Source organism: Lagenorhynchus albirostris, chromosome 12, assembly GCF_949774975.1.
Source record: "Lagenorhynchus albirostris chromosome 12, mLagAlb1.1, whole genome shotgun sequence".
NCBI lineage: Eukaryota > Metazoa > Chordata > Mammalia > Artiodactyla > Delphinidae > Lagenorhynchus > Lagenorhynchus albirostris.
Window position 1 is genome coordinate 68,070,136 of NC_083106.1, and position 127,250 is coordinate 68,197,385.

General features: G+C 38.3%; 1 protein-coding gene across 2 annotated transcripts; it reads right to left on the reverse strand.

The window, feature by feature from the left end:
* Positions 1-15,057: 15,057 nt before the first annotated feature.
* ZNF292 (zinc finger protein 292) lies at positions 15,058-102,868 on the reverse strand. 2 transcript variants are annotated; one of them, XM_060167731.1, is made up of 8 exons: positions 102,696-102,868; positions 58,297-58,451; positions 58,024-58,102; positions 55,605-55,740; positions 40,532-40,734; positions 33,966-34,102; positions 31,551-31,692; positions 15,058-24,621 (listed from the first exon to the last, which is right to left on the reverse strand). In XM_060167731.1, the coding sequence occupies exons 1-8, from the start codon at positions 102,861-102,863 to the stop codon at positions 17,476-17,478; spliced, it is 8,166 nt and encodes a 2,721-aa protein (XP_060023714.1). In that variant the 5' UTR covers positions 102,864-102,868; the 3' UTR covers positions 15,058-17,475. The 2 variants fall into 2 exon arrangements, with proteins under 2 accessions (XP_060023714.1, XP_060023715.1); XM_060167732.1 differs by lacking the exons at positions 55,605-55,740; positions 58,297-58,451; positions 102,696-102,868.
* Between the last annotated feature and the right edge of the window lie 24,382 nt (positions 102,869-127,250).

Consider the following 127,250-nt stretch of genomic DNA (forward strand, 5'->3'; position numbering starts at 1 on the left):
CAGTGGAAGCGCAGAGTCTTAACCACTGGACCGCCAGGGAAGTCCTTAAATTTTTAATAAATAAAATAAAGCAATTGAAAACCCCAAAGTGCCCCATCTCTTTCTAGCTCGCATCTCATCACATGCATGTAACACTTGACTTAAACATTGATGCCAGTGTATTCCTAGTTTACATTTTATTTAGTCTGTATATTTAGTATGACACAGCACAAACGAGAGGGCATTTTGCAGCTCTGTGAAAAACTGGTGAGGAAGGAAAGCAGTGATGGGGCACGTGGAGGTAAAAAATGTCAGCGTTCAATTGAATTTTAATGACAAAAGCCCAAGGGAGAGACCTGCCAGCAGCTCTTTCTTTAATATAAAATTGGGTCTTTTCTCACAAAGCAAATCTTCTTTCAGCTGTAAAAGACATCGGTGATTGTGGCGAGTTCTGAGAATTTTCCAGAGACCTATCTTGTTTCCACTGTGCCAGAGAGTTTAACAAAGTCTTCCTATTCTGAGAAGATGTAGATGATCTTTTAAAATTCTATAATTGTACCCATAAATTCTGTCCGAAAGCAATGGGAAATGAGCTCTGGATGTTACCCAAATAAGCCACCATCCCGTCTACTTACAGGTGAAGTATCGGATCCTTCGCCAGCTACGGAGATTTAATTTTCTATTAAAAGAAAAAAGAAAAAATGTTGTCCAGACAAAAGTGATATATGTAGTTTTTTAAATCTTGTTTTAGCTTTTTTATCTTTAATTTATTTTTTATCTTAAAGTTTCTCTCAGACATTAATGTCTCCTGTCAGAGTGGAGATAGGCAGAATGGTTGTGGTATAGAACTGCGGCAGGCTCTGCTTGTCTGTGCAGAGCAACAGGAAGGTGAAGAAGCGGACTCCAGAGTCCTAGCCCTCAGGGAAAGGACTGGGGCAGAGGAGACGAATATTAAGCAGTACAATTTCCACATTCTTGTTATAAAAATGTCATTAACTAAATTGATGATCATCAATCCCCTGTTACTAAAAGTATGACTCACTAGGTTAGCCAAGTGCCTTCAATTAAAAAGCATTGATCTCAAAGGAGAGTAAGTACAGTAACTTGAGACCTTTCTGTAGAAGATTAGCAAACCTGATAAGCCAATCTTCTTAGAGAAGATTGCTCCTAATCACATTAATTTAATGATGATATTAAATCTACTGACTGTGACCAAGGTCGAGAATCTTGTCTCATTCATCTCTTCACATCCTTGTATTGCCACAGCTTAGGTCCCTGGTACCGAGGAGTACAGTGTTTCTGGGGAAGAAAATCTTTGTGTTCCTCTTGCCTCTTCCATCTTTCATCTGCCCAATATTTATTCCTCTCCACCTAAAAGAATTGATTTTGTTGGGGGTGGCAATGTGCCCAGCTTTAAAAAAAAAAAAAAAAAAAGCACATTTCCAAGTCTCCGCTGCATGTAGTTAGCAGTGTGTGACAACCTTCTTGTCAAAACAAGATTTTGTGACTGATGCTTTGGGGAGAGTTAAAAAGTGGAGCCGATCTACCTTGCATGCTTTTTGCTCCCCCCGTCTCTTCCTGACTGAGACGTCATAGCTGGAGCTGCAGTGAACATCTTCTACCATGAGGTGACTCTGAGGATGGAAGCAAGACCTTATGGATGAAGGAGCAGAAAGAAAGCTCCTGGGACATTGACACCATTATGGAATTGCCATTAGCTCTGCACCGCCTGTCTCCATGCTTTTGTTTTTGTTGTTATGTGAAAGAGAACTTAACTCCCACCTGATGTAAGTCATTGATTTGTTAGTCTCTTTCACTTATAGACAAAAACAGTTCCTGACTACATTCATATTACTAATTAGGATGAAGACACAGAAGGCACGCTTCTATCTACTGAAGACAAAAGAAATGACCAGGATATTGAAAGGCAGAAATGAGACGTGTTTAAAGATCTCAATAGACTTTTGTTCAGAACAAGTCAGGTGAGGAACTTCCCTGGTGCTCCAGTGGGTAAGACTCCGCACTCCCAATGCAGATGGCCCAGGTTTGATCCCTGGTCAGGGATCTAGCTCCCACATGCATGCCGAAACTAAGAAGCCCGCATGCTGCAACGAAGAGGCCGCTGCGGCGCAGCCACAATAAATAAATAAATAAAATATATAAAAAAAGAACAAGTCAGGTGAAATGCAACGAGTAATCATTCTGCATCAAGATTTAAATTTTAATATGAGACCAGGATTGATATTGGTTCATGAGGTAAAGTCCATGGAGCTTTAGCTATCCATCACCTTAACATGAACACAGTGTAATATGACGCTAATGAAAGAAAGTTCACTTAATTCTGTTGTACTAGAAGTTCGTGTTCAGACTATAAGGAATGACTTTCCCAATGCTTGGAAAACAAATAACTTATTTCATGTTCCAAGATTTGAGAACCAGGACCAATGGGTGAACATCAAAGAAATAAAGATTTTTACCTAATATAGAAATGTTCTATTAATTTGAACTGCATCACAATTAAATGATTGCCTGATAAAACAGTGAGACTTTATATTGGCTATATCACTATATAAACCTGATACCACAGAAAGATCTCTGATTAATAGAGAATTGCCTTAAAAAAAACAAATTTCATGTATTATACAATAACAAGACTCCTCATTACAACAAACAAGTTAGGCAGTTCCATAGAAATGGTTATAAGATTTACCTTCTTTAAAATCATGGCATTATAGTGACATGTAAGATAATCAATGTTTTGTATGTTTTCATTCATCTTTTCTTCAGCTTGAGAAATTCTAATTTCATTTCAAAGTCTGGATCAAATATTTCTATCAGAGAGCAAATTTTTGATATAAAATGGGGATAAATAATACCTATCTTATAGGGTTGTTGAGTGAATTAAATGAGATGATCCATGCAAAGCACTGGCACATAGAGGTTATTTTTTTTAATGTTAGACATTAATACATGGCTGTATTATATCACTTCTCCCTCCATTATTTGCTTGGTTTTTTTTAATCCCCCTCTAAATATGAGCATATTGAATGCAGGCAGAGCCAAGGCCTTCATCATCATACCTTAAGGGCTTAATCCACACTAGTTGCTGACAGCAATTAATGTATTCATGAAATTTACAGCATAACTATGTTGTATAAGCTAAAAAATCATAGTATTCTGGAATGGGAAGAAACCTTAAAAATACTTCCAAATGAGAAGACTACAACTCAGAATGATAAAGTGACTTTGCCTAACGTTAGAGGAAATGACAGAGCAAGAATTCGGTTATTTAAAACTCCCAATCTAGCCTTCCAGAAGCTTCCTGTACAAATAGCTTCAAAGATCTCTGGAATATTGGTATTCCATGTAATGGCCGACTGTGTTGCATCCAGTTTTTGCTTGTTTGTTTGTGTTACTTTATTAGGCAACTAATTCTGCTTTAGCTGACTCTGATTTTGTTGGGAGTGGCAACGTGCCCAGCTTAAAAGGCACATTTCCAAGCCTCCTTTGCATGTGGAGGTGGCACTGACTACCTTCTAATCAGAACAAGATTTTTCGACTGGTGCTTTGGGAAAAGTTAAAAATATGTATAATCCATGCAAGGTGACTCTAGTCTGTTTCCATTGTAAACGGCGGCCTATTTTTCCTAAAATGAATCAACAGCTAATATATCATAGTCATCTCCCAATTTTTAAAACTGTTCCAATATCTATTCAAACTACCATAAATAGTCAAAAATATAAATGACCACCACATATTAGCCCATGCCCTTTATAAAGATAATTTATAAAACAATGAAAACGTAATTCCTGGTTCAGTTTCTGGACCTTAGCTACACTTCCCAGTCTTAGCTTGCCACCTTGTGGCCTCTTACTCCTGTGCAGCTCAGCGTTTGACCAGCACATACAGCAAAGCCTCTGGAACTGAGGAGTTTACACACACATACCCACTTTAAACTTATTTTATACGCAGGTAAATGAGCTGCACCTCAAATTTCACTTCCAGACCAACTTCATTCCAGCAAAGGCTTACAAACCTTAAGTCAGAGAGACAGATGCTGCCAGCTACAAGTGAAGTGAATTAAAGAACGTGCACTGAGAGACAAGTGCACAAAAACCATCTAAATATTTATGGAATAGGACGTGCATACATGACTGCTGAAAAGGAGTGTATGTAACTTTTCCTGTGAAGCCAATATGAACATCGCCTCTAATAGAGATGGGAAAGCAAGGTAATAACAGGATTTAAATATAGATTTTACCAAATCCAAATGGTGGCAGGGTCGCTCTTCCCACTCTGACAGGGTTATAAAATCTACTACAATGTCTGCTTTCTCTGCTGAAGGTATACGTACATATGTGTGTGTACATGTACATATATACTATTATAACTATTATATAAATTTCCCTTCAAAGCAGTATTCTAGGATTGGTAACCTCAGTAAGAACACATGGGTCTCCTGGAATAGATGAGTCCGGTGGTGACAGCCAGCTACCTTCTATGGTTGTGATTAAATCAGTGGACATATCAGGAGCAGTGTCTGACACAATTATTAAATATTACCCATTGTCCTACTAGACAGAGCCAGACTTCAGTCTTGGGTTCCCAAGCCTCCCTTCCAGGATCTTTGACCTCAGTGCTCAAACTGCAGCTCCACTGAGTGCCTGATTCAATGGATCAGACTTGAAAGCTCTGCTGGAACATGTCTGCCCTTTGCCTCCCTGTTGTACTTCTGAAAAAAGCTGCCTACACATTATAGTTTGGTTAGTGAAAAGAAAACAAAACATAGCCAGGCTGTAGGAAGGCTGGGTTCCAGCCTATAGTTTTAAAATCGAAATGTAGATTTTCTCTCATTGTCAGGGTTGGAAGCTTAGAGACAGAGAGAGAGAGTGCGAGCGAGCACAGGAGCACAATAATACAAGTTAAAAGCTCAATGATTACACACAACCAATCACTATTTTGTGTTGGAAAGTGCACACCACTATCACACAGAACATTCTGGATGATTCTGGTTGCTTCACTTCTAGCAGAGGTGCTGTTGCCTTTCATACTTCTGGCTCATCTACTTCGGCTGGGGAACTGGTGTGGGATCAAGGTTTTGTTGGAAGAAATTAGAGTTGCTTCAGTTTCTCGTTTTATATTGGTAACATGTAGACTGCATTTTTTTTAGAAAAACTATTTTTAAAGTGTAAGACACCAACATATGCCATGACATGTGACAACTTATAATTTTGCCTTATTACTAAAATAAGTATATGGCACTGCTTCCCGTATTTCCAATGAGAACTTTCCCTGTATAACCCTGCCACTCTCCACCTTCATCCTCCTGCTTTGAAATGGCAACACCTTCAACCAGCAGGACAGAGAGAAAGCGTTCTGAACCAGGGGTCAAGAGACCTGTTTTGTAGGTTTACTGTCACAAGTCATTTAATTTCCCTGTATGTCACTGTCTTTATAAAACAGGGTTGCTAAGTTTCCTATTCTTCTCATGGAGCAGGGGTTGAGAATTACACTTTAAGCTGCATAAATCAGGTTAGAACACCACCCAACTGCCACCATGGATTAGAAAATTTCCTTTGAGGACAGATATACTTGAGAAAAAAACTTTGTAATGCTCCAGTTTTAAGTAGCTGTAAGCAGGTTTAGCAAATACATTAAGGATGCTTTTGAAATTTTCAAATAAGTAAATGTAATGAGTTTACCAGCTAACTAAGTGGTTTTGTAGGGTTGGAGGTAACAAGCAAGAATTACCAAAAGGTTCCAGTTGTTTGAACATCTGGGTTGTATTGATTGCAGAAGTGTTGTAGAAATATGTAAGAGATTGACGCTCTGTATAATCCCATCCCCCCTCCCATCCCTAAGCGTCTAGGTGTTGCTTTACACTGTGAAGCCTCCGTATAAAAGGGAGGACTTTGACTTGGCAAGGGCGGGGGCAGTCTCCTGGTGAGGATGACTCCTAGGTACCTGATTTCTAAGAATTTCCTGGTGTGATCTGCTCCTGAATAGTTTGAAACCCACCGTGTCCTCAAAAGCCCTGTGACTTCAACACCTCACTGCTTGGCAGGGACCTTGGCACATGAGGGCTACTATTACCACCCCGATGCCCCGTTCCTCTTCTCCAACCTCCCCTGTGGGATAGCGGCACTTAGGGGGTCCAGGACTGGTAGCACTAAAGTCTGTGCAAGTGCAGCTTGCAGAATGAACATTCTTTTGCCACACCCATAGCTATTCTGGGGAACACGAGAACCTGGTGGCTAAGTGGGCAGCAAACAAAACCCCTATTATTAGTCTCAGTTATAAGGCTCCCCATACACACTGACTAGAGTGAGTAGAGAGCTAGGCAGAATCCACTCTAGCCCTCCACAGCGGCTTCTCATTTCCTTCTGTCTCTCAGCTCCTTTGCTTTCTGAGTGAACATCGCCAGTAGGGGCCCTTTGCTCCTCTATGTTCCCTACCTTCACGGCTCTAGATTGGCTTCCAGAAGTGGTTTTCCCTCCTTTGGAATCAATATTAAACTATAGATGAAAAAATTCCATAAATGTGGGTCTTAAAAAAGGAGTATCATTTACAAATCATCTCCTAATACTGTTTCCTAATCACTTGGGGAAAATGCCCTCCAGCTACCAGGACAATCTTCACATAATTCCAGCTAAAGACACTGAGCAACCTCTTAGCTCATGTGGCTGCCTGTGTTCTCCATACCAAGGGATGTACAAACTCTGGAGTCAGTCTGCCTGGTTTCAGCTCTCAGCTCTGCCACATACTAGCTGTGCAATCTTCAGGCAAGACACCTACACTGTCCTCATCTTAAAATGAGGATGAGCACCGAACTCTTAGAGTTGGTGAAAGAAGAAATGGAAGTACAAGGAAAGTTCCTAGCACGGTGCCTGGCACGTAGTAAAAGTCAAATAATATTAACTGTTTTACTATTACTAGCAGATCTGACACACGGGACTTAGGCCTGGGAAAGCTAGATAGAGCAGGTTCCTGCTAGACTGTACACCTGGTCTTGAAGAAAGAATTCAAAGCTCATCTTCATATTCTGCAACTTTATCTTAACTTAACCTGGATCTCCCAAGACTTTTGGGCCAAGAGGATACCATGAAGAAGCTACTTTCCAAAACTCCTTACGTGTACCATGTAGTCTGGAAGCACGCTCTCCACTGAATCTCTTAATTTAGGACTTCAGCACTGCCCTCAGTCTTCTTACACCACTTCCTACTAATGGCATCTTCGGTGTACAGTCCATCCAATAAATTAGACCAAAAGCTGTTTCAATTTCTCAACTCTATCAGCCTTCATCTACATTCTAATTCAGAAATATAGTTCTCTGGCCATTTCCAGACACTGTGTTACATTACTCCTAAAATCTTAAATTGCAGTGCTCCAGTCTTTCATACCTAATTCTTGGCCTTATGCCTACTATACCCTCTCTTTGGCACTATTAAGACCTCCCGCGGAATCTGAAAAAAAATGATACAAATGAACTTATTTACAAAACAAAAACAGACTCACAGACTTAGAGAATTTATAGTTACCAGGGGGGAGGGATAGATTGGGAGTTCGGGATTGACATGTACACTCTGCTACATTTAAAGTAGATAACAAGGACCTACTGTACAGCACAGGGAACTCTGCTCAATAATCTGTAATAATTGGGAGATGAATTTGAAAAATAGATACATGTATAACTGAATCACTCTGCTGTACACCTGAAACACACTGGTAATCAACTATACACCAAAATTTTAAAATTGTATAAAAATAAATAATACTGAATCTTCTAACCCCCCCTCAAAAAAAAAAAAAAGACCTCCAGTCCCTTGACCACTCCATTTTCCTTTTTTCTTTTTTCAAAAATTTATTCTTATTTTTGGCTGCGTTGGGTCTTTGTTGCTGTGCATGGACTTTTCTCTAGTTGTGGCGAGCGGAGGCTACTCTTTTTTGTGGTGGGTGTTTCTCACTGGGTGGCTTCTCTTCTTGCGGAGCACGGGCTCTAGGCGCACGGGCTCAGTAGTTGTGGCTCGCGGGCTCTACAGCGCAGGCTCAGTAGCTGTGGTGCACGGACTTAGTTGCTCCGCGGCATGTGGGATCTCCCCGGGCCAGGGCTCGAACCCTTGTCCCCTGCAATGGCAGGCGGATTCTTAACCACTGCGCCACCAGGGAAGCCAGACCACTCCATTTTCTTCTGTCCTCTTGGCTTTGTTTCCTACCCTAACCAGGCTCAATTCATTGATGTAATAATACTCCTCCTGGGACTATGCAACCTCTTCCTTCTTCCTCCACTGTTCAAGCTGAGGAACACTACTGGAAATATTACATAACCATGCAGACAGTGCTACTACAAGATTATGCTCTCCTAACTCAGCTGGGCCTTGAATGCTGATCAATAATCCTTTTATATTTGGCCCCTTCTCTCATTCTTCACTTCAAACTTTAACATTTCAATGTTGATTTCCTACTTTTCCAAGGCTTCCTCTGGAGCAGGAATGTTCTGTTTCCTAGGAACTCAACATTCCTACTTAACAGACTTAGTCTAAGAGATGTCCTTTCTATTTGGTAATGCTAATACCTCCACCTGTTCTTGAGACCAGGTTCCATCTACTACTCTATGTCAGCTTCTGCCTCTTTAATGGGTACCTCCCCAGAATTCATAAATATTCGACTTTACCTTAAAGGCTTTCCAATAAGGTCAGCTCCTGACTAGTTTCCTTCCCCATTTTCTCTCTTCTGGCTTCCGTAATTCTCCATACCCTACCTCCTTTCCTGGCTGTCACTTAACACTTCCTTCCCAAGTCTTCTCTGCTACTTTTTCTTCTGTCCACTGAGTGTCCACTAAGTATTGGTGTTCCTCAGGGTTCTCCCTGTGGTGACGTATTTTTTCCCCTACGTGCTTGCTGCTTCTTTCAATTCCAGCAAAATGTATCAGGTGCTTACTATACCTCAGATTATGGGCTGAATGCTCAGGAGATAGAAGACAAAGACAGGATGCTTGTCCCCAAGGGACAGAGCTGTTTCAGACCCCTATAAAGAACTGATCACTATACCTCTCTGCCTTAATGACCTACAAGAACCTCAAACTCAATATTAGCCTTTCCTTCAATGCTATGTTCCTTCTACAGACATAACCTGTTTTATTGCTCTTTGCTTTACTGAACTTCACAAATACTGCATTTTTTACAAACTGAAGGTTTGTCGCAACCCTGTGTCAAGCAAGTCTATCGGGGCCATTTTTCCAATAGCATTTGCTCACTTCACGTCTTTGCCACATTTGTAATTCTTGCAGTATCTCAAACTTATTATTATTCTATTTGTTATGGTGGTCTGTGATCAGTGATCTTTGATGTTATTCCTGCCAAAAGATTACAACTAGCTGAAGGCTCAGATGATGGTTAGCGTTTTTTAACAATAAAGCATCTTTTTTTTTTTTTTTTTTTTTGCGGTATGCGGGCCTCTCACTGTTGTGGCCTCTCCCGTTGCGGAGCACAGGCTCCGGACGCGCAGGCTCAGTGGCCATGGCTCACGGGCCCAGCCGCTCCGCGGCATGTGGGATCTTCCCAGACCGGGGCACGAACCCGTGTGCCCTGCATCGGCAGGCGGACTCTCAACCACTGCGCCACCAGGGAAGCCCTAAAGCATCTTTTTAAATTAATTTTTTTGAGTATAGCTGTTTTTGAGTAATGTGTTAATTTCTGCTGTGTAGAGCAAAGTGAATCAGTTATACGCATACACATATCCCCTTTTTTGGATTCCCTTCCCGTTTAGGTCACCACAGAGCACTGAGTTCCCTGTGCTCTACGGCAGGTTCTCACTGGCTGTCTGTTTTATACACAGCAGTGTATGTGTGTCAGTCATTCTCCCAATTCATCCCACTGCCCCCACAACAAAGCATTTTTAAAGTGTGCACATTGTTTTTCAGACGTGATGCTACTGCATACTTAACGGATTACAGTAGAGTGCAGACATAACTTTTATACACACTGGAAAACCAAAAAGTTTGTGTGACTCAATTTATTGCGATATTTGCTTTATTGCGGTGGTCTGGAACTTAACCCATAGTATCTGAGGTACGCCTGTATGTTGTCTTGGTAAACAGCATCATCATTCACAACTACCCAAGCCAGAAAGTAAAGAATTTTATGATAATCTATTTCTCACATCTGAACCCCTCTCTACCAAATCCTCCTCACTGGCACTTAAAATATGCTCCATTTGTAAACACTAGTTGGAATCCATAACACTCTCCAGCTACCATTCTATCTTCTCTTTCACAACCAACTTTCCAAAAATAGGCGTGTACACTTGCTCTCTACATCCCTCAAAACTGGCTTCCATTCAAACTACGTAATTGCCAAGGTCACTAATTACTTTCTTACCACTAAAGCCAGAGAATGCTTTCCATCCTATGTCTCATGATTTTTCCTATCACTTAATCTACTTTTATTTTATTTTAATTTTTATTTTTTTGCAGTACGCAGGCCTCTCACTGTTGTGGCCTCTCCCTGTTGTGGCCTCTCCCGTTGCGGAGCACAGGCACCGGACGCACAGGCTCAGTGGCCATGGCTCACGGGCCCAGCCGCTCCGCGGCATGTGGGATCCTCCCGGACCGGGGCACGAACCCCTGTCCCCTGCATCGGCAGGCGGACTCTCAACCACTGCGCCACCAGGGAAGCCCCCTAATCTACTTCTAAATACTGAGTCCCTCAGAGTTCAGCCCTGAGCCCTTTCTATGCACTTTTTCCTATAGCCATTCACCCATTCACAAAACGGCTCCTCTTCCCGTCTCACCTACCTGAACATACGGTATTTCTTCAACTACTTATTCAAGGCAAAACCCTGGAAATCTTCTCTACTTCTCTCCTCCTCTTCCTTTCCCATAACTCATAATGATCAAGTCCTCTCAAATATTTTTGGTCTCTCCAGTCCATCCACCTTTCTCCTTCAGCCATCACCACTCCACACCGACAGTATCCTCTCTCCCCTGGATGACTTGGACAGCCTTCTTAACTGGTCTACTTGAATTCCCCACTGGAATGCTCTCACCAGAGTGAACTTTTAAAACTGAAAATGTGGGGCTTCCCTGGTGGCACAGTGGTTAAGAATCCTCCTGCCAATGCAGGGGACATGGGTTCGATCCCTGGTCTGGGAGGATCCCACGTGCCGCGGAGCAACGAAGCCCGTGCACCACAACTACTGAGCCTGTGCTCTGGAGACTGCACGCCACAACTACTGAGCACCGTGTGCCACAGCTACTGAAGCCCGCACGCCCTAGAGCCCACACACAACTACTGATGCCTGCGTGCCTAGAACCTATGCTCTGCAACGAGAAGTCACCACAATGAGAAGCCCACACACCACAACGAAGAGTAGCCTCTGCCCAAAAATAGATTTTAAAAAACCCACAAAACTGCAGATGTAAGAATCTTATTCTTTTGCTTGAAACCCAAATGTGAACCCAGGATAAAGTCCAATACAATTAGGTCTAAGACACAGTGTGATGTGGTCCTTGCTTACTTCAAACGCTATCAGTTTTTTTTTTTTTTTTTTTTTTTTTACCATTTCCTTAAAAGTTATTCCTACCAGTTTTTCAGTTTCCCTTTAGCCTGGAGCTTCCTCTGCCTTGCTTCCTCCAATACCTCCTTCTTTAGTGAAGTCTTCATTAACTGCTTCCCCTCACTACAGACCATGCAGTATCATATTCTCACGCTATTATATATTCTTACAGTACCCCTAGAACTAGTAATGATAGTAATTGTGTACTTCTGAGCTCCGTGAGAGTTTGAGTCAAGTTTTCTTCAACTTCCATTTAAGCATTCAATAAAATTTTACTACTGCTAAGTACATATTATGTTTAAGGTACTGGACTAGGTGCTTGGCATAAAGCAGTAGGCGATCTAACTAGAAAGATTTCTGCCCTTGTGCAACCTATAGGTTGGTTTTGCGGCAGTGGTGGTGGCGGCGTGAGATTTAAGCACGGCAGAAAAAAAGCCATTACAACTCAAGATGAATGCTATCAAGGAAGTTGAGTGCTGTAATGGAGTAACTGGACATGGGGCTAGAGAACCTAACTTGAGAAACCTAGGTAGTGACTTCAGACAGAGTACTGGGAAAGGAACAGGTTGAAGGCGGGGTGGGGAAAATGACTTTGATATGACGTGACATGCCTAACTATGAGGTAGGCAGCTGAACATGAAAGCCTGGAACTATAAAAAGTTTGGTCCTAGGGTTATGTGTTTACGTGTGACAGGTACACTGATAATACTAAGCTCCACAGAATGGACACCATCCAAAGAGAGTGTAGTCACACAAGGAGCCAAAGGTCCAGGTCCTGGAAGAGGAACTAGGATTGGAGTCAGTGATGGAGCAGCCAGAAACCGCTGCTGTAAGGATAAGGAGAAAGCCAAGAGAAGATGCCAAGAAAACCAAGGGAGAATACTTCAAAGGGGAAGTCCTCAACCCTACTGAATGCTCCTGAGGCAGTAAATGAGGGCAGAAAAAGAACCTACAGGTATGACAGCATGGAAGAGACTGGTGATCCTGATGAAAGCACTTTCAGCAAAGCTGTAGGGACACACAAAGTGGTAGTAAATGAAAAATGGAGGCAACTCAGATTAGTTATGATGGGAACTAAATAAAAGGGGTTATAGTTGGATGGGATCAAATGACCACTCTCCCCCTTTTCTTTCAAGAACAGTAGCTATTAGGGACTAATATGAGCTGTTGGAAAGGATCTAGGAAAAGAAAGATTGATGAAACAAGTGTAGTTAATTCAAGGTTTCTGAGAAGGTGAGGAGAGCTTTTGACAAGTAGAAGAGAGTGCAGATATAGATGGGTTTGTAAACTTAGTGATGAAATTTGAGAAAGTTCCTGTCAAATTTTTGTATTTTCTCAGCAGAAAAAAGAAAAAAAAAGAGTACATAAATCATTTAAGTTTGTGGAAACAAGTTGTTACAATAAAACTGCAGAAAAATTGCCAGTTTTGAGCCTATTTAAGTTTTGAGATTATAAACCTGCCTGTTGTAACAATTTTCTCCTATTTAACTGCTCAAGAGTAGACAGAAAACTGCGATTTTTCCAGATCACGACATGAAGGGAGGTGCAGGGGTATGGTCTGAGGATATTTGCAAAGTGGGATCTAGTCTCTAAGCCAGACAAGTTGAGGGCAGGGAGTGAACTGATGAATAGTGAGCAAGTGGTAGCGTTAACTGTTATTCGTGATGAGGTAGAAATATTTTTTAATGGAGATATCTCGAGCAGATGAGCTGGAGAAAGATTGTGGTTGGAGAAAGGGAATCTGAATTCCAGATTTGGAAGTGATACAGGTTTCGATTATGTCAAAGCATAGGGCCCCCATTTATGGAGCGATCACTGAAATGAGAGGCACCTCTAATGAGCAAGTTCATCAGGAAATAAAACAAATTTTGTTCACTGAGTGGTAGTGTTGGGCGGCATAGATAGTAAGTGACAAATATAAAAATTAAAAACACTGGTATGGAGAATGAACATGTGACACTTCATTACAGAGTGATCCGGGTGGCTCTCTGATGAGGTGACATTTAAGCTTTACTATACAAATAGAGGAATAAGCATTCCAGACACAGGAGTAAATATGTGTAAAGCCCTTGAAGTGGTGGTGGTTTGGGGGAAGCTTAGTATGTGCTCCAGGGGATGGAAGCATCTGGAAAAGGGAAGTAGCATAAGAATGTCTGGAGAGGTTGGCAGGGACTTTGAGTAAAGAGACTGGATTTTAATCAAAGTGTACTTTATGTTCAATAAGTATTATTTGGATGTAGGGTGATGAAACATTAACAACCAATACAGCAAGGGAATCAATCCAATTGGAATGGATAAACTGACCAATCAGAATAATCACCACGTGTAAACAGCTGGTACAGGTGCACTGGTGCACACCTGCTGATTACGAGCCCTGGCTGAATGAATGACATCTTAGATGGCTGTTTCCCAAAACATGTTCCTTAAATCACTAACTTAGTGGGATATACCTAAGTATTAACATTAAAAAAAATTTTTTTTAATGTTCACGGTCATTTAAGTCTGAAAAATTCCCACTTTAACAGTTAACATCTTTTCTGTACAGCAGAACCTCTCAGTCTTCAATATGCGGATGTACACTGGATTCGTTAAGGAGAGCTACAGCACGCAGTTTAGAAAACGGCTTTCATCACTGCCATCACCTTCCCACCCACTGCTAGCACACTACACTAAACATTCTGAAAAAGGCTGCCTTACCGCTCCACTTCTTGACACCTCTCACATTCATTAGTCTCTTTCTCAACTCCAGTAACATTCTTTTTTCTGGCGCCCATCAATTTTTTCACGGACTACTTCAAGTCTCCCTGCTCTTAACCTCCAACTTATCCAACCTATCCTCTATACAGTGCCAATTATCTTTCTAAAATCGGTACCTGATCAAACGGTTCAACTGAAATGCATTCAGTAACCACTTGAAAAACAAAACACGATAAAGACTAAATGTGGCAAACAAGAACCTTCACGACCTGGCCCATCAGCCTCCTCAGCTTCAGCTTCTCCAACTCCCTATCTTTCCACACAGACCACCTGCAATACTGCAAACGCACTATGCCGCTTCCTATCTCCTGCCTAGAATTCCCCTTTCCCCTCTGAGCAGCCGCCGACCACTCATTGATCTTTCAAGACCCATCTTTCTAGAAACACTCATAACCACCTACCTCTTTTTCCCTGAAAAACAGAGCATTCTCTCGATGTCTCCAGCTTTCATGTACTTTTATCTTAATAACTATAGCAACTGTTTGCTTACCTGATGATCAAAATTTGCCTTTGTAAAACTCTGTCCAGCCATTTAAAATAATTAATTATGCTGAATTTAACATTGCTGAAAATTTCTCAAACTGTTACATTTCACTTAATGATGTATGCTGAATAACATGTTCTGATCTGTAAGAGTCAAATTCTCTGAGTTTAGAAGAGGGAAAAAAATCCATTTTTCAAATGATGAAAACTTAGGCAACTTTACACTGTAGGAAGAAAATATCTCAAAGACAAGAGATTGAGGAAAATTATACCATGAAAAATATATACTTTTTGATACTTTTTTAATACTTAGGCATTACATTCTGTATCAAATTTTACCAACATGCTGTTGTTCTATAAATTCATTATTTTATACCATAATTTGATTTTTCTGTTCCATGCTAAAAAGCCCACTATTCCATAATTACTTTTAGCATACAGTACCTGGAATATAAAAAAAATTAACTCAATGTTGGCAAACTGCCCGCCCCACCCCACCCCCAACATGTAGGAGAACAATTACAGAAGTTCTAGTGGTTAATTTTCTTAAGCTAATGAGCAAAAGAAAAGCCCCAGTACACTGGCATTTTCCCTTAACAGGCTCATCACTACATTCATCAGAAATAAACCTACTTACTGCTGTACTATACAGGGCAGTTTGCCAAATGCCTACCTTTTAAGATCTAGGTCAACTTCTAAGAAAACTGTACGGAAACATTCAGTTGTTAACAAAAATTTAATATTAAAATGACTCAAGGTTATTATTAATTTAGAAAAAAACATGTATTAATCACCCATAAGAACTTTTATTTTAATAAATAACAGTGGGCTTACCAAAGGATAGGGATTTTAATGTGTCAAGTTTTATGCATATTGGTAATAAACCTTAAGGAGGTGAAACCAACTATTCAATATAACCCATTCGGCCCTAAAAATAAAACTATAATACTTTAATAATAAAACTTAAAAAAATATTTTCCAAAAGAAAATAATTCACTCCTTGACCATGCTTATTTATTCAGAGTACCACCAATTTCAGTTAATGTTAAGTGCTTCATTTTTCCTGCAAATCTGATGTTGCACAGGGAATATACACATTTTCATATCACAATATCATCAATATTTCAGGCTAATAATATTGTGAACGCAACTGGTTTATAACAAAGTCAAAAATCAATGCTACTATTTATGGCAAACAGAAACAAAAGTAAATTTAAAAGGATGTTTTCTTTTGTTTCCAGTACTGATTTTAATTGGAATTCAAAGGAAGGTAATAAACTCTCCTGAAATAACCTCTATCTCTGGCCGTAAATCCACAGTATAAATATGGTGAATAAAGCTAATCTATAAGAGCTAACTATATACTGAATAACCAAAATAATCAATTGTAACAACTAATACTGCTCTGGAAGACCAACCTAATGAAAAAAGTATCATTAGATATGGTGGGAAAATACAGACAAATCTGTACAATCTAACATCTATAAACAGTAAAATCAAAACATCCAACTTCCTTATAGAAAGTGTTTCATCTATGTAATTATAAATGTTTAAGGACTCTTGCATTTTATAAACACAAGATGGGCTCACTTTGATGATACCAATTTTTAGATTTATAAAAATGTTTAAAAAAATCTTTCCACAAAAGTTTATACAGTTTAAAGCTATACACCAATCTATAAATCTCAGAAAATGGGGGAAAAAAAACAAATAAAATCCAAAAACCTTTATAAGATCACATGTATAAAACAAGAAATGAAATGTGATTTTATTTAAGGCAATACTGGGCTACTTCACAAATCACCACCTCAAATATTTACACTGCTCCACACTACTAGTTTCTATCACATTCACAAAGGATTTTTTTTTTAAATACCAAATGTTTAAAATCTTTGATGTAGTAAATTCTTTATTCACATTTCCATTATATTTCATGGAATCATAGTAACTATATCCAATTAGAAGCACTGAAAAGAAAACTGCAGCTATAGGAAATTGCTAAAGAATCTGCTTTAATTTCACATGAGTACCACCCAAAAAATCCTGGAGGGTAAATTTACAAAGCAGAGCAAGGTGCTGATATAACGTGCCTACTTTGTGAAAAGTAATTTTTTGAGATAGTCTTGTAAATAAATGTTTTATGTAAAAGTCAATGAACTATGGCAGAGTTTCTAGTTTTAGTTAAAAAAATTCTTAATTTAAAACAATAAAAGAACAGTTTTAAAAACTTGATCACTTAGTTAAAAATTAAAATTCCAAATATAAATGTGTCATTTAATAGTTTAGACTTACACACTGCTGGTGGCAGCAAATGATTTACAATAATAAATATATACAAAAAAGGTATCTACAGAGTACTGTTACACATGAGCAGTGACCCGGTGAAACATATCAATCACACAGATAATTCAGTTTAGTTCATGGAAAGGGCAACTGGCTGATAGAAATTTGAGGTTTAGCTCGACTATTTACAGTAACTGAAATATTGATTCTGTTCCTCAAGTCCCATAGGGATAAAAAAAAGTTTTACATGACAAATGTCATGTTCATTTTTTTTTCCTTTTCTTTTTTTTCTCTTTTGGCCAGGTTAATTCATGTCAGCAACAACAAAAGAAAAAGAAAAAGGTTACACAATTCTAGCATGCTTGATGGCTTCCTATTTAAAATAAAACTGTAAATAATGTATTAATAGCACATGAGTTATCAGTTCTGCCCTCTCCCCGTGGCTTTGCCCATACTGATTTCTTTCATAACAGACACATCTGGATCATTTGAATGCACTTCAAGTTTTTTCAGACTGACGGTAGGTTTCATTTCCTGAAGTTGCTTTAAGACAAGCTCAGTGCAATTTTTAAGAGTCTTGTCTAAAACAATTTTTACATTATCACTGCACTGAAGCTGTGATGGATTGGCAAATTGTACAAAGGTTTCACTTTCTTTACAAGAACATATATGATTTCCACTAGTCACAGCAGTCTTGTCAACATTTTTTCTTGCATTTGAATGGGATCCTTTTTTATTCCCACTATTTGGATGGTCTTTGTCAGTATTTTTCTTCTGCTTCACTGCAGACTCCTCAAGAAACTTCAGAAATGATACTTCGAATCCCATTGGTTTAAATGAGCTCCAGTCAAAAGAGGCAGGATGCTCCTCAGTGGTTTGTATTGCAACAGCGGTTTCTTCTTCCTTGTGCATAATACTGAACTCAACTGCCGGTGCTGGTTCGGCTTTTTCAACTTTCCTCTTTTTATTTTGGGAGACATTTTTTTCTTTATTAACTCTCTTCAAATTACTTGCTTTTTGTTTTTCTGACTGGCAGGGGTTATCTTCCTGAAAGTCTTTACTAACATTTGAAGAGGTCTGAGCTTGGGTCTCCACACTTGTGTTGTCTTCATTTATTAATTTGGTAATAAATAATTCTGTTAGCTCATCCACTTCATCTTTTTCATTTTTTTCAACTTCCTTCTGTGGAACTACAGTTGTTCTTGAGTTATCACTGCTCTCTGATATACCCGTGTCAGAATCTTTCACATCACTCTTTTCAACTTCTTGCTCAGAAGTTTCCTTTAATTGTGAATTGCAACACCGTTTGAAGACAATGAGAAGATTGCGGTGTTGTGATGTAAATGCCTTAGATAATTTATGGCATTTATAATGTCTAATTATATTGCTTTCGCTTGTAACGACTGACGTACACCCCTTTATCATACATGGATACTGGGTGACAAATCTGCTCGTACACTCAGATAAGGCATCATTTCTAGCCTTTATAGAATATACATGCTTCCCACGTTTCAGAGAATAAGGCTTATTTTCTTCAATCTGCACAATCTTTGCAGTCTTGTTTTCCAAATTATTTTTTTTCTTTCGTTTGGTCTTAGGCATTTTGGTTCCTTCCCTTCCAGATCTGTATTTTGTCCCCCGGTGTTTAGACTTTGTCTTTTCTTGGTTTGCCTTGCTTGACATGTTTTCCTGACCAGGTGTTAATCTTCTTGGCCGAATCAGATGAGCTTTATGTTTGTCATTATGCTTATTAAAAATGTGTCGGAGGAGATTGGACCGGGTCGCATATATTCGGTCACAGCCTTCACAGTCACACTTGTATATGCCATCTTCCTCAGTTTTACTTCCCCTTGCCCCAATTCCATGATCTGCCTCAAGATGAACAACATAGTTCAAATATGTGGTAAATGAAGATTTACACTCTGACTGATCACATGGAAATTTCCCAACATCCACCGAAGCAGTCATACTTTCAATTTCCTCAGGAGACATCTCGTGAAGTTTCATGTAGTGTTGTATTAGGCCAGTAATTGCTTGGAAAATTCGAGAGCAGTCACTCACCTGACATCGAAATTCTTTCACAGTCTGTTTAGTTTCAATCTCTTCACTGTCTTTACCAGCTTCGCTTTCCTCTTCAACCTCTGCAGAAAATGCAGGTAGATCTGATTTGTGTACAGCCTGGTAATGCAGAATTAAGTTTTGCTGTATTGTAAAGGCAGCAAAGCAACCCTGATGAACACATCGATAAGGTCTGTAGGGACTGTATCTTGTGGGAAACTCAAGAGATTGAGAAACTGGCTTCTTGCGTTTTCTCTCCTCCTTTTCTTTTTTATGTCTCCTAACTTTCCGTCCTTTGGTTTGTACATTTGCGAGAGAATTTGTATTACATTGTTCTGAAGTAACGGTCATCACTTGTGAAGAACTTTCTGTTTTATCAGGACTTTTTTTTTCTAGAAGTTGTTTTTCTGGGATCACTGCTATATTACTGAGGGTATTTTCCTTCATTGTACCCAATTCTAAAGCAGGCTGGAATTCCCTTTTATTTTCCTCTGTCATAGCTAGCTGTCTTTTTACTTGTGTAATTCGTGGGGCTGACGAATTTTCACTCTGAGATTTTCTTCCATAAGGCCTTTTTATTTTTAACTTTACCATTTCTTCTGTTGTAAAATGATGTACCAACTGACAGTGTGCCCGGAGATTCGAATTTCTTGTAAATGTCTTTGTACATGTAGGTACTACACATTTAAATGGAGCAAATTTCAACTGATTCTTCTTAATTTCAAGAATCATCTCTGGAGTGTACTGATGAATTTTACCGTAGTGCTTAAACAGTGCATCTTTTGTCATAGCACTGTAATTACAGCCTTGGTTTTGACACACAAAGGGTTTATTAACTCTGTCATTAAACTGAATGTTGCTTATCATTTCAGAAACTGGCTGAACAAGTGTGACATTTGGAATTGGTTTAACAGGAGTGGGAGTCAGTGTCACTGACGTATTTATCAGTACACACTGGGGTGCTGGAGAGGACAGGTCGTTTTCTAATTTTAATTTCTGTAAGCCTTCTAAAATCTCCTGTACTTGATCCTCCTTATGTAATATTTCAGGCTGAGGAATGTTACTTTTTGTCGGCATGACACCTATGAAGGAGGAAAACTGAGAAGAATCGGATAATTTGTTATTTTGTACAGTGTTTACTGAAGGAAGCTGAATGTTATAATTTATTTGAGCATTCTGTGATGTTTCACCAATACCCTGAGATCCACTTTTTACCTCAAGTATTTGAGAATTCATAGCACTTTTAATAATTTCAAGAGTCTTTTCAAAGTTTTGTATAACATTGTCTTCAGAAATCTGCAAATCAGAATTTATTGAAGGTGTGCATGAATTCAAAGCCATCATTTGGGAATCACCATTTTCAGTTTTTAATGTTAAGGGAGCTAACACTGTATGGGACTCAAGACTGGTTTTAAAGTTTTCTTTCACATCAGTTATAAACAACTGATTGTCAACATTATTTAATTTCTGTGTTAGATTTTCCACCAAACCCTGAGGTTCACAATTAGGAATTACAGTTGAATGAAGGTTAGTAGCTGGTATCTCAATCCTCTTTGCTATAAGTCCCATTGCCGTTAGGTCACTTGTTACCAAGTTTTGGGGAGCATTAGGGGCAATTAGTGGAGGAGCAACTTTCTTTCTTCTCTTAGAAGCACTGTTTCCCTTTTTATTTAAATGACTAGACCTTGTGTTCTGAGGACCACTTATAACGGAAACTCGTGAACTGTTACTGATAAAATTTTGTGATGGCCCACTAGAATTAGGGAATGAACTAGAGCACAGACCATTTTCAACAGTCTTCAGTAGTAAGTCATTTGCTGGAAAAACAGGCAAACTGTTGCATTCCTCAATGGAGGAAGTTTTGGAGTTTGGTGTCCTATTCTGGCCTGTCAGCAGGGGGTTTGCATGGCATACAGTCTGCAGCAGGGGTGGCACAGGTGGATTTGGCATCACTGTTGCATTTACTGGTGCTGGGTCTGAGACACAACCCGGGGGAACATGAGAGAGCACATCGGCACCCTCAAATGTACTGGGAATGCCGGCAGTTTCCAAAGCCTGTTTAATAATTTCGCTTCCCTCTTGACTAACACTTGTATTAAAGTTAGTCACACCACTCCGAAGAAATGTATTTGGTAAAAATGCTGAGGAGCGATTTTCAGCAGCAAGAAGTTGCAGGAATGATGGATCTTTAAAACATGCTCCTGGACTGAAGGTAGACTGCTGCGGCTGCTGCGAGTTTACTGCATTTGTGGAGAGAATCATGCTGGCAAGAAGAGAAGGCTGCCCGTTACTCTGCAGAAGTTCTTGAGCAATTTCTGCCCCATCCAGTGGTTTACAGTAAGATCGCTTAGACAAGTGTCCACCTAGAGATCTGGGGTTAGTGAAAGCCCTGTAACACCTGCTGCAGATAAATTTCCCGTCTCTGATAATTGCCGGCCACTTAGCCCTTTTGTTGTGCTTGGGTTTTCTTTCCTTTCCATTTGGGCCCTGCCCACGGTCTTTTTTCACTTTTTCCAGTGCAGACTGTTGGGCACTGGTGCCACTGAAGTCATTTCCAACATTGACTTGTGAAGGAAAAATTGCATTCTCACCATTACCTCCCTTTAGAAAAGAGGAATTAGTGTTCCCTTCGATCTGTGAGGAAAAATGATTTGTATTATTTTCCAGCTGGGAAAAAACAGAATTAGTCCCACTATCTGCTGGTGAAGGGAAGAGAGACATTGAACTACTTTCTGCAGGTAACGGAAGGAAAGGATCTGAGCCACTGTCGATATTCAAAGGCAGAACTGTTTTGGTTAGATCTTCCATTTGTGCTGGCAAGGTAGTACTAGATAAATTTTCCATTTGGGAACATAACATACCACCACCTTGTTCATTTTTATCCTGAGAAGGTATATTTGGATTTATGACACTTTCCACTGAGGGCAAGAGTGGAGCTGACACATTTGCTAAATGAGCTGGGAAAATGGAAGGTGAGACATGCTGCAACTGATTAGAACAAGTAGGATTCCCATTGGCTTTGGTCTGTGGTGTAAAAAATGCATTATTAGAGCTGCTCACCTGTGATGGCAAAAAATAAACAAACTTTCCATTATTTGGTGTATTTAAGTTGTTAGCTTTCTGACCCCTTTTGCTTTTGCGTTGCATTTTGAATGCTGCATACTGGTCGGGGTGTGCTGTCTTCATGTGTTTCCCAATACTCTGTGAAGAGTTATAGGTTCGAGTACATCCCTCAACCTGGCAACTGAATTTCTGAACTGGTGCTTTTGGAGGCACTGATGGAGTTCCTAAAGAATTACTGAGGTTGGGCTGTGGTGCAACAAATGTGATACTTTCTAATGTCTTCAGAGGTAAATTATAAAGATTGGACGATGTTTTAACATTACCTCCACATTCAAACTTGGCAGTTGGTAAACTGTTTTGAAATCCTGCCTGATTTTGCACAGAAAAGGTCATCAGGTTGTTCACTTGTCTTTCTAAGTTTTGTGGAGTAAGGTCATCTATTTTGAGAGCTTCCGAATCTACTAAAGAATTCTGAGTAATCTGGGCTTCATTAAAACAAGCCTGTTCTTTTCTCTCTTGGAAACCTGTATGACACAAATCATTACAAGGATCTTCAACTGGTGTATGTAAGTTTGTGACCAGTGATTCACCAGTGCCTTGCACAACTGAGTTTTCTTGCTTTCCAAAGTTATCCTCGATCCCCTGATTGAGGGATACCTTAATGGACACAGCTACCTCACTGGCCTGAAGCAGAGGAACAGGGGCAGGGTTTTCCAAACCATTTGGCAATGGTCCATCAGCTTGCTTGAGCTCTGAAGCAGAAATCTGGTCTTGTTTGGTCACAGGTGATTCTGCCTTGCTTTTATCCCAAGCACCACTTCTATCTGCTGGGAAGGTGTTTTCCATGTTATTTTCTGAAGGAAGCACAGATCCTTCTTTCTTAGTGTTCCCTTCTGCGTTCTGATTCACTCTGGAAGGCTGAACAGAATCTCCAGAAGAATTAAGTTGGTCTTCAGGAGGCAGCACTTTTTCAGGAGTACTGTGATCATCCAGATGCTTTTCTAGTTCACTCTGAGAACGATAAACTTTACCACAACCTGTGAACTTACAAGTATAGGTATTATAATGTTGTGCTTCATGATCATATAGTAAATAAGCTTCTGAAAAAATTCTGCCACATTTAGGAAACATGCACTTTGCTCTAAAGACTTGATGTTCCTTTCGGTGGGTTAAGAGCTCTGCGTAACTATTAAAACCGGCCTTACATTTCATTTGTATACAGATATATGGTTTACTGCCACAGTGCATTTGTAAGTGATCATTGAGATGAGTAACACTTACAAAATGCCGTCTACAGTACTGGCAAATAACTTTTTTGCTTTGCATTTCAAGAAAGCGCCTGGCATCTTCATTATCCTTATGTCCCTTTACATGAGCAATTAAATTTTTAAAGTACTTAAAGCCCTTTTTACAAAAAGTTACAGGGCAGTTGAATTCATTAACAGGTACTGGTTTCTGGACTGGGATCACCTCTGGCTCATAAGATTTGTCTTTGTCATCAGTTTCATCATCTGAACCATCATTATCATTAAACACTATGAAGTCTGTTGAGTAGAGACTATTCTTCTTGATAGGCCGCTGTTCCTGCTTGGCCACAGCATTAGTCTTCTGATTCTCGTTGGTAGTTGTGATCTTAGGAGGCCTTCCCAACCTCCTTAATGGTTTCATAGCTGCTAGTCTCTCTTTACTAGATTGTTTAACATGCAATGTGACATGAGGGACAAAAGTTTCTTTAGAATTAAAGTTCTTTGCACATATGGGGCAACTGTAAATCCCATCTTTGTAATGTTTTTGAGCATGTCGTACTATTCGATGACCAAGGAATTCTTTGTCACATAGCACACAATACTGCATGTAGGCTTGCCAGTTCCTGAACCTAGCAGATATAAATCCCCTCTCTCTTAATTGTTTTATCTCTCTCTTTTTCTGCTTTTCATCACAAATGTCTCTAAGAAGGCCAGAATTAGCACCAATTCCACCATTCATGGAAGTTTCTTTACTCTCTTCCTGATAGTCTGCTACTTTCTCATAAACCTCACTGTCATTTAGTTCATCTATTGAAGACACAATGGATGCTTCTTCTCCCATTAATGCAAGACATTGTCGTTTTAAGGTTTTCCAATCCCAGAATTCTGGATCAAAGGGCCACTGAGTTTTCAATACAAGTAAGAGCTCACAGCGTAGAGAATTTGGTATTGGAAGATTCTCTTCATCATATTTCTGGTCTGGTTGGTTATACAACATTTCCACAGCATAATATGCATCTACCGTAGGCTCAATAAGAAATTCACTCAGTTGACAAGCACGTTTAACTTCCAGATCATCAGGCAACAAGCATGAAATGGTCTTGCAAATAGATATTTTCACTTCAGTATTTTCTGTAGATTCCAGGCGAAGAGCTTTTACACATAGTTCTATACAAGTGGCAAGTCCAGCCCCTTCAGTCTGTGAAAAAGCAAGTAAGAAATGTTATCTTAATTTACACTCATCAACAGATTTGTGAATTTAGTAATTTTAAAACTGATGTTTGCTTTTTTCAAATTTTGCAATAGCCAATATATGCAGATACCCCCTTCCAAAGCATTGTAGCTGTGTATGTGTGTGTGTGTCTATGTGTGTAATGAGCTGTAGAGAATAGCAGAAAAAGCATAAACGTTGGGAGCTAAGACATGAGTATAAAATCATCTAACGGCTAGGCAAACTTGGACATTATTTAACTTCTCTGACCTTTCATATCACAATATAAAAGAGAGATGAAAACAACACAAACTTCATGAAACTGCTATGAGCATTAATAGATATTGTGTATCTAAAGTAGTTGGTATAGTTTAGTATTATGTCTGGCACACATTAAGTGATCAATAAATGTCATTAACTTTACCACAAATTTCATTTCCTAAGTTTATATTTACAATCCTTCTGAAACAAAACCCTTAGTCCAATTACAAAACTGAGAATGTCCCCATAATTCCTAACTCGTTAGTAATGAAAGGAGATTTTCACATTTAAGGGAATAAAGTTATCTGTTCCTTAATATTGGGAATTCTAGTTCTATCATAAATTTGAATGCCAAATCAGCTACCTCATGGCTGGACCATCTTTTTTTTTTTTTTTTAAGATTATTTTTGATGTGGACCATTTTTAAAGTCTTTATTGAATTTGTTACAATATTTCTTCTGTTTTGTGTTTTGGTTTTTTGGCTGTGAGGCATGTGGGATCTTAGCTCCCTGACCAGGGATCGAACCCACGCCCCCTGCACTGGAAGGCGAAGTCTTAACCACTGGACCACCAGGGAAGTTCCTGGACCATCTTAAGAATTAGGAGTAGCAGGAGACACAATAAACTTTTTTCCTTTTGAATTAGCATCTTGAACTATTATTATAATATAGCAGTAATAAAGGTAAGACTCATGTGAAAGATACATGTAATGAAGAGATAAAAATGGGTTTTACAAGGCTAAAAGAGAACAAATACATGAAAAATAAGCCAGTCACAAGATGTGGTCACATTCATGGGAATGAAATATGTGTGACATAAGATCAAAGGGCAAGAAAATCAAAAAAGGTCCAAGAAAGCTGAGAGGATCTGTATTTTTACAGGTTAAGAAGGAAATAAAATATTTTACTAAAACAGAAGCTTAGATTTGTGGGCCAAAAGGAAAGTGAGTGAAAGAGGCTGAGATGCTAACGGCCATCTTAATGTTATAAATACATTTGAAACCTTAAGAAACAAGGCTAACAAAACAAACTATGTCAAAATTTTTATTCTTCTGAGTTTTCATCTTTGTGTGTGTCTGATTGAAAATTAAGTTTATAGGTAATATTCAGATCATAAACTGGTTATGTAACAACTGTTTTTTTTAAGAGTTGAGTTTGAATTCACAATTTCCCGTAAGTACAATGTGATTAAACAAGTAATTAGCCCATAAAAACCTACTTAATAATATCAGTTAATAAAAGTACTGATAGCACCAGCTTGAATTTATGAGTCACAGGAGCAGAAACCTAAGTGAGATCCATTCAGAGAAGGAAGAGAGACTCATCCCCTCTCTAGCACTGGCACACAGCAGGCAATCTTCTGAAAAATGCAAGGTTTTATCTTTGGTGTCTCCCTTTTCTATTCCTTTCCTCTGGCTGCCCAGTATCCTTGACCCAAAGCTACCCAAGGCTTACATGCTGATATTCCTTCCCCATTAACATCCCATTCAGCCCTTCCCTATCCACCCACAGCATCATGGCTTACCCTGCTTTAAAATTCTTAAATGGTTATTACCCGTGTCTTTCAGAATTAAATATAAACTTCTTAGCATGGAATGAATACAAAAGGGCCCTCACAGTCTTTTTATCTTTTTTTATCTTTTCCCTATCCAAACAGCCTACACTCCAGGCAATGTGAACTGTAGTTCCCCAACTACGCCATTCTCTCATGTCTTGATACAACTTGTGATATTGTAATATACTGCTAAGAAATATATATTTTGGTCTCCCCCCCCGCCAGTTCCCACATGGCTCCTAAAACCTTTGTAATTTCCTAAGTAATAACAGCTATTGGGGCATCTTTTGTTCCCAGCTTTTGAAATAGGTGAAATGAGTGTTTTTTGGTTATTTATAATAAGGCCTTTTCGATCACACTCGAGTTTATTAATGAGATGATTTCTGAAAGCCCCTAGATAACCACAGGCTGGGGGCTGTCAGGGGAACCAACCTGTGATCAGAGGGTTGAAACTTTCAGTCCCCCTCCCCTCCCTCCAAGGAGGAGAGAGAGGATGGAGGCTGAATCTATTACCAATGGCCAAAGAAGCCTCCATAAAAGCCCATAAAGAAGTCGGTGCAGGGGCTACCCTGGTGGCGCAGTGGTTGAGAGTCCGCCTGCCGATGCAGGGGATGTGGGTTCGTGCCCCGGTCCGGGAAGATCCCACATGCCGCGGAGCAGCTGGGCCCGTGAGCCATGGCTGCTGAGCCTGCGCGTCCGGAGCCTGTGCTCCGCAACGGGAAAGGCCACAACAGTGACAGGCCCGCGTACCGCAAAAAACAAAACAACAAAACAAAAACAAACAAACAAAAAAGAACTCGGTTCAGGGAGCTGCTGGGTTTGTGAACAAGTAGAGGTGGGGGAGAGTAGCTCACTCTCTCCCCCATACCTTGCCCTGTACATCTCTACCATCTGGCTTTTCCTGAGTTGAATCCTTTCAAAATACACCAGTAATCTAGCTGGTAAACTGTCTTCCTGAGTTCTTGTGAGCCACTCTAGTAAATTAATGAAATCTGACCAGAAAGTTGTGGAAACCTCTGATTTATAGCCAGTTGGTCAGAAGCACAGGTGACACCCTGGATTCAAGACTGGTAGCCGATGTTGGGGGAGGAGGGCAGTCTTATAAGACTGAGCCCTTAACCTACGGATTCTGTGCTATCTCTAGGTGAACAGTGTCAGAATTGAGTTAAATTGTACGACACCCAGCTGGGGTCTAGAGAATCAGAGGATTACCTGGTATGGAAAAAATCTCCACACACTTGGTCATCAGGAAGTATTCAGTGAGTAGTGAATAGAGGAGAAAACAGTATTTTCTTTACACTACCTTTCATTCTTTTTCTGTTACTAGGAACACTCTCCCTCTCCAGCTTTGTTTGGCCATCACTATTTGAGAGTCTAAACAGACCAGTGGGTTAGAGGGCCCTCTTCTTTTATTCAATCAGCACCTACTTTACACCAGGCACTATGCTCAGCAATGTGCTCTCCCTCTCAGGAGTCTTGATATCCCTCTATATTTGAAAGACCCATATTACACTGCAACTGTTAGTGTGTCTCCATCAACAGATATGAGATCCTTAAGGGCAGGGCTATATTTTTCAACACTCGGACTTCAGGGGTCTAGGAAAAAGCATAAATAAAATGATGAACCAAGCTATCTGCCCCATTTCCTTTGCAAATCTCAAATAGAGTTTAAGAAGGAAACAATTATTTTAGGTAATATGTGAGCAGCTGGGCAATAATTTTCAACAACTCCTGGAGTTTTGGGGAGAAAAGGGGGGGCACCAGTTAACCCAAATCATCAACCTTGAGGCTAAATTTCATCATGTAAAAAAATGAGGAGTTATACTAGAACGCAGTCACTACAACATAACTTTAAGGTCTCTTTCATAGTCCTAAAACAATAATCATCTATGATTCTACTTTTAAGATAAAACCTCTGTTTGGTCAGATTTCAGAAAATAAAAACAAAGGGAGACATTTTATGCAATGGGAAACAAGATTTTGGGGCAGAGCAATTACCACACTGCACATTATCCTGCTCCCCTGGACAACTTTCCCAAGCTATTCACACTTTAAGTGCTTTTTTATGTGCTTTACTTCTGAGCCCAAAGTCTCTCTAGAAAAGCACTACTCAACAGAACTGTCTGCAGTGATGGACATGTTCTTTATCTGTGCTGTTCAATATGGTAGCCACTAGTCACATGGAGCTACTGAGCACCTACAATGTGGCTACTGTAACTGAAAAACGGAATTTTATATTTTACTTAGATTAACTAGCCATAAGTGTCTGATGGCTACCATAATGGACAGTGTAGCTCTTGTCCAAGATTTTTCCTCCCTCTCCAACAAGGTGTCCTTGTGAGCAGGATGTAAGGTTGAGGGAGGAGAGTCCCTGTTACCTAACCTCCTCAATTCCACGGATTAAGAAATGAAATCCAAAGTGGTTAAGGTTACCAGGTGGTCAACAAGTCAAGATTTATACCCAGTTTGTCTGGCTTCTAGTTTCAAGTTCCATCTACTTTGCCATGCTGCTCTTTAAGTTAGATATAAAGTAGTGGCACAACCTATATTTTAAAATTACACAGAAACTTATAGTTAAGTTTATTTTTTAACTGCAGTGCTATGACATATAAAATGAAAAAGTAGGATGAGTTAAGGTTGATAAAAACTGGAAAGCAGAAGGACTCAGTCCTGTTCTTTACTCCTGAAAATGAAGAGAAATTATTTCAGGAGAAGAATAGCAAAGATACATATAAGATTTACTGACCAGCTATAGATCTTAAAAGATATTTTTTAAAAAGAATAAGAATGTCTTTTGGTTTCTACTTTCAAAAACAAAATTATACATTAATTAAAAATACTTATCATATTACATCCCGGTTTTCAAGGATTCCTAAGACCTGTCTGGCATACCATTCCATGCAGTGCTAGCAACTTTGGAAAGTGACTTCCGTGTACATTTAAAGGGGAAACCAAGTGCATCCTACAAGGGTTACTATAAGAAAAATTAATTTTGTAAAAGTTGGATTCTGATTTTTGCTAATAGATAAATGGAAACACTTACGCAATCTCTGCTCATCACTTCCCTTTTGAATTGTGTCTAATCTACTGTTTAATCCAACTATTAAGTGTTTTCATTTCTACGACTATGTTTTTGTATTTCTAAAAGTTCTTTTGACTCTTTTTAAAATCTGCTTGGTCATTTTTATAGGACCTCTCATACTTCAATCCCTTATTTTATATCTTTAAATATATGTATTTTATAATTTATCCGATAACTGTATTATTTAAAGTATTAGGCAAATAATTCTATCATTCTTTCTCTCTACTGAAATTCATTCATGTCAGACTGTTTCGTATGTTTAATAGAGCTTGATGGTTAACTTATTTATGTCTTTAAATATATGTAATTTATCGTTTTTATCCTTGTATGTTTAACGCTATTGTTAGTTCTCTCTGCTAAAATTCCCTCATGGCAGACTGTTTTCTGTTTTGTAAATCTTGATGGTGAACCCATCTTAAGAAGGGTTTTATCTAAGAATCCTGTACTGAAGGTATGTCCCTCCAAAGCAGTTCTTCATTTGCTTCTGCCAGGGATCCCAGGCATTACCAGCCCAGGACTCCATCCTTACCTTCTTAAATACTACTTATGTAAGGGAGCAAAATCTGTCACCACCAAATGTGTCTCTTTGACCTGAGGATTATGTTAGGCTGATTACTTTTAAGAAACAGAAGACTAAGGAAGTTCTTCCTGTTACCCGCCACCCCTACTTGTTACTGCCTAAAAGAATTTAGACAGAGGGCCTGTTCTGGAATAGAGCTGTCACCAGAGATCTCTGCAAAGAATATGGGCTAGGGGTGGTGGGGAGAAACTCTGCAGGACCTGGAGATCAGAGTCCACCGTGTCTGATAGTCTCTGCATGGCCCGGCACACCATTGGTTTACCAAACACTGCTTTTCCATCTTCATGTGAATTGCCTTCCTCCCCTCTGAAGCCCTAAACCACTACACCCAACATCCTCTTGTCTTTAGCTGAAGATGGTATTTAAGGTGAGAGTTTCGGCCATTTTGACGAGTTACTCAGTTTTCCTGGGTCTCTCCCATGTATACATGTTATTAAACTTTTGCCTGATCTTCTCTTGTTAATCTGTCCTCTGTCAGTTTAATTCTTAGACCAGCCAACATAACTAAGAAGAAAAGGGAGAGGAAAAGGTCTTCCTCCCTGACACTCACCTGGTGTGGGGATTCCTGGTTATACGGCAGGGTAAATGTGGACCCCAAATCGTGTGAGGGCAGACCTATGGTTACAATTTATTAGGGAAAACATTTCCCTCCTCTGACCCACAGTCCAGTCGGACATGCACATGGTTCCCTATCATCACCTGTGTTACACAGTATAATATTTTTCTAGTCCACTTTTCAATGAAATCATAGTATTTCAAAAGTTGGTGGAGGGAAGGAGGGGAGCACAGAATTCAGTTCTAAATCCCCAACTTGAAAGGGCCCAAGATCCCATCTCTTGTCTTATCCCTGTGTGGATATAAAAACTCAAACCCCTTAGTAACATACCCCAATCCTCACCAGGGTAGGAGAACCCTAGCATCAGCTCAAATTTCTACTCCAGTTTTTAGGTTTCTCTTCTTTTTGAGCCTAGGGATTTCCCCAATATTCTTGCAATCTCAGCTGCTATACATTAAGAACAATGTTTGTTTTATTTTATCAAGTATTTTTGGGTCTTTTGTAGAAGAAGGATTGTTAGATACCGTAATCTGCCAGACTGCTAGCAAAGGAAGCTATCTCTATATTTCTCTTTACACTTTCTAAATTTCTATAGAGCCAATTATCAAAATAGTATAACACCTAGCAGTAAAAATTGTGGAATGATAAAATGCAAGTATTATGTATATTGCTTTTCTCCAGGCTAAGAGCAAGCCCCTGGCTCTCATTTGCATTTTTAAGTTTCTCTGTATCAAGTATCATCAAGGACTAATAAGAAAATCAATGTTCAAAGCACTAAATGAAATAAACAAAAATCACTGGAAGAGGTGCCAAAATAATAAAGTCTTTTATTAAAGGTAATTTATATATTTGAAATTAAGATAAGATACCTTGATCGTTCTTACCTCTGAATTAATAACTTTAATCAGGAAGAAAATGTGATATACCGTCTTGGTTAACAAAGAAAGTTGACGACATCTTTCTAGGTACACTTGTATAGATGGTTCTACTCTTTGCTGTAATTTACTCCAAAAGAGAGTGAGTTCCCTTAAAAAAAAAAAAGTGAAAAAGTAAGCTGGAGCTATCACGTAAAATCATGAACATGTCAGGCTCATAATTACATGTGAAATTAAAACTGGTTACAGATTCCAATTCTATATGTGGAATGAGGTTTAAAAGAAAAAAATCTCAATTTCTAAAGACTTATTAAATAAAAATCAAGATATGACTTATTTTACTGATTAAGATTTCTGAATCTCAGAGAAGCACTCACTACCTTTTACTAGGAAAGCATCTGACATTTAAACAAGTTATACAAATGGTAACTTTGGGCCACATCTGAACTTTAAAGTAATAAGAAAGTGCAAAATGTGTGTGTATATATAAAAAGCTTCAATGGCATAATGATTTTTAAAAAGCATTTAATTTTTATCTTCTAACTTAAATTTAAATTATTAGATAATGTTAAGAATCAAGGATGACACAGAACCCAGAAGAAAATAACTAATCTGTGCCACAGCAGTGAAAAAATAAAAGAAACTTTGAAAAATAAACTTTGAAATTTATTTCAAATGCAATTACACTGTATTTTCTTAGAAAGTAATCCTACTGAACTGATGAATTTTCCTCCCTTTTACCTATTGTCCTATTTCTCTTCTGTCCTCCATAGTTAACTTCCACAAAAATCTTCTTCCTGGCTTCAACTTCCCCTCTCAAGTATTCTCCTCCATACAGGCCTTTCCTATTAGTTCCTCAGATTCCATTCCTAGCAACTGTGCCCTTTTCACCATCCACCTGAATAACTTGCTCATTTACTGGATTTTAACCTTCATATTGAGGACTTCAAAAATCTGTCTCTCCAGTCTTGACCACTTTCACCTTTCTAGTTCTTTATAAGACCTCCCCACTTTGACCTCTTTTGAAACCTGAAACTCAATATATGAAAAAGATGATTAACATTCTTTCCAGTTCACCCTTCTTCTAATTTAATGCATCATTATCACTGATCCTATCTATTATCACTGATCCTATCTATCAGCCTCTGCTTTTTACTATCCTCAAGACTGTCATCTTCAACATTTCTCTCACCCCACCCCACATCCACAGGAAAACTTCGTAACTTCCCAGCTGGACTATTTACTGGCTTTCTAGTTGATTTTCCTATCTCAGCTCAATTCCCTGTATGGCCATTTCCTACCCCCAACTCGCCCTCATTGTTCAGGCTCCAATCCATTCTCAACTGTTAGTCTTAAACAGTGTTTCTTGAACATAAACTTCTATTTTGCCCCCTTCTACTACGGGCTTTTAATAGACTGCTTTTGCTTTTCATATAAAACCCAGACTTTGATGCCTTTTGTAAACCAATATAACACATTAATTTCTTAGTCATCATTAATATTTGTTATATAGAAAACCTACTTGTCCTCAATAAATACATGTTATTTATTCTCCCTTCAGAATCCTTCTACCGGCCTTTTATATCAATCTTCTCTGTATTGCATATACAATTTTTCCTTCATAACTGAGCTCAACTGTTCAGAAAACCTTTACAATTATAAACTTTAGTCTTTTTGATTATACAACCATTTATTTAGCTTGCCGTTCTATATTCACTTATATGACGTGTGTCACTTGGTAAATATCCTTAAATATCAGAACGTTGTAAACTAAATTTTCTTTTGTTTTTCCACAATACCAACACAACACTGAAGACTAATAATGCTGTCGACTGACCAGATAAATTGTCAGTTTTAGCTAACACTAACTTAAGACAGTTGATCTTAAGTTTTCTGAGTTAACTGAAGTCATCATCTCTGTTAGCTGTATCCTCCCAAAGGATTATATATAACAGGTTTGCCCACTAGGAAATGTACCATGAAGTTAGTGAAATAGAATGATACCTCACAGAAATGAACTATATTTCTACACATAAATGACTAGCAGCTAGTTATGTAGTAAAAAAGTCTGCAATATATAGAGCAAAAATATACACATTAAATCAGAGGTTGATTACATATCTGAAAAAATTTTTATTGTGGTATTAGACATAAGCCCTTCTTTCATCTTCCAACATTTAAAAATTAATCATAATTGATCATTGCTGGTATACTAAGGAGTTGTGTGGTCCTTAATATAAAGTTTTTCAAGTTATAATATGAACTACTTGATAATCAGTTTGCACAGCATATAATATCTGAAAATAAGCTTTTTGTCTTTGTAACACTAAAAAGATTTAAAAAAATATGTTCTTAAGCTATCTGCACAACCTATCCTGTAATCTTATTGAACAAACTTCTCCTTTCAAAATAAAATCAACTCACCAAGCACAGTACATATCTCCTTGTTGAAGCTGACGTGATAAAAATGCAGTACATAAGACAAGAGCATTTTTTTCATCACCCTCAGATTCTAAGTTACAGATCATTTCTAGGGCATCTTTGCAATCAACTTCTGAAATCTACAGGGAAAGGATATAGAAATATGCCATAAAATGGTTTTATGTTAGAATATACAGTAATATACTTTATAATTTTTATTAGATATTTACAGATCATTTTCATCAGTAAAACCTCATTAACTCATACACTATCAATTCACAGTTTGTCATGACTAGCCTGCTGTTTAAAAAAATAATCTTTCTTCAAGTCAGAGAACCAATGATTTTCAAGACCTTTATAAGCATTCATTTACATGTAAATAACTAATGCTAATTATAAGCAACCTCTACCCATTAAATCAGGTCTATAATACTGAAAAAGAAAAGCTGCTACTTGTATTTCTTCCCCTTTATCCAGTAATTTAAAAAGCATTAGAATCAGCAAAAAGACAGAAATGTCTACTGGATATAGACTAGAAAAACAAAGTGTCTATTTATTGGAGGGAAACAAGTATAGTATGAAACATTTTATGTAGCTATACCACTTTTAAATGAAGCTCACCTCAGTTTTCTATAAATCTCCATTATTTTTCTTTTCACATAAATTCATTCCATCTCAAAGCTTGTCAACAGTCATGCATGCATAAGTATAACCTAGATGAAGGCAACTTGCTTCATTTAATTATGCACTTACATCTAATGCTTATTTTTTAAAAATTAAAATTTATAACCTCATTACAATGATTTACTACATAAAACAGAATTTACCTATGATCTCTACAAGTATTTGCTGTAAGATAAGGATTTGACAAACAGCATACAGTCACAAATCACTGGTGTTCCACAGAATTAGAAAGATTAATTCCAACATGGTACAACTGACAAATGGCAAAAATAATTGAAGATTAATACACACCACTAACACCCATGTACCACAGAGGTAACTATACACCTCCCTGTTGACCTTCTATGTCTCATTACTTTTTGAGTACGGGAAAAGTGTGTGTGTGTATGTGTAAAATGTAACATGTTTAGGATTAAACAAGTGTCTGAATGGGAATGAGGGTAATCTTGAGGTTGATCTTTGGTAATGAGGATAACGACTGCATGGGGATAGATTCAGAGGTTCCATTTTATACATTACACTGAGCTAGAAAACACTAAGATAAGAAAAGACCCAACTCCAAGTCTATGTGTTTAACAACAATGATTTCTTAAAGGAAGTATGAAGTTAGTGTCAGAGTTATGACTGAAACCTAAGTCCTGGAACTCCCTGGCACAGTACTCTTTCCACTACTCCTCTGTCTGCCTCTTTCTTACAAATCTTTATCTCTAAGTGACCCTATGTAAACAAACACAAAAAGGGCTGAACAATATATATTTATATAATTAATATTTTCAAATATCTACAATAAGTTAAATGCATTGTTAGACATTTTATATATGTATGTTATTATTTAATCATAACTTTTCTACTAGGTAGGTATCATTAACATTTTATACATAAGATGTCAATAAACACAGTAAACAGCAGCTGCTATTATTATTCATTTATTTGTGCCAGCTTCTTCAGAAATAGCATTGTTAATCAACATGACAGCTTGCCTGGTAAATACTATTTCTTTATAGAGATAAGGCTCAGAGAGGTTAAGTTACTTGCTCAAAGTTACCTGCTTAATTAGCAGAGTCAAGATTTCAACCCAGGTCTCGCTTCAAAGTCTGTGCTCTTTCTAGAATTCTACATGCACAAGCATACTGAGGGTCTTTCTTACTAAATATTGATTCTACATGTTCAGGTTTAACAAAAATTCTTACATCTTGAAAGTCTGATTTATTTTGAATCAAATATTTTTTTGTTGTTCTTCTAAAACCTAAGCCATTCTTATTGAATTTTCATATAATGTAAAATGTGTACATTATATATAAGGAAAGAAATTTATTTTCCCAATGATATTACCTACATTAGCTTATACTTAATAATTAAAAATATAGGGCTTCTCTGGTGGCGCAGTGGTTGAGAGTCCGCCTGCCGATGCAGGGGACACGGGTTCGTGCCCCGGTACGGGAGGATCCCACATGCTGTGGAGCGGCTGGGCCCGTGAGCCATGGCCGCTGAGCCTGCGCGTCCGGAGCCTGTGGTTCGCAACGGGAGAGGCCACAACAGTGAGAGGCCCGCATAACGCAAAAAAATAATAATAATAAAAAAAATATATATATATATATTTATATATATTTGTATCTATGTAAGGTAGCCTCTATAAATTTATCCACATATATACAACATACCAACTGAAACATCTGCTATATTCAATAATACAGAAAACCTCACTTTTTATAGGTATACTAAGGAAACAATTTTAGTGTGCTATTTGATAGCCTTCATTCCCGATTTGCCACTAGGTGGCCCACTTGAAAAAAAATAGGACACTAAAGAGAAAATGAAACCTAAACTAATAAATGGCTTAATTAAAATTGTGCAAGTGAAATACAGGTCAAATTTAGCCATCAATGAGCAAGAATTATTTTTTATAATCCAAGGCAGCATAAAGTAAGGATTACCAATATAAGAACTATTTATACATTACAGATAGCTATTTTGTATTGCTCTGAAAAATGAGTAAAAATCTAATACCAGAAAATTTAGAAATATGAATAAAAATTTTAAAGCCAATTAAAATGATCTGTTTGTTAAAGATATACTATGCTAAATCCCTTTGTAAAGCATAAAAATCATTTCAAAAATGTGAATAATGACTTCCATGTTTTAATATGGCTCTTTCTATAAGATATTCAAAAAATATACAACACTTCACCAATATTTTACATACATTTACCAAGTATACTTTTAAAATGTATTAGCTTTAACATATTTTAGGAATAGTCTTTTGCTTATCAAAATGAAATTGCTTTCCATCTAGAAAGGTACTTAAATGGTAAACCCGTCACATTAAAATAATTAGCTACTGTTTGTTTTTGTTTTATACTCTCAGGGTAGCAAAATCTTAGGTTAGGGGCTTCTCTGGTGGCGCCGATGCAGGGGACACGGGTTCGTGCCCCGGTCTGGGAAGATTGCACATGCCACGGAGCGGCTGGGCCCGTGAGCCATGGCCGCTGAGCCTGTGTGTCCGGAGCCTGTGCTGTGCAACGGGAGAGGCCACAACAGTGAGAGGCCCACGTATGGCAAAAAAAAAAAAAAATCTTAGGCTAGATTTAAAAGACGAATAATCTATAGTGTTAGGAAAGAAAAAAACTTCATATACTGTTTATAGGAGTATACACTGGCATAATCTTTTTTTGGATGGTAGTATGGCCCTATTTATTAATTTAAGATGTGTAGGTTCTTTGATCCAGCAATTCCACTTACAGAAATTTACCCTACCAGTATACCCCCAAGAAGAATGAAAGGATGTATGGACAAGGCAACAATTTAAATGTCCCCTAGTTTGGCTAAGATATTATAAATCTATACTATGGAATTATGCAGCCATGAGAAAGAATGACGTTGATCTATAAGAAATAATATGGAGGGGCTTCCCTGGTGGCACAGTGGTTGAGAGTCCACCTGCTGATGCAGGGGAAAACGGGTTTGTGCCCCGGTCCGGGAGGATCCCACATGCCGCGGAGCGGCTGGGCCTGTGAGCCATGGCCGCTGAGTCTGCGCATCTGGAGCCTGTGCTCCGCAACGAGAGATGCCACAACAGTGAGAAGCCCGCGTACCGCAAAAAAAAAAAAAAAAAAAAAATGATATGGAAAGATGTCCAAACTAAGAGGAGGAAAAGTGACCAGCAGCCAGGGTATGTTTAAGTATGTTTAAAGTGTGTGTGTGTGTGGGTGTGTATGTAAAAGTATCAGAAATATCAAATTTCACACTTAATGATTAGTCAGAGGAGTATTAAATGTGGAAATAATGGTTAGAGAGACACAAGGTAGATTTTACTTTTTTAACACTATGTTTATTTTGACGACAAAACCAATAAATACTGGATATAAAATAAACAACGCTAACTTCATTTTTACACCTACACCAAGAATTCAGGCCAAAATCCCTTCTAGAGAAGCCAGATAAACATTCATCTCAGTCCCATTCCTCTGCTACCTCTATCACACTGAAAGCGTCCTGAGAAATAGTCAATCCCTTGTCTACTGGCTCACTTGGACAAGGATTTCCTCAAAAGGACTATAGATCAGACCATGGCTGACTCTTTCCAATATCTATTCCTGCCTACTCTAAGGAATGGGTAAAGACCTCAAATGTTTACAAGAACCAGACAGGTAAAGTGAATGTTTGAAGCGGGTCATGTAGCATACCTCTTCTGAAGGGGGCAATGTCTGGGCAATTGTTCCAAAGTGATTACCTTTCCTTGGGGCAGAAATAATAACTTACTCCACTTGAACAATGAAGAACCAGTTTCTATATGTTTGTAATAGAAACATAAAAGAGTAATCAAACAATCTCTAAGCAAAAGGGATTTTTAACAAGGAATGTGTAGACTTACACATATCCCATCCCGTTCTACACTATGTGATCTAGTTTTATTCCTGGGGTGGGAAAGAGACTTGAGCGAACTCTGCTTAAAGAACATGAAATATCTTAATTCCACCTGCTTAACAAGAGAAGGAAAAAATAATTTCGTATGACATCAGAGATACCCAGGGTCTTCAGAGAGAATTTTTCTGAGGCTCTCCCAGAGTAGGCTGGGCTGCTGGTACTTAACTCTGGATAATTAGACCAAAAGGGAATTTAAGTTCAGTATTTCAAGATTTTTTGATTATTCAAGACAGCTAGAAATAGAGATTTTTCCTGGAGATTACAAATTCATAGACTTCAACTTCAAACAGGACTTTCAAAGTTAACCTAACCACCCTGTCTTTAGATAGATTCCTACTAGAAGTTATGCTTCTTTAGGGTAGGACCTATGCCTTACTTTTAAATTCCCTCAGTGTTTAGACAGCACACATCTCTTACTTAATAAAATCTGCTGAAGGAAGGATGGACGGATGGACAGATTGACTTAAGGGCTGGGACTGAACTGATAATGAAAACTTTAGTGGAGCTGAAAAATATCTAAAATGCAGCATCACAATAACTAATTTATTTAAAGACTAAAAAACAATGTTACACACATTTCAAAGGCTGTTATCCCAAGAAACTTGATACAGCTGCCAATGAACTTGTCTACAAAGTTATCCTGAACTAATAAGAAATTTTCTATCTTCTATTTAGCTCCTGTTATACAGCGATTAAAAAGCCATTACTTGAGACAAAAGAGAAATTATTGAAGAAAATAACAGCTAAGGTCTAAACTAATGATATCTCCCCTAACTAAGCTAGAGCCCTTGGCTCTACTCCACCCGGCCTAGAAATTACCTGGCATCACTCTCCCAGTATCCTCATTATCCTCAACATACACAACAGGCTTATTTCTAATCTCAGTCCAAGGCTATCATCTTCCTCTTTATTTTCTATTCTCAAGAAAAGTCAATCACCATTATAATTACAGCCTCTAACCTCACGTGGGCATTTAGCTTTCTGTCCGAGGTTATCCTTCTTCTGGACTCTGATTACAATCTCTCTCTGACTACTCAGGGGATCATGCATGCTCTGTTAACTGTCTTCTCTGTTGTTTATCTCAGCTTCTCTCTTTGTATATCCTAAAATCTGTCCCACAATCCCTTTGTTCTCCATTCTCTATCGCTCTGGAGTCGAAAGATATGTATATTAGAGATATAAGACACATATACATTAAATGTTCACACAACACTGTCCAATGTATTATAGTTTTATCTATACTCTTTATATACATATTCCCTGCTTTTTGATCAACAACTTTCAATTCTCCTACCCTGTCTCCAACTTCATTTTGGAATTATGAGTCCTCCAATTGCAAAATTCCCATTTGGATCATGATTCTACTTTTTGAATTCTGTAGTATAAAATACACAAATACATGAATACTATGCTTTATGCCAACTAGAAGTAAAAAAAAACAAAACAGAATCACCTGTCTTACAAAGAAAAAGTTTTACATTAAATATGCAAATAAAATATTTACATATATAGACAGATAAAGAGAGAAAGATATATAGGGAGAAAGAGAGAAAGAGAGAGAGAAAGTATTCCTAGCAGGAAGTCATATAAATTTTTTAAGTTACTTAAATTAGCCAGTTAGAAAAAAATCTGCAAGTATCTTGAAGTCAGGTAAAACTGAAATTAAGGCCCAAACACTAACTAATATAAACATCCTAACTAAATTAAGCTACTGCCATCTTTCCCATAATTCAGCCAAAGCAGTTAAAAGAGCCAAATTATTTAAAATAGAAGCCAGGTGAAATGTTTACGTATAACTCTGAAAGCTGCTTAGAATCACTATCTAAGAGCACACCCCAGATCTAAGACTGACAACAATGGCTCTTCACTAAGAGAAATGTAAGTCAAAGACATTCTAATCTAATTAAAAATTATTTTCTTCACTTTAAAAAATAATTACTAACAAAAGAAAACATACTCACCTCTTCGATTAACTTTTCATTTGGTGATGATGTACAAAGACAGACAAGGTAAGTTTGCTTAAAACTACCTTTTGTACCAATCTCTGGATGGTCAGAACACAGCTTTGCTAGAGCAGTTGCTTGACTTAACTGATCTGTTTTGATTAGATGTTTAATTCTCATATCCAACAAGATGGGACCCTCAAAAGCTAAAAATTCATTCACTTTAAAAAACAAGACATAATAGATTATTAACATTTGGTAATAGTTCATTTGCAATACAAATACTTACAAGGAATATTTTTTTAAAGCACAGAAACGAAAACTCTTTTTTGTTGTTGTTGCAGTTTCCTATTACTCTCAGGCTATCACAAAATACTCGACCTTATAAGCAGAAGGAGTTATGCTGCTAACTTTTTAGAGCTGCATTAAATATTTTTGCCCCTGAAAGTACCATTTACAATGAGGTGAGTTAAATTCCTGATTATAAAAATAATTTTACATTGAATTCTGAAACTCACTGTTTTTAAAATAATACTAAATTCTTTTCCCCACAGCCTTTATTCTTGAATACCAGGCGTTAGCATTTCTAGAAATTTGCAGTTAGGACATTACACACTTACATAGGAAACCACAAAAGGATGTTTGGATATTCAAGAAGATGAAATTCAGCTAATATTGTGTTCAATACTGTTAATGTATTTTTCATTTTACAAAGGTGAAGTCTACCTTGCCTTAATGAGTATCGTAGAACAAATTTAAATATCTATGGAAAAATAAATAAGGGGGTGGGGGTAGTCTGCTGAAAGTTCTGTGGGTTTTTAAAATACCAATCAACAAACCTCAACACTTGCTTAAGACCCACTAATGCATAATAAATTTCTGTTCTGTTGAAATCTTAAATTTCCTAGTGCTTGTTTGATCAACTACAAATAAAAATTTAACTTTTTTTTTTTTTGGTGAAGGAGATTTTAAATTTTAACAAATGCAAATTTAAACTTTTCCCTAAGTTTTCTTTACCAGGATGAAAATCGTGTTTAAAAATTTACTTGGTGATGACTAGCTGGAAACCTTTGGAAGGCTTTCAGTAATAAAATTTTAAATGCCCTATAAACACTATAAAATACACAATTTCTCACTTGTGAACAGACTGGAAGACATGTCTAGTGAGTAAGTTTTGGGTTAGAAGATGGAAAATAAGAGATGTTTTTCTCTTCTTTAAATATCCTTTCCTACCCTCTGGTACCTTTATTTTTTTAGATCTAACTGTACTCCACTATGAAAATACTCTTCTATAAAATAGTATGATTATGGCTCCTCAGTATTAAAACCATGAGCATGTAAGCAATTTAACATAGGATCACAAATTTCATCCTTTTCTTGAAGTCTAGACCTTTGTATCTGCTACTCTCTATTCTTTACATATTAAACTAAACCAAAAAGTATAAAGACTGAACACAGATAAATAACACTATCCGCATAACCCTCTGGTGCCTCTGATGATATGTCTGACATATACAGGGCATTACTTTTCTTTTTTTAATATGACACGATCCTGGTTAAGACAGTTATATGGCAAATATCTTTTCACAGTTTAGTTCAATGGCCAAAGTAAAATCTGTAAAGATTTTCAACGACAAATTTAAGGAAAGAGAGTTAAAATAAAGTTATTCCAGCTATAAGTCACAGACTTTAAAATACAGCTTGAGTTTCCAGGAAACTAGCAATAAAAAGTCTGGGAATTATTTCAAATACTCCCACAAAAATTCATAATCAACAAACTCTGAAGATCATGGCAAAGACATTATTTAAAGGTGGCAAGTTTTTTAACAAAACTAATAACAATCTTAATAGAAGGAATTTCAAATAGTCCCTAAAATCTCAAAGAGCAGCATGTATAGTTAGAACGACAATTACACAAAATAATTTCTGTACTAACAAGTATAGCAGAATATATGCTATTATTATACATTCCAAAACATACTTATGTGTGTGTGTGTTTTTAAACAATGGGAAACCTTTGCCACGCTTAGGGCAAAATTGATTTCAAAGAAATACAGAATATTAGAGCAGAAGGAACTTTATAGATCATTTTGTCCAGCTCCATCATTTGGCAGATGAGTAAACTGAGGCTCACAGAAGGCAAGTGACTTTCTAGGGTCATAAAGCCAGTTAATGACAGAACCAGGACCAGAATAATGGGGTCTTGCAACTTCCACCTTAACACAGTGGTGTGATGAGAAAAAAATAAAAATTCTTATTTAACTAGTGTGTCTACTGGTTATCAGAACAGCACTACATAGCAGTAAAGAGCTGTGAAGTAGCATTAGCTTTTAAAGGAAAATAATAATGTATCCTGAAGCTCATGTTTCAAACAGATCAAAATTAGATTACATTCAACAATACTCAATTCAGAACTTCCCCCTCAGGGGAGGGAAACTCACTCCCCTCACTTTTCTCCATTTTTCTTTTACGCTTTCCTTGTCCCAATTCCTCTGTATCTTTCTCTATTTCTCTCTACTCCAGGCATGTTTTCCTTACAGAGTTATAATAGCACATCAAAGACTACCAGACTTATGAAAAAAGTTTTGTTATCTTTATCCTTGACTACCTAGTCACATCAAATTTCACTCCCTACCCTGCTTTACCCATCCCCATCCCAGAAAATGAAAAAATACCTTGAATTTTACTTGTGTAGCCTTTTTATCTATTTTGTCTGTATTTATGTACTTGGGGAAAAATGCAGGTTTACTACATTCAAGCCTATTGAGAGCTGGATGACATAAAATGGCAATGTAAATGAATGATATTCAGCCAGTTCAATTAAAAAAGTAATAATGGCCTTCTTCCCATAAAATGCTACTTACATAATAGTAAAAAAAGAAAAACATGGAAGATAATTTTAAATATATTACAATATATAAGTTGAATACTTGCGATAAATCTTTACCCAAATATTAACTGATCATGTACCATGCACCAAAACTCAGGACTAGGTCCTGGATTCCCCCGCAAAGTGGAGTCAACCTGTTTACTGGGTGTATATCTCCACACTTAGATTTGCTCACAATTCCCCTTGCAGTATCTCTGGGCAGCTGTTTCACAAGCATCTCAAACTCTGCATACAAACATCTCTACACCACAGTATGTGGTACCTCAGCCCAGAACTAAGAGTTGGCATTAAAGTTCTTCTCTTCTGCCTCCTCCTCATCCTAACCTACAATCCACCATATAATCCTGTCACTTCTAACTCCTAAGTACTCAATTCTATTCATTTTTCTCAATCCCTACGCCAACCACTTACTCACCCCCACCTCCCAGCCCAAATCATTTATCTATCAGACCACTTTGTTGCACTCTGCTAGTCTTCTGCAGCCACTCTTACTCTTTCCATCACATCTCCACTAGGACGCAGGGCGCCTTTTCTTTTTCCTAAAGCACACGCTGGACTGTCTTCTAGTTAAAACCCCCAAGTGGTGTCCCTTTGACTTCAAAGGGTAAATTCCAAAATTACCATCATGGTCTACATGAATCTGCATCATCTATTCCTTTTTAAAAATACAATTTATATTTTCTCTTAAAATTTATTCAGCAAGATCGATTAGGCAAGAAATAAAAGGCATCCAAACTGGAAAGGAAGAAATAAAATCATCTGATTGCAGATGGCAAAATCTTATAGGTAGAAAACCCTGAAGATTCTACCCAAAAACCAAAAAACTATTAGAACTAATAAACGAATTTAGCAAAGTTGTAGGATATAAAAATCAAAACACAAAAATAAGTTGCATTTCTATTCACTAACAATGAACAATCTGAAAAGGAAATTCAGAAAACAATTCCCTTTATAATAGCAACAAAAAGAATAAAGTACTTAGGAATACACCTAACCAAGAGAGTGAAAGACTCGTACACTAAAACCTACAAAACATTGCTGAAAGAAATTAAAGAAGACACAAGTAAATGGAAAGATCCCCATATTCATGGACTGGAAGACGTAATACTGTTAAGATGTCCAACTACCCAAAGCAATCTACAGATTCTGTGTAATCCCAACAAAACTGCAATGGCTATTTTGTAGAGATAGAAAAAGTTATCCTAAAATTCATATGGAATCTTAAGGGACCCCAAACAGCCAAAACAATTTTGAAAAAGAACAAAGTTGGAGGTCTCACACTTCCTCACTTCAAATATACTACAAAGCTAATCAAAATTGGCACATAGATAGGCATGTAGGTGATGCAACAGAATAGAAAAAACTCAGAAATAAACCCTCACCATATGGTCAAATAATCTTCAACGAGTTGCCAAGACCACTCAATAGGAAAATGATAGTCTTTTCAACAAATGGTGTTGGGAAAACTGGATATCCACATGCAGGAGAATGAAGCTGGACCCTTATCTTACACCATATAAAAAAACAAACCTGGCCTTCCCTGGTGGTCCAGTGGTTAAGACTCCGTGCTTCCACTGCAGGGGGTGCAAGTTCGATCCCTGGTTGGGGAACTAAGATCCCACATGCCACAAGGTGTGGCCAAAAAAGTAATAAAATTAAAAAACAAAAAACAAAAAAAACCTGAAATGAATTAAAGACCTGAATGTAAGACCCAAAACTATAAAATTCCTAGAAGAAAACAATAGGGAAAAGCATCAAGATACTGGATTTGACAATGACTTATTGGATGTGATAAGAAGGTATAAACAACAACAACAAAAAAAACAAATGAGACTACATCAAAGTTAACTTTTACATATCAGAGGACAGAAGCAACAGAGTGAAAAGGCAATCTACAGAATGGGAGAAAATATATGCAAATCATATCTGATAAGGGGTTAATGTCCAGAATATATAAAGAATTCCTACAACTCAACAACAAAAACCAAATAATCCAATTGAAAATGGGCAAAGGATCTGAACAGACATTTCTCTGAAGATGATATACAAATGGCCAACAAGCATATGAAAAAATGCTCAACGTCACTAATCACCAGAGAAATACAAACCAAAGCTACAATGAGGTATCACTTCACAGCCAAAAGAATGTCTATTATCAAAAACAAAACAAAACAAAAAAACAGAAAATAAGTGTTGGTGAGGATGTGGAGGAATTAGAACCTTTGTGCAGTATTGACAGGACTATAAAATGATGCAACCTCTAAGGGAAACGGTCTATAAGTTCCTCAGAAAATTAGAAATAGAACTACCATGTGGTCCAGCTATCCCACTTATGGTCATGTACACAAAAGAACTGAAAGGAGGGTCTCAGAGAGATATCTGCACTCCCATGTTCATAGCAGCACTACGCACAAGGGCCAAGAGGCAGAAGCAATCCAATGTCCATCAATAGATAAATGGATAAACAAATGTGGTATATACATATGATGCAGTATTATTCACCTTTAAAAAAGAAGGAAATCCTGACACATGCTACAACACAGTTGAATCTCGAGGACATTATGCTAAGTGAAATAAGCCACTCATAAAAAGGTAAATACAGTATGATTCCACTTATATGACGTATCTAAAGTAGTCAAAGTCATAGAAACAAAAAGTAGAACGTTGATTAACCAGGGGCTGGAAGTGAAGGATGGGAAAAGGGGGGAGTTGTTGTTTAAAACAGGGCTTAATTTTGCAACATGAAAAAGTTTTGGAGATCTGTTTCAACACATTATGAACATACTTAACACTACTGAACTGTACACTTCGAAATGATTAAATGGTACATTTTATGTTGTTTTTTTACCACAAGAAAAAAATGCATTAAAAATCAATTCAGCATTGTTAGACAAAAAATCCAAATTCAGAAATTTAATAAAAACATAACACTTTAAGCTCTACATGAGTGATTCTTAACCCTGGCTGTACAATTATCTTGACTTCTAAAAAGTACTAATGCCTGGGGCTCAAACCCAGAGACTCTAATTTAATTGGTCTGTGGTAGGCCTCCAGCACTGGTATGTCTAGAAAACTCTCCAGGCGATTTAAGCACTGCCAGGATTAAGAACCACTGCTCTAAGGTAACTATATTTCAGTGTTCAGATTACCAGTTAGGGATAGTCTTAATCTTCACCTGACCTCTCACCTTTTCCTGGAAGAACAAGCTACATATACAATAAACAGAATTTTCACTTGAAGATTTCAGAATTTCTTAAATCATGTTGCTTGCTTTGTCATTAAGTCATTAAGTTATGATCATAACTGATTCTTTGGCATGACTGATATAAATCAGAATTTTTAAATATTAAAAAAATGTTCCATGATATAGATGAACCTAGTAAATATGTAACCCTAAAATTTGTGTGAAATAAGATTTAATTATTACTATTATATTTAATTAAATTCTGACAACTTTATCCACGTAACATCATTATGAAATATACTCATCACAACAGAAATAATGAATTTTTCTAGGATGTTTAGAAAAGCCAATGAGTGTATGTTTTAAAATCATTTTTAGTAAAAATAAAATCTTGGTGGTCACCATATTATATCTCATTATGTAATAGTAGAATATTATTAAGGTTAACAAAATGCAAAATAAAGCATCAGCCTGAAATGGGAGATTGAACACTTTCACAATTTTACTGCAGTTAAGTTTTATCAGCTTAATTCTATCCAGAGTCACTGATCCTCAATGATCTAAGGGTTATACACAAGTAAAACCTAAACACAAGGCAATCTAATTTAGCAGTGATTTTTAAAAATAAAATCTAAAATGCTCCACTGATTTATTTTTTATAACAAGGTCAGTTAAGAGCAAAAGGGAGAGACAAAGCAAAAAAAAACCCAAAAAAGACAACCAAATAGAAACAAGTTAAGAAAACTGAATTTCTAAGAGTACTAAATGTATATAGTCTATAAGGTGTTCTTTTTAGTGACTTTGTATAAGAAATGTCCTAACACACACAAAAAAACCATCAACAGATATAAGTCTAGGTCTCAGAATCACCCCTTTTGGTATTCTCTACATAGACAGGTAAAGATATAAACACACACATGAAAAATATAGGAAAAGTATCAATGAGCAAAAGAACTGGAGATTTACTATTAGAAAACAAATTCAGCTGCATGTAATCAGATCTGGCCTCACACTATTTACCTGGAAATTATTAGTTACCATTTGTTCTCTCCTCCCATCTCCTCTCCCTTTAAAATATAATTACATTTTACATATGTTAATATCGGGTAAACCTAGCAGCACTTTTTCCCTGCTCATTTTAAAAGGCAAAGTTTATTACTGAAAAAAAGACTTATTTTCTCACAAAGCTCTGTAGGATTTATAAGTACTGTGGAAAAGCTGAAGCTTTAGAAATTTCCTTTGAAAACCAAGGGGTTCAAAAAAAAGAGAGAGAACCATAGGGCTTAGGATTCAAGAAAGAACAGGCAAGCTAATAAAAATACAATTTATGCCATTGCAAATTATTCCAAAATAGAAGTGGAAGGGAAAGGGCTGAAGGAATTCAGTGTGACTGTTAATAGGGAGCTCTTTCAGAGTTTAGATTTTACAATAATGACATATACAAAAGAAGGAAAAGCAGCAGGCTCAGGACCAAGGACTGTTATTAAAGCTAAAACTCAAGATGACCCCTAGCTCACCAAAAAAGCTAAATGTAATCAAAGTGGTGGAGATGGGTAACTTCTTCAGAAGGACCTGCTCCTTGGGTTTGATTATGTATTATTTACGATGACAGAGAAAAAGAGGATTCCTTTATTCTTATGGTGCTTCTGATAATAAGCTTTAAATTGAAAAGGTAGAACAAACAATGGAGAAAATGGAAATAGATGGGAAGATGTAATTTTCAAAATGGGGCTTAAGGTACATTTTGCAAACTGTAGACTAGAGGAATAGATATATTCCTAAGAGTCTCAAAATTAATATATTAAAAACATGGCTTGTGGGCCTCCCTGGTGGCGCAGTGATTGAGAGTCTGCCTGCCGATGCAGGGGACACGGGTTCGTGCCCCGGTCCGGGAAGATCCCACATGCCGCAGAGCGGCTAGGCCTGTGAGCCATGGCCGCTGAGCCTGCGCGTCCGGAGCCTGTGCTCCGCAACGGGAGAGGCCACAACAGTGAGAGGCCCGCGTACCGCAAAAAAAAAAAAAAAAAAAAAACATGGCTTGTGAGTGGTCAGGAAAAAAAGCATGACTGTTACGAGCAAAGACAGATTCATCAAACATAAATTAGGTTACACTTTTATAAAAGTTAATTCAAAATGTATCACAGACCCAAATATAAAATGCAAAACTATAAAACTTCTAGGAGAAAACAGGAGAAAAATCTATATGACCTTGGGTTTGGTAATTATTTTTAGATAAAACACCAAAGCACAATCCATGAAAGAAAAAAATGATAAGTTGGACTTCATTAAAATTTAAAACTTCTGCTCTCTGAAAGGCACTGTAAAGAAAAAGGACAAGACACAGAGTAAACCGACTATATCTGCAAAACAACTATCTGCTAAAGGACTTGTATCAAAATATAACAAAGAACTGTGACTCAACAAAAAGAAAACAATGGATGGACCTAGAGATTATCATACTGAGTGAAGTAAGTCAGAGAAAGACAAATATCAAATGGATACACTTATATGTGGAATCTAAAAAAATGGTACAAATGAACCTATTTACAAAACAGAAACAGAGTGATAGATGTAGAAAACAAACTTATGGTTACCAAGGGGGAAAGGGAGAGCAGGGATAAATTGGGAGATTGGGATTGACATGTACACACTACTATATATAAAACAGATGACTAATAAGAACCTACTGTATAGCACAGGGAACTGTATTCAATACTCTGTAATGACCTATATGGGAAAAGAATCTAAAAAAGAGTGGATATATGTATATGTATAACTGATTCACTTTGCTGTACAGCAGAAACTAACACAACATTGTAAATCAACTATACTCCAATAAAAATTAAAAAGAAAATACAACACAATTAAAAAGTAGGCAGAAGATATAAGTGGATGCCTCTCCCAAGAAGATGTACAGATGGCGAATATTCATGTGAAAAGATGTGCAGTACCACTTGTCAGTACAGAAACACAAATTAAAACAACAATGGGATATCACTACACACCCATTAAAATGGCTAAAATTCCCAAAATAGACAACACCAATTGCCAGTGAGAATGTAGAGCAACATGCAGAATAGTACAGTTTGGAAGTTTCTTACAAACCAAAACATAGTCTTACCATATGACCTAGCAATCTTACTCCTAGGTATTTACCCAACTGATGTGAAAATTTATGTTCACACAAGAACTTGCATGCCAATGTTTATAGCAGTTTTATTCATAAATGCCCCAAACTGGCAGCAAACAAGATGTCCTTCAATAGGTGAATGGATAAACAAACTACAGTACATTCACACAATGGAATACTATTCAGCAATAAAAAGGAATGACCTATTAAGCCACACAAAGACATAGATGAATGTTACATGTATACTGCTAAGTGAAAGAAGCTAGACTGAAAAGTCTATAATTATACGACAATCTCGAAAGAGCAATACTATAGAGATAGTAAGTGGATCAGTAGTTGTCAGGTGTTCTGGAGAGGGTTGAATCAGTGAAGCACAGTTAATTTTTTTTAGGGCAGTGAAACTATTCTGTATGATACTGTAATGGTGAATACATGATACTATGCATTGGTCAAAACCCACAGAACTTTACAGCATGAAGAAGGACTCAAGGTATGCAAATTAAAAAAAATATCTAGACGGTTGGGAAGTCCAGGATAGAACATAGAATATGGCAAAAGAATCTGTAATGAAAGAACTTCACTGAAAGAGGTGGGAAAATGGGGTGCTCACCTAACTTTGGATGCGTGGAGTCAGCAAGAATGGAAAGAGGAACTGTACCCACAGGGGTAGAGGTTATCAATTCTGAAACCACTATACATGTATACTAGAATTGATTAAGTATATGGATGGCCAATGGTAAGAGAAGTAATTCTGAAAAGGCTACATACTGTATGATTCCAATTATATGACATTCTATTGAAGTGAGAGGTTACAGGTAAGCGAGAAGGCTAGAATAATCCATGTGATATAGATTAGAGTTGGAGACATCAGTATAAACTCTCACATTTAGTTTAATATAGATACAGCTGGTTACATACAGAAACATTTATAGATATGTGTACATACACAGATTAGTTATACTTACATATATTTTCTTACTTTGTCTGTTGAGAGGTCCTAGAGGCAATGACACCTCAGTAGCAATGAGCAGACCCAATTACCAGGTCTTGGTTTCTAATATCAATACTATTCTCCAATAAAAGGAACTAGGGTTCCTTGGAGAAATAGCTGATTCTAGGATTAGGGCAGGAAATATGCACAATAAGCCTGGAGCATCTTGTAGTGCCAGAAAACAAGGAAGTATTCAAATAAAAAACATAACTCACAATGATGGGGTATGTCAAAGGGACACAGAAGTTAACTCAAAGAGTTCTTGGGAGCCAAAGCTGAACTATTTGAGCAACAAAATAAAGTAGTACTGGATTATCACCAAAGTATAAAAAAAATTCATGAGTCCATATTGACTAAACAGATAGACAGATAAGGAAGAAAAGACAAATCTCCTGTGGAGAACTCCAAATAATCTGTGCAGGTACTGCCTCCTCGAGGAGGTGGAGCTTAACTCTCCACCTCTTAAGTGTGGGCTGTACAAGGTAACTTCTTTCCCAAGAGTACAGCATGGAAAGGGGGGGAAAAAGTAATTCCACAGTGGAGAAACCTGACAAACACACTGCCTCAGCCAGGTGACCAAGGTTAACACCAACAGTGAGAAATCATGTTGATTATATGTACCTTTGGTATGATGTGATGACAATGGCACTGTACCTCTGTGATCTTTCTCCCCCAGACCCATAAGCCCAGGTCTAATCATGAGAGCAACATCGGACAAATCCCAACTGAGGGGATACAAAATACCTGACCAGTACTCCTCAAAACTGCTAAGGTCATCAAAAACAAGGGAAGTCTGAAAAACTGTCACAGCCAAGAAGGGCCTAAGGAGATATGACAACTAAATGTAATATGGTATCTTGGGTGGGATCCTGGAACAGAAGGACATTAGGTAAAAACTAAGGAAATGTGAATAAGGTATGGACTTTACTCAGTAACAAAGTATCGATATTGATTTATTAATTGTAACAAATGTATCATGCTAATATATTAACAGTTGGGAAAAATGGTTGTGGATTATTTGGAAACTCTTCACAATTTTTCTATAAATCTAAAACTATTCTGAAATAAAAAGTTCATTTAAAAATTAATTAGATCAGACTAACCTCAATATTAAACAATCTTACTTAATACAACTCTAGCCAAGTACCTCTTGTGGTCTTTCATCAAATTCTGATAGACAAAAAGGAGAGCCATGGACCAGACATAAGGAAATAGGTGAATTTGATGAAACAACCATAATCAAACGGCATTGGCTAAAAGACTGAAGGGCAAGCAAGAAGATTTCTATAAGTATCCCATAGGGTAGGTTTTTGGATATGACCTTTTTAATGGTTATTATCGAGAACCTGGATGCCGGGCTTCCCTGGTGGCACAGTCGTTAAGAATCCACCCACCAATGCAGGGGACACAGGTTTGAGCCCTGGCCCAGGAAGATCCCACATGCCATGGAGCAACTAAGCCCGTGAATCACAACTACTGAGCCTGCACTCTAGAGCCCACGTGCCACAACTACTGAAGCCCGCGCTCCACAATGATAAGCCCGTGCACCGCAACGAAGAGACAACGCAGCCAAAAAAAAAAAAAAAAAAAAAAAAAGAACGTGGATGCCAACAGAGTGTATCCTAATAAGATCTGCTTAAACAGGGAAGGACAAAAATCTTGAATTAACAAAATCAAGATTTTAAATGATACTGACAAGTTGCAGAGGCAGAATGGATCTAACACAGTGAAATTAAAAAGAAAAAAAAAAGACTACTTTGTGTGCCAAAACACAACATATAAAAATGTAAATAATTTAAGAGTAGTTTTCTTTTTTCTTAATTTTTGTGATTTTAGTAACCTCGCTGAGTTGTGAGAATAAGGCCACCCAAAAAGGTAACGTCATCTTAAGTAACACTAAGATGAAGGGGATGAGAGTACCAATGACTTCAGAGCCTGCCAGATAGCATTTGGGGTACACATAAGTTTTGAGAATTACACATGAATAAGAACAACAAACAAAATGCACTAAAAGGTCAGGAATCATGACTGTAGATTTAAAATAATGCCACACCAGGACGGCTTTTAGTCTTTAGAATAAAAGAAGACTAAGTGTGGACATGATGACGATCCTTAAGCATCTCAATTGCTATGGCACGAAAGAGGGATTTGTACTTTGTTAGGTATGGCTTTAGGGGTAGCACTAGATCCAAAGGATGGCAACTCTAAGAATGTAGTTTTTCACAATTTACACAATGAAGATTATCTAATAGCAGGCTATGAATGGACTGAATTACACAGTTACCATTCTCTAGAAGTTTTCAAGCAAAGGCCCATTTATTTATCAGTGATGTTTTAGAAGGGAGTTAAAATTGGGTAAAAAATAAATGGGCATTCAGTGCCTTTCCAATTCTGAGATGATAACTAAAGAAAAGCAAAAGTAATATGTAAGCCTAAAGATCCTGTGATATTCAATGGACATCTACTTGAATTATGCTGATTTAGTTATTAGAGTTATCTTATTCTAGGATACTAAAACCTTAAGGTGAAACCAGCATTTTTAATTTAGTCCCACACACCCTCAGTCCCTAAATCAAAGAGCATTTCTTGGTTTATCTGGGCTTTAGTAGTTCTAAAATTAGTCAATAAAAATTAATTATTTAAAACAAGATTAAGTAGATCATCTACTGTTCAAATAGTACATCAAACCTTCAAAGGCTTTGCTATAAACAAACTAATGAGCACAGCTTATTATGGTGTTCTGATTACTGTCTGAGCTCTAGCTCTTCTCATCAAACTTGATATAGGCTACTGTAGGTTAAACCAAGGGGCTGGATATATCATATAAAAAGCTAAAAGTTCCACATGCTGTAGAAGCATCCAATTTGAAAATATAAATAAATTAGTATGTATGTGTAAAATGTTAATTCCTTCAAGTTTTTCAAAGGAGGAAATAAACATACACTTCTAGTCTATGTGATTACCCACAGAATAACTCCCACCAAAGAAGTATTCTAAATAATGGAGAACCAAGTAAAGATTACGGCTGCAGAGTCTCTCAGTCATGTAACATCTCTCTGGTTGCTTCACGAGTTGTAATGAAATGAAATTTCATTACAAAGTTGTAATGAAATCTGGCTACCTACAATCCATCTGTTATTGTAGAAACTCCTTTTGCCTGCACAGTCCAAATTATTCCAGTAGCTATGCCATGTGAAGACCATGGAATAAAGCAGCACAGAGATAGGCAAAGACATTTGTTAACAGAAACAATGTTAGGCACATTTAAACAAATAAGGAAACTGAGCACATATTCTTTTAAGGTAAATTTTAAATCTCTGCTAAGGTAAAGGTTCCATTTTCCTGCGTTAGCATAATGTGTGAGTTTGGCAAAGACAGTCTTCAGAAACCAACAACAGGAAAAAGGATTTAATTATTTAAGCTAGGTGCAATTTTATTTTATTAGGCTGGGTGCAACATGGCATAATATAAAAAGGAGAGAAGCTGGGGACCTCACTTCAATTCCTGGCTCTGCCTCACATCACTGACAATGTGATGTAGAAAAGAACTAATCTTTCTGAGCCTCCATTTTCTCACCTGTAAAATAGGGACAATAAAGATCCCACTTTTTCCCCAGGATCATTGTGAAGGCTAAATGAAAGCAGGCACATAAAAGCACATTTCAAACTGTAAGGAACTATACAATGTAATCTGATATTATTATTAATATATCATATGTCCAATATTTCCAAAGCTGAGAAGACTAAAAAGTATAATTTGGTTACAGGAATAAAAACATGGTGGTGGTAATATATTGCGAATAAAAAACTAATATGACAAAGGCAAAACAACTCCAAGATTCTCAACTTTTAAATGTTGTTGTTGTTCTTCCTATTTTAAATAATGAGGGTCTGAGAACAATGTAGCTAATCTGTGGATATACACAAAGGAAGGGAGGTAATAAAAATAAACTTTTGGTGAAAACTAAGAAACAGATAACGCTGCTAAAACTATCCAGAAATGGGGAGAAATGTTAAGAGGGGAGTCAGGTAGGAACAACCAGCTTGAAGAGAAGTTTCCAGATTAGCTGAGAAGCCTTTTGGTAAATATCTAAGTACCAGAAGAGTTAACAAATAATGAACTCCTTTCTCAGAGCCTTCAGAAATTGCTATCACATAGCAAAATACCTAGAGTTTGCCATCAGTTAACAAGAAAACATCAATAAACAATGGAAGAAGCTTATTTACTTCTCTAGTTAAATACCTTGGGAAAACTTGGGGTAGAATCTGGGCACTTTCCTAAATAATCTCAAGAAAAGTACCAATGACAATAATTGTGCTCTTCTTCGTAGCACATACAATTTTTGAATTCTGAACATTAAGTGTTATACATATTAGTGATTTAGCCATCTAATTCTGATAGGCTACCTGCCAGTTTGAGTTTGACTGGGATCTTTGTTGCCTAAGCTCATACAATAATAACAAAGCAGGATAAAGTAAGTCTGAGAAAAAAAGCTGTTTGAGAAAGAGTACTAATCTCAGAGACAGAAGATTTGAGAGTTCCCGCATTAATTTCTTATTCTGAGGAAAATCATTTCACTACCCTGTTTCTGCTTCTCCATCTGTCAAATAATTTAGTTATCAAATATAAGCTGGATTGCCACCTGTCAGGATGTTACAGAGGGAATTCCTCTGATCAAATAATGTTGAGAAAAAAACTGTTACTCTAAGATTATATAATCCTATAAACACATCTTCCCCCAATTAAAAAAAGGTGAAGGGCCTCAAGCACCTCATATAAAATTTAATTAAATGGTCCTTCTTGGATATCTTGAGATGAATTATATCAAAACAATTTTAAGTACTTATTTCTAGTCTAATGATTCTTTTTTTTCTCTCTGCTCTCTAGAAAATTTACCTTTATCCTTATCCAATGGTTCCTGGGAAAGAATAGTGCACAGTACCGGGTTTTTCCACACCCCAGTCTCTTGAGCTAGAGTAGCTAAAAAATGCAATTCACAGCTGCCATTCTCCATCAGCTTTTCATGAGCTACCTATAAATATTAAATAAACATCCAAAGAATTACAACAGATTTTCAAAAGCAAGCTTATCAGGCTTTAAATATAATACTAAACTTTTGAAAAACAAGACTTTTATCTTAAAATTTTCATGTCACATTACAAAGTGCTGAATCCTTTACTTCTGATTTTTAAAGATGAATCTCAAGGACAAGAATTATATTAATTATAAATTTTAAATAAATAAAATGTATTTCTAGAAATAAGTTCATATTATTTTTTCCCCAAAATCTAAACCAAGAGCAAAGTTATTTCTCAAGGAAGCTATTAGAGTATCCACAGCATGAAAGACCTTACACGTTTTATATCCTCTGTGTTAGTAAAAAAATTTCCAAAAAAACTTCTATCATTAATAAATGACAAATCTGCATCAAGGTCTAAGTCACAACTTGTATACACATATTTCAATAAAAGGGACTTATGAAAAGAAAACAACTAAATGTATGATTTTTCATTTATTCATGACATAGCCTTACAATATCCTATTAAAGCTGACACTGAACCTTGCTTACTTGTTGTTTACAAGTGTTCATGCAATTAGCATATTCTTCAGGTCACAAAAGACCAATAGTTTTAACTCAATTCAGAAAATGTTTATTGAGAATTTCTATGGGCAAAGTACCAAGGAAGAGAGCAACTAGTCCCTGCGTTTATGGGGCGTATTATCCTCTAGTGGAGTAAAGAGATGCTTAAAAACAGTTAAAACACAGGCAAAATAAAACAAATGCTGTTAAGCAGGTATAAAATAAGCCCAAGGAAGCTCTGAAATGAAAGCAAAGTGTCATGGAAACTCTTAAAGCTGCACGCTGTGTTTGTATAAAAAGTTTATTCCTCAAAACCATAAAAATCTCACTGAACAAGTTCAAGTGCTTTAAGAAATTTTCTTTGAGCAACTGCTGAGAGCTCCATACTGGGATTTAAAGAGTTATTTCCTCCTCATTAAACCATAAGAAAAAGTATCAAGTAGTGCTATTGTTTCAAAAAAGGAAGTTGAAAAGGCTTACCTTATGTTGACAAACAAAATTAATATGAGGAATTCAGTATTATATTTGTATATAAACTATTTATATAATTAATTCTGTGGTAGAGTGTATCTGAGTGCCAAACAATCAAAAAAAGTTCTGAGATAATCATTTACCTAAAAATAACCACTTGCTGGGAAAAAAAACCTGAGACAAAAGTTACTGATATGCTGAAGTACAAATTGCATGATCAAAAAGTTAGCTGCAATGTGACAAACACGACAAGACACTTTCAACAGTTATTAAGTATCTACCTACTATGTGTAAAACTCTATGTTGAATCCTTTGGAATAAAGGTATGAATCCTATCTTCAAGAATTTTGCACTTGATGTAATTTTAGTATTTAATATTAAAATAGGAAAGTTGATTTCTCTAACTATAGTTTATTTCACATGCTTCTAAAATTTGAGACTAATCCTCTTTTAATATCTCTTCTATGGAAAAACATAAGGCCAAAAGATATTTTAAGAACTCTGGCTACAGGAAGAGAGAGACAACTAAACTTTTTGAGACTAGTTGGCAGGAACATTCTTCTTAACTAACCAATTAATCAAACTTTACTTGAAGCTATAAAATATCCAGCACAATCTAGTGCTTAGCAAAATTTAACATTCTTGAAATACTGCAAAACAACTAAGTGCTAAACTATGTAGTACTTTTATAAGTAGAATAACAGCCCTAAAGTAACAGAGATAAGCATGTATTTTCAGATATAGGAGAAAAAGTATGGACTACGGAGTAAAGAATCTTGGTTCAAATAACTACTCTGATATTAGCTATACAAGTTTGGGCAGATAAATATTTTAGAGTTGAGCCTCAGTTTCCTCACCTTTAAAATGGGAAAAATATACCTACCCCCACAAAGTTTTCATAAGGATTAAATGAGATATGTTAAATTCTTATAAAGCATATTGCAATTTTCAACAATTAGTTAAACTGTTTCTAAATACAAATGAGGGCATTTTCTTTTGTGTTCCCTTACTGCTCTGGCAAAGTTCTAATTATCTGATCTTAAAGAACAGTGCAATATTCAACCAATCTACTTAAATGTATATATTCATTTAGCAAACATCTACTGAGCACTGACTATATGCAAGACATTAATGTTAATAAGAACAGCAATTAATGTTTGTCATTACTTAAATCATTTAAAGTTTAACCAAGTAATTTATTAAGAATAAAGAAAATTGCCATAAAATATACCTATATTAAATCTAGTAGGTAAATATTCTCACCTGCACCAGTGTCTGAAATTGTTCCCACTGTTTATCAGATAACTCAACAGGCAGACACAGTAAAAGGTCAACACAGCTTCTAAAAAACAAAAAGTTGGTAAGGATACAAATAATTACTAAAATTCGAAGTAAAATAAGATGAATAATTCTAATATCATCAGTAGACTGTCCATAACTAACCTATTTAAAATTAAACTATCATAAGATTTGAGATACAGAGTTAAAAACAAAAAAGCTAAATCTAATTTTTTATTTACTCAAAGGTCTACTCACAATGCCAAGCGTTCCAGAACCAATGCTACATTTTCACATTCAGAGGTAAGATAAGGTCGGGCTTTAACATAACTTTGGATAGCCACTGTGTATACCTCCAATAAAGGTAAAGGATCTTCTGAAGTTTTCCATTTCTCTGCATATTCAAGGAGTGTCTGTTTGGAAGGGATAATAAAAAGTATTCAACGTAAATAAAAATACATATTGATTAATCAACTGTTTTTCTTTCCTAAGAAATTTTGAGAAATAACTTTTATTTATAAAAACAAAAAGCAGTTTACACTGATTAAAATATTGAAAGTAATAAAGCCGTAATCTTATTTCCAGCAGCTCTTTGTAGGAGACAAGATTAGTGTTAATTCATCCAACAATAGCATCTTTTCATGAAGTTTGGTTTTAAATAGTGAAAGCATTATCTCCTCTCTTTCCAAGTCAAAATCCACCCTTTCACCCACAAATTTCTAAGATTTAAAAGTTATTTTAAAAAGAAGACACCTGGGCCAGTAATACTTGGCCAGGCATGCAGTGAAGAATTTCAAATATTTATGTGTTCTATTTTTCATGCAAGGAACATAAAATTCAACACCTAACAAATAAATTAACCACATATGGTCAGAAAAGACATGAAATGTTTTCAGTTAATAAAAAATAGTATATAGTATATTACTGGTTTTTATGATGAGTTGTCACTAAAAATATCTAAAGATGTTCAACACACATAAAATCACTATTAAAGATATTAAAGAATGATTATAAGAATGATTTTTGTAATAATCATTACAAAGAATGATTGATTATTTTTGTAATAAAGTGCTTGGTTTTTTGAGGGGTTTTTATTTTTGTAATAATCATTACAAAGAAAGAATGATTATTTTTGTAATAAAGTGCTTGGTTTTTTTGGGGTTATTTTATTTATTTTATTTATTTTCGTTTTTGGCTGCGTTGGGTCTTCGTTGCTGCGCGCGGACTTTCTCTAGTTGCGGCGAGCAGGGGCTACTCTGTTGCTGTGTGCGGGCTTCCCACTGTGGTGGCTTCTCTTGTTGCCGAGCACAGGTTCTATGTGTGCGGGCTTCAGTAGCTGTGGCGTGCAGGCTTCAGTAGTTTTGGCTCGCGGGCTCAGTAGTTGTGGTTCGTGGGCTCTAGAGTGCAGGCTCAGTAGTTGTGGTGCATGGGCGTAGCTGCCCCGCGACACGTGGGATCTTCCCAGACCAGGCCTGGAACCTGTGTTCCCTGCACTGGCAGGCGGATTCTTAACCACTGCACCACCAGGGCAGTGAAGCCCCTAAAGTGCTTGTTTTTTTTTGCGGTACGCAGGCCTCTCACTGTTGTGGCCTCTCCCATTGCGGAGCACAGGCTCCGGACGTGCAGGCTCAGCGGCCATGGCTCACGGGCCCAGCCGCTCGGCAGCATGTGGGACCTTCCCGGACCAGGGCATAAACCCGTATCCCCTGCATCGGCAGGCAGACTCTCAACCACTGCATCACCAGGGAAGCCCAAGTGCTCGTGTTTTACAATAAAAAACTCTTCATCAGAAAAACAAAATGCTGTTTATCCTATAGAATAAAGAGATGGAAGAAACTGGCAACAGTAAACAGACACCTATGCATTCTACAACTACTAACATTGTGAGTTACTGAAAACTATCTAAAAGGTTCTACTATTATGCTAAATGAAGTAGAACTTTAATTAAATGTTTTTAGAATATAGAAGACTGCCACAACTAGTCTTTCTCACTCTTCAAGGTTTAAGACTCATCAACATGTGGCAAATTCAGGTGTTATTTCGTAGAAAAGAGGTATCTTGAAGGAAAACTCCATAAGGCCTTGCTTGTATCCTCTGGCATACAGAAGCAGCTTTCTACAAATGTGCAGGTAGGAAAGTAGGAAGGGAGGAAGGGAGGAAGGAAGGAATTATATTCTACTATCAGACACTCAAAAGAAAACACTTAATACCTTCTCCTCTCTACAACCCTCTAACTACTAGAAGTAGTAAGTGATCAAAGAGAATACAGAAGAAAAGAAGGATAGAAAAGGTAATCTGGTAAATTAAAGAGCAACATAATAACCACTTACTTTCTGAGTAGTCATATTATTCATAAACCCTGACTCTCTCCAAGTTGGACAGAAGTGCAGGTTACTTGAAGGCCCAGTACTTGCAACTGGCATCTGAAGTAAGGGCAGTCTTGCGGGACTGAGCCCTTTAACCTGTGGAGTCTGAGCTAACTGAACTGTGGGACACCTATTTGGTGTTGGAGAGCTTGAGAAGAGGTATTGGAAAAAACACCATGTGTTTGGTGTCAGCAGTGCAAATCTCTCTCAACAGGACTTAGAAAAATCGAAACAAAACCTACCAACTGAAGGGAAAAGTCTACATTCTGGAATTGTTTTGTGATGATCCCTCTACTTCTAGGAATAAAACTGGTGATATGATGGAGGATGACCTTACTCACATCTTCAAGGTTTTTGGAATTAACACCAACTATGCATACAATTCTTACTTTAGCTAGCACCTGTCTTTCTACATAAAGTCATTAAATATTATTTTCCTTTTTCTGGAAAAAGAAGTTTAGGCGTCTGGGGAATTTCATGCCTGGCCAATGTACCCAATCTCACATGGGTTCAATTGAAAGCTTAGGTTTCCCCTATTAGTCCTCTTGCAGTAATGAATCAATTTCCCATAATAGTTTTAATTTTTCCTGAAAAAGAAAATATACTGTACTGATTTCCAAAAAGCTTTGAAATTATAAGCTTCTTCCTTTCTTGTCTCCCAACACCCCCAAGAAAAACCCTAGAAAAAAAATCACATATATCTACATGTATGTACATATATCTACATTTTACCCAAGCTCTACATTTCTTGATGTGTCTAGCTCTGCAAAGGATACTTATACATTACTTCTTTCCTTTGTATACTTGAGTTCTACTATCCTCAGGTGAAAAAGTTCTTTTGTTTTTTCTACTAAATTTATTTATTTATTTAATTTTGGCTGCATTGGGTCTTCGTTGCTGCACACAGGCTTTCTCTAGTTATGGTGAGCAGGGGCTACTCTTCGTTGTGGTGTGTGGGCTTCTCATTGCGGTGGCTTCTCTTCTTGTGGAGCATGGGCTCTAGGCATGCAGGCTTCAGTAGTTGTGGTGCGAGGGCTCAGTAGTTGTGGCTCACGAGCTCTAGAGTACAGGCTCAGTAGTTGTGGTGCACGGGCTTAGTTGCTCCGTGGCATGTGGGGTCTTCCTGGACCAGGGCTCGAACCCGTATCCCCTGCATTGGCAGGTGGATTCTTAACCACTGCGCCACCAGGGAAGTCCGAAAAAGTTTTTAAACTTACCTTTAATTATAATCAAAGATGAGTTCTTTTGGGTATAACAGAGTCTGAATTGATGAGAAAAATAACTGACAAGTCACAGAATGTGAGAACCATAAAGCACCTTAAAAATGATATACTTTCACCTCATTTTATAGATGGGGAAAGAGGAAGAGAAAGCAGATTCTGGTGAAAAGGAGACCTTTTAGGTGGCTTTTTAACAGTCTGGGAATAATGTAACTAGGGAAAGGGTAGAGGAAAAGGATCACAGCAGATTTAATAAGAGATGGTAGGAAAAAGAAAACTAATGGCATGCTCATACTGATTACATATAGGAGAATAAGTTTAAAAGTTGGGTTAAATATCTATTTTTATAAAGGTATGAGTTGATATTCATAACCAGTAAGTGTACTGATAGTAGAGCTTCCCTTGTTTCTCAAAACACTAAGATTAGTAGAACCACTGTGAAACTGGAAGCATTCCCAACATGACTAGTTCATAAATTATGCTTTCTTCAACTAAAAAAGTTACTTATTTATATCTACTACCTTAATCTATACAAAGGCTTTCAGGCAGGAATTCCAGAACAATCAGACTCATATTTTTTACACAGAATCAGAACAGACGTTCAAGATCACTTAATTCTGTTTTACGAAGTCCAGTGACCTGCAATTTGAATATTAACTGAATTGGCAATCAGCAAAGCCAGGCAGCCTCCTCACTCTCTGTGAAACATTCTGTCCACTACAAACTGTTTGTGGTTATGTCACAACTATAAATCTGTAGATTACTTTATTACTTCAATTATTCCTCATAACTCTATGAGGTTATGTACTATTTATCTAGTTTGCCAGCCATAGTAGAATTAAATAACTTGACCTCTTTATTGGTTAAGCTTATTTCAGCTGAAAGTAAGAAAATCCAACTCAAGGCAGCAGAAACAATAATAAAGGTTTCCCACATAATAAGAGATTAAGAGGAAGAGCAAGTTCTGGGATTGGTTAGTTTAGCGGCTCAACAACGTCTTCAAGGACCACCTCTGCTTTCACTCTGCCGTCCTCAGGTGGTGCCCCACCCAGTCCCTAGGTCTCAGCAATAACCAGAAGAAAAGATGAGACCACCACTTCATGTGCATCTTTTCAAGCAACAAAGAAACCCTTCCCAGAAACCATAAACCCAATTTCTATCAGTAAATTTTTCCTCAGGTCCCAACAGCCAGAATTTCATCAGACACCTACGTCAAAAATCACACAGTCATAAAGGAACTCCATGGTTGCCCACTCTCCAAGGTTTCTCCGAAGCACAAAGCCATGCTGAAGAAGGAAAATGTGTGAATAAAATCAGGGTTCTATTAGGAAGGTGGGGGAGGGGCCTAAGCCTCACACTTTGGTTGCCTCTCCAATGGTTTTTACTCCCACATGTGATCAAGAATGAGCAAGTCCACATGTGTATGTGGTGTTTTTATATTTAAATACACATACACAAATGAACAAAAATAAAAGTTGTGATCTGGTTTGGAGAGGGATATGCGAGGGGTATAGAGGATAAGAGATAGGAAAAGAAATCTGTAAGTCTTCCTACGAGGCACCAGATTGCTTCCATTAATGAGTAAACTGTAAACTAAGTATAGTAAGAGAAGTTAAAACTGTGTTCTATAAAGAATGATTAATGGAACTAAGGACGGGATGCTTAATCTGGGCAATAAATAACATCTACTGAATATTTACTATATGCTAGGCACTGTTCTGCAAGCTTTACAATACCTATTAGCAATTAGATAAATTACAGTAATATGCTTATATTAAAATGGACAAAGGCATAAAATAGTTAAAGAAACAAATAAGCCCCAAGAGCACAGAACCAGAAGCATAGAGGAGATTCAAACCTTAACAGTCTGACTTCAGAGCCTGAGTTCTTAAATACTATGCTCTACATTTCTAGAGAAATAAAACTTTGATTCACAGCCAAATTAACAAATCTGAAGACTTGTCACATAAAACAAGAGTTAGTCTTACTCTATGTGCTCTCACAGGACAAACCAGCACCACTAAGTTAAAGTTTTAAGGAGATAAATTTCTGCTTCCTATGAGACTGACGATCAAACAATTACAGTTAACCAAAAATTGAACAGGTTGGGCTTCCCTGGTGGCGCAGTGGTTGAGAGTCCACCTGCCGATGCAGGGGATACGGGTTCGTGCCCCGGTCTGGGAAGATCCCACGTGCCGCGGAGTGGCTAGGCCCGTGAGCCATGGCCGCTGAGCCTGCGTGTCCGGAGCCTGTGCTCTGCAACGGGAGAGGTCACAACAGTAAGAGGCCCACGTACAGCAAAAAAAAAAAAAAAAAAAAAAAATTGAACAGGTTGGTCTCCATCACTGAAGTTACTCAAGCAGGAGCAAAACAGCTCTGAGTTCAGAATGCAGTAAAGCAGTCCTATTTGGGAGACACATTCCATCACAACAGAAGAGACTACACTAGTGGGGCTCAGAGAGGTTTTGATTGGTGGGCATATTGTTTAAAAATTATTTTAATTAGTTTCTAACACTTAAAAATCATAAGTTTACATAGAACTTGGATTTCTGACTTTTTTTTTTTTTTTCATTTGGAAACCTTGGGTCCATATTCCGGCACTGAAATAACTGGCAGGAGCTGAGGCATGGGGCTCTCTGCTTGCTGGAAGCCTTATCCAGCTGCCTCCCTCTTTAAGGGACCTATTGTCTTCCTGCAAGTTATTTGTCGTCACCGCCTTTCCTATACCGTGTATTAGGATCAGAGAAAGAAATACAAGCAAAAGAAAGTTTAAAGGATCATATTCCAGCAGGATCTCTAAAACAGTGTTTCTCAACCTCTTTTTCATTTTCATCTGCTCCTAAGGAAACTTCTGACTTTTTTCCCTAACTGTCCCCCACCCGCAATGAAATTTTAATACCACAGATGTACTGTCTGTTTATGGGTCACAAGCTATTGTAATATCTAAGATTCTTTTTGCTCCTTAAGAACCAATTTTCACCCCCTTGGGAACAAAAATGCACATTTAATATTCTGGCTGTTAAGTTGATTTCTCATTATCTACATCAGCAGAGACTAGGACATATATACTCTAGGGAGGAAGACAGTATAGATTAACTTCCAGAAGCTTCCTTTAGTTCCTCTAAGGATTATTAGGAGAGAAAAACGAAAGAATAAAAGGGGAATAAAACCACAGGGGTGTTAAATTTAATAAGCAAGAGGATTAAATTACATTATTGTCCTACATAAAGGTAAGAATGGAGTGTTGGATATGTTTATACTCTTACACTCATGGTCCAATTCCAATTTATAGCTATAATTCTCTAGAGTGGAAGTTCTCAAAAGTTTTGATCTCATGACCCTTTCTTAAAAATTACTGAGAATCCCAAAGCATTTGTTTATGGGGATTATAACTACTGATTTTCACCATGTGAGAATTAGAAATGAAAACTGAGATATTTATATACTTATAAATGGATTTAAAATAACAACAAACCCATCACGTTACTATAAATAGGGTATTTTTAATGAAAAAAATTGTTTTCAAAAAAATTAGTGAGAAGAGTGGCATTTCTTACATTTTTCAAATCTCTTCAATGTTTGGCTTAATACAAAAGAGCAGGATTCTCACTCATATCCCTGCATTTAATCTGCTGCAATATCACAGATCATGTAACCTCCAGAAAAACTCCACTGTACAGGAATGAAAGAAGGGAAATAACAGAGTTTTGACTTTTATGTACCCACTAGGCCTTTGGTGAGTGATACTCTTATAATTTCAAAGTTACTAAAATTTATTTTAAGGTTTTGCGTGAAAATGGTGGATTGGACACATACATTTCGCACCTTGTTCTCTCCAAACCTCACTAAACCAACAGTAATTTTTTTTTTTTAAACTGGCATAAACCCACAAGGACTAAGAAAATAGGAACAGAGGAAAGAGAAACAAAATTTTAAACACTGTAAAGCATACGGAAGATGGGCACTCTATGAAAAATAACTCCAAAGTAGTCTTTAGGTAAAGACCTAATTCTGAAGAATCATGGAAGGGCTCAAGAACTGGGAGCACCAGGTGCCTCTGGAAATGGGGGCAAAGGTGAGACTGAGAATGAGAGGATTGGCTGAAAGTCTATTTAAGCAGTTGGCCTCTCTGATTTCTGCATCCCTCTCCACAGCTAGGTGACCAAAGCTAGGCACTACTCCTCTCTATCCCCAGCAGTTTATTCTGGAGAGAAGTATAGAAAAAAAGGTGTCTGCACAGAGATAAGAGGAGCATTAAGTCAGCTTTACATACTGACTATAGAGACAGCTCCCTTCTCATGTCTTTTTCCCTCCAAAATTGCCAGAACCTCCTTAGCTGAGTCCTTCTCAGGAAATTCAAGAGAAAAGACCCAAAGATTCTGACACCAGGCCTTCCCCCATGAAAAGGAAACAGCTAGGTCCCCCTACAGTGAAAACCACAACAAATCCCACTCATGGGCCTGGAGCTCTCAATCCATTTTTCAGTGGTAAACCTTTAAATATGGACAGCCAAGGACCACCACGCAGGAGGTTGAAACAAATTGTTAAAAAAAAAGAAAAGAAACTTGGAGCAAGAGACTATACAAGGAGAAGACAAAATTCCAAGAAACTATCATTAATATTCTAGTGTGTGCAGTCAGAATGGCCATCATCAAAAAATCTAGAAACAATAAATGCTGGAGAGGGTGTGGAGAAAAGGGAACACTCCTGCACTGTTGGTGGGAATGTGAAGTGGTACAGCCACTATGGAGAACAGTATGGAGATTCCTTAAAAAACTACAAATAGAACTACCACACGACCCAGCAATCCCACTACTGGGCATATACCCTGAGAAAACCACAATTCAAAAAAAGTCATGTACCAAAATGTTCACTGCAGCTCTATTTACAATACCCCGGAGATGGAAACAACCTAAATGCCCATCATCAAATGAATGGATAAAGAAGATGTGGCACATACATACAATGGAATATTACTCAGCCATAAAAAGAAACGACATTGAGCTATTTGTAATGAGGTGGATAGACCTAGAGTCTGTCATACAGAGTGAAGTAAGTCAGAAAGAGAAAGACAAATACCATACGCTAACACATATATATGGAATTTAAGGACCTAGGGGTAAGACAGGAATAAAGACACAGACCTACTGGAGAACGGACTTGAGGATATGGGGAGGGGGAAGGGTGAGCTGTGACAAAGCGAGAGAGGCATGGACATATATACACTACCAAACGTAAGGTAGATAGCTAGTGGGAAGCAGCCACATAGCACAGGGAGATCAGCTCCGTGCTTTGTGACCACGTGGAGAGGTGGGATAGGGAGGGTGGGAGGGAGGGGGACGCAAGAGGGAAGAGATATGGGAACATATGTATATGTATAACCGATTCACTTTGTTATAAAGCAGAAACTAACACACCATTGTAAAGCAATTATACCCCAATAAAGATGTTAAAAAAAATTTTTTAAATATTCTAGGGGGTGTGTGTGTGTGTGTGAGAGAGTCTATTAGATCTATGAATAGAAACACCATATCATAAAGGAATATTTATTTTAAAACAATTCAAATTAAAAATGTAATAGCAGAAATAAAAACCTCAATTAAAGAGCTGGAAGATAAACTGAGGAAATTTCCCCAGAAAGTAGAGTAAAAGGGAAGGAAAGAAAAGATAAGAAGCTTTGGAGAATAGTGCTAGAGGTCTCATAATCAACAAGAGGAATTCCAGGAAGTTAGAGAAATGGAAGGGAACAAATCAAAGAACTAATTCAAGTTAATTTCCTAGAATCTAAGGACACGAATTTTAGAATTGAAAGACCCACTAAGTGCCCAACTCAATTACTCAAACTAGACCTATACCAAGGTACTATTTCATAAAATTTCAGAGCTCAAGGACAAAGAGAAGACCAAAACAAGCTTGGGGGGGGACCAGGGAGCAGACTTCTCAACAGCAACACTGGAGCCAAAGGAAAATGAAGCACTGCATTAAAAACTGAGGGGCGATTATTTCCATCCAATTATCATAAGTATTAAGACAGAAAAGTCATTTTCAGACATGCAAATTCTCAAAAATTTCAACTTCTAGGCATCTTTTTTCAGGATGCTACTGAAGAGGGAATTTCACCAAAATGAGGGAATAAACCAGGGAAGGAGTGAAAACGATTATCTAGGAAAAAGGGAATCTAACACAAGAGACAGGAAATGAAGAAAGATCCCAAGAAGACAGCTGTGCAATGGGCCTGAAAAATAACTACAGCATATCAGATGGCTCTAGGACAAATTTATTCAAGATGAAATTGACAAGACTACCTAATGTGCCTGAATAAGTTTAGAGGAGATTTATACAACTGAGGGAGAGTCTGGATTGAATTAGTGACATATACATAGAATATTCAGCTAAGGAAATAAAATAATTTAAGTACATTAACCTGTCCTCAACAATTAGAGAATGCACATTCTTTAAAAACACAAAACATTTACAAAAACTAGGTCACATAGTCACAAAAAATAACAAAGAATTAATATCATACATTTCACATTCTTTGAACATGATGCAATAAAGTCAGAAATTATTAACAAAATACCCTTACAAAGAAAAGTACAAATTTGAAAAATTTTAAGCGTATTTTAAAAATTTTTTTATTTTATATTGGAATATAGTTGATTAGCAATGTGTTAGTTTCAGGTGTACAGCAAAGTGATTCAGTTATACATATACATGCACCTATTCTTTTTCAAATTCTTTTCCCATTTAGGTTATTACAGAATATTGAGCAGAGTTCCCTGTGCATACAGTAGGTCCTTGTTGGTTATCTATTTTAAATATAGTAGTGTGGGACTTCCCTGGTGGCACAGTGGTTAAGAATCCACCTGCCAACGCAGGAGACACGGGTTTGATCCCTGGTCCAGGAAGATCCCACATGCCGCGGAGCAACTAAGCCCGTGCGCCACAACTACTGAGCCCGCGTGCCACAACTACTGAAGCCCGTGTGCCTAGAACCCATGCTCCGCAACAAAGACAAGCCACCGCAATGACAAGCCCACGCACCAAAACGAAGAGTAGTCCCCACTTGCTGCAACTAGAGAAAGCATGCATGCAGCAACAAAGACCCAATGCAGCCAAAAGTAAATAAATAAATAAATATACATACATACAATAGTGTGTACATGTCAATCCCAAACTCCCAATCTATCCCTCTCCCCCCTTAAGTCTATTTCTAAATCACGGGTGGAAGAAATCATAATAGAAATCGGAGAATACTTAGACTTGAACTATAGCAAAAGCACATCAAAATTTGTAGGATGCAGCTAGAACAAGCTTAAGAGGGAAATTTATAGATGCAAATGTTTATACTGTAAGTTACGCTATAGCTTTAAAAAAACATGCAAATATGTTCCAACACAGTATGAGCAAAACATTAATTTCCCATTTGCCTATGTGTGATTTTTCTGGTGAGAAACATTAGGTGAAAGCAGAAAACTATTACCCAGCTGAACTAAGCTTGCAGGAAAACACAAAATGCACACACCTCAAAAACATGTATCACCTGCATCAGTTCACCAGGCGTGTGATGAGCCACACCCATCCACACATGGTTTTACAACTTTCTGTCCAATTTCAGAGAACTCTCCTTCCACCACCTCACAATAACTCACAAACTGCATCCCTTCTGACACCCACTCCTACAAACAAAGTACAGGTCTTTTCCAAGGTAAAGCACATTTATTTTAAGTTATGTACGTCTTAACCACTAAAGGGGTATAAAATTGTACTACAGTTTTTATAAGGTTCTGTGTGTGACACTGATGAAGTTTTCGAGTGTTGTGCCTCTAACCCCATTTTCCCCATAAGCCTTGTGATTTTTGTTGTGCAATCTTGCATAGCAAGGTTTTTTGCTAGGGATACTTATGCTGTGATAAAGCAAAACTGGCTGCATTAGAAAAAGACAAAATGAAAAAGTCATAGAGAATATTACTGGGACAAACAGAGAAATCTGAACATATATTGTAATTAGATAATATTATTGTGTCAATGTTAAAATTTCCTGTGTGATGACTGTATTTTTGGACTTAAGAGATAAATACAAGTCCAATTTTTGGACTTACGCAATGTCATGATGCCTAGCTCTAAAGGATTCAGGGAGAAAAAGAGAATTAAAGCATGAGACAAAGGAAATATAGCAAAATGTTAACACCGGTGAATCTTGTAAAAGGTATATGAGTATTCAGTGTACTATTCTTGTACTTTTTCTATAATAAAAAGTTTGGAAGAGCAAAATATTGGGGATGGCAAGTGTGGTAGACTGAATTCCTCACTCCTCCTTGTATCCATGCCGTTTTTCACATGACTCTGGAATACTTCTCATAGTGGTAGAGAATATTTTCCTACCCCATGTGACTTGTTTTGATCAAAAGAACGTGTCAGAAGTGATGGTAGGTCATCTATAAGTTTAAGAATCTTGCTCCTTCGTATGCTTCTACCATCAAAAGGAGAAGATATGTCCAGATTAGCCTGCTGTTCCCAGGAAGATGAGAAGATGCCACCCCTGTTGCTCTAGTTGAGGCCACCCTATACCAGGCAACATCCAGCCAACCTTAAACCTGTATGACTCCAACCAAGACCAGCAGATTGCCTAGCCAACCATGCCCTGACTTCAGATGAATGAGCAATACATACTTACTATTAGATGTCACTAGGGTTTTGCGGTTGTTACACACAATTTTGTGAAAACAGCTGAGTTAAGTAGCCAACTTAAGTTAGACAGAGAATAAATTCAAAGTTTAAAAATTTTAAAGTAGTAAAAACAAGAGCAGATATATTTATATATGAAATAGAAAATGAAGATACAACAGAGAGGATCAACAAAACCAAACACTGGTCATTTGAAAGACTTAAAAAAAAAAAACAACCTTTGGCAAAAATAATCAAAAAAAAAAAAGAGAAGGCACAAATAAATAGAATTAGGAATGAGAAAGGGACCAAAACTACAGAAGCAATACATATTTTTAAAAAATCTTAAGATATACACTGAATAACCTTATTCCTTATTTGAAATAGCTTTAAAATCTTTTTTAAACTATTTACTTGTTTTTTAATGAAACAGCTTAAAAATCTGAATGAAATGGGTAGAAGTTATTAAAACTATCTCAAGAACAGAAAAAGTCCTTTACCCACTAAAGAAACTGAATCCAATTTTTAAAAAAGAAGAATCTAGTTGGTTTTCTACAGGAAAATCCAGCAAACGATCTTTTAGGAAACAGACTATTATAGAAACTTTTGGAAGAAAGGAAGAGAAAAAGGGAGGGAGGGAAAGTTCCCCCAATTCATTGTTTGAGGCTATTATAAACTTAAAAACTGGGTAAATGTGATACGAGACAGGAAAAATCACAGGCCAATCTCACTTAATAAACAGATTTTAAAATCCCCAGTATTACCAAACCAAATCCTGCAATAAACTTTAAAAAATTTTAAAAAATATTTTGAAACAATCACAAACTTACAGAAAGTTGGAAATACAGTATAGAGAAAATTTTTTCCTGAACCATTTGGGAGTTAGTTGCCAACCTGGTGCTCTACTGCCTTCAAATATTTTAATGTGTATTTCCTACAAACAAGGACCTCCTGCGTGGTCAGACAGTATGACCACGAGAATCAAGAAAAAACTACTGGGCTTCCCTGGTGGCGCAGTGGTTGAGAGTCCGCCTGCCGATGCAGGGGACACGGGTTCGTGCCCCGGTCCAGGAAGATCCCACATGCCGCGGAGCGGCTGGGCCTGTGAGCCATGGCCACTGAGCCTGCGCGTCCGGAGCCTGTGCTCCGCAACGGGAGAGGCCACAACAGTGAGAGGCCCACGTACCGCAAAAAAAAAAAAAAGAAAAAAAGAAAGAAAAAGCTACTGGTACATACGCTACTACCATTTAATCCTCAGACACCACTCAAGTGTGCCAATTATCCCAATGATGTGTTTCACAGAAAAGGATACAGTTCAGAACCATGCCTTGCATTTAGTTGTGATGTCCCTTCAGTCTCTAAGTCCTAAGCGAAACTTTAAAGACTCATTTAGGACGCTTACACTACCAAAGATTACAGGCCAGTTATTTTGTAGCATAACCCTCAATTTGGGTTTGGTGTTTTCTCATAATTATATCCATGTTATGCATTTTGGCAGGAATACCACAGAAGCAATGATGATTTCTGCTCACTGTATGCTATCAAGCAGTACATGATTTCAATTTGTACCATTATGGATGATGTTCATTTTGATCACTTGATTAAGTTAGGGCCTGCCCTCCTCACTCCGCTTGGGCCCAGCATGCCGGAACCGGCTGTCTCTCCAGGTAGTTCCCCCTTCTCCCTCTGCTTCGGCGCTGACATCCTCTGCCAGGCTGCCCCTCTGTGGAAATGCCCCCCTTCTGAAGCCCCACACCAGGCTGCTCTCCCCTCCCCCACCCCATGGGCAACCTACTCATCTCACTTGGGCTCTAAATCCCCACATGCAGCCACCCCTGCCAACTCCCTACAGAGCCCTCCTCACCCTAACTGGGCTCTGACTCCTGCACCACAGAGCTGCTACTCATCCAACCTGGGCTTCGACACTCACTCTGGGCCTATGCAACACCCCTGCTCCCACCACAGACACCTACTTTGTCCCCTCTACATAAGGAATCAAGGACTGAATTATTCAGGAAGGGAAGAGGAAGGGCTGCAATGTATTTTTTTAAATGTATTTCGGACCCAGAAGGATTTATCTTGGCAATATGAAGATAGTAAACAGATGTCTCTAATTTTAAACTAATTTATCATAGTAATAGATTTAAAGGGGAAGCTGTATGATTACCTTAATAATTACCAAAAAAAGGACACGATCAAAATACAAACCCATTCAACGTAAAGAGGAAAAAAAAAAAACCTTTTTGCAACAATGAATAGAAGGAAAGCTCCTTAACTTGACGAAATGTATTCAGTAAAACCCACGGCAAACCTCATACTTAATGGTGAAAAGTTAAAAGCATTTCCCTTTAAAGTCAGAAACAAAACAAAAATGTCTGCTATCACTGCTTCTACTCAACACTGTAGGCCTAATCAGCACAATGAGAAAAAGAAATGAACACAATAAAGGCTGCAAAGGAAAAATAAAAACGTCATTACTGCAGAAAATGCATACGTAAGTCCAAGAGAATTCAAATTAGTTGCAGGATATAATCAGGATATAAATCAATTCTATTCACAAGCAAGCAGAAAATATAACTGTTAAAAAGATACCACTCACAATAACTAAACCCATGAGGTACCTAAGAATAAATCTAACGAAATATATATAAAATCTTCAGAAAAGAAGATTTTTTTTAAAGACATAAAAGAAGGCCTGTATAAATGGAGGTACTGCATTCATGGATGTTAGAAGACAAATTTTTTAAATGGCAATATGACCCAAATTTGATATATAAAGTCAAAGCAATGCCAAAGAAATTCCCCATAAGGATTTTTCATATAACCTGACAAGCTGACTCTAAAATTCACGCAAAAAGCCAAACCAATTTTGAAAGAGCCAGGTGGGAGTATCTGCCCTAATCAGATAGCAAGACTTAAAGAGATGGAAATTAAAAGAGCATGATATTGGTACAGGCATAGATGACAGAAAAGAATTAGAGAGAGCTTTAAAACAAAGCTAAGTATATATGGGAACTTGGGTATATAACAGATGTGCCGTTAGTAATTAGTGAGAAAAGTACAGACCGTTTCATAAATAATGCTTAAACAACCAGTTCTTCAGGAGAAAAAAACTACAGCTATTCCCAGCATACAACAAAATTACATTCCATATGGATTAAATACCTAAATATCTAAATGTGAAAAGCAATACTTAAAAACTTTAAGAACACAAGAGGAGAAGATCTCAAGATCTTGAGAATATTTCAAGGGACAATGAAGGATTTCTTAAACAAGACAAAACACACAACCATAAAGGAAGACACTGACAACCAAAGCTACATTAGAACTTAATATTTGGTTCACCAAAACCCCACATTAAAACCAAACGAAAAGCTACAAACTGGGAAGAAGTATTTGCAACCCATATTCCCAGGAATACATATTAACATGTCCATAATAAAAGTTTCCTCTGACTAGAATTGGGGAAGGAGGTTATTCCCAACTACCAAGCTAGTCAGAAGCCTGACTCAGCATCTCAGGTTTGAGCTTGTCCCTTACTGTACTTTCTTCTGGGGCTGCTGCTTTTGTATCATCTTTCTCCTGAACAGTAAGAATTCAATGAGTCTCTCTCACTTGTGATGAAATCCAGTATTATTTCATAATCTTACTTCCACATTATTCCAGATACTTTGTTTCCCCATACCTTAGTCTATTGTCCTTGGCAAATGGCCCACTGTTGTAGTTATTTCAGTGGCACTTAAACATTTTCAAAGAAAATCAATTATGAATTTGACATAATTCACACTCCCATACCTTCATTCTAGGATGTGAAGTAATCATTCAGAAACTGAGCTTCTGACAGCTTAAAATCCTAAATAATCTCCAATATGGATGCTGTAGTTCTCCAAAATTTCTCAGAATCCAAGGCCTACTTTCTTTGCAGCATTTTGGTGGCATGAACATCATGAGCCCAACATTTCCTATTCCCTACCTTGACGTGGTGTGGCCCATTAATTCCTCTAGTTCTTATAATATATCCTTTCCTATAAACAAGTTTTACAAAAGCAACCAAATGAGTTCCTTAGTGTAGAGCAGGGGTCCCCAACCCCCGGGTACCCCTGGTACCAGTCTGTGGTCTGTTAGGAACTGGACCACAGAGCAGGAGGTGAGCGGCAGGCGAGCAAGCAAAGGTTCATCGGCCGCTCCCCATTGCTCGCATTACCGCCTGAACCACCACCCAACCACCGTCCCCCCACTGCCCCCCCTCACCCCCCCATCCATGGAAAAACTGTCTTCCACGAAACCAGTCCCTGGTGCCAAAAAGGTTGGGGACCGCTTGTGTAGAGGGTCTCAATCTTGGACTAATATGAACATGTTTGACACTAACCTGTTCACAATGCCCACAGGTATTCCTAAGAAACCTGATGTAATAGAGATAAAAAGTAACAATGTCTAGTACACTGTAACCTAGAGAGGAAGTGTTTTTAGATCCCATCCATTGAACTAATTCTCATAACACTATATAACTGTTTCTGCATACAGGACACCCTAAAAATGACAATTTTGACTTCAGTTTAGTCTCCACAGTATTTCTAACTTTGTACGTATACTCCAAGAACCATGACAGCATGTGTCTGGTTGACCTGTACCTTTATATTGTGACTCCAAGAGTGAAGCAGTCATAGTGAAGGTAAACACATGGTTCAAGTCTAGAGTGATAATTTTATTCCAACATACAGCTGAATATCACATGGGAGGTCCAAAATCCTAGAGAGGAAAACCTCCACAAAGACCGTAACCTTAATATCTCCAGGGACCCACAAGCACAGTATATACACATAATCATACTCAAAGAAGCACAGTCAAAATCCCAGAAATAATAACAGCATGAGTCTCAATCTCAACCTGCTAGGGTTCAGCAGAAAAGGGTACCACAGTCTACTTGGTCTGTCTCTCTATCATGGGCCAACTGCCACATATATGATATTCCTACTGATATGGACTAAATATGTGTGTGCCCCTCAAAATTCATATGTTGAAATAATAACCCCGAGGTGATGGTATTAGAAGGTGGAGCCTTTGAGAAGTGATTAGGTCGTGAGGGCAGAATCCTCATAAATGGAATTAGTGCCCTTACAGAAGAGGTCCAAGAAAGCTCCTTTGCCTCTTCTATCATGTGAGACATGGTGAAAAGGTGCTGTCTATGAACCAGAAAGTGGGCTCTCAACAGACGAGATTCTGCTAGTGCCTTGATCTTGGACTTGCCAACCTCCAGAACTGTGAGAAATGAATTTCTGTTGTTTATAAACCATCCAGTTTATGTTATTTACGTTATAGCAGCTCAAACGAACAAATACACCTACTTTAGAATGTGAAATATGACAACAGGAAGCCCAGCTTAAAAGGTGATCAATTCCCTTTGGTTCTATAATTTACAACTATCTTGGATGCTAATAAAATTCAACAGAAACTAGTTTTTCCTTGGTCACTTATATTATATCCACTGATCCACAAAAACTTTGATTAAAAGCAAATGAAAAAAAAATTACTTCTTTTCCTAAGAAAAATGTTAATACATGCTGAACTATAAGGGGATGTGATCCATTCTCAACATAACAAATGGTATTGGGACAACTGGATATCCACATGCATAAAAATGAAATGACATTTACCTTACATCACATGCAAAAATTAACTCAAAATGGACCATATTTAAATAAAGTGCTAAACCTATAAAACTTCTAGAAAAAAAACATAGGAAGAAATCTTAGTGACCCTGGGTTAGGGAAAGAGTTCTTAGATACAACACTACAAGTATGATCTATAAAAAGAAATTGGGCTTCGTCAAAATTTAAAACTTTTGCACTTCATAAGACTTCACTTAGAAAATGAAAAAATACAAATCCAGTAAAGTTGCAAGATACAAAATCAACATAGGAAAATCAGTTGCATTTTTATACAATAACAACAAACTATAAGAGAACTGTAAGAGAAATTTAGAAACTATGAGAGAACAAACTATGTGTCTATAAGAGAACAAGCTGTAACAGGAATTAAGGAAACAGTTCCAGCTTTTAAGAAAAGCTTCAAAACCCGTAAAAACAAACAAACAAACAAACAAAAAACACTGGAGTAAATTTAACCAAGGATGTGGAGAACTGTACACTGAAAACTATAATATTGAAAGAAACTGCAGAAATCACAAACAAATGGAAAGATGTTTCATGTTCATGGATCAGAAAAATTATTATTGTTAAAATGTCCGTAACTACCAAAGCGATCTACAGATTCAATGCAATACCTATCAAAATTCCAATGACATTTTTCACAGAAATTAAAATAAAAATTTGTACAAAACCACAAAAGACCCCAGTAGCCAAAGTAATCTTGAGAAAAAACAAAGCTGGATTCCTGATTTCAAACTATATTACAAAGCTACAGTAATCAAAACAGTATAGTACTAGCATAAAAACCGACATATAGACTAACAGAACAGAACAGAGAACCCAGAAATGAATCCATGCGTACATAGTCAACTAATCTCTAACAAGGGTGCCAAGAACACACAATGGGGAAAGATGGTCTCTTCAGTAAATGGTGTTGGGAAAACTGAATATCCACACACAAAAGAATGAAACTAAACTCCTATCTTAAACCACACATAAACATTAACTCAAAACAGATTGAAGACTTAAATGTAAGAAGACTTGAAACTGTAAATCTCCTAGACGAAAACATCGGAAAAAGAGGAAAAAACCTCCTTGACACTGGTCTTGGCAATGATTTTTTGGCTATAACACCAAAAGCACAGACAAGAAAAGTAAAAATAGACAAGGAGGACTACATCAACCTGAAAAGCTTCTATACAGCAAAGGAAATAATTAACAAAATTAAAAGGCAGCCTATAAAATGGGAGAACACACTTGCAAACCATCTATCTAATAAGGGGTTAATATTTGAAATATATAAGGAACATAAAACAAGTCTATGGGAAAAAAAAATTTTTAAATGGGCGAAGAACCTGGATAGATATATTTCTAAAGACAACATACAAATGGCCAACAGGTACATGAAAAGGTGCTCACCATCACTAATCATTAGGGAAATACAAATCAAAACCATAACAATGTATCACCTCAGACCTCTGAGGATAGCTATTATCAAAGAGACCAAATAAGTGTTGGTGAGGGTGGGGAGAAAAGGGAACCTTTGTGCACTGTTAGGAGTGTAAAGTGTACAGCCATTACAGAAAACAGTATGGAGGATCCTCAAAAAATTAAAAATGGGATGTATGATTCAGCAACTCTACTTCTTGGACATATACCAAAAGGAAATGAAATCAGTATCTTGAAAAAATATCTGGACTCCCATGTTCATGCAGCATTTTTCACAACAGCCAAAATATCGAAACAGCCTAATTGACTATTAACAAATGAATGGATAATGAAAATGTTGTGTATATACACAACAGAATATTATTCAGCCGTAACAAAGAAAAAAATCCTGTTATTTGCTGCAACTTGGATGAACCTGGAGGACATTATGCTAAGTGAAATAAGCCAGACAGAGAAAGACACTGTATGATCTCACTCGTATGTACAAAAAGTCAAAATCATAGAAGCAGAGAGTAGAATGGTGGTTGCCAGGGACTGGGGGGTGGGGGAAAGAGAACTGTTGGCCGAAGTGTACAAACATTCAGTTATAAGATAAATAGGTTCTAGGGATCTAATGTACAGTATGGTGACTACAATTAATACTGTATTGTATATTTCTAATTTGCTAAGGAAGTAAATCCTAAGTGTTCTCAATACACGTACTCTCTCACACACACACATACACACACACACGGTAAATATGTGAAGTGATGGATATGTTAAATTAACTTGATTGTTGTCTTTTCATAATGTATATGTATATAAAATCATCATCTGGCACACCTGAAATATATATAATTTTATTTATCAATTCTCCTCAACAGATGTGGAAAAAACTAAGCATTCGTTTAAAAAAAAAAGAAACAAAGAAAGAAAATGAAAAGACAAGGCTTAGGCTAGGAGAAAATGTTTGGAAATAATATATCTGATACAGGACTTGTATCCGGAATACATAAAAAACTATTACAACTCTATAATAAAAACACAAGTAACGACCTTCTCCCAAAAATGGACTAAAGTTTTATATGGACAGTTCACCGAAGATAACAAATGGCTTAAAAAGCACATGAAAAGATGCTCAATATCATTAGTCATTAGGGAAATGCAAATTAAACCACAAGATACCACTATACATCCACTAGAATGGCTGTAATTAAAAAGACAGACAATACCAAGTTTGGTGAGAATATAGAGAAACTAGAACCCTCAGGCATTGCTGGGAAGAATGCAAAATGGTACATACAGAATGTAAAATGGTACATACAGTCACTTTGGAAAAATAATCTGACAGTTTCATAAAGTTAAACGTAAATTCACTATCCAATTCTATTAGCAAAGCACCCCAACAAATATAAACATGTTGACAAAAAGAAATGTATATGAATGTTCATAGCAACACTAACTGGCAACAAGCCGAATGTCCATTAAATGGAGCGGATGGATAAATAAAATGTATTATATCCATATGATTGAATATAATCCAATAAAAATAATAAAAAGGAATGAAATACTTCATAGCTTTTACTCCACTTAGAGAGAATACTCATGTATCTTGCTATGTGTTTATGGGATGCGACCCAAAGCCCCTCTGAAGGTATTGTGTAAAATACAGTACATGCACCATACAGCTTTTCAGAAAGCCATAAAATTCTGAATCACATCTGGCTTCAATGGTTTCACATAAGGACTATGGAATTCACAGAGGATTAATAACTTTCCCAAGCCCTCCTAATACATTCAAGTATTTTATACCTTATAATAACCTATATTAAGCAACATCCATTTCCCAACTACAAATTAGTTCTTGTTTTAATGTTTTTTAAATGACTGAACATGAAGCACACAGTTAATGTGTACTATGTAATAGTGACTTATTTTAGAATTTAAATTTTAAGCAAATTAGTGTCATTTCAGACACAGATCTCTAGCTGTCCGAGTTTCCTCTGACTTAACCCATCAAATTCACAGAATCAATTTGAAACTAATGAAAAAGAAAATACTGATGAATATATATTAAACATTGCTTAAAACATTAATGGCTCAAAATCATATTACTTTTCCCAGAAAATATTAGCTACAATTCAGAGGTACCTGATATAAAGGTTTAAAAAATACTTCTAAAATACAAACTAACCCAGAATCAGAGCTGGAAAACAAAATCTTCTGAAAGCCTTTTCCATGGCAAAGCATAGTCTATGAAAAAGAAACTTTCAAACCTCCCCAGCTGTCAGGAATATAAGATTAAAAGCAGCAAGGAGCCGCTAATTCACTCTGCAGGATGGCAGAAATTCCAAAACCTTAAAAACAACCAGTGTTGTAGAATGTTTAGTACTGTCTTTTGGAGGTCAATTTGGCAATACAAACATTTTACATGGGTATACCACTAAACTAAAGATTCTGGTTCCACAAAACAATCCTAACCAAATGCTGCCGCACACATACAAAGACATTGATACAAGGGTTTCCTGACACTTTCTGTAATCCAAAATATTGGAAACAACCCAAATGTCACTAGCAAAAGATTGTTTAATAAATTGCGGTATGTGCACACTATAAAATGTTTTATTTAAAAAGAATTAAGTCGGGCTTCCCTGGTGGCACCTGCCTGCCAATACAGGGGACATGGGTTCGAGCCCTGGTCCAGGAAGATCCCACATGCCACGGAGCAAAAAAGCCCATGCGCCACAACTACTGAGCCTGCGCTCTAGAGCCGGCGAGCCACAAATACCGAGCCCAAGTGCCACACCTACTGAAGCCTGCACGCCTAGAACCTGTGCTCCGCAACAAGAGAAGCTACTGCAATGAGAAGCCCGCGCACCACAACAAAGAGTAGCCCCCGCTCGCCGCAACTAAAGAAAGCCTGCACGCAGCAATGAAGACCCAACACAGGCAAAAATAAACAAATAAATAAAATGAAAAAAAATTTTGTTAATAAAAAAATAAAAAGAATGAAGTAGTTTTGAATTTACTGACATTGAATGATGATCAGGCTATATTATCAGGTGAAAAAAATGTACAGCACAGAACAATACGTATTACGTGATTCTGCTATTTAAACTTGAACATATAAATGAATTACATTTATTTGAATGCACAGGAAAATGTCTAGAAAGATACTCAATTTTTGTAACTAGTTACACCTCTGGAGTGAAGAATAGAACAGGATAGGGAGGATGACACCTTTGTATTGCTTGTATTTTTAAATAAAAAGAATGCCATTTTTATAACTTAAAAAAGAAAGTAGTTAAAAAATGGAAAGAGACTATTAATACTATGTACTGGGGAGTTAAAAAAACTAATCACATAGAAGTGTTTTTATCTATCTGACTTAAAGAATGTTTCTACTACATAGAAAACTGTGTTAGAACTGACTTTCAGGGTATGCCAAGGACGATTACATTTCTACGGATAATTAACACCAGTGACCCCACCCCAAACAATGACTTCACTGGCTCCTAGTAAATCAAACTCTACAGAGAGATTATATATTAGAGTCCAATTTCTAGAAATGAGTTTTATATCATCAAAAAATATTAAAGTTGATCAAAAATAAAATAAACATGTTTCAAAGATGTTTACTGGCTATTTAAATATTCCTTTGAAGGAATTTTTCCGCAGTCTTCTTAAAAATATATATCCACTGGCCTAAGAGACCTCCATTTTCTGGTAAATTTTCCTATAGCAAGCACAGGCATTTTTCACTGCTTCAAGAACTTTAAAATCTTCTAGGATCTTTTATCTTGACAATGTTTATTTTACTTCCAAGATAATGTTCACCAATGCCTCTGAAAGTACCTGAAAAAAGAATGCTGAGAGTAGGGCATAACCATAATAGTGGAATTTTGTTAGTTATGGAGTTTTAGGGTTAGCAAGAGAGTAAAAATGGAAAGATTATCTGTATATAAAACTTAACCTCGGGCTTCCCTGGTGGCGCAGTGGTTGAGGGTCCGCCTGCCAATGCAGGGGACACGGGTTTGAGCCCTGGTCCAGGAGGGTCCCACATGCTGTGGAGCAACAAAGCCTGTGTGCCACAGCTGCTGAGCCTGCGCTCTGGAGCCCGCGAGCCACAGCTGCTGGGCCTGCGTGCCCGGCAACAGGAGAGGCCACCGCGGTGAGAAGCCCACGCACCGCAGCGGGAAGTGGCCCCCGCTCGCCGCAACTAGAGAGGGTCTGCACGCAGCAACGAAGACCCAACACAGCCAAAAACAAATAAATTTAAAAAGAAACTTAACCTCTATTTAAAAATTTTTCTTCTAGATAGACTTACTGTGCTAACACACACACACTCACACACACACACACACACACACACACACACACACACACACACACACAGAAATGGGGGGGGTAGTAATCCAAAGGAACCCGTCAACTGAAAGAGCTCCCAACAGCCAAAACAAGAACAATTTGAGCAACAAAATACAATAGTGTTAAATTATAACACAAAGTATAAAACAAATATCCATGAGTCCATACTGATGTAAATAAATGAATAAATAAATAAGTGTGGGAAAAGAGACAAACTTCCCATGTAAAAGAATCATGAATAATTTATCTAGACACCACGCTCAAGGAGATAGAGCATAACTTCCCACCTCTTAAGTGTAGTGACTTCCTTCCAAAGAGTACATAATGGAAAGGGTGAACAAAGAGTACCTTTACAGTGGAGAAACCTACAAACACTACTACTGAGCCAGGTGATCAAGGTCAACATCAAGTGTTAGGTCATATTGTTAACAGGTACCCTTAATATGACTGTGATGACAACGGCACTTTACCTGTGAGGTCTTCCTGCCAAAAAACCTTAACCCCAGTCTAATCAAGAAAAAAATCATTAGACAAATTCCAGTTGAGGCATTTTCACAATACCTGACCAGTACTCAAAACTTAAGGTCACCAAAAACAAGAAAAGTCGGAGAAATCATTACAGCACAAAGGAGACTAAGCAGATATGACAACTAAGTGTAATGTGTATTCTGGATAGGATTCTGGAACAGGAAAAACACTACGATAAAAAACTGAGAGGGTTCCCTTGGTGGCGCAGTGGCTGAGAGTCCGCCTGCCAATGCAGGGGACACAAGTTCGTGCCCCGGTCCGGGAAGATCCCACATGCCGCGGAGCGGCTAGGCCCGTGAGCCATGGCCACTGAGCCTGCGCGTCCGGAGCCTGTGCTCCGCAACGGGAGAGGCCACAACAGTGAGAGGCCCGCCTACCGCAAAAAAAAAAAAAAAAAACTGAGAAAATATGAATACAGTATGGACTTTAATGATACTATATCAATAAAGGTTCATTAACTGTGACAAATGTAACACACGAATGCAAGATGTGACTAATGTGGGAAACTGGCCCTGGGGTATATGGGAATTCACTGTACTGTCTTCACAATGTTTCTGTAAATCTAAAACTATTCTAGTAAGAAATTTGTTCTAAAAAACATTTTTATTTGTTAAAATTTTTCATTAATATGTTCATTTTCAAGCTTGATATTTGGCTATTTTTAACAAGTGAACTAAACTTTCTAAAATAAACAAAAGATAATACAGTTGGCCATGTATTAATCTAAACTTTAGAATTTTTCTTAGATAATGCAAAAAATTAAGCAAGAATACTGACATTCTAAAACCTAGTTTAACATAATTATATTTTTAACTCTTTAATCACCCAAGTTTCAAATAAACATGGTTGCAAGCTAATATTATCTGATTTGTTCTCCTCTGTCTTTCCACTGATACACTGATATATAACCACCCTTGGATATATACAATGTTTAAACGGTTCTGGAAACTTAGAATACTGGTTAAAAATCTGTCCGGCCTCAGGATAAATTAAACAATGCATAGAGCCCTATAGCAGAAATACAAGACCAGGAGGATGGTAAGAGATTTCTTAGGTATCTGCCAATAGGAATCTTCACCTCGGGGAGCTCTCTATTCTAAAGAAGGTGCGAAAGTAACCTGAGTTGTTTCCCCCCTCTTACCATATTAGCCATCTGTACATACCTCTTTCCAGATGCATTCAGGAGACTACAATTTCCAGAGATGCAAATGAAGAAGGAAAACACATGGACAGTGATGGAATCATAACCAAATCTCACTCTGGGGGAGGAGTTTTTCCATGTACTGTTTCTGGCAAACTATAGACCGCTCAAAATATCCAGGAATAAATTTAAATTCCCTGGACATGTTTTGCTTGGCTCACACAGTGTTTTTCGGGTTTCCCCACCTCCCCCCACCAGACATTTTGAATTAGATGCCAATATTTCAAAATTGGGACAATGCACATAAAAATCTGGATTTCTAGTTCTTCTTGGAAGACTCAGAAGATCTAGTAATACTGGGTCAAGAATCCCACGTAGCAGTGAAAAGCAGGAAGGTAGCAACTGGGAAATCAGGGAGGAGCTCTCTGGTTCTTCACTGCTCCTTCCCTACCCAAGTGCTCCATTTATTTGACATTCCTGGGGTTTATAGGCATCTAGTGTTGTCACTGCTAGCACAGACAAACAGTTAAGTAGTGAAAGCAGTTTTTAACGCAGGAGCACTAAACTACATTAGGTCATCAGTAAATATCAAACATTTGTCCACAAAATAGGTTCATCCAACAGCCCTTCAGCTGAAGACCTGGCTATGGACATGTATATTTTCCAGTACTAAGTGTCCACGCCTCGGAATCCAGAGATGTAGTCAAGAGAGTTATTGGACAAAATGATTTTTTCTTTAAATTTCACTGGTATTTATCATGATTTATCTGGACCCATAATTATCTGTATATTTTATGTATGTAAGTCAGAGGACTGACAACTTACTACATTTTTGTAGTTAATTTTTCCCTTAAAATTTGGACTATTATTTGTATTAGGATTAGGGGAAAAAAAGTAATTTATTTGCTCACATAATAACTGGAAAAGATCAGAGTGATGATGACACAAATGGAATCCTGAATTTACAAAACTATACATACCAAAGGCTCCCATCTTACCCTATTCATCTACCCCATGAACCCTTGTTGTACTGTAAAAGTAGTTAGGAAAAAATTTTTTGAGTTCAAATTTTCAGAGACACTATGAGTTCAGGAGTACAGAAACAACTCTTAAAAAAAACAAACACTGAACTCAGATAACAGCAACAGTGTCGTCTGTCTCTTTGAAGACCCTTCTTTTCCAAATTATGCTTCCCCAAATTACCCGTATTTCCCCATTTTTATTTATCTGCTCAAAACCGTATCTACTTAAGATATACCCACATATTAGTCTAGATGTTCCTTAACAGGTAGTTGCATTTTCCCACACTGATGAAATAGGGGGTTTGAGTGAGGATGCAAAGTGGGGCTCACAGAAATATGAGAACAGTGGTTACTTGGGAAAGAGGGCAGGGAAGGGAGAAGGAATGAAAATGAAGTGTCAAGGAGCCCTCCTCCCCCGCCAAAAAAAAAAAAAACTGCTCACAACTATTATTTCTAAATCGGACAGCAAGCTTGCCTACTACTCAGAAAAATAGTAGGAAACCCTTCTTTCCTCCATGGCAGCCTGTTCCTAGAATACAAACACTAAAGCATACTCTGCTAATAAAAAGACTGTTGTGATTAGCTGGGAATTTACGTCCACTAACAACACAGAAAAGTATGCTTAAAGTTCTAAAAGAATACCAAGGGTACACCAACAAAATTAAAACGATTACTGTGTTAATTAAATTGCCATACTGTGTCACCTGAAGGGAGCTTTTAAAAAAAGTAACTTGTTAGTAAGTTACAATATATACAATATACTTGAATTTCATTTAGTAAGATACAACATATACTACATATTTCAATTTCATGTTATATTTTCTTTCAGGAGCCAACCAGCAAGAAACAAAAATGTACTTGATAGTAATACATATTATAAATTATTTTCCTATTATTTTTACTGTTGCAAAGAATTCTATTTTCCTTTAAGATGAGGAGACTCACCTCTTTGTAATTATAATCTTTCTCTAGTACATCACACCTTTACTAAATGTCACGTCAAAGACTTAAATAATGTACCATTCTTTCCACTGCAGGGGGAAAAAACTCCTATTTGTAACTTTATTAAAAAGCACATTTTTTTCTTTTCAAAAGCACTCACTGTATACATAGTAATTATAAGCTAGGGTTTTTTTTAAAAAATCGGCTCCTCTACAGGAAATATAATTTGCTTTTAAAATTTTATTTAAAATACTAACTGGATAAATGCTCCACTGGGAAAATCATCATCTACAGAGTCAGGGCCATCAGTTTTATCTTCAATAATATCTCTACCCAAAGCTGTCACAAATAGTGAAGTTAAAGCAGTAGGACCAGGAGGTAAGAAACCCCTCAAATAGGATTCTGGTGTTCTACTGTTTTATTAACTTTTAAAAAATAATGTAATTTATTTAATACACTATGCAGATTCATTACTTCCATACCAGTGTAAACGTTACTGGATATAGCAAAATTATTTCCTATAGAACCAATAATCTGATCATTAATTTACTTCTATTCTTTTCTCCTTCAACTTCTAGAAACATTATCATCATCCATTTTAAGTATATATCACTGCTTCAAAGAAAAAGCTAGAACTAGGGTTCACAAAAACCAAAGTGGAAGTCAGAAATCCAGTAACTGGAAAATTGAGAAAACTTCCTAGGAATGAATGTAGTATTAATAGAACACTTTAGTCAACTGTACAGCAATAGCTGCAGACATGTGGTAAATGTTATTAAAGACATGAGAGGAATCTTAAAATCAGCAAAGCTACTGATTTTAAATATCCACAAGAAAATTCAAATATGAAAATATTAAACAGAATCAAATTCAGATGTCTACAAATAAACCATTTAACAAGTGAGCACAGCAAAGAAATTAGTCAAAACAGCACTTCTTTGTCTCCTTGCCTCAACAGCTCCAGTCCTCTGGGAGTGTGGGTGTGTTTTTCTTTTAACCCAAACTCCTACTTGGGGAATTTTTTTTTAAAAGATAACTCATGCCTGCCATTTGCTAATTTACCAAAAAAAAAAGACCAGGTGGAAATTTTTTGAGCAATAAATATGCCAATAACTTAATAGGATTGAAAAGTTATCACTTGATGTTTCCTGACCGTTTAAAGTATGAGAGATATTTAACTATGAAACATAATGACTCCATTCCCTTACCTCACCGATTTTTGGGACCAGTGACTTTTAAGGACCACTACAACATAATTATAATCCCACTAGAATGAAAACCTGAATTTACAACCATGGTATTTTTTTAAATACCAAAGCTAGTTTCCATGGACTAGCAAGCAGGTGAACCAAACAGGCAATGTGTATAAGGCAGAAAGTACTGGTATTAATCTACATACAGTTTTTACGCTCAGTATGCACTTTATCTCATTTTAGCCCACTGCATCAGATAGGGTCAAACCAAAAACCTGGGAACCACACAGTAATTTGAACAGGGAAAGTTTCACATAAAGAATTATTAATTTTAACAGAGGAGTAACACATATAAACAAGTAAACAGTGCTCTAAAGCAGGGATCACCAACCTCCAGGCCACAGACCAGTACCGGCCGCACAGCAGGAGGGGAGCGGCAGGCGGGCGAATGAAGCTCCACCTGTATTCACAGCTGCTCCCCATCGCTCGCATAAACGCCTGAGCTCCACCTCCTGTCAGGTCAGTGGCAGCTTTAGATTCTCATAGGAGCTCGGACCCTACTGTGAACTGCACATGTGAGGGATCTAGGTTGCGTACTCCTTATGAGAATCTAGTGCCTGATGACCTGCGGTGGGGCTGAGGCGGTGATGCTAGCGCTGGGGAGCGGCTGCAAATACAGATCATCATTAGCAGAGAGGTTTGACTGCACAGAGACCATAATAAATCAACTGCTTGCAGACTCATGTCAAAACCCTACCAGTGAGTGGCAGGTGAAAACAAGCTCAGGGCTCCCACTGATTCTGCATTATGGTGAGTTGTATAACTATTTCATTATATACTACAATGTAATAATAACAGAAATAAAGTGCACAATAAATGTAATGTGCTTGAATCACCCCTCCCCACCCCCATCCGTGGAAAAACTCTCTCCACGAAACCGGTCCCTGGTGCCAAAAAGGTTGGGGACCGCTGCTCTAAAGAATCCCCAAGAACTGAGAGAGTACCAGAAGGAAAAAAACAAACCTGAAGGAGGGCTCTTCCCCAAAGCTAGGGTTTGAACCTTGTTGGAGAAGGTACGGTTACAGCCTACTGGAATCGCAAAGAAGTTTGCCAGGTTAGGTTGCCTGGGCCTAAGTGGCCAGTAGGTGAGTCTGCAAAGAGAGCTGAGGACCTGCTTGCAAGCAGTACCTGCATGGGGAGGGCCACGGAAACAACCTTGTACAGCTCAAGCAGCCGCGCAGGGAAAGTGGGGTGCTGGTGGCCGGGGTGTGCAATGTCCGTGGCAGGAGAACTGTGGTGAGGCAAGTCACAAAGTCGGGGCTGGGGCTGTGAGCTCACGAAGAACCTGTCCACTCGGGGCACTCATCTGGGGCAGAGGACCACTGAATGTCCTCCTATCTGTGTCACTAGCAGTCATGCAGCAGCAGCAAGAAACACAAACAGAAGCCCCTTCTTTGTGTAATGGCCCTTCAGCATCCTCTACTGACGCAGCTTAACATCGATCAACAGAGAAATGCTTAAAGGGCCAAGCTCCAATACCACAGAGCAAGTAACAGAGTTGATTCAGAGCTAAGAGAGAATCTGGTAACAGGCACACTCAATACTCAGGGACGTTCATAAAGTGTAAAGCATGACAGAAACAATAAACTGGAAATACACATTACATTAAATTTGCCTAAAAGACAATATGAAAAAAATTCTGATTGGGTCACTGCTGTCATTTCTCCAGTACACTATGAAAATGGGGAAAATAAATCAGCACTCATTTAATAACATATCTCAGAAACTTCAGCTACTCACAGCACTATAAACCAGAGGTTTCCAAACAGAGTATAAAATGCGGTACGGAGGGGGGAAAAAACTGTTCCTATGAAATCTATCTAAAACAAACTTTATAATTTAACAAACAGACTCAAATAACTATATAAGCTGAAATAATACGCGCGTGCACACGGGTGTGAAATTTATGAGACATTCCCACACTAAGGGTTCCTATTCAAATGTTTACGGGTAGGATACCCAATTAAAAGCAGCTTAAAGACCGCTGATGACCTACTTTTCCCCATGGATTTTAGGCACCTCTTTGCACCATATAAAAAGACCAAACATGGGCTTCCCTGGTGGCGCAGTGGTTGAGAGTCCGCCTGCAGATGCAGGGGACACGGGTTCGTGCCCCGGTCCGGGAAGATCCCACATGCCGCGGAGCGGCTGGGCCTGTGAGCCATGGCCGGTGAGCCTGCGCATCCAGAGCCTGTGCTCCGCAACGGGAGAGGCCACAACACTGAGAGGCCACGTACCGCAAAAAAAAAAAAAAAAAAGGCCAAACACAACACAAATGCAGTTTTTTCCTTAATCCAATGAAATAAAGAATTGATCTTAGTTATATTTGGAGATTAGTAACAGATTTCTTCAACAGGTTGCCCTCATTGTAATTTATAAATATGTATTGATTACCCTTAAAAGACCTATACATTACTCAAAGAAATTCAAAACTAATAAGATTCCCACTACTACTAAACAAATAACTTTACTTAACACATTATTAAATAAAACTATTACTCAAACTCCACTACAATAACTGCTTATATTCATTGCTCTGCTTTCCTGAGGTTTAGTTTCAAATGATTAAATTTTACTATTGTAAATAATCTTTGTGCCCTAAAACAAATTTCAACAATTAACACTTACATATTCCTCCCAAAAAGAAAAAAAAAAGTTTTACTTAGTTTGGGTTTTGCTTTTGTTTGTTTTTTAAAAATTAAGTCTGAGTTAATTGACTTGGGCTAGTTACTTTACTTCTCCATGCCTCAGCAGTCTCTCATACATAGGGAGAGTAACCACCTACTTCAGAGGGTTGTTGAGGATTACAATGAGTTCATCTCTCTCAATCTCTCTCTCCCTCTCAAACACACACACTTACACTTAACAGTTCCTGGCACACAATCAGCATTTAATGAACGCAAGCTATTAAGAGAGCTACTACTTATCATTCATTCATGTTTGCTTTATAAAAACTATACATATTTGATCCAACTGAATCCTTGCCTTGAACACAGAAACCCAATGTCAGAATTGAGATGAAACAACTGTGGTCAGAAGAAACCTAATTACAGGAAGTAATGGCCTCTTATGAGCACAAAATTCACCCCACATTTAAAACCAGCCTATTCAAGCAAAAAAAGAGGAGACAACCATTTAACAGATTTAATCACTTATTAAGCCATGGCCCCTGCTTTTAAGAAGCTCCAATTTGGGGAGAGGGCGAGGAGACAATCTTAATATAGAAAAACTATGATAAAAGCCAGAAAAAATACAGTTCAATAAGAAGGATGGGGAATATGCCATTAAATCCATTTAGGAGTATAGGAAAGCCTCATGAAAAAGATAATAATACCTCATAATCTCATCACAGATTGAAGGAAATAAATATGGAGAAATGGGGTTGATAAAAGAAGGAAATCCTAAAGGGGAAAGCTGGAGCCAAAGCACAGAGGTGAGGGAAGTTATGAAAACTGTAGTATAAGAACAGACTACAAACCCCTAAGGCTCTATATAAAAAAGAAATGAAGAGATATGGCTGCCAATCAGCCAGGCTGGCATGCTTGGTGTCATGTCATGAAAGTCCCTGAATGTAAGGCTAGTGAGCTTGAATTTTATTTTTCATGGAATAGCATTTTATGCAGTGCTTACTGATGTGGGGGGTGCTGTGCTGATGCCTCATTTACCTCACAATACTACGATCCTCATCTAATAGGTTAAGAAACTGAGCCCATAGTCAGTAAATGGTAGAGCTGGGATTTCAACTCATGGTGTCTGAGCTCTTCCACATTGTGCTACCTTCTAAAAGTCTTTAAAAATATGATATCCATGCTTTAAAAAGATAACATAATCTTAGCGACAATGTAGAAGATAGATTAGTGGAGAGAATGGAGAACAGAAAAGTACCTTCATGAAAAAGATGTTTGTTGAATTTTTTGTTGCAAGAAACTAAGTAGCCACTAATAGCATATCAGATCTAACCAGAGAAGGATACAGGAAACAGTGCATGAATAAAATTGACAGAACTCAGTGACTGGGCTGTGGAGGTGAAAGGCGGCGCTAAAAATGACTCAAGATTTCAAAACCTAAGTTTGAGGGGGAAGGGAGGAATGTCACCAATACCAACAGGCTTTCTTTTTGATGGGGAGTGGGGAGTGGGGAGGAGAGTAGATGAGTTCAATTTCAGTCTTGTTTAATTAGAAGTACCTACTGAACCTCACGAGGAAGAGTTCCACAGGTGGCTGGAAGCAGGAGTCAAGAGCTAAGAAGAGTGGCAAGGTCCAAGAGAATGGACCCCTGGAAATCCTATCCAGAGTGAGTGACAGGAGATGCTGTCAGAGTGGATGCCTGCTGAAGATTAGTATGTGAAGCACGACTGTCAACCAGGGCTCAGGAGCCACCTTCTGATTAGAGTCCTGTCTCAGATATGTTGATGAGATGGGGAAAACGGTTGAGGGTCATTAATGAAGAGTGAAAGGAAGAAAAGAACACTGAGGAAATGCCACAAAAAAATTCAGAAATGCTGTATCTACTCCGTCTAAATATATTAATACTAGCTAATAATTACCATGCATTTCCAGCGGTGAAAGGAAGAGTCAGTGAAGACGACTAAGGAACAGTCACAAAGGTAGGAGAATCAGGAGAGCAGTGTAAATAAACTGAAGGGAGATGAACTTAAGATGGGGTCACAAACACTTTTAAATGCCAACAAAGGCTGAGCAGGCAGCCACTTCAGCCTGTAGCCACGCATGAGTCCAATATTGCCCGATCTTCTGATTTTCCAGGAAAAGCCAAACACTCTCATTTCAACATGAAAGCTTATGATTTTTAAAATGCTAACAATTAAATTTTATTAAACACAATATGCAGGTATATGAAACAGTCTGAGCTGCTGGATTGCTACTTGGGTCTAAATTTAATAAAGTATTATAAATATGCCAAGCAGTGACCTTCAAAAGAGTGTCTTCTCCAGTGTGGTGAGGGGTAGAATCCAAACTGCAACAGAAGGTAAGAAATGAAGGCAACGTACAGAGTACTTTTCCAAAGACGTCTGGCAAGAAAGACTAGAAAACAAGAGTTAGAGAAAGACATTTTTAGGATAGGAGACATCTCATATGTGGAGAGAAGGGGTCAGAGAAAAGAGAGAAATCTGAAGACATGATCAACATAGCAAAAAGATGAGAAAGACACACACACCCATCTCTGTAGGCTAAAGGACAGAAGCGATGGAAAGAAAAATGTGAAGAAACAGGAAAGTGGAAAGGTTCTTTGAGAAGGTGCACAGACGAAAAGATCCACTTGCCAGGAAACAGCCACTTCTTTGGAAACCCAAGGAAGAAAATAAAAGATCTAGAGAAAACATGAGATGAAGATTTGAGGGAATATATAAGATGGTCGAATTAAACGTAAGCACTAAGTATATCTGTGGGACTGTTTCATGCATAAGTTTCACTATTATTTAATATTTATTGTTTCTCTGATAAGGTACAGTTTCTCTATTTAGACATTCACATCAGTGTCACGCTTCCAGAGAAGCAAATTTATTTTAAATCTTAGGTACCAAAAAATGAGTTTATTTAGTGTGCCTTGGTATGTAAAACAAAAATAAGCAGCACAATTAAAAGTCTTTAAAGATAAAATATATTAAAGTCTTCAGTGATGGCTTTATTATGCCTCTAAGACAAGAACATTCATTATATTTTGGGAGAGTGCAGAAAAGCAGTAGAATGAGGGAAAATAAGAAAAAAGAACCATTTGAGAAGAAAATAACAGCAGAAGAGAACTCTGCTTGAACTCCCTTTACAACACCTGGCAATAGCATTGTTATTTTCTGGATTAGTACTGTACTTGTCAAACTGTTCTGCAGCAGTAACTTTTCTGTTTTATACATAAGATTTCAGGTAAGACTTGGGGGGGGGGAAGGAAAAGGGAGTTCCCCTCATTTTTTTTAAGTTTGATAAACTAAAGAGTATTTTACTAAGATTAATATTCGTTTATGAGAGAAAGTTTCAGACCTAGTCCTTGTAAATGTATTAATAGCTAACATTTGCTGTGTGCTTCCAGCATCATAATATGCAAAGTGCTCAACAAACATTATATCTTAATCACACCAGCTTTAAGGCAGATATTATTCTTACCTCCAGTCTAGATAGAGATGAGCACAAAACCAAGCCTGAAATCCCACAGAAGTAAGGGAGCTAGAATTCTAATCATAGTTCAAAATCTATACTTTTAGTTACTAGGTAAATACTAGCTTTTCTCATCCCAGCCTCTCAAATCCCAGGTTTAAAATTTTGGACAAAGGAAAGATTTTAATTGCAAAGCCAATAATCTTCTCCTGGCACATTCACACACATTGAGTAATCTGCATGCCCCCCATGACAAAAAGACCTTTCATAAATTATTATAAAATCTAATCCTGCCTTCTCTAAAATGTAGGCTTTAAACAAGCTGGTTAATCAGTAATCTAATGCTATTTTCAAAATGACAATAATAGATGACTTCAAAATGATAGAATTATTAATGTAATAACATTATTCTAGGTCACTATCATGTATAAAACATCAAAGGTGTTTCCAAAGTAGTCTCTAAATGTAAATGAAAATGTTACTTTATACGACAACAATCGTTTTAAATAATCATGCCTTTGATCCATTCTTATACCAGCAACCAGCAAAAGTCTGTAGTAGCATCTCCATGTCAAGAATAAAAAACAAACAAACAAACAAAACCCAGAAAAGTCTTAAGTAGCATGCCAAAGGTCACAATAAACAATTTCATGAAAATTAAAATTGGTGTCCTTAGAATTCCAACACTTTTAATCTACAGTATCTAATGAGCTGTCAAGCAAAGTATATATGAAAGAATCTGGAGGGTAGGTTTTCTTCATCAAGTAAAACAAGATTTATAAAAGATAATTCGGTGAGGAGGGGCACCAAACACCACAAATGTTTTCATTCAAGATACGTAAATCCTCAAAGGTCTTCTGGTGTTAAAAATAATTTCTCTTTAGGCAGCATTTGCAACATCAGATTGCCTTTTCAGAAACACTAAATAGGTCACAATATTAAATATACTAGGTCTGACTCGTTCTTGCCAACGTATTCAGTTTTACATACTAGAGTTCATTCTGAATTACTAAGGAGCAATAGTTATGAAAAGCACTCAGAAACCCTTCCTAGAAAACACCTTCATGCAGGGAATTCCCTGGTGCTTTCACTGCAGGGGAGTGGGGCGGGGGAGGTTCAATCCAAAAAAACAAACAAAAACAATGACTGGGATGGGGATCAAGTCAATTACTTACTACTTCTGAATTTAGATTACCTCTTTCTAAGTGTAAAATCTGTATCTAGGAGTGATAAACTTAAAACATAACATTGCCTATACGTCAGGCATCAATAAGGATGACAAATGTTCCACACGAATATATTATCCATATATTTGAAATTCATTTTTTAAAGAACTGCTTCATTTTAGCCATTTAACCATATATCTCAGTCTTCCTAAACAAATGCCTAATAAAACTGAACATTTTCTGATAAATCAATGTCATACTGAACAAGTATTATATAGCAATGATGAGGCCCTAAGAGGCAATTTGGGTAAACAGACATTAAAACAGACTAAACGCTTTTTAATCCGATGATCTCACAAGTCTTCAGATTAAACAATTCATTGTTAGTAAAGCGTAACAGTGCCTGTTTTGAACATTAATTCTCTTCCTCTTCAATCTGTTTGGTCTAGACTCTAACTCCAAGGTTTACCCTCACCCCAAACAAAGCATGAGCAAAAATCTTGCCTTGATAGTTGGGGACCTCCTATTTGAACCCAAAGCCATTTGACTTTTCACTGCATAACATTGCTCCTCTGAACAAAGTCACAAAGGCAGTAAAATGAGGAATGAACAATTTAGATGGAGCAGAAAGTTCCTGCTGAACAGTGAAAATATAAAAAAAAGTAAACAATAGAGCACGGAGACCACTGGGCTCAAGCTTAAATTTGGATTTGATCCTATGTACCAGTATTTCTCAAATTGATTCCATGGACATATGCTGGGTTTTTAGCAGTCATTTAAATTTAAAATTGTATTTTAATTTTGATGCTCCTCATAAATAAAACTATGAATTTTGTGAATCAACTAGACTAGAAGGCCACCTTACAACTTAGGAGTACCTATGTTGGTGCTTATTACTGAATTGAGCCCATCGACTTCCTATAAGCAGGGTTTTCCAATTTCTTGGTTATGACGTATGAATGGATCATAAAATCAAGAGCAGCTTTTAAAAACAATAATAGTAAATGAAAATAGAATGCATCACACACAGTAAAGATAAGTATTTTTTTGTGATAATTTTGTTTCAGTGGACAACTAAGTGGCAACGTAAAAAAAAAAGTTACATCTTACTCTGAGCTGAGTAACTCTAAAATCTACAGACTCTCTTGGGTTTCTGCAAACACAAATTTGAGAAACATTGTCATGAGTACTGGACTGCCACTGAGGTAGAAGGATAAAAGCAGGATGTTGGGGGAATTTCACAAACTGAATGGAAGGTTAAAAGCAAGTTCATCAGTTAAAAGGAAAAAGAAGTTCAAATATTAGGACAAGAACTAGGATGTTATTACTAAACTGTACAAGGTAGAGACAACACAAAACACCACATACAGACCAGGTTTAATATTAAGGTAAAGAACCACGGCAAATAAGAAGTTGTTCCACAAACTTTCCAAAGTTACAATGATGGAGTGGGATGCCCTTCTTCTATTTGGAAATTTAAATTAGAAAGCAGGAATAGAAATGCCTTTTGCCAATCAAGGAGAAAAGGAGTAATTGGATGTGCTTTGATGACAGAATATGTATGACAAGAAAGAAAGCAGAGGTGGGGCTATAGAAACAAAAAATTAAAATCTCACCCAAAAAAGTGCCCGGAATTGCAGTGGAGAATAAACAGAAGTGGGATATGTCATAGACTGTTATAAAATTGCTCCCTGAAGCGTCACATCTCCCTGTACCCACGAAGAGGCTGGGTATGACTACTAGTTGACGCAATGGGACAATGGCGAACATGACACAAGCAGAGGCTTGAAAAGCAGTTGTGCTACAGAACTGGCTTTCCTGCTGCAAAGTAAAGAAATTCAGGCTACGTTACTAGAGGGTAAGAGTGGAGCAGAGATGAGCCAACTTAACTGGGGCCCCTCAACCAACCCATCAACCACAAGACATATGAGTGAGACCATCTGGGATCATTCAGCCCCAGACAACCTACCAGCTGACTGCAGAATGACCCAAAAGACCCATAGACTTGAGAACAGTAATAAAAACGGCTGTTCTTTTAAAGCCACTGTGTTTTTGAGTAGTTTGTTACAGGGCAGTAACTGACACAGGATACTTCAAGAAAAACCAAAGGCTCTAACATTCTGAACTTTTTAAAATTTCAATGCCTCAACCTTGGAAGGGTAAGTCTTTAAGAAATGTAACCATATATTATCTACGCTTACAGGATCAGTTAAAATTCCTTGGTTTGGATCTTAAACCCTAAGTCTGGTTCTAATCTACCTTTTCTATCCTACTTTTCATCCCAACCCATGACATTTTTCTCCAAGATGCCAGTTTGAAAAGTTGTTCCAGTTCTCTGAGGTTTATTCCCATCCTTCCCACTTTAGTTATCCACATTCAAGACCCAATGTAAATAGTGTTTTCCTTTCCTTTCCTTTCAATTTTTAGCTAGTGTTTTTTAAAATGCTCTAGTTTTCTTAATTCACACTCTACTTATTGTATTAATCACTAGATACTTTACTATCTAATAGTATTACTTGCTTAACTATTAATATATGTACCAGATTTTCTAAGCTCTATCCACGCCATAATTCTCCACAGCTCCCTTAGTGCTCCCATATAAGAGGAATTTCATTATGTTTAAAATAAATTAAGATGTAACTGATTGAACTTTAACAAATCTTCTTGGCTAAATATATGTAAGGTGGGAAAAGGTAACATTTTTTCCTATGAGGTGCACTGTGCAACTCTAAATGATAAGAGAAACAATCAAGAGGCTCTCCTGGAAAACAATAAATAGCTAAAAGTTACACAGCGTATCTGACAAACACATTAATAAAAAGTAAACTTTCCATTTTATAAGCAAGGCTACTCACACATTGAATGATTTTATGAACTGAATTTACGTGTGCGAGTTGGGAAAAATAAGGTAATTTCTCAACTTTGACAGAATCTCCAGGAAAATAAGTACAGCAGCAGTTTCATACAGTTAAGACCATACATTTTCAAAAATCCTTGGTTTTGGAGATTAGTCATATAAAATATCATGAATGGCAATTGCAAAATACCTCTTCCCTTCCCCCATTTTAATTTAGGATCAAGAATGTTAAGAAGGAGGCAAGAAAAATTGGTAAAGTTTTCCTTTGCTAAAACTGGTATAAGTATATTCTGAAAAGCAGAATTTAATATCTCCAGCATGCAATCATACTAATTATGAACACTTAACAAATTATTTCCCCTGAGCATTACCTAAACTTTTAAAGTTTAAATGACTTATTACTCCCTCAATACCTAAAGTAATTATCACTAATTAACAAGCAAGCTATCTTATCTTCTGATTTGAAGTGACCTACAAATTAACTTAAGATAGTCTCTAATAATCAAAAGAAAGTCGAGTTTCTCAAGGAAAATATTTAAGTATTTTCAAAATTTTTGCCTCTATCATTAAAGCTAAGCAAAACATGCAGACAAACAAAAGAATCAACTTGTATCAAATAGATGAAAGAAATATATACAAAGATATACTGTAACTGCACAATTTAAACAGTAGTTCTCAACAGTTTTAATTTCATTTGTTTCTTATACCAACAAGGCACTAAACACAGTTAATAAAGGCATTAAGGTCTATGTCAAATCCTACCTTTTTAGTAAAGCCTTCTGTCTGATAACCCAGCCTGATGTGCTTACTACCTATTCTGAACTCTACTGAAATTACTACACACAAAATTAACTTACTCTTCCAAATAACCACCAACAATTAACTGATTAATTAGACACAGCTGCAGACTCGAATTATTACACAGTTTAAAACAGAAAGCCATAGATTTACGTGGGCAGCTACAGAATGATCTCAAAGATACCTTTTTTTGGTGAAGAAAAAGATGCAGTATAGGGCTTCCCTGGTGGTGCAGTGGTTGAGAGTCGGCCTGCCAATGCAGGGGACACGGGTTCGTGCCCCGGTCCGGGAAGACCCCACGTGCCGCCGAGCGGCTGGGCCCGTGAACCATGGCTGCTGAGCCTGCTCGTCCGAAGCCTGTGCTCCGCAACGGGAGAGGCCACAACAGTGAGAGGCCCGCGTACCGAAAAAAAAAAAAAAAAAAAAGATGCAGTATACAGTATGTCCTGATTTTTTAATTAAAAAAAAAAAAAGAGAGTAGGGCTTCCCTGGTGGCGCAGTGGTTGAGAGTCCGCCTGCCGATGTAGGGGACGCAGGTTCGTGCCCCGGTCCGGGAAGATCCCACATGCCGCGGAGCGGCTGGGCCCGTGAGCCATGGCCGCTGAGCCTGCGCGTCCGAAGCCTGTGCTCCGCAACGGGAGAGGCCACAACAGTGAGGGGCCCGCGTGCCGGAAAAAAAAAAAAGAGTAAACAGCATTTCTGGGAAGACACATAAAATACTATTAGGGGACTGTCTTTGTGGAAGGTGACTGGAGGCCTAGGGTGGGAAGGAGAGCAAGTTTTCAGTATATGCCCTTTCTTGGTCTTTGAATTTTTAAAAACCATTTTAATGTACATTTTCAATTTAAAAAAGGGGAATAAAAAATAAAGCAAATATGTTAATGATACACAGCCTTTTGAAGACAACTGTCTTCAGCTGTCTTGAAGTGATATTTAAATCTTATTAGTTTATATCCTACTACAGTCTCCTGTATCTTATATTCCCTAACATTTAAACCTAGTCCTTGCATTAAATGCTTTCTTAAAAGCACGTAATTTCAATTTTATCAAAAGGTCAAATCTCTGCTTTAATCAGGATAATTAAGTATGCTGACTTTGCTACCCTCCTTAACCTAGTAAAAGTGAATTGTTTTAGTAATTGTTTAAGTAATTGCTCATAATTTCTGCTAAGAAAGTAGAAATTTTCAAGTTCAATGTGCACTGAAGCTCAGTGTGTGCATTTATATATGGTTGAAAAGCACTGACCTGGATCTGCTCCAGATTAACTGCATTTCTTAATATAACTATATTAACATGAAAAAGCATAAGGACAAAAAAAATCTTAATATATTCTTCTTTCTGGTCACTGTTTCTCAAAAGGGCACTTGTGGGTATTTAGGCAGAGGGATAAATTTTAATGGAGTGGGACTGTCCCGGTCACTTCAGAAAATGTAATATCCATGGCCCATGGGCACTAAATGCCAGTTATCACATCCCCAGTCACTGCAGTAACCGAACAACTGACCCCACGTGTTTCTAAATGTCCTTAAGAGAGAAATGTAGTGGGAAACAGTACCATGCCCAGTTGAGAAGCTGCTTATATGAATTAAGGTATGAACAAAGGTAAGAAGCGTGCGTGTGTGTATGATACAAAACCATATTTCCACAACTGCAATTCTACCTTTTAAAATAATTGTCACCAGAAGGTAAACAACCATAAACAGTCACAACTCATGTATTAATCAACGAGTCATCCAGTCCAGTATGTAATGCTGTCAACAAACACCATGCTCCAACAAATCATTCTTCAACTATTACGATGGCTTAACTTTTTAAATGAATCATTTTAAAATCCTTTTAGAACAATTCTCCTATTGGAATGCTTCTGTTCAAACTCCCAAATAAATAACCTTCCATATAAAAGATATAAATCACAGTTTACTACAATTACTTGTCTACCTTCCTCCAGACACTGTAAGATCCTTGAAGCCAGGGACCATGCTCATGGTTGCCTGGCCCTCGGTGTAGGTATTCAATAACAATGCTGAATGAGTGAGTGAATCCTGGCCTAGTCTAATACAATGGAACAGTCCCATAAGTTCCAACTACAATCTTTTTATATAATGATACTGAAACAAATAAATGCAATAAATTATTTCTGGTTATCCTATATTCTAATTCTAAGTTGCTTTTAGGAAAATTAAACATTATCCAGATTACAGCTAGCTTGTAAAGATATAAGGAAATCTAAAATTTTCTGACAAATACTCCCATATGCCCATCCTCTACCACCTTCCCTTCCTCCTACTCTTAAGCTTTAAGCAAACGTTCATATAAAAGTGGGACATGCTTCCAGGAAGCAACCTAATATAAACAGCAAAACAATACAGTTAACAATAAGAAGAACTTAAATGTTTTTCATTTCTATTTTACTTCTCAGAACTCAAGAAATCTGTTACTATCCTACACTTCTTTCAAAAAGAAAGAAAAATCTATAAACTAGAAAGAGTAAGCAACTTTATTTCTGTAGGTTTCACTACATTCTCCAGAAACTCACCTTTTGTTGAGGTAAAAATTCAGAATATAAACTAATTCACATTTAAAAGCACTAAGCATCAACACTTGCAGAATATTAACTCTGAAGCTCACTAACTCTGACAAATATTATTCATCTTTGCCTTCTTGAAGCATGTGAATATCCCAGTTTTACAGGAAAACCTTAGATAGAAAAAGTTAAATGATAATCTCCAGGTTAGAAACGTAGATATAATTTCGAGCTCCTAGTATTTCTAGCACTGTTCTTAAACTGCTCCAATAAATTCTGTAATTGTTAACCCCTGCTCGGCTCTGTTCAACCCATAGCAAAATGTTAATAATAATGGCTATGATACAATTTTAAAGAAACAACTGTTTCAAGTTACCTTCCATCTGGCAAGACCAAATTGGAAACTTATCATATATATATAAATTATATATATATAAAATGTTCCACAGGGGATTTTAAACATCAGATACACTCTACTATTCGAATAATAGAGATCACTTTTAAATGCATTTACATTATTGCGGGATTTTAGTGCATGCAATATATCATTTTTGAAATCCACAAACCCAGCATTTGTTTTATTACTATTTCATGTAGCACTGGTCAATAAAAGCAATTTACATGTTGTAAGACTAATCACTTAAAACTAATACAGGAAATTACCTTCATGCTGACAAAAAGGAATACTGTTTCATACATTAAAAATAATTTTAAAGTGACAAATATCTGATGTTGCACACACTCCAAATTAAGTCCAACTTGTATGAGATTCCACTTTCCCAGAATTATTAATCCTGATTATACATATTGCTGGTCAAGACTATTTACAGCAATAAGCCTTAAATCCATCAATGGAAACTGTTACCTGAAAAATGTCTTTCAGCAAAGCTAGACTTTAATACTTTTCACTGACTGAAAAGCTAACTTTACTTACAAATGAAAGAGTTCCTTTCATGGGCATCTTATTAAAGTTTTTCTTTTAATCTAAGATAAATTTTTAAATCTGAAAGACCAATTAAGAATGAGTGTTTACGGTCAGGATAGTGAAATTAGTAAATTTCAACAATTCTTTAAAACTAGGATTCAAAGGAATGACAGAATCTCTAATTATGCCATAGGTATTCACCAGACCTATATTACCTTAAGTGGGTGGCTTTCACATTGCATTTATTCCCAGACAAGTCACCATGCAATCTCACAAAGTTTTTTTGTTGTTTTGCTTTTTAAGATAACCGCCATCAAATAATTGGCGACAATAAGGTGCATAGAACGATGGAGAATTTCTGGGTATGGGATCAAGTACCCCTGATCTTATAAAGAAAGATTTCAGAACTTGGAGGCCAAAAATGAAAACGTGATCTACTCTGACATGCTAAAACGGTCCACCATTGTTCGACCTTAAGTTCAGTATCTTAACGAAACAACTTCTGTATAATGACATGTTCACAAGCTAACTCTAAATGTGACCCGTATAAATTCTTTTTCTTCCTCAAGAAGATAATCTAACCAAAATCTTGACCACAGCCAGCAGTAGCACCTTGAAATTTCAAACGTAACTGGAGGGTAGGTAATCAAGTCCAAATGTAGACACAAACTCCCCGATTTCTATCAAGCAAACAGTGCTATTAACATTCCAAATCCTGGTTAGAACGCAGTTACTGGAAAGCAGTGTCCTTGTGCAAGGAAAGGAAGGAAAGGCCTGAAACTGACCTGAGCACGGGTCCACATGAACCTCAGTCTTCTCCGTTCCACCGGTAGGCCAAACAGGGAAGGCTCCAAGTAATAGGGGGGTGGGGAGACGGCAGAGGAAGGGCAGAGAGGAAACTACACTCCTCCAAGGGTGAAGGCAAAAGAGAAGCGGACTCTGGAAAAGCCGCTGCACAGCGACATCCGACCCTAGGATACACATACAGGGACAGCTTCTTTCCACCGAGGAGAGCAACCTTCACCATGGAAGCGGTGCTCCTAACAAGTAAAGGCAGGAAGGGACAACCTCCGCGCCGCCTACCCCCGAACGTCTCGCCCAGCTAGAAGGGGTCGGCGGGGACCGCTCCTCGGAACATCAACAAAGGCCCCTTCAGTCCTAAGGCGAAACTCGAACAACAAAGGCCCGGAGACAGCGAGAACGGGGCCGGGGGCGGGACGGATGAAAGCAAAAGGAGGCAAAGGAATCAAACCAGTGGGGGCGGAGGCCCGTTGGAGTGGGACGCGGGGGCGCAGAGGCGGGGGGCGCGGTAATCCCCAGTGCACAATAAGAGAAGGAGGAAGGGGACCTGGCCTCCATTCCCCCCTTACCCTCTCCTACGGCGGAGAGGGCTCCAGTCCTCGCAGTCTGCATCTCTCGGCCGCGGGGACCGCGCAGTCCCGAGTTCGGGGAAGGGAAGGGGAGGGGGGATTTTCCGCCCTGACCACAACTCCCTTCCCCCAGCCGGGAGCCGCCGACAACAACCGCCACAACGGCAGCCACACAAAGGCGCCTTCCTCGTACTCCCCCGCTCCCGCCCGGGCGGCGGCGCAGACGGTGCCAAGGCAGCGAGGACCACCGCACGGCCGCCAAGCGCTCGCTCGCCCTCTTCCCCCTCTAGCAGGGGGAAAGGGGGAGGGGACCCCAGGCGCCCTCACCTGGCACAGCTGCTGACAGTACTCCGTGGCCGCCTCCACGGCCGGCACCCGGCTCTCCCGCAGCTGTCGCTCCAGCTCCTGGAGCCGCTCACCCAGGCGCTGCAGCTCCGCGGCGCAGCCGCCTCCGCCGCGACTCAACCTCTCCTGCTCGGCCTCTTCGTCCGCCATCTTCACACCCCGCTCCGTCGCGTACGCACCTGGGTCACGTGATAACACAATGCCACGTTCGGCGGGGTCACGTGCCGGGCGCGCTCGCACGCCGCCGAGCACGTACAAAGGGCCCGGTGGGGAGGATGGGGGGCGGGGAGAGTGGCGCGAGGGAACCCGAGGGAGGTGAAGGGAAGGGGAAAGGAGGAGGGCGGGGTTGGGCGGTACGGAAAACCGCGGTTTACTTACCCCCAGCGGGAAGTGGGCAGCAGCGGACGAAATGGGCGGGCCGGTGGAGGCCTGTTCTCGGTCACGTGAGGGCCGCGACGCGGGGAAAAGCCTGGGGAGGGGCTCTCTTCTCGACCATCCGGATCCCGGCGTGGCTTTCCCCAGTCTCCGAAGCCTTCTACGGACAAATGCCCCAGTTCCCCAAGAGGACGGGTGAGGGAGAGCTCTGGGTGGGCTGGGGCAAGGGCTGCATTTGCGATTGGCCCGAAGGCAGGCCAGAGGCAGGGGAAGTGGAAGCAGGTAAAACCCACCCATGGACCAAGAGCGTGAGAGCCAAAGCGGGACTATGAACTGTCAAAATTGTCTCCGACTTCTCACCAGGAGAGGGAGGAGGGATCTGGTGCCTGAGGTACCAGATCTCGTCCCACTCCCCTCCTCGTCAGTCCCAAGAACGCCTCTCCCTTGGAAACACAATCTCTAGGGGGTTGAGGCAACAAAGAAAAATAACAATTGGGTCAGAGCAGAATGAGGTCCAATCCTCAGTCTGGAGAACGGAGCAAACTCATGAAAAGCATAGCTTAAAAGATTTCAGACTGTGAAATTGTGGACGTTGGAACCAGGTGATTTTTAAACCACGAAAACATTTCTGGAATAAGTGATAGCCAACTAATCTGTTCCGCCGCGATTTAAGACTCTCCTGCACACTACAGAAATCACCGCCACATAAAACACGCTCTATATGGAAGCTCTTGAAAAGAAAGTAGGTCAAGAAAAAAAAAAAAAGACAGCAATAAGCACTCCATTAAAAATCACAACGGAGGGGACGTCGCTAAAATAAAAGAACAAGGTTATCGAGAGTTATTACAGATTCAACAGCATTTTTTCCTGGTGCTGCAAATAGAGATGGCATTCTGAACCATATTTTATTTACAACCTGGAAAGAATGAACACTTGGCACTTGAACAGAACAGTAGAAGTAGTACAAAAATTCAAGTGCTTACGCCTAAAGTTCAGAATAAAACAAATATTTTGTTAGTAGTCGAAAATTAGACAAAAGGCTAATCTTTCTTACAACTTGTCTACAGAAATTCAGAAAGAATGATAGTGATGAGGCATCTGGAGATTTCTAGTATTAATAGAAAACGTTCTAGACAGTATGTTGTCCAGAATGAATGTTTGTAATGCATAAGTGATGGTGATGTTTAAGTGCCATTATATAAGATGAGTGGGCACAAATGAACCCCTTATAAAAGCCATTATCAGCTAAAATAATAGTACAGCATATGTGTGCTGATATTACATATTAACAATACAGGTTCTTCAAATAGTTACAAATGGAAGAGGCTGGGGAGTACACTCAAGGGCTAAGGAACAAAGATGTAAAAGTATCACTGAGAGCTTAAAAAGCAACAATTAAGGCAGCTAATGGATTTTAATATTTGCAGCTCACTCTCCCAAGTGAAGTATTTTAGATGTCCAAACAAGATTTCTCCAATGTATGTTATCTTAGGATACCCGTTAAAATATAAAAAATGAGAAATATGAGATTAGCCACATATACCAGTAAATTCAAGGACATCTAAGGCATCAAAGGCTAGCAAGACACATTTTCACTTCAAGCATTATGGTTTACACCACACCTAATCTATAGATAAAAAGAAAAAAGAAGAAGAAAGGAAAATATATCCAAAGAGAAATGTATCCACTTATTGATTAAAAACAAAAAGCCCAAGGATGTAGGTCATTTCCACTTCCTGCCCATGATAGCCCTAAAACCAAAAAGATTTGATTAGCAAATTGATTCTGAGCATTATCACTGACTTGCAAATGTCCCTCAGCTTGGAAGACTAAGTCCTTCACTTTTATTTGGTATCTTTCCCCCCACCTTCCCCTTCCTGCATTCCTCCGTATTAGAATCTACAGAAAGTGTAAGGACTAGGGGTGAGTGGTGTAATTAATGACCATTTATTGAGTACTTATGCGCAGGCACTGCTTGATATGGGGAAAATCAAAGGTGAATGAAAACTATCCCTGCCTTGAGGAAGCTTACAGTTTTGAGGAAGAGTGACCTGCAATGGCAGTTCGTACGACAAGTGTTCTATTATGAGAATGCATGCAGATTCAATTCTGATCACCAAAATCGTCTAAGGAGCTAGCTGGAATGTCCATCGAATCTCTACAGAAGTGCAGGTTTTTTTAATTAAATGAGGGCTGGAAATACTTTCCCTTGACAAGTCGACCTTGTCTTCGAGACCTCATAAATTTCATTCTTATCCATTAAAAAAGTGTATCAACAAGTACACATGACGTATTGTACTTACGTCCATTTGTTCTTGTAATAACACTGTCAGTTCACGGGAATCATTGCACACACGCGCACACACACCCCTACTTACTGAGACGTTCCTGGGGGAATTCGGAGGCCCGTTCCATGGAGAAAACAAGCATAAGCCCCGGGGCCAAGAGACTTGGCGTCTCTGGGGACCTCAGTGTCTGCGCCGCGAGTGCCCTTGCCCATTTTGGACACAGCGCGACTGCTATGGACGTGATACAATTATATGGACCTTCAGTCCCAAGAAACTCGATTTCAGAGTAAATCTGGGAGACAGAAAAAGCCCCCCACCCCACCCCTGCGATCAATAAAGCCGGGGAGACCCTTAGGAGACAGAGGTCGCTGCATCCAGGCCGCGCCTGCCTGCCTGCTTCACGAGTTTCCCGGGCTGCCCCGGCCCCCAACTCGCTAGTGCACTTTTTTTTTTCCCCCTAAAATTCTTGAAATAGCAGGGCCTGGTGGCAGGAAGGGCGCTGGGTTGTGCCTGCTAACAGAGCCAGAGGGCCGCGCCAGGGATGCGGCGGGCGCGGCGGACGGCTCAGGGCTAAGGCTGGGCACGTCCTTCCGACCGGGGCGCCGAGCAACCCCAGCACGCTGGGAGAGAGCGCTGGCCTCAGGGGGCGGAGAGCGCCCCGCCCTCCCGCCGCCGTTTCTCCCTTCCCCGGCTCTCTCGGGGCCCCGGCCACCGGGAAGGTGCGCAGGGCTGGAGCCGGGCTGAGGCCGCCTCCGATCTGCTCGGCTAACCGTGTCCTCGGGTCCCCACTCGGCCGAGGCGGGACGGGACTCCCCTGGCGCGGCACGGCGCTCGATCGCTTGGCAGCTGCGCGGTTGCTCGCGCTCTTCGTCCAGGGGCCGGCGCTCAGCAGCCCCAGCCCCGGCATCTGCCGGCGCGGCTCTTCCACCCGGTGCTGTGGATCGAGACCGCAGGGCGGCTGTGGCTCGTGGTTCGGTAGCCGCGGGCGCCCGGGGCCTCCAGGCCGAGGGATGCTGGAGCCTCTCCAGGGCGCGGCGGGGCTCCGGGGCTCCGGAAACCGAAAGGGCGGGGATGCTAGAGTCTGTGCTGCGGAGGCCGCGACGCGGGCACGGCTGCTGGGTCTCGGGCGGGTTCTACCTGCTCTCATCCGAGGGGCTGGGCCGCGAGGCCCCAGACAGGCCGCCTGCTGGGTCTCAGAGGTGAGGGCCGGAGTCTGTCTGGGGATCGGTCCAGCAGAAAGTCCCCCCGGAGTCTGGGAACCACTTCTGTGTCCGCAGACACAAAGAGAGAGCACGGGTTGAAGGTCTATTGGAATCGGTTAAAAACACACCACACTTTCCCGAGGAAAACATTTTTCATGAGAGGAGCAGCGAATGGAGTCCAATCAAAGTTGAAAACACGAGGCAGGTGCTGTGCCACATATTGAAATGATTCCAAAGGCACCGGAAACGCTGGGCCCGCATTTAAAACGGTTAATTCTAGTCCTTGCGTTCTTCCCAGAAAGAAGATAGCATGTATATTTAAATATACATAGGTAGTTAAATGAGGAGAGATATTTGTATTGCCTATTCGGATTTTTTTTTCCTTTCCATGAGGAAAAGCCAGGTGCAAATGAGAAAGAGTAATACCATCCTAAGGAAAATGCTTTTAAGAGAGCCTCAATTATTCAAACGTAAATTAACCGCGAAATAAAGCAAAATAAATCTTGGAAGCATAAATGTGGCATACGTTATCTCTGTAGAGAACCCCTGAGTTGATTCACAGCATCTCTCCCAAGAAGAAATATAGAAATTGCCTTTAGAAAGGCAATATAAAAGTGCCTTTTCCTTATATTTCTAAGTTTTCATCATTGTATCTCATTTACCTCATTGGAAACCCATCAGAGAGTATCAATTTTGTGGTCTCTGGATTTTAAAAAATAGGGCTGTCAAAGTGTGATGAACTTGGAAATGCACAGGTCTCTCTTCCCATTTTAGGACATCAACTTTTTAGGAGTTTTGCTGATTTCTGTGATTCTTACAGACGTATTCTTCAATATAACAACAGTGGCAGTAATAATAATTCAATTAACATCAATTTGAGTGTTTAGTGTTCTGTTCATATACTGGACCAGGATCAGTGCCACCGAGTGCTTACCCTCTATCGTACCTTTACAAAAATGTTCACTTGCTCACTATTCCTCTCTCTACATCCTCACCCTCTTGACTTCCTCTCTAATCAGGGCTCCTCTGTGAAGTCTTCCTTTGTCTTCCTGGTGGAGTGAAGTCTGGATACATCTGTCACCAGAGTAGAGTTGACTGATTTGTTCTGCTTTCCCTTAGCCCACCACCCCCCTTCCCATGCAGAAATAACCACCCTTTAAAACTCCTGTAGCTTTGATCTACTACTTACTGCATTTTATTTTTTTTAATGTCATACCATTTTTTTAATTGGAGTATAGTTGCTTTACACTGCTGTGTCAGTTTCTGCTGTACAGCAAAGTGAATCAGCCAAACATATACATATATCCCCTCTTTTCTGGATTTCCTTCCCATTTAGGTCACTGAGTAGAGTTCCCTGTGCTATACAGTAGGTTCTCATTAGTTATCTATTTTATACATAGTAGTGTATATATGTCAATCCCAGTCTCCCAATTCATCCCACGCCCCCTACTGCATTTTAATTCGAAATCCCTCATCTTGCCTTTTATTATAGTTAGTCTATAGATGAGCCTTGCTCATGAGCCTGTAAGCCCTTTGAGGGTAGACACTGTGTCTTATATCCAGGCTCACTTCTCTAATATTCCTTGGCACATTTCAAGGTAATATTAAGTAGTCAATAAGTGCCCATTGAACTAAATTCAATTCAGTTTATTTTTGACCATCATAGATATAGATTTAAACTTATCCTCATATTATCTAAAATATCCTAGACTCTACAGGATGAGCAATGATGCTCTCTAAACTTTAGGAACTTATTTACAACTGCCTTTCAAATATTTTGGGGACTCTACTTTTTATCAACAAAATTATCTATAATCAAAAGTTATAGCAAGTAGACTCAAAAGAAGGCAAGATAGATGCTCAGTTGTTACACTCTATCAAATGAACTGCAAAAACACAGGCTCTAGCTTTCTCTTTCACAAACTTAATCTGTGCTTTAGATCTAATTTAATTTTGTCTTTTCTCTTACATTTTGTCACAATATTGATTTTTGTATTGTCTTCTCGAGAGAGTCTAAATTTCCAGTCCAATTGTTTTCTTAACATAACTGAATCTTTTCTCAATTTCTTTACCACGAGTTTACCCACTAACATCTAGTGCATGCTTAATATGGGACCTTACTACCATCCTAGAAATCTAAGGAGAAAATAAATGTAAGAAGATTACCTCTCAGTCCAGGTAGGGCTTATCCTTCAGGATCTGAATTATCTTACAGCAGAACCTCTAAAACTTTAGTGTGCATAAAGATCACTTGAATAATTTGACTTAAAGGCAGATTCTCAGGCCACACCTCTAGAAAGTCTGATTAAGTAGACTGGAGTTGGGCCCTAGAAACCTGCTTTCTAACCATCACTTCGGGATCCTTCAGATCATACTGTTCTAGACCTGTAGTTGTCTAATTTCTGCCTTCCCTTCCTTCCCTCTGACTCATGGCCCTTGTACCAATTTTGTAAAAAAAGAAAGAAAGAGGGTTTCCCTGGTGGCACAGTGGTTGAGAGTCCGCCTGCCGATGCAGGGGACACAGGTTCGTGCCCCGGTCCGGGAAGATCCCACATGCCGCGGAGTGGCTGGGCCCGTGAGCCATGGCCGCTGAGCCTGCGCGTCCGGAGCCTGTGCTCCGCAACGGGAGGGGCTCCAACAGTGAGAGGCCCGCGTACCGCAAAAAAAAAAAAAAGAAAGAAAGAAAAAGCCTAAACACCTTCCTTCTTGCTCCACCCACCACCAACGGGCACAAAGCACTTTAAAAAAAAAAAAAGTTATAGCTAACTCTTCATAATTTGTTCTAATCATCCTGTTATCCAAAGCCTTTGTTTTGTGAATCATTTGACTCCTAAGCCCCTAGTTCAATGTGCAGCACATGGGAGGTGTGTTCTCAATAAACGTGCATTTTTCAACCTGTTCCTCATGCATTCCCTAGCAAGGCTACTTGTTGAGGAGAAGAATATTACTTCTTAACAGCTCTATCGGAAGTGGTGTGAAGGGGTAGGGGAAGAGAGCTCAAAGTTTTGTTTGTATTGGACTTCCCTGGTGGTCCAGTGGTTAAGACTCTGCACTCCCAATGCAGGGGGCATGGGTTCAATCCCTGGTCAGGGGATTAAGATTCCACATGCCTGGTAAGGGAACATGACGAGCGGCCAAAAAAAAAAAATTCTCCCTGTATTTATAAGTCTTAATGACATGTATTTTTTTATACATATAAGGGTAAGTGGACAGGGAAGAAAGAAAATGTAAAATTTGATTTGTAAATTCCAAATATCCATGGTTCTGAGACTTTCTAAAATTGCTAATTAGGTGCCATTAATTTTAAAATTACATAAAATTTTCAAACAGCAAAGAAAGACATAAAATAGAAAATAAACATCTTCCTCCATTCCTAACCTCCAGGGTCAAGTCCCACCCTGTTACATGACTCAACAATGGTTTATTTATTCTTAAGAATTTTCTTCTTTTCCCTGGCAGTCCAGTGGTTAGGACTCTGTGATCTCACTGCCAAGGTCCCAGGTTCAATCCCTGGTGGGGGAACTAAGATCCCACAAGCCCCACGGTGGCAAAAAAAAAAAAAAAAATTTCTTCTGCACATATAAGCAATATGTGCTTATCACCACTGCTTTCTTAACAAATCTACTCATACCACTCAGCTGGACAGTCTCCCACTTTACTTTTTTCTATTAAAAATTAATTTACAAATTTTCTATATCATCATTCTTTGTAATGACCCTATGATATTCCATGGTATAAATGAAGCTAATTTAATTAATTATTTCATGGAGGAACAAGTTGGTTCTTTTCTCTTTTTTTTTTTTAAACTATAAAAATGCTGCAGTGGCCTTCCTTGTGCATATATTTGATTATCTGAGCAAGTAAGTATGTATGCGATAAATTCCCCAATGAAGATTTGTTGAATCAAAGCAATTTGTGATTTTAATTTAGTCAGATGTTGCTAAATTGTCCTTCCAAAATGTTGGACCAGCTTATAGTCCCATCAACAGTGTAGAAAAGGACCGGTTTCCCAGGAATTCTTAGTAGAACTATGTTTTGTCAAGCTTTTAAAACAATTTCATAATTTAAAATTAATAGCTCATTTTGATGAGCATTTCTTTTTTTTTTTTTTGCTGTACCTGGGCCTCTCACTGTTGTGGCCTCTCCCGTTGTGGAGCACAGGCTCCGGACACACAGGCTCAGCTGCCATGGCTCACAGGCCCAGCCGCTCCACGGCACGTGGGATCCTCCCGGACCGGGGCACGAACCCGTGTCCCCTGCATCGGCAGGCGGACTCTCAACCACTGCGCCACCAGGGAAGCCCTTGATGAGCATTTCTTAAACTTTGGGACAAACTGAGGATCTCTTTTAAATTGAAGTATAGTTGATTGACAATATTATGTTAGTTTCAGTTATACAGCATAGTGATTCAGTATTTTTGCAGATTATATTCCATTATAGGTTACTAAAAGATATTGGATATACCTCCCTGTGTGATACAATAAATCCTTGTTGCTTCTCTGTTTTATGTATGGTAGTTTGTATCTGTTAATCCCGTACCCCTAAATTTCCCCACACACACACTTTGGTAACTGTAAGTCTGTGAATCTATTTGTTTTGTATATACATTCATTTGTATTATTTTTTAGATTCCACATATAAGGGATATCGTATAGTATTTGTCTTTCTCTGTCTGACTTACTTCACTAAACATAATATTCTCTAGGTCCACCCATGTTGCTGCAACTGGAAATATTTCATTCTTTTTTATGGCTGAGTAACATTCCATTGTGTGTGTGTGTGTGTGTGTGTGTGTGTGTGTGTGTGTGTATACCACATCTTAAGCCAATCATCTATTGATGGGCATTTGGGTTGCTTCCATGTCTTGGCTATTGTAAATAGTGCTGCTATAAACATAGAGGTGCATGTATCTTTTCAAATTAGTGTTTTCGGTTTTTTTCCAGATGTATACGCAGGAGTGGAATTGTCGGATCATACGGTAGTTCGACTTTTAGTTTTTTGTAGGAAGTTCCATATTGTTTTTCATAGTGGCTGCACCAATTTACATTTCCACCAGCAGTGTAGGACGGTTCCCTTTTCTCCACACCCTCTCCAGCACTTATTGTTTGTAGATTTTTTGATGATGGCCATTCTGACAAGTGTGAGATGATACCTCATTATGGTTTTGATTTGCATTTCTCTAATAATTGGTGATGTTGAGCCTCTTTTCCTGTGTCCACTTTTTGGCAAAATTTTCCATTGCGTTGTGAGGTCTTGGAGCTTCCAATCAAGTCTATATCATTCTCTGCAGAGTAAATAAATTACAAATTTAACTTCACTCAATATCCGTATTGCTTTTTAGCAAACTCACAATAGAAAATTTCAGATCTTTCCATAAACATTTACTGAAGGGTGTCTATACAAGTCACAATTTGCAAGAATGATGAGAAAAATAAAGATGATAAGACACTACTCATGCTCTAATGATCTCATTTTCTGATCTTAACCATGTTTGGAGCATCCTACCCTGAATGGACTTGCTCTGAGAACTGCCTGGCACACTGTCCCAGAAATTTGGAATTGGAATGCAGGGTCATTTGATCTGTGTGTGGAACTAAATGGATGGAAATAACAAGGCATACCTCTGGGAAGTGTGTTGCTGCAGGGTTTAAGGAGAAGCAGAGAAAGCCAATACTGGGGCAGGAAATAAAGTTGACGTGTAGAAAGAAGTGGAGCCCATGTGGTCCCGAAATGCTTGTGACCCAGGGAGTGGCTTCCGTGAAACCTGACAGCCTTGCAGTCTCCACCTGGCCCACACGTGTGAGTGAATAATTTCCCTCTTTTTTACTTAACTTTACTGTGAAAAGAGGATAGGTCAGTTGTAATTAACAGAATGTTGACTCACACAGGGAAATTAAATAAACAGCTATAAGACGAACGAGAAAGTAAGAAGCATCTTAGGTAAATGAAATGTGTAGAGAACGGTTCAGCATGCATGACTGAAAAGAGCTTGTGAAGGTCAGTAAGTGGGATCCAGCACTGGAAAGGTAGGTGAGAGCTGCACCGTTTGGTGGACATTATGGCACCACTGACTTTTTCTCTTTTTGGCTGCACTGCGAGGCTTGCGGGATCTTAGTTCCCCAACCAGGGATCCAACCCGGGCCCCAGCAGTGAAAGCGACGAGTCCTAACCACTGGACCGCCAGGGAATTCCCACCATAGACAATTTCGAGCAGCAAAGTGACATGGTAATAATAACTGTTACCATCTATTGAGTGCTAATAAAGTGCCAGGGAAAAATATTTTATGCGCATATTTTCATGCAATTGCAACAATTATCGTTTGTAGAAATTATTAGTATCCACAATACAGATAAGAAATAGGGAATGAAAGATAAAGTGGCTTAAATAATCCTCTACCCTTAGCTCACTGCAGATTTGGGGGCTCAACTCTTCTAGATTATGTTGCCTTAAAGTCAGTGTTGTCCTTTAGAAGAGCAGCCCTAGCTGGAAATCCTTAGCACAAAATAGAAGAAGAGGCAGAAGGTAAAGAGGCTAATTAAGAAAACTTTCTTTCGTGAAATATCTATTTAGGTCTTCCGCCCATTTTTTTATTGTTTTTTTGTTTTGTTTTGTTTTTATTGAGCTGCATGAGTTGTTAGTGTATTTTGGAGATTGATCCTTTGTCCATTGTTTCATTTGCAAATATTTTCTCCCATTCTGAGGGTTGTCTTTTCATCTTGTTTATGGTTTCCTTTGCTGTGCAAAAGCTTTTCAGTTTAATTAGGTCCCTTTTGCTTATTTTTATTTTCATTACTCTAGGAAGTGGTTCATAAAAGATCTTGCTGTGATTTATGTTAAAGAGTGTTTTTCCTATGTTTTACTCTAAGAGTTTTATAGTGTCCGGTCTTACATTTAGGTGTTTAATCCATAGGGAGCTCAGCTCAGTGCTCTGTGATGACCTAGATGGGTGGGAAGGGGATGGGGAGGGAGGTCCAACAGAGAGGGGTTATATGTATACCTACAGCTGATTCACTTCATTGTACAGCAGAAACTAACACAACATGGTAAAGCAATTATAAAATAATTATAATTATTTTATAAAAAATTTATAAAAAACCAATAAAAAATAAAAAAAGAAACCTTTCTCTAGGAGAGATTTATGAGAGCTGCTGGGGGATAACATTGGGAAGATAGAAGCTATACAAAGATTTCTTTGGCCAGTCTAAACAGCTGATGGCACGTAAAGAAAAGGGGAAGCCGAAAGTCAAAGCTGAACTCAAGGTTTGGAACCTAAAACTTGGAAGGGCAGTAATGCCCTGAACAGAAATAGGAAAGTAAGAGAAAGCTTAGCCTGGGACTTCCCTGGCGGTCCAGTGGTTAAGACTCCGTGCTTCCGCTTCGTGGGGCATGGGTTCCATCCCTGGTCGGGGAACTAAGATCCCACATGCCGCACAGCGCAGCCAGAAAAAAACAAAACAAAACAAACACACAAGACAAAGCTTAGCCTGGGTGAGAGCAAGGGTGGGAAGGGACCTTGATGAATTCATTTTGGGATGGAGATACCAGCAAAACATCTAGGTGACGCTGTCTGTCAAGCAGGTCGATGTGTGAAGGGAAAAGTGCAGATTGGAGATACTGATTTGGGAGTCACGTTCATAAAAATAAAACGTAAAAGTAAAGCCATGAAAATGGATGAGATTGCCAAAGTAGAGGATATAATGAGAAGGTTGATGGCGGAAACTTAGAAAAATATTTAGCGTCCGAAGGGATTTCTAAAGAGGTCAAAGATCCAATATAACAGAACCACATTATGTCACTGGAGGCAAAACAAAGAAAATAATTATCACTCAATATCAAGAGCAATTAAGACACAAGTTCAGGTCTTAAGGATCTGAGAATATACACCCCCCACCCACGAAGTAGAAATTTAACAGTGACAAAAGTGGCAAAGGAAGTTATTTTCCAAAATAATTGTGCAGAAAATGGCTTTATGAGATCAGAGGTGGAAATGAAGAGCTTAGGCTGCAATTCATGAAGGTCATCACTGCAGATATTCTGGGCATCCTGCATGACACACTGCAAGGCACATGTATTACACTGCAGTCATCTTTAACAGAACAAGGGAACTTAGTTCCCCGACCAGGGATGGAACCCGTGCCCCCTGCAGTGGAAGCATGGAGTCTTAATGACTGGACTACCAGGGAATTCCTGGGCCTTTAGTTTTATTACTGTGTTTTGAAGGGAAAGTATTTGGAGTAACTGAAACTTCTTAGCGCAAAAACCTTTTACAGAAAAGTATGGTGATCGGTTACCCTTTTAAAGTAGCCTTTTGCGTCCTATATATATAGTTCAAGTATATGAAAAATACAAAATACTCCACAAGCTTGTTTGTCATAAAACTAGTTTTCATAGTCATAGCCCTACAACCTCAAATAAATCTGTACGGAGTAGTTTCTAATAATTCTGTGAGGAACGATACATATTGATCATTTGGAAGTTAAAAAATAATGTTTTGAGTGCAACCTTGAAAGTTTATTTAAAGCACATTTGATTCATTTTTAAGTCCTGCTTTTACTGTTTGACAGGAAACGCAAGCAAAAAGAAACGTAAATTTCTCATGGTTTCTCTTTTCAGCTTTACTCCCCTGCTGTGTTGTGCCAGTCAGCACTCACTAAGAAATGATTCTTACTTTCTAAATGATGCACCAAAGCTGCAGACAGTTGAGTGCTTGTAAGTGTTCAGTTACTTTCTACACTTGACACAGGGCAGAGCACCAAAGAAGGAAATCCTAGAGGAATGGAAATGACAGCAAGACCCTGGCATCTTAAGGGAAAGGTAAAAGAAGTTGCCTCCTTGGTTCACTGAATATTTCATATAAAACATGTAACTATTACTAGAAATCAAGCCACTTATCGTTTGTCACTAATACAAAAGGGGAATAATATACCAGAAAGCCATTCTATCAGCAGAAATATTAAATAAGAAGGAAACATTAGCTCAGTCTTAATATTCCTTTTTTTTCAGTACGTGGGCCTCTCACTGCTGTGGCCTCTCCCGTTGCGGAGCACAGGCTCCGGACGCACAGGCTCAGCGGCCATGGCTCACAGGCCCAGCCGCTCCGCGGCATGTGGGATCTTCCCGGACCGGGGCACGAACCCGTGTCCCCTGCACTGGCAGGTGGACTCTCAACCACTGCGCCACCAGGGAAGTCCTTAATATTCCTTTATTGATGTAAGAGAATAAGTTTTCCCCTTAAGGGTATCTTTTAACGTCTAAATTAATAAACAATTTCAAACATAGTATATTCATGGAATTTCATATTAATATTATACAGAGTTAACAATTGTTTAAAACTGTGTCTGATTTAATTGAATAAACAAAATAAGAATGAAGGAGGAGAAATAAAAACCAATACTGCAGAGATACAAAAAATCATAAGAGGAACAGTTACATGCCAATAAATTGGACAACCTAGAAGAAATAGACAAATTTCTACAAACATACAGCCTGCCAAGATTGAGTCAAGACGAAACAGACAACGATATCACTCATATGTGGAATCTAATTTTAAAAAATGATACAAATGAACTTATTTACAAAACAGAAACAGACTCACAGACTTAGAAAACAAACTTATGGTTACCAAAGGGGTAGCATGGGGAGGAGGGATAAATTAGGAGCTTGGGATTAACATACACACACTACTATATATAAAATAGATAACCAACAAGGACCTACTGTATAGCACAGGGAACTCTACTCAATATTCTGTGATAATCTATATTGGTAACAGAATTTGAAAAAGAATGAATACATTTATATGTATAACCAAATCACTTTGCTATACATCTGAAACTAACACAACATTGTCAATCAACTCTACTCCAATTAAAAAAAAAGAAGAAACAGACCAGTTGCTAGAAATGAAATAGAATCTGTGATTTTTAAAAGTCCTTGCAAACAAAAGTCCAGGAGTAGATGGCTTCACTGAGGAATTCTACCAAATATATAAAGAACTTATACCTATCCTTCTCAAACTATTCCAAAATATTGAAGATAATAATAAATAATAGATGCTGGAGAGGGTGTGGATAAAAGGGACCCCTCCTACACTGTTGGTGGGAATGTAAATTGGTACAGCCACTACTGAGAACAGTATGGAGGTTCCTTAAAAAACTAAAAATAGACTTATCGTATGATCCTACAATCCCACTCCTGGGCATAAATCCAGAAACAATGAAAACTCTAATTCGAAAAGATGCATGCACCCCAATGTTCATAGCAGCACTATCTATAATAGCCAAGACATAAAAGCAACCTAAATGTCCATTGACAGATGAATCGATAAAGAAGATGTGATATATATATATATTTGAATATTACTCAGCCATAAAAAAGAAATTGCAGCAACATGGACCTAGAGATTATCATACTAAGTGACATAAGTCAGACAAAGACAAATATCATATGATATCACATGAATGTGGAATCTAAAATAATGATACACATGAATACGAAGATTGATTCGATGTGAGAAAGACTTGATTAGCCATTGCTGGCTTTGCAGATGATAGGGAGCTACCAGCCAAGGAAATCAGGGCCCTCTAGAAACTGGAAAAGGCAAGAAGATGGATTCTCTCCTAGAGCCTCCAGAAGGAATGCAGCCCTGCCCAAACCTTGATTTTAGCACAGTAAGACCCTTTAGGACTTCTGACCTCCCGAACTGTGAGGTAACAAATTTGTATTATTCTAAGCTACTAAGTTTTGATAATATATTACAGTAGTCATAGGAAACTAACACAAGTGCTAAAGTCATGGAAGGAAAATAGTTTTTAAACTGATCAATTTTAGTATAATTAGGACCAACAACTTGAAATTTTAAAATAGACATATTTAAGATAGATGTTAGAAAAAATAACAGTAATTTGACTTAGATACAATGTATCAAAGCCAACTGCTAATGTGTTAGCAGTTGGAGGGAGGTCTATTTAATGTAAAGGACGTTATATTAAATAGACTCCAGATTCTTGATGCAGAGGGCGTTTCCGTGCTTGTTCGGTGGCATGATACTCAGAAGCCGAGTAAGCCTTTCAATCATGTTATTTGTGCTTTGCTCCCCTTTACTAAAATAAAGCATACTAAGAGGGGGCTTATGCCCATTAGAGTGTGTTGAATTCAATCAACATAGCTGGATTTGGAACTTTAATTTCACTAGCAGTATCAGAAGGTTCACCTGTACCCATCTCTCTCTGGGGAAGATTGCCTTCCTGTGTAGTCTGATTTCCATAGTTACATAGAATGAGAACCTGGCCCCTTGAAAACAAGGTATTGATCTGGCCAGAGTCTACCTTGTTCTTATTCATAAAAGCTATTTTCAGTTATAAGCATTTAAGGCTCTGAAAAATCACCCTGTTCTAAAGGAATATTAACTAAAGCTTGGAGTGATGGTTATTGCTCTCATTTTTCTTCTCATATTTTATAGATTACCACATACTCAAGTATCATATTCTGCAAAAATAATATTAGCCTTAGAGAACTTGAGAAGACTTGGACCTGACCAGAGGCCCTGCCTTTTCATAAACTGCAAATTTTAAATGGGCCTTATCCCCTTTTTGTTTTTTTAAATTTATTTTATTTTTATTTTTGGCTGTGTTGGGTCTTCGTTGCTGTGCGTGGGCTTTTCTCTAGTTGCAGCAAGCAGGGGTTACTCTTCATTGTGGTGCGCGGCTTCTCACTGCGGTGGCTTCTCTTGTTGTGAGCACGGGCTCTAGGTACGCGGGCTTCAGTAGTTGTGGCTCACGGGCTCTGGAGTGCAGGCTCAGTAGTTGTGGCGCATGGGCTTAGTTGCTCCGCTGCACGTGGGTTCTTCCTGGACCAGGGTTTGAACCCGTGTCCCCTGCATTGGCAGTTAGATTCTTAACCACTGCGCCACCAGGGAAGCCCTCCCCTTTTGGTTTGCTGGTCCTTTTCAACAAAATACCCCTGACTCCAATTTATAAACCAAAAGGCGGGAGAAAGGGGAGAGGTAGCCCTCTGAGAGCTTTTATGCAGAGGACAGATTGACTACAGAAGGGCCCAGAGATTTTATGGTTAGTCTTACAATATCCCCAGTTTCTTGCAGAGATTTATTTCTAATTGCTAAATTTTATTCTCTACAAAATGTTTACTCCTTTATTCCTTTCCTTTCATTTCCTTTTCTCAACTATCAAAACATTCCCCTGTTAGGGGTGGGATGAATTGGGAGATTGGGATTGACATATATACACTACTATGAATAAAATAACTAATGAGAACCTACTGTAGAGCACAGGGAACTCTACTCAATGCTCTGTGGTGACCTAAATGGGAAGGAAATCTAAGAAAGAGGGGATATATGTATACATATAACTGATTCACTTTGCCATACAGCAGAAACTAACACAACATTGTAAAGCAACTATACTCCAATAAAAATTAATAATAAAAAAAGAAAAAACAAAACGTTCCCTAAGAAGTTTCCTTTACAACCGTATACATGCATATACATACAGCATTGCCGTTTCAAACAATACTGAGTTCAATTTAGTGAGGACAACGTGTAAAAATAATGGCTACAGGTTTCTCTAGGTGGAGGGAGAGTGCTCCTATAGCCCTGTTGATGCTGTGCCATGTTAATATAAGTGAGCATTATTCTTTGGTAAACACTCAGCCATCAAATTCCTCCTGACAGGTGGCAGAAACCCTCAGGTGGGTTTCAGAACCCAAAGAAGTACTGCAGGTTGGACTGTGATAGGCTACAATAAAGGAAGAGGTAACCAGATGACGGAGGATTATACAAGGAAACTGATGTACAAAAAGTTTGAGGTCCTGGCATGACAGCTCATTTCTGTCATCTCTGGATCTTTATACCTAAGGAATGATTTTTACCATGAGGCTGAAATCAATAGACATTTAACAAGTACTATACACAGGTTTATCATCAATCAAAAACCCCAAGGACCTAACACAGCACTTACTAAAATTGACTTTGAATCAACCTACAGACCAAAAGAATCTAGCAGTACCTAGATTCTTTTGATCTGTAGGTCCATCCGTACACATATTTTCAACTTTCCTTAATGTTAACTATATATTTTCCCTTCTAGTAGTATTTAGTGCTATATTCTAATTCTAAAGTGCTACAGTCATTTTAATAACTTGATCCTTATGTTTTTGACTTGTTTTCGTTTCATGACTTGGCGGTAGGTAGGTATAATCAGATAACCAATGGCAACTTCATGGTTTTTTTTGCAGCTTTTCCTCAAATATATTAGTTTGGTTTTCCCTTCCTGGAAAGCAAACACTCTATCTTCAATCTCCTTTTGAGTGAAGGTTTGCTATGTAAAAATTACATAAAACCAAATTAGTCACAAAATATCCTTCTCTACTGTATTACCAAGGCAGAATGAGTGTGGAAGAAAAGGGTTCCAAATTTTCATGTTTCAGCTATGTGCAGTAAATGATTTTTTTTTCTGAATTACATTTCCTTAAATCTTTTGTCAATTATTATTGAGGAGTACATCATTTTCTCAGTAAAATAAACCAGAGCCTCTAAAAGAAGTTTCACAAAATACAATATAGCAAGGATGAATTCAAAGTCAATTTTAGTAAGTGCTGTGTTAGGTCCTTGGGGTTTTTGATTGATGATAAACCTGTGTATAGTACTTGTTAAATGTCTATTGATTTCAGCCTCATGGTAAAAATCATTGCTTAGTGGAAAAACAATAGTAGTGAAATAAAATGAAAAGCAATATAATTTTTTTTAAAGATTAATGGGAATACAATGAATGTAATAAATTCCTCTTGTAACATAGTTGAGTAGTAGTACTAAGAATGTGGAAAATATTGGGAGAAGAATGTAATATTAACCACTTAATAAAAAGCTTTATAACATATATACCTTCAGCAGCTAAATTTACTTTCCTGCAGCTGTTTGTATATAGATAATTTTCACTCATACAAACCCTTGCATTATTTACAATCAATTCAAAGTATTATGGTGATATAGAATTTAGCAAGAAAATATTAACTTCCTCCTCTAAATCTCCCCTGGGATCAACAGCTTGCAAACACATTCTTTGTTAGGGATGCACAGTCTCCATTTTTTTAGCACCAAGATAACAGCTTCTCACACAGCTATTCTCTTACTTGATTAGGGGCAAAATGTCACCTTTGCTGAAAGCAAACCACTGCTTTTCACAGCAGTCAAATGATCAAAATTGCTCTTTACAGATATAAATTGTTAATGGATTTCTGTAGAAAAAAAAAGTTGTTGATAGGGTAAGTTGTGGCTTGAGCTAAGAAATGGAGAAAACTGCAGGAATCTAGGACAAACATAAATTTATGATCCATTTTAAAATAATTATTTAAATTTATTACTAAATCCTGTTTCTCAAATGTATTCTTTTAATAAGTCCTTCAATTATTATTAGACTACCTTGGATATTGAACCAAATTACCATCATCTGAACCCCAAAGATGTTCCAAAATAGTAATGGATGTGGTCCCCTCTGTTTTCTTTTGTTTCCCTGGCCCATCCCCAATAGTGCAGTGGGATGGAAGTTAGGCCACTGACATCCCAAAGATAATGGAACTAGAGAACCAAGGCAGTCACTTCCTTTTCTTTTTGGCCACGCCGTACGGCTTGCAGGATCTTAGTTGCCAGACCAGGGATTGAACCCCGGGCCCTTGGCAGTGAAAGCACAGAGTCCTAACCACTGGACCACTGGGAAACTCCCAAAGCAGGAACTTCTTGTTTTTGTTCATTTGTTTCCCTGCTTTTAAAGTTTGAATCTCCAGCACCAAGTATAAGGCAGAAAGGTTGGAAAAAATACTTGATAAGTGAGTTCCACTTTGCCCTGACCTCCTTTCATTCCTACCTGAGAGCTGTGAATGAAAAACATTGGTGCCATATCAGTAAACAAAGGATGTCACAGCCATCAAGCCATCACATTACAGCCGCCAGGATGGTGAGTCCTGAGGCAACTTAGGATAGAGGCAGGGTGCCCCCCATTCCCCAACTAGCAGTCAGCCCATGCAGCCACTCCCAAAGGTACACCCTGAGGACACTCAGGATGAGAGAGCACAGGATACTGGCCCCAGATAGCTCGCATATCAAAGGAATGATTTCAGTGAGCCCAGACTCTTGCATCTTCTAGTACATAGAAAAGCACTAAATTCCTTAACTTGAGATAATCTGGTTTTCCTTAATTCCCAGTAATCGTTTGATGGTCCGACTACCTGGTCTCTGTTGCAAAAACTCCTATACATCCTGGCTCCCCCTCTCTTGCCTCGTTGGAGCAGTCTCTCAGAGTTATCTGAGCTGCTGTGTCCCAGGCTTAAGTCCTCAGTTTTGTCCACCAAATAAAACATAACTCTCACCTTTTAGGTTGTGCATTTTTTTCCGTCAACAGAGCAAAAAGTTTTTTAAAAATTTGTTTTTCATCCTGCACTGGGAGAGGAAGAGTACATTGGAAAGAAAACAAGAGTTAAATGTTGGTGAGTTGTCCCTTGAAAGGAGGCCTCACCTCTCCAAACAGAAGTCTGGGGTGGGAGAGGGATGATGTTGATAGACCATCCAGATCCATGGGGGCATCCAAGAGTGGGTATGTCTGGTGCCCTGCTTTCTGCCCGTGGCCCTGTGGATCGGATGAGATGCTTTGGGTGGCATAAACCATGAAGAGGCTTCCAGGAAGAAACTCGGTGGCACACAACTTGCTCTCTCTCCTGTTCTCACTCTCTCTTTTTAAGAACTGTGTAACGGATATCTAATTAATAGACTAGAAATATTTATAAAGAATATCAATGAATCAAACAAATGTTTATTGAATATTAATGTGTGACCACCTTAGAAAACTATTGAGGAAGTGATTGTGCAGCCATACATGTTTTGTTGTTTGTGTGTTTGTTTTTAATATTTTACTTATTTATTTATTTTTGGCCACGTTGGGTCTTTGTTGCTGCATGCAGGCTTTCTCTAGTTGTGGTGAGCGGGAGCTACTCTTCCTTGTGGTGTGTGGGCTTTTCATTGCGGTGGCTTCTCTTGTTGCAGAGCACGGACTCTAGGTGCCCAGGCTTCAGTAGTTGTGGCATGCAGGGTCAGTAGTTGTGGCGCACGGGCTTAGTTGCTCTGCAGCGTGTGAGATCTTCCCAGACCAGGGCTCGAACCCGTGTCCCCTGCACTGGCAGGCAGGACTCTTAACCACTGCGCCACCAGGGAAGTCCACAATACAAGTTTTAAAAGCCAGAAAAAGGAAAAATTCAGAGTGGAATGAAATAAGATTCATGGAGGAGGTAGGTCTTGGGTGGAAGGCAGAGACATATTGGTTATTAGTAAAAATAAAACAAACACAAAAGCCAAGCAAGGAAGGAACAGGTATTCGAAAGGATAATCTTTTATTTCTGGAATCCCCTCTAGGCTAAATCCAATCACTGCAGCAATGGATGCATGCAGAAACTGAAAAGAATTAAGAACTAATGATAAATGACAACAGCTCCTTTTTTCCTTAACTGATTCAATCCCGTAATGGGCAAAGAAGTGCTCTTTCTGAAGGTTCAGTTGTGGGTATAGATATACAAGGAGACTTCCCTTCAGCAGGCAAAAGGGCCAGGGGAGAATGACTGCTCCTTACTTTCGTTTCTCTGGCTAGTCTTCAGGTGCAATCGTCAAAAAACACCCCAGATTATTCTGAAATGTAAATTTCCCTAATAGAAACAAACAGGAGAGTGCATTGCTGCTGATGTTCAGAACCAAGCACTGCAGTTTGGGGAAATTTTTCAGATGTCATGTTGTGAAATTGTGTGTGGGTGTGGTGTTGGTGTGTGCATGTACGTGTAAAGTGTACGATAATGCCCTTGTACCTGTACCTCTATTGCTACATCACTCCTTTCGGGGGCTTTTCCCATGGAACCTAGCCTCTGCATAACTATTCCATTGCTTGCTTGGAAAAGGTATTATGAAGCTGTTATGGACTGAATTATGTCCCCCCCCAACCCCGAAATTAATATGTTTAAGCTCTAACTTCCATTGTCATGGTATTTGGAGATAGGATCCTTGGGAGGTAATTAGATTTAGATGAGGTCATCAGGGTGGGACCCTCATGATGGGGTTAGTGACTTTTAGGAAGAGATGCGAGAGCTTGCCCTCTTTCTCTCCATGTGGAGCCATAGCAAGAAGGTGGCAATGTGCAATCCAGGAAGAGAATCCTCACCAGAACCCAACCATGATGGCACCCTGATCTTGGACTTCTGGCCTCGAGAGCTGAGAAAATAAATGTCTTCTGTTTAAGCCCCACAGTCTATGGTATTTAGTTATGGCAGCCCCAGCAGACTGAAGCATTGGACTTGCCAGCATGAGGACGTTTTCTGAATGTCAAGTGGTTATTGACTTTTAGTCTGCAGGAATGCATTACGATGAACATAAACTATAGCTTCTTGCTTCTTATGTGTCATGATGTCAGGGCTGGAGCTGGGTCTAGTCATAAAATGCCAGTGACAAAGAGACACCAACTGTTACTTACTTGAGAGAGTATTGCTGAGAGAACAGAACTATTCACAAATGACAGAGAAGCCCTTAATGTTACCTCAGGGATTAGGGGTCTCACATCTTCCTCTGTTAGGGCCATGCTTTTACAATTCGTACAGATCACAAACTTTCTCTGCGAGTCTTGTGGAAAAATCATCATGTACCCCTAATTATTGTCACATACACAGAGCTTAAGATTTTTTACTTGATGTGTGCCTAGTTTCATAAGTAGAGAGTCATGATTTGAACCATCTACCACAGCAAAGGCCACAGTCTTGAAAAGTGTGGTATAGAGAAACTTTAGGATGATCAGACTGAGAACATGAATTATCAGTCTCATCTTTTGGGAAAAGTCACATTATCCCATAAATTATTGTGACTGTGGTGCATATATAGAGAATCAGGGCTGTCTGCATGAAAGTAATGGCTAGAAATTATATTCAAAGACTTGTAAAGCCAGCAATCCTTCCCTAAGTGCAAGTTCCCTTTATATGAAATTCTAATATACTTAATTTTATTTTTGCATGCATTTTGGTAATCATGAAAAATTTATTTCCAAAATAGGTGAATGATTATTTTGGGGACAATTAAGGAAAGGAGAGAATTGGAAATAGAAAAGAGGAAAATGACAAATGTATTGATGGCAAATTACAGAAACAGAATTCTAGAAATTTTGAGCTAGAGAAACAAAGGTGAAAAAAAATGCAAATGTTAGAACCAACCTGTTACATCTGTTAGAAAAGAGGACACTGAGATGCCCCTAAGGGGCGAATGAATCAGAAACTCCCTTTAGTGGGATTCTGGGGGCACAAGTAAAAGTCCTGGGTAATAAAAGGAGAAAGGCTTTAACATTTGGGTAAAGAAGCAGAAACATGAAAAGGCTAACTTTTAGGATCTATATTATTATCTCCAGAAAAGTCAAGCAAGTTTACCAGCATTTCCTTGAGACTGTAAGTGAAGGAGATTTGTGTGTGTGTGTGTGTGTGTGTGTGTGTGTGTGTGTGTGTGTGTGTGTGTTTTTCAGTACGTGGGCCTCTCACTGCTGTGGCCTCTCCCGTTGCGGAGCACAGGCTCCGGACGCGCAGGCTCAGCAGCCATGGCTCACGGGCCCAGCCACTCCGCGGCATGTGGGATCTTCCCGGACCGGGGCACGAACCCGTGTCCCCTACATCGGCAAGCGGACTCTCAACCACTGCGCCACCAGGGAAGCCCGTGAAGGAGATTTTAAGAAGTTTCTAGTAAACAGGAAATGGTAAATGGAAATTAGTTGTACGGTGCCCATTATTACTCATTTAAAATGTTTTTAAGACCCAGCTTCAACCCCAGTCGCTACCTAATAGGTCAAATGCATGGTGAAAGGAAGACTGTGTATGATAGATGTTTTTATATCTCTTCAGGTTCACAGTCCCTTGGGGACTGATGTGTTTCAGAATTCAAAGATTTTTTTTAAGTCTTAATTTTAGAAAAATTGTGTCTATCTATGTATATACACACATATATGTTTTGCTGAGAAATACTGAAGTGCTTGATTACTTGATTATGAGTTACTTTCCCAAACTCCACCAGAGGCCAGATAGATATAGAGAGAATATAATAATTATACATATTATATATTCTCTCTATACATATTATATATATACATATTTTTAAATAAATTTATTTATTTATTTATTTTGGGCTGTGCTGGGTCTTCGTTGCTACACGTGGGCTTTCTCTAGTTTCCGCGAGCGGGGGCTACTCTTCGTTGAGGTGCACAGGCTTCTCGTTGCAGTGGCTTCTCTTGTTGTGGAGCACGGGCTCTAGGCGCACGGGCTTTAGTAGTTGTGGCACGCAGGCTCAGTAGTTGTGGCGCACAGGCTTAGCTGCCCCGCGGCATGTGGGATCCTCCCTGACCAGGGCTTGAACCTGTGACCTCTGCACCGGCAGGTGGATTCTTAACCACTGCACCACCAGGGAAGCCCCATATTATATTTTGTATATAATAATTATTTACATACATATTCTGTCTCTCTCTCTCCCTCTCTCTCTCTCCAGATACATAAAGTTGATGATAAAGAGGCTAACTGAGCAATGAGAGTGAGTGACCAGGTGGTACAGAGTGAGTGGAAACAAAAGACAGAGCTCCAGGGCAGTGGTCTTCACGATATTTTCATAATAGATATGCCCAGTCTCTGTTTTAGGTTATAAAAAAATTTCGTGGTAATTTTAAGTAGTTGCAAAGTGTATAAATTCCTCCATATTCTAAGTTTGATACATTTACTTATTATTAGTTAAAAAATTGAAGTGTAATTGACCTACAATGCTATGTTAGTTCCAGGCACCTGACATAGTGCTTTGATATTTCTATATGTTACAAAATGATCACAGGTAACTTTGATATTTTACATTAAAATGGTTACATCACTCTTTAAAATGTATCATATAGAATCCAAATACTATACCACCTTCATATGTATCATAAGCCATTTAAAAAATACATAAACAAATTCTTCTTTAACTTAGGAGTTTTACATTGCCACCTTTTCTTTTCAGACTTATTTCTCTTGCACTTCCCCACATAATTTTTATCCTAATGTAATATATCTTAATGTTTGAAAATCTTTAGTAGATAATTCTAACGTACTTCTCTGCCACAAAAATTATTTTCAGGGCCAATTTACCAAAACAACATACATATATTATGATTTGATAAATAATTATTAACATAAAACATTTTGGAAGTGCATGTGGATACAGTTGTGATTCATATGATTGTCACTTCTATGCCAAGTACAGGGGTAATAATGATAATGATAATAATAATAGTTAATGTGTATTGCTGTTGATTTTTTGCCACACATGGTCTATGTCCTTTTTGTGTTAGTTTATTTACTGTTCACGGCGGTCCCGTGATGTGGTGGCGACTCTTACTGATCACATTTTACGTGCATCTATGGATAACTATTACTTATCATTAGAAGAAGATGGAATTTTCAACATCAGTCCTATTCAATTTTCAAAAAAAAATTTAATGATGTAAGCTCTGAGAAATCTTTATTCCTGTAAGTAATGGGAATGGAAGAAGTTTTATTGTGGTAATATTACTCAATTTTTAAAACCTTCTTTCAAGTTATGTGCTTAAAATACAGCACCTGACAGCTTGATTAGGTG

Excerpts from the sequence above, each read along its gene's own strand:
- ZNF292 (XM_060167731.1), bottom strand. The coding sequence starts at position 102,863 with ATGGCGGACGAAGAGGCCGAGCAGGAGAGGTTGAGTCGCGGCGGAGGC. Across the intron at positions 58,103-58,296 it reads GTTCTGGAACGCTTGGCATT|AAGCTGTGTTGACCTTTTAC; the intron begins GTGAGTAGACCT and ends TTTGTTTTTTAG. Across the intron at positions 55,741-58,023 it reads AATTTCAGACACTGGTGCAG|GTAGCTCATGAAAAGCTGAT; the intron begins GTGAGAATATTT and ends TAATATTTATAG.